Here is a 143614-nt window from a genome sequence, read left to right as displayed (position 1 = left end):
GGCCATTTGTTATTCAGGAGTAATGGCACTTCACCACAAAGAACATTAACCACATTTCCATTGCTGTAAAGCTCTTGCTTCATTTTAATCCTCCTCCTTTCCCTAGACCCAGATCCAGTCACATCCTTTGCATTATCTCTGTGCTCATCAGTACATTCATGCTTTGAGTCAACTCCATATGCTATCACAAATGATTCACCTTTTTTCCAGTTTAATATTCTTCCCAATTCCAGTAATTAGAATTGGCTTGGTGCAATTGGCAGGGTCAGAAAACACAAGCCAGTGCATGTAAGGGGATGTAGGCCAAGGCAAAAGGAGGACAGGGAGAAGGGCACAGAACCTCTTTAAGTGGAAATGAGCTGTCAGAAAATCTCAAGCCCAAACGTGTAACTTTACCTGTGGAGCTTTGCTGCAGACACTTTAATTCTTTGTTATGTGTCCTGCAGGCTTCTCCTAATAGCCATCTGCAGCCTGACAGTAATTATATAGCCTGGCTCAAAGGATTGAGCAATAATGTGATAAGGTGGACAAAAAGAACTCCAAGAGAAAGCTACCTTTTAAGTATGTTTAGAGGCCTAAAATGTCCAGTAGTATCTACTGAGGTGTATCCAAAGCACTTAGCCATCCCTTGAGAGTTGCACATGCCTGTTTAGTTGTAGCATCTTTGTCTCTGAGAATCTATCCCTTATCTCTCAACAACCTCCTGGGTCATTTAGGACTGAATCTTTCAGCAACAAAGGCTGAAAAATAAGTGTGGTAAGACCACCAAAGACCCTGCAGCCCAAGATCTATAGCTACTTCCAATAGTGCTGTTTATGCACCATGTGGAAGCAGCAGGGAGACAGCAGCTGGGAGCTGTTCCTTCACATAACTCAGTTTCTCACTGGGAAAATGCAGACCTATTCAGCTTATATTCCACCCATTTCCCAGTACCTGAAGCTCTATCCAGAAATACAAGCTGCCAAAGAAAGATAAAAATGGAATGTAAAATTATTCAAATACCTGAACTATTACATGGAAGGCCAATGTCATCTTTCTTGATATAGCCAGTCTATTTGCAAATTGGCAGTTCAGCCTCACTAATATTTGCTGAGCTAGCTAACAGCATTTTTCACTCAAGATGCCTGGAACATGTTTAGGCTTATTAATAAATTCAATCTTCTGTTACATGTAGTAATACACAGGTTTCTACTTGGGATTTTGAACAACTCTTTCATGACATAGTTAAAGCCTTTTCCTTGGTGGAGTGCCACAGAATTACACAGCTCTGATGAAAAAGAAGATTAAAGCACACTGGAGTCATGGGAAATTTGAGAAGAATAAAGGCTTCTCAGGGGGTGATCCACTGGACTAAAACCTGCATATGTACATACACTAAAAGGGAGGTTATAACCAGCATTAGACTGAATTATTTTAAGCATGGAATCTTTTGGCTGTATCTGCTGTTCTTCCTTCTTGCTCTGCTGCTGTATGCCCCCAAGAGCCTGCACTGAGGGAACCTTGCAGCCTCCTCTGCCTCTTTGTCCCAAGCATGGATCTGTGCAGGGCACAAACCCAACAATGCTGCCTTGGTGCTGCTACCCAAGAGCCATGGCTTTGGAAAGAACCAGCTGGCAGCAGGAATCCAACAGGCAAAACCTGGGAATTCTGGTGTCAGCACCACGGAGCGTGGGAGAGCTGCAGGTTTGGCAAGCAGATGATTGCTCTTTTACACAACTGTGCAAAGTACAGTTCTTGTGATAAAACATTACAGTTCATGACAGGTTATTTGGGGCAAGGGTTACATTTCCCTGAGTCTTATCTTGCTGCCTGATGCATTCTTTGGCAGAAATGGGAATTTGGACAAAGATTAAAGAAGTTACAGATGTGAACAACTGGGTTACCACATGGAGGCTGTATTGCTGTTACTGGCAGAATTAGGAGAGGTAGAAATGTGAGGCCTATAATCATTTACAGGCATAGAGAGAAACCAGGCAGTTATTTTCTATAACCCTCAAATACTAGAACAATGGAACCTTGGGGAATTTGGTAATGGGAAGCATGGTTTGGGTTCCAACTCTTACCTGGCAGTGCAGCCCACTGGCTCTGCTTTTATTACCCAGCCTGTAAAAAAACTGGAGATTGAAAACTGGTATTAAAAAAGATATAAAAGCTGATACTAATGCATCTTACTTAGGAATTCTACTATTTTTTTCACTAAGGATCAGTACTTTATTCTTAGCTGCTAAACTTTATATAAAAAATATGCTACAGCTTGAGTGTGGCAGGAAAGATGAGACAGTTGCTAAAGAGAAAAATATTATTTATTCTGCTTTTCAACTAACTTTTGAATGCTCCAACCCACATTTAACTAATATTTGTGGGTTTGTGGATTCTTTTCAGATGTTGATGATGGAATTAGGACTTTTAAGCCTGTTGTCCTTCAAGAGGATACATGTGTGCAAAAAAAGTGCACACACCTACACTCCTGCCTGTGGTGGGAATTCAAGTAACCAAGGAGCTCAGTTGCTTTGTTAAGATGCACACTCTCAATTCAGGCTTTTGTAAAGCTTAATTATCAACAGAGTCTTTGGAAGGACTTTGCACTCAGCCCCTGTTTTTCTTATGTCTAAAGGAGATCTTCACAGCTTGTGATACTCACAGTGAATGAAGTGATGCATTAAAGACAACACCTTGACATGCAGAGAGGATGAGAAGGCAGCCTTCAGCTCTGCTATCAAGCACCTGGCCTTCTTTTATTTTATATTACACAGGTATCCACTAAAAAAAAAAACAAACACAGGTCAGCCTATGGAAAAGAATATAAAGATAATCCTATAATAAAGGGTCTCCATCTTAGAAGATGCTGGAAAGAAAATAAACTGGAAAGTAATTTGGAAGTTCTTGCTTTGTATCTTGTGCACGTCATCAAAGAGCCTCTTTAGGACAGATTTGGACACAGTGACAGCTGAATTGGTAGGAGAGTGCACCTCCAAGGGAACTGGTGGTGGCAGGAGAAAAAGGTGAACAGGATGCAATGGGCATCAGTCACCATGCCAGACCACTCTGAGAGGGAGCAGCTCAGCAATGTGCACACAGAGTAATTCACATACTACAACTGCTATTACTGCCAGCAGCATTCATGGCCTGATTAGGTATGCCCAAGTCAGACAAGGTACCATAATCATGTCCTGTCCACAGACACAGCAAAAGAATATGTGGGCTACTCAGAAGTGAGAGTTCCTTGCAAAAGGAACATGCTAATAAAGACCAAAATGGTGAAATAATGTCATTTTATTCACTTTTTACATAAACGCATGAAACTTTATAGAATGAAATGCACAATTCATCCTTACTGAAGTAAAAAACTCCAACCCTCAAAACCAATGGTTATCAATAAAAATTCCCCAAAAAATTCCTAGAAATACACCACTTAAGACTCATGCTACTACAGTCATTTCTACATCAGGCAACAGCAAGAAAAAGAAATTTTAAAGCAATACTGACAAGCCACACCCATGTCTCTCATACACAAATTGAGAAGTTGGCTTGGAGAGGAATAAGCATTATTAGTTAGACCAGAATAAGTCCCCATTAGTCATATTCCTCAATGCATAGCAGCAAGACTTTAACTGGAAGATACATCAGAAGATCCTTCATTTGAATCTTTTCAGTGTCCTGACTTCCTTCTCTCCCCAGACAGATCATTTAATCCAAGTTGCTAGTCAGCAAGACTTTCTGCATCAAGAAATAATTGACTGAGCACAGGTCTCTCCAGTGCCTCAGGAAATCTCTGGAGGCCTCCTCACTCTCCTCACTCAAAAGGAAGCAGATACTGCATCTGCTGCTCACCTGAGTCAATTATACTGGACACAAGTGCCTATCATAAATTATAGACCTGGAAGCATAAAAATATTTGGTAAAAAAAAAATAAATTTCTACCAAATATACCATTCGAAAACTTTGGAAGACGATTGTTTCATTTGAAGCCTTTTCATTTTACTCAGAGAATAACCCAATATACAGCAATGCGAGCTCAAAAATTACCTTGAACAAAGCTGCTTTAAATTTTTTTTGCAGATGATTCATGAAGTAAAACAAATCTTTCTTTTTTCCTTCTAATAACAGCCTCATCACAAGACGTCTCCTCGTTACTTATTACTTTTAATGACAGCCAGTAAAAGAAAGGATTCTGTAGGAGTGGCCTCACCTATGAGTCTACATATCTTTCATCTCTCCCAGCAGGTATATTCTCAAAGAGCCAAGCTACTCTATTTAGATTTAGTGGCAGCTGATTTGTACAGCTTTGCAGCTACACAAAACAAGAAGTGACTTATCCTCTGTGGAGAATGACAGGAATGTGTCAAACAACTCCTTGCTGTGCAAGTTGCAAGTCACATGTTCTCCTCCAATCAACCTACTAAATTACTGGTACACCAGCCCTTCCCCTCAACTATTTCCTTTGAACCTTTCAGAAAAGGTAGTTAAGCCTTGGGGCTGGGGATATGGGTACAGAGTAAACCAGTAACATCATCCAAAGTACTGCCTGTATGTTCAGAGAAGCTTTTTTTCATCTTAAGTGTATTTGAAGTAATTATACAAGATACTCAGTGTACTGGAAATAATTATACAACATTAAGCATGTGGGCAGATATTATACAATGGTGGTTTGTCTTGAAGTCATATTTTAGGTGATGTGCAAATGAACATTTCTGCATGTGATGCTGTCAACTTTAGAATGGCTTAGTCCTCCACTATGGATCACCCCACACTGCCAGAACACATACATTAGAACTGGAGGGAAAAGGCTTCAGCTGAAGGTGGTGAACACTTCATAAACAGAGCTGAACTTGTCACACCATTATGCTAGAGACTGCAGCGTGAGAAGAGTTTACATCTTTATGAGTTTTACTGGTGCAAAAGGAAAATACCTTGATTTTCTGTTACAAACAATGAATTAGCTCAATAGTTGACGAGACTAAGCACGCAGGACTGGAAATAGAGCAGATATTGACACTAAAAGAACACAAAAATAAGCTGAGTTTAAATACTGAGAAAGACAAGACACTGAAAACGTGCTTTTGAATTGCAGGTCAAAGAGTAGTATTAGTGGTCAGCTGAAGAGTACAGACTGCAGAATAGCAGCGTGCAATATAATAAAATTGATCTTAATTTCAAAATTTTTTGTATGTTGCTGGAAACGTTTACAGAGCGTTATACACCAGCACACCCAAAGCAGCTGGGATTATACCAAATACCCAGTTTTCTTCCAGAAAAGTTTCTCAGTAACACAGGGCTCTTGCTGTCAGCCAAGTGAACTGAGAGCATGCACCCTAAACAATATAGACACCTTGGCTCAGATTCATAAGATGACAACATTAACTTTGATTTAATACAACAAGGTTTGCTCCAGACCCAGGTTCACTGCCCCAAGAGCTAGAAAGGGGCTGACACAGCTGTTGGCTATTAGGTGCTCCTTGTCACTGCCAGGACTGCTGAGGTGCTTCAGCTCTAACTCAAATCTGTGGAAAAGCTGAGGCTGGATGGCAGCATGATGGCACAAATATGGTATCTTGATATTTTGGTGAAATTGCCCTCCATGAAACATGCAAGGCTTTGTCCCCTTAGTTCTGAAATAAAGTACAATTTGGCTTTCACATGAGGGATATGCCTCATCAGACTCTACCATTGCCAAGTGTGAGACTTTTGGCCTCTTGATGATTCAAAAATAAAAAAGGCTATGGGATTTTTTAGCTAGAAGAAAAGACTGTTTTCTTGTCCACCAAACTAAGTCAACCAGCCATCTCCAGATCTACTATAGGACAACAGCACTGCTTTCAATCAGGCCAGCCTGTACAATTTCTGTCAAAACCATGAGTTTTTTTTTTTAAATCATGAGCTCCTAAAAACCAGTGCATAATAAATTGTTTGTAATTTTAACTATTACTCCTTGTTCTGTCGGTGCTGCCTTTTGTGTAGAAACTTATGCCATTAAAATACTTTTGAGTCGTTTTACTTTAATATTTAGTATGTTCCACTAATGTGTTTCAGTTTTGTTATTCTATTATCTTGGGAGCTTATTCTATCCTTTAGGCACATCATATCCTGGAATAAGACAAACAGTTCTTGTAAGTATAGTCATTCAGTCAATGAAATATCTAATAATACAGTTCATCCATTAGTGGCTATATTACAATTTAAATACCTTACTAATTCTCAAAGCATTGGTTTATCAGTACCAGCCCTGCGGCCGATGATGAGCTTTGTGAATGTAACAATAAAAGTCCAGGAGTAATGAATTTCTGCTTCTCAGCAGTGAGAAACTTTCCCTTCATGTTAACGTTCAGCCTTTGGTCGCTTAATTTAGTAAAGATTTAACACTAATAGGCCTTCCTTCTACTTTTTATGGACTGTAAAATACACGCTTTGACACGCCCCCGCATTCTCTTTCCTGACACAATGCTGTTGCAATTCCCTCCAGAACAACCCCCGGGTTACAAACTCATTTTCAACATCTTCACGGGCTGGGCTTACTGCTTGACACCACAGCACGAGGGTTCTGCAGCCGGAGAGATGCAGAGGAGAATCCACGGGGGATGAGGGACAACCTCTCTGGACTTCACCCATTCCGAGCATCACGTTTTCCCCTGTGCTCAGATCTGTAAAATACACAGGAGCGTTCGCACACTGTCCACGCATTGAGGCCTTTCAGTCAGGACCTTTATTTTGGCACTCTCAGGCCCACAAGGGTCCCTTTCCCCCCGGAGCACCAGCCCGGCCAGACGTGCCCCGTCCTGCCGGGGGACACCCTCCCGCCGCCATGTCGCCTGGTGCGGGCGAGCGGCGCCTCCTCCCCTGTGTCCGGGGCGAGGGCCGGGCGTTCGGAGCAGCGGCGCTCACGGTTGCCGCCGGTGACCGGGTCTGCCTTCCCGGACTCGCTCCCTCGCCCATTACCCGGCTGCTCCGCGCCGGGAGCGCCCTGGGCCGCCAGGCCGCGCTCAGCCCCGCGCCCGGCACGGCGGGGGCGGCGCCTGCCGGCGGAAAGTGCTGAGTCACGGCCCTGACGCGCGGCTGCCGTCACGTGCGGCGCCGGGCTCGGTCCCGTCGCGGCGCCGAGCGCACCCGCGGTACCGAGCGCACCGCGCACGGGCGCACCCGCTCAGCTCCGCTCGCCTCCTCGGCCTGCCTCCCTCTCTCCCTGCCAGCCGGCATGGGGCTGCTGTCGCAGGGCTCGCCGCTGAGCTGGGAGGAGACGCGGCGGTACGCGGAGCACGTGCGGCGGCACGGCATCCTCCAGTTCCTCCACATCTACCGCGCCCTGCGCGACCGCCACAAGGACGTGCTCAAGTGGGGCGACGAGGTGGGTGAGACCCCTTGGAGCGCGGCCTCCGCCGCGGCCTCCGCCGCCCCTGTGGCGGGCGCAGGTGCCGTTCCGGTGCGGCGCGGGTCGGGCCGTGCTGCCCGGAGCGGGCCCGGCCGCTCGGCCGCGGTGGCCCGGCGGGAGGGGACGTTGCGGCTGCCCGGTGGGGCTTTGTTTACCTCGCGCACACGCACCGCTCGCCGCAGTTCGTTGCGCAGCACGGCTGCCCCGCTGTTACCGCGGGTCTGAAACGCCAGAACAACTTTGAGCGTTTCCGCCTGGCACCGCTCGGTTGCCCGGGCAGCTCCTCGGGAGGTGTATTCCCGGGACGGCGATGCTCGGCAGCACTCGCTCTTGCTGCGGAGTTTGTTTATGCTGACTTGATGAGTCTGAGTAAAGCACGTCTATGCCTCGAGTCCAAGCCAGTGCCTGCTCGGACTCAGACTCAGGTTTTGGGAGTAAAGTGAGGGAAGCAGGAGCGGGGGTGGGCGGGCGGCTCTGCACTAGCAGCCCTGTCACCGCGTTCCTCCTGTATCCCTGAAAGGGACCTGCCGAGCCCTGCTTTATCCCGGAGTTTCTTGGGCGTTTCGTACGAGTCAGCCTGCCTTCTGAACAAGGTTTCGGATGATCGCTTGGGTCATGACTTGAACTTTGTTACAGGTGCTTTGTGCCCGAGGACCGTAACTTTAGTCACAGGTCTTGGGTGTGCTGCCTTGTAAACCTGCACTCATCTGTGCCACAGCCTGACGGCGCTCTACAAGGAGCAAAGGCTGCCTCCTCTATTCATCAGTTCCCCAGGACACAGGGAGCAGCTTCACATGCTATGCTAGAAGCTGTCCTTGTCCGCGGTGTTGGTGAAGTCCAGCCTTGGTCACTTGAAGGTGTTCTAGATGCAGCTGCAGGGAAGTTGGAAGAGCAGAGTAGGATACAAGCAATGTGGGGACTTGGCCATTGCACCTCTGTCTCATGTACAGTTTGCTTTTTGAACAGCAAAGGCATTTGTGAGAAAATTTCATTCAGGTAATAGCAGCTGCTCACAGATGCTCTTTGCCAGAGGAGAATGCTGATCACTCTTCTCAATGTGTGCACTCTGAGGGAACTTCTGTCTTAAAGTCAGTTCTTCTTTAAATGAACCCCTTTTATAATTCACATAACAGCCGGGCAAGCATCAGCACCCAGAAGCTGCTTCCATGAGTGAGTGGGGGCTTGGCTTCTAAAATCTGTTTAATGAGAGTATGTGTAGTCTACGCCACAGAGTTTTGCACCTAGAGTGGTGTGGACTCAAAAAGTTTAAATACACTTTTATCTATCCTTATCTGACGTTTGTGTTCCTGCATGTCTTGTATGACTACAGTTATGCTGACAAAAGAGCCTCACAGTCTTGAGTCTGGGAATATCAACAGTCTTCCTTTTGCTCTGAGACTTAGCTCAAGGGTTTTCTCATTAATCTTTAAGAGACGCTGCTCATTTTTCAATGGGTGTTAGATTTTAGTTGTCCTTGCTTTCTCAGTGTGAGATTTCACAAGATAGTTAAGGCTGATCTACTAGCAAGCTGGTTCAGCTTCCTTCCCCGTATTCCAGGCTCCTATTTCTGCTGCCTGCCTTGTGTTGTTACTGGCCAGCTGAGTTCAAAAAGTTTACCCTGGAGAAAACTCTTCTTCCATTCCATTTTTTAGGGTGGTTGGTTTTCTCAGCAGAGCTTCAGCTCTTTCACAGGTAGGCCCAACAAGCTCTGCTTAATGTGAGGGAAGTACCAGGAGTGTGTGGAGGAAAGGGTCGAGTACAACCAGCCCCTGCAGCACCCACAGCCGATCACTTGGTAATCTCAGATGTATGGTGAGGCTGGACTCTGGGAGCCTCATTTTTCCTTTGGCCCTGGGACCCTACTGAGCAAAGTGTTTATGCTCAATAAATAGTGGAGCATAATGTCAAAGGAGATTCACAGTTCTCTCCTACCATGCCCCAGTGTGGCAAGAGGCAGGATTTTAAGAGCAGTATCATTGCAGACATTAATTTGGTAAGGAGCTCAGAGCTGTATTAGAAATGTCTGTGGACATTTTGGGAAGGTCAGGTAACCTGGTTCACTGTCTACTTCTTTATTTTAGCAAATGCTAATAAACTCAGGTGTGGCAACTTTGTTCTGCTGTGTTATGTGGTTATATATTTTTATGTAACATAGCATTTAGGAGTGTGTTAATGGACCAGGTACTTGTAGCCAGTCTGCTCTTGTGCAAACACAAAACTGTACCTCAGTCTGTAGCTTACTTGAGCTGTGCTGTGGATAGGCTAATGCAGAGGGCAGTGCCTTTGTTTTCCATTTTTCCTCTCAGGTACCTAGTTGTTAGAAAGTGGGGCCACATTTATATGCAGCTTAGATGAATCAACCGATTAATTGGACTGTTCTAATAAAAAGTCTTGTTTGCACTTTGACCTTAATGTATGAAGTCATAGCCTGAGGGTGTTTAATTGTTTTAAAAATTTCTTGAAGATAGAAATCAAGAATGAAGATGACAGTCCTCATGTAGTGGTAGAGATAAAATCAGAATAAACAAAATTACTTTTGTGTGTCTGTGACCGTGTTTAGTGAAAAATGTATCTTGTATATTTTTTTTAAGGAATGTTTATGAGAAGAGACTCAACTTCTGTAGCACATGCTGAGTTTGTCTTTCAGGGTGTACGTGTGAATACCTGAAAGGTTGTTCTCCATCTAAGTGATGCCATTGTGAAAAGGAAATACTGTGTTTGCTCACAAGTGTAGATACCAGCCTTTACTTTGGTTTTGTTTTCGTTAGGACTCCCACTTCTCAGTGTGTGTTGTAAGACTCATTACAGAGCTGTGGGGGTCCCTTGGGGTGCTTGTAACCTCCTAAGGACACCATTCGCTGGGGTGCCAAGGGAATGAAACTGTGGGGAATTACCATGTACTGTTTCTTGGGTGTAAGACAGGAGTGTTAAGGCTAAGTGCTAACAGAGCACGATGGTGGCATCTGTTTTGAAGGGAGTGAGACAGCATCACAGCTTACATTGCAGAGTAGCATTCCCTGGTGCTCCCATCCTCTCCTGAGTAAAGAGCTGTAAAGGTCAAAACACTGGTTCTGCTGCCTTTGGAAAAGTCAGCTCTTTTGTTGCTTGCTGTGTTAATAGAACTAAGAGCTGTTGTCTCTTATAGAGTAAGTTCTTTTTCACTCCATTTTCCACAACCATGAAGCCTTTGCAATGGTGAAAAACAAAAGCCTACCAAATATGTAATGGAGTAAGCCTTGCTCTAACAAAAGCTTTCTAAAAGTCTCCTTAAATTTGCATTTGCAGGTAAAGGTCTTCTGCCTCTTAATCATCCTTCTACCTCATTTAAAACTGACAGTTGACCTCCCTGTTTATACTTGACTTCTCCTGACTGTGGAAATACAAAACAGTGAACTGTCTCATTATCCCTCATCAAACTCCGCCTTACTTTCATTGCCTTAATGCTCACAAAGTTTGGGCAACAATTACATCTGCTGGTGAGACCCTGTCATGCTAACAACAATCTCCTTGTGTTCTCATCTTCCTCTTCCATCCAGTAATGTATGCTTGACCTCCGGGTTGCAGAGTTGTGATCATTATTTATTTTTTTTGTGCAGCAGAATCAAAAACCTTTTCAGTACTGTTTCAGAACTCCAGTACAGTTAGCAGATACTATGTGAAACAATTAGTTTGTGCAGCTTGGCAGATGCTAGCCTATTCATCTGCTTCCTAGCTTTTATCCCAAAAAGTTCCCTTCTGTGCCAGTGTATTATTAGTCTCCTGTGCTGTTTGGCATCTCTTGTCTGCTGATTGCATTCTTCTAACTGACGGGTGTTGCTTAAATTTCCCTTTGGAGCTTAATGCGGACACTTGGATCAGGCAAGTGGAATGGCTGGCCCTTGGCAGGGCTCACTGCTGCTACTTTGTGCTGAGCATGCACACAAGTGTAGAGTCTCACAGCATTTCACACCAAACTACATATACATGTGTATTCACATGTGCATGTGATACTTGTCTGCCACAGTCTGTAAAGACTGGCAAGGAGCTGTTTCAGCATTAGAAAATTCTGAGAAAGGTGTGCCAGAAGGAGATTTCTCAGAAGGAAGAGATTTAGAAAGCAAGCATGGGCAAAACGTGACAGTTTTATTTTAAAGTACATGTGAATGAAGTAGAAATCTGACTTGCTCAGCCTTGTTTAGTGAAATTGGACATAATGACACTTTTGTTGTGTATGAGTCTTGTTCCCATCAGTGTAGGGACCTAGCACACAGTAAGCATCTTCAGCTTTTTAAGTTGTTTTCTTAATGGAAGCTTAAAGTGAAATTTTGACGCCTTTAAATAATGATTTGATAATGCTGTGTATGAGGCAGCATGACAAATGTACCACTGCACTGCTTGCAAGTTGAAGTCTTACTGCGTTAATTCTGGTTTGGTTTTGGTTTGTTTTCTTTCCTTCCTTTTACCTCTTTCTCAGTCCTCTTTAACCTTCTTTTGATCTTTCTTCTGTACACTCAATTAATTCCTCTCCTTATCTTTTAGTTTTTGAATTATACCTTGTAAATAAGTTAAATGAGAACTAAAATGAACATGTGCTAATCAGCACTTCCTCATGCAAGAAGCAAAGCAGCCCTTCTCAGGAGCTAGGAGAGGCCAGAGGTTTCTTACCAGAATGTCCCAAAGGTGTTGCTTCTGATTAGAAGATGCATGACTCTCTTGAAAGCTTTCTCCTTTTTCATAATGAAAGGCTAGGCTGTGAAAAGAGCTGTATTTCCTCTTGAGTGATTCTTTCCAGGGAACTAGCTTTTGCATTAGTGTCTTGTTACAGTTTCTAGCCTGTTACGGTTTTGGGTGTTTCTAGGGCAGTAGCAGCCTGTGAATGGTATGATTGGAGATGGTATATTACAGTCTGCAGAACTTCAGACTGGTAAAATTATTGCTGCATATTAAGGAAATGAATTTGGATTCAGATGGACATGGTTTGAGGTTCCAGTTTGTCTGTCACCCTTTTAAAACCAGGAACAAAATCTAGGGCGTTTTTTAGCAATAGTGAATCTAGCTCACCAGCTGCATAAAATAAGTACAGGTACTATCCCTAATGTACACAGAGGAAGTTTTCATCATCTCTTTGCTAAAAAGAGAACCAGTGAGGCTTGGTGAGAGACAGACATACATGCATAAAAGTGTTCAAAAAGAGATAAGAAAGGACCAGAACTAATGAATGAGAATGTTGAGAGAGCATCATGGTGTACAGAAAGGTAGTGTTAATTTCTCATTTTACAAGAAACTTCGCTAACCTAATGGGCCAGAAGAGCAGATGTACTTTGAAGATAATTACTTATTTTACAAAACCTAGATGCCTTGTGGAATAAGATGCTACATGATAGCTTTGAGGATGAGATAGACATTGACTTACATGAGCAACAAGAATAGACAGTTTGTTACGCTTTCTTTAAACTTTACATGATGCAAGATGTTTGTCCATCTGTCCAAACCACTTAGATAATTGTATAGCAAGTTGTGGGGTTTCTTTAATGTTTATCTGAAACTTTCTAACTAGCTTTTTGTTTTATACGTTATAAATAAAACGGAATCACAAAAAATAGTTGTTGCATTTTCCAGAATGTCAGTAATATATGGTCTTTTAAAAATATTCATCCAAGTCATTATACAGATTCATCATCAGTACTATGATGATCTCACATTCTCACTTTGTACAAACTGCTGCAGTATACCAGTGTGCAGAAATTGCATTTTTAAAAGCTTTTCTTGGTAATCTTGTGCCTATATTACAGCTAATAACAGCCAGAAGTCTTTTTTTTGCATTCTTGTCATTTTAAGACAAATGCTTTTAGTCTCCCCGTGCCCCAGTGAAATTCCCCAAACAGAATGCATTTTTGATTTTTAATGCAGAACTTCCTCGTGATGGCCTCTGCCAAATGTGACATGTGCAGATGCATCTCAGTGGAGCTGTCTTAATCGATGTGCTCCACTCGCTGGCAGGTTGGGAGGAAGCAGCACTCATGAATGTTTTCGTTATTTGTCACGTGTCTGCTTATTTACCCTTTCTCTCAGAGATTTATTTGGCTTAATAAAGGGACAGTGGAATTATTTATTTACAGATAGACTTAGTGCTTCCTTCACATCTCTTGTATGGATACCTGCTGTTTCAGATAGTGACGTTTTCTGGGGCTGGGTGGGAGGGTATGATATGAGTGCATCAGCTTATGCTGCTTGACAACCATGAGTGTGTATGTATGCAGCCTCTAAAAGGAATACACTAATGCACAGAAATGTAACTCTTTAATTCTTGACTTGAGCAAGGTAGGTGCCCTTGAAGAGTTATTCCTTCCCTGGATACTCAACTGACTGCCATGAAATTACTTTTTCTGCCTGGTTTTAATCCTGGCATCAGGGAAAACCTAAACTAAACCCTCTAGCTCTCAAAAAATGCACAGTGTGCTAACCCCATGATGGCTGATAATTTTGCTTCATCTCCCTCTGCTTAGCTTTTCCAGTGGCTGGGTGATAAGATGTGTGTGTGATGTAAGGTTGTAGTGCAGCACCAGTGACATACATACCTGAGAGCTGTACTCCCAGATGCACTGTGTATGTGACAGTGCAAGACTCATTGTAGTTTATACTGACATGGTCTTTGAAAATTTAAATTTGTAATCAATGGAAACCAGTTTGGAAGGTTTGGGGTCTTGGTTGGTTGGGGATTTTTTAGGAGTTTTTTTTTAGTAGTGCTTTTCCCAAAGCAAGCTGCAGTTGGTCATAAATATTGACCTGCCCCCATAGTAAACATTGATTTCCTCCTTCCCAATCTCAGATTTTAATAAGAGAAGTTTAAATTGCCTACTGTTTGTATATTTCTGATAAAAAATATTCTGTTCACAGTGTATTTCCTTCTCTGGATATCAAGTGGATTGCTGTGGTTTTATCATGGGACATTTTTTATTATAATTCCTATTTTCCCTCAGGATCTCTTCTTGCAGATGCCTTATTTTAGTTAACATTATGAGAAAGGGTGAGTCAGAAGGATTAGTACGAGAAGGATTTTATGGTTGATGTTGCATGTTTGGTTGTTCAGGTTTTTTATTTTTCTTTTTTATGCCAAAGGTGAATTATAAACTTGGAACATTTTGTTTCACTGGTGAATAAATAATGTTGTCTTTGCTGCAGAAATCTAAAGTTAACATGATCCTGCTCTTTTTAATAATATTAACATCAGGTGTTACATAGTACAGAAGTCAAAGATGACACTTCTTTCTGAAATGCACCACATCTTATTTCTTTAAAATCATGCGAATGGTTACAACTTCTCAATTTTAATTTTCAGTAACCCAGCTTCCTGGTTTGTTGTGTGTGCAGAAGGTCCTCTAGTCACGTTGTGTCATGCACAAAAAAATCTGCAGCCCTGATGTTGTCGCATGGAGGGAACAGGCAAGAGTGCTTAACTGTGGCTGGGTGTGTTGACTGAGATTGAGAGCCTCTGCATCCTCTTTGTTTTGTCTATGATAATGTATAATGTGGGATAGCAGTTCTTTACTTTTTCATTATTGTCAATGTAATGTAAAACACAAGTTGTGTTTTGTTTCTGGGACATGCTTTCTGTGAATTGGTTTTGTTTAGAGCTGGCAGAAAAAAAAAAAGCTAGTGCTTTTTAAATTGGATTGCCACTTCCACTCTGCTCGATCAAAATTAAGCATTTTGGGAATTACATTTTAATCTTGGTTCTCCTGTTGCAGATTTTTGAAATTATTTCTGTGGCAGAGAACATCCATGGTAATCTCATGAGTGCGGAAATGCTTGCCTCTTGCCTCTGTGCAGTGCGGGGGCTAGAAACAGGGTAACGAGCCTCTGTGGCACTTCCAAACTTGTTTTCCTCTGAAATTTGTTCATGAGGGCATTAGACTTACTGTAAGATAGAAAAGCTTTCATTAAGGGTACATTACCAGCTGTTCATTTCTGTGGCTCCATGCTTTATCACATCAGTGGTGAGAAGATGAGTGCATCAAAAAAACCTACCTTGGGTATTATGTTCTACATCCATCAGAAGTATTTGTACCTACAGAAAATAATCTGCTTCTTCCATCTAACACTGAAAACTTGTGGCAGAGGTTCTTTAATGAACAGTCAGATCATTAAAACTTTGTTCTTCTTTAGACTGTCATTTCATGATAATGGTATTTTAATGATGCATTAACTGATAAATAAAGATATGGAAGAACTACTTCTTTTTCCATAAGTGAGCTTAATAACTAGTGAAAAGGGTATTTTCTACTGCATATATAAGGCAATAGGCATTAGGCATATATGAGGCAAACTGCACAAAAACACTTTAATGTTGTTAGTGGCTTTTGTTAACAGTAAACAATACCCATGAGACCTCATTGGATGTTCAGGAAAAATTTTCAATTTCCCTTAAAGCTCCAGGCCTGAAAGAAGGTTCATATGAGGGGACTGCTAACAATTGTTCCAGTTATGTGTGGCAATAGCTGCCCAGTGGAGGGAGAAAGAAGCTGTCATTAAGATTGTCCTTGAGGAACAGTGGTCCGTGAGTCACCTATGATCAGCTTTATTTAGATCACCTATGATCTAATTTATTTAGACAGAATGGTTTGCGTTGTAAGGGCCCTTACAATGGTGATTGTTGGTTGGAGATAATTTTGTCAGACTCCATGCCCTGAGCAAGGACATCCTCCATTACACCAGGTTGCTCAAAGCTCCATCCAGATTGGCCTTGGTCACTTCAGGGATGGGACATGCACATCTGAGATGGATGGTCAGGAGTGTGGTACAAGGCTAATGCAGGCACTGTTTTTCACACACAGAAAGCATGAAGCAGTGCTTTTTTCATTGCTTTTCTTTAAAAAACAAACTTCTCTTCAAGTCATTCTTCTAAACTATTTTCTTCTATTATATAATCTTGGCCCCTTACTTCTGAGCTCACTAAGGTCCAGACTCTGTGCTTACCAGTGTTTTCATAGGCAGAAGTTCCTCATGGCACATAGTTTGAAAGTTAAAAGGATTTTAACATTTAACACTACAGCAGAGACTTTGCACCCATCTGTTAGATAGGTTTTGTTCCCTGTGTAGTTAGCATGGTGGTGTTAAATTGAGTGTGCAAGAGTGGGTTTTTATATTGGGAAGCAGGCCACTGCCAAGGCAAGCATTTGGACAATGATGTGTTGCTGTCCCTGCCTTAGAAACATAAATTACTTGTCGGTAAAATTGCTGAGTTAAAATTTAGGGCTTAACATGCTTCAGTGGTCTTAGGTCTAGGGAGAGAGGTTAGCAAAGCTTGGGGAGAAGGTTGTACTACTGATAGTGGGCACAAAGGACACAGAATTTACAGGCCACGAGGACATTTGGCAAAACTCCCAAGATAAGTAATAAACTAGCAAATCCAACTCAGCAACTGTGTGGCGATCAGTTCAAACTGGGTAGAAGGTAATTCCAACAGGGAGAGATTCTCACCTCTGTGGTCTGCTGACTTAAGAAACCCACCAACTCAAAAGACATACTGAGCATGCAGACTAATTAGCATGAGAAGCAAGAGAATCATTTAACCAACAGAAGGTAGAATTAATAAGAGAAGTGTGTAACTTGTAGTCAGTGAACTATGATTTCTTTGCTAAAATGTATAAATGATATAAAGCTTTGATAATAGGAGAGCTAGCAAGCTTTTGTGGGTTATCACCTAGCTCCTTGCTTTGCACAAGTTAGAATAAAGAAATATTCAGCCTTAAGTTGAAACATGGGTGTTTCAGATTAGACATTAGAAAAAAAATTTCACCATTAGGGTGATCAGGCATTGGGATAGGTTATTACACAGGGAGGGGATAAAGTCACCATCCCTGGAGGAGATGTTAAAGAGGCATCTAGGTCTTGCTCGGTGGTATGGTTTAGTGATTTAGGGCCTACAGTGGCAGTGTTGGGTTGACAGTTGGACTTGCTGATCCTTAAGGTCTCTTCTGATGTTGAAGATTCTGTGATTAAATAGAGGTACCTCATCTTGGTGTGTACGTTGGCTGTGCACACAGGGCAGCAAGCCCACATTTAGGACAACACTGGTGTAGGTGACAACTTGGGTCCTCCTTGTGCCTTAGAATTACCCCCTAATGTGTTGGTTTTTATACACCTTCACTTTTAAGAAACATTGCTTATGCAGAAATAATATGTGTAATTATGGTCGAACAACTCAGGCATTCAAACAATTTCAGACATGCTTACCCATTTCCAGAGAGCTGTCATCTTTCATTTTGCCTCCAGACAAGTCCAGCACAATGGTTTGACTTAATGAATGGAGAGTGGTTGTGGTTCTCCGCAGTTGAAAGGCCTCAAGGTCTCACTTGTATTTACAGAGGGGATATCAAAGAATTTTCAAAAGCCTGAAATTGTCTTGGTAGCCAGCTGTGAGAAAAGGTCATAGTGAGTGAAGTAGAAGTATTCTGGGTGCTAGCAAGCTAATGGAGCATAGTGTTTCTTGAGAAGATCCAGCAATGGAGGGGAGCAGAGCTGGCATGGAGGTACTCTGTAGATGCAGTTATATTTCAAGTAATTAAGAGGAAGGAAACCTCTAAAGAACAGTTTTTCCTTGTGTTGGCTCATAAGTAGTTCTGATACTCCGAATATTTGCTTTAACTAGGATTGTATTTGCTTTTTTAATGCATTTAACTGTGAACAATAATTTGGGTTAAGCTTGCTCTGTGTCAGAACAGGGTGGGGGGCTGGACTTTGGGCTTTTGCTTTGCAATCTTGCTGGCCATACTGTTGTTCCTTTGCCTGGTAAGGTGCCACAGAACTTCTTGAGCCTGGCAGAGCAGGGGTGGTCAGAGAGATTCATCTGCTGAGGTTGTGCAAAGCATTGTCTGTCTGCCTGCAGGGAGGAGCTGGGATGCGACATCTTGTCCTCAGCAGCCTTGCAGCATGTGCCAACCAGAAAACAGGTGTGTAGGGCTTGTTGCACGATGAGAGCACTGACTGGAAACTTGGGTCCAGAGTGGCCCTGACAGGGTGCCTTGTCCTCGCTGGCTCTAAGCAAGGCTGCTGGTCAGCCATCTGCATCAGTAGTTTGATCTGATGTGTATTTTGTTTCTTGCTAAGGAGCCTAGTTAAAATTATAGAGAAAAGAGAACTCTAAAGAGCTCAGCAAAATAAATGAATTATGGATGTTGGGTGAAGCCCCTCATATTTGGCCTTTGGACTGGAATCTCTGCCAGGCATGCTGGTTGTCTCAGCTTGGCTGCATTTCTCTGAACTTTGTTGTGGATAAAAACCATGTGAGAAGTCTGTGAATGATGACCTGAAGTTGAATGTAAGAATGTGTGAACTCTGAATTTGTTTCTTTCTTTGTAGCTGTAGGCTAAATCTTTTGATGAGCCTAAATTACATTCTTTAAGGATGCCCATTCAGTCAGTCCCTCTGTTGTCAAGATACTCTGCGGGTTACTTGGAACTCTTGGCAGCCGTCTGAAGTTTTTTCTTATTAAAATTAATGGCAGATCATCTGTGTATTAAGACAGCTTTGAAGATTTAGTCAGTGTTTCTGGAGGCAAAAGTAATAGTTGTTTCTAAAGCTAGATGCATAAATGTAATATATGCACTACTGTACTTGAAATATGAAACACTTTGATTTTTTGGGGTTTGCCTTCTTGACTTAGTGTTTCTTTACACATTTGAATTTTTTTTAACTTGCAATTTGGTTTATAGAGAAATACAGTGTTCTCCCCACCAGCTCATTACAGCTACATTTGGAGAGGGATTTCTAGGACAGGCGGCTAATCACAGTAGCATATTCGTGTAAAGGTGGACAAATGTTCAACTTTGGGTCTCTCAACAGCAGCTGCAGTTCCTGTGCTCTCCCTTCTGCTACCCACTCCCACAAGCAATGTGGGGGATGTGGGCAAGCTTGATGCTCATTCTGTGTCCCTCTGAATGACTCAGACCTGTGAACTCATATACCTCCTCTAGATCAGGCCAGCTCCTAGTGAGAATGATACTTTAACAAAGCAGGAGATGATGTTGAATGTAGTAAGAAACTGGAAGTCCCAATTTCTTTCTGATATTCAAGGTCAAGTGACACTGGAGAGCCTGGTGCTGGGCAATAATTAAATCAGTGCTCCACTGTGTTCTGATTGACTATAATCTGTAGTTATCTCAAGTAGATTATTGTGGCATAATACACACAATTGACAAAATATACCATGCAAGAAAGTGCAATCTGCACAGAAACCAGAAATCTTTTTTTTTTTCTCTAGGAGATTAAAATTTGGTCTTAGGAAACATACAAAAAATGTGTATAATTGGTGGGTGAGTCCCTCCAGATTTTGCCTCTGATCAGATTCTGTAGAATTACAAACACTCTTGGATAATACTGCTTGTGATTTAATCACAAATCCCAAACACGGATTATATTTTTTGTCACAGTAGTAAGCAATAACTCTTCTACGGACCCTGAAGCAACCAAAGAATATGAAAACCACAAATCTACTTACAGTGTGCTGTAAAACATGGCACAGTTCCCTGTCTTTTGGCAAGCTGCTCTCCTATTTTCATCAGACTTCTGTACAAAATAGAAATCGCCGTGAGTTGGTATGCTGCAACTTCAACATGAGCAACTTACGTGAGTCTGAACTCCTGGGACTGGAGCAGTCGCCTTTGTTAAATACAGAGGGATATGGCTCTAGGCAGTGCTGGAAAATGAAACTGAGGAGCACAGTGCACCTCTGACAGTTCTAGCTGTGAAATTGCAATCTGAATTTTTAACTCTAAGTTGATGTTTGAATTAGATGATTTCTGTAAGTCTTGGAGGCAGTGGTTCGAGAGCCTCCAGCAAAAGGCGCTGCCTGTCACTGCTGGTCCAGCTGGGGTTTGAAAGCCCTGAAAGCATTACCAGTGCCCTGGTAATGCATTTCCATGTGTTGACTTCTGTTTTTACATGGAAGGCAACACATCACAGCTGGGGGCTGGTTTGTCTTTTACACTTCCCAGAACATTGCCAAGGATCCTCTGACCTAGAGGTGCTAGCAAATAGAGTGTATCCATAAATACTGAAGGGCTACAAGGTCCAAGCAGCTGTTAGGTTGCTGAGCTGGGTAGCATTCTAAAAGTCTTTATGGGAGCTTTGACAGCAAGTGTGCATGGAGATCAGGAAGCTTGAGATGGGGGTGTTCTAGGTTTGGCTGCTTTCAGATAATGTCTATTTGGGGAACATGTTCTCTAGTGCTGGGATGCAGCAGTGCTGTCACAAGTGGTTTATTGTATCTCATGTGGGTTGCAGCTTGGAGCGGGGATGGGGGAGAGCTCTGGGGGGGCAAGGTACACTGCTGGGCAGGAGGAAAAGAAAATGTGGCAGCAAAGCTGAATCAAGCAGGGGTGAAAACCACTGTGCTGTGCCAAGAGCTGACGTGTCATGATGACGGGACTGATGCCGTCACCAACAGCTGTGGGCTTTCTGTGGGGCAAATGGGACACAGTGCTAGTCTTTAATAGCTCCAACAAGTGGTGTGTGTAAATGGATGTCTTGTAGAATAACTTTGGGGTTTTTTTGCTTGTTTGGGTTTTTTTTTGTCAGCAGCAGAGACTGTAACTGATGGGATGACAGTGAAATGTTTGTGGGTTGCATATAGCTTGCATGGAGTTTTAATTCCTTCTAGAAATAACTCTGAATATTCTGAAATAATTCTGAATAATTCTAGAATTTAATTCTGTCTAGAAATAATGTGGTGGCAAGTACAAATTTGGGATGTTTTTGGTGTAGTGTCTCCAGTTAGAAATGGAGGGAAAGAAATTTCAAGGAATTTCAAGTCTTTATTCAAGATGAAATAAGCCTGCAGCCATCTTTGCCAGTACTGCTTACTGCATTTGTAGTTAGTAATGTTTTTGAACCTTTGTGAAGTTCAGTGTGACGTATCTTTTTATTTCACTTGATGCTTAAAATTGCATGCCAATGTGTTTGTGCCTGAAAAAACCCTTACTTTTAATTGTTCGTTTTGTTTTTATTATTTACAAGGTGGAATATATGTTGGTAAAATTTGACCATGAAAATAAGAAAGTGCGTTTGTTACTCTGTGGTGAAGAAGTTCTTCAAACACTGCAAGACAAGGGGGAGAAGGTGAACCCCAAGTAAGTAGCTGTTTCCAGTTTCTTTTTTTTTTAATTTTAATCCTCCTGTTATGATGCTGTGCAAAGTCTTATTAACCTGGCTTCACATTCAAGTCTCCTAGTGGTAAAACTGTAAACCACACATACTGATATTTTCAGATAAATCTGGGGGTCAGGAAGTGAAAGCTTTTGAGCACACTTGCAGGAAGTCCATGCACTTTTTGCTTTGAAATTTCTATGCTTTGAGGTAAAGGAGAATGTAATGGTGAACCCATGGAAGTTGCAGTTTGGGTGCTTGTTTTGTCTTGCTCTGATTTTGTGTCTGTGTGCATGCAGTAATCCATGTCCCATAAAGTACATGTGCATGTGTACTTGCTCCCGTATCTCTTGGCTAGAGGAGCAAGTGAGGGCTGTATAGGGGAAGGCTGTTGTCTGTAGCACCACTCCCCCATTTTTGGAAGAACTAGAAGTGTAGATGTAAGAATGGCAGGGAAGTTTTTCCCTGTCCTCTCCTGTGGAACAGCAGCAGTGATCTGTATTTTCTGGTTCTGGTTAAAACCCCAAGAAACAAAGCTTGAGACAGATGCTAAGGGTGACTGCAATTTGGTGTAGGCAAATCCTGGTTATTGTACTACACAGCAACACTATTACTGCCAAACTGCACCCTGCTTTCTTTTTACCCCTTCGTGAAGGTGAGGTGCATTGGAAGATACGTTGTGTTCCTGTGTCAAATACTAGGAGATTTTTCTTGCAAGTGGTATTAATTTCTGAAATTCTCACAAATAATTCATCAGTGGCTCTTCTTTCATTACAGTCACCCAACACTCTGGAGACCAGAATATGGAAGTTACATGATTGAAGGAACACCTGGACAGCCATATGGGGGAACCATGTCTGAATTCAACACTGTGCAAGACAACATGAGGAAAAGACGGCAAGAGGCTGCTTCTGTACTCAAAGAAAATGAGGCTGTTTGCACAGTGACATCATTTCCAAGGTGAGATGGTTGTTGAAGTGTAATGCTATGTTCCCTGTTCTCCTTATACACTTTTTCTTATTATTGCATATAGCTAAACTGTTCAATGAATACAGAAGAATATTATTTGATTAAAGTACTTTGGCTTTTATGTTCCAATCATGTTTCCTAAAATTTTTATTGCAATGAGACAAGCAAATAAGCATCTTTTAAATTTTTAGGTTGCTTCTAACCTGTGATGATTTTGTATTAGGAGAGAGTACTGAAGATTTGTAACATAAAATGTTAACTGTAAGTAAAGAGTAGTCTACCACCTTGAGTTGATAGAGAAAATTGTATAGAAAAGGTTTCTCTTTACTTATTTTACAAACTGTGTTCTTTGAGTAGCAGTTTTGCAAAACACGACAAACATGATCAATTTTTAATACTATTTTTTCACTAAAGTACATGCAAGCTTCTGGTAGTTTAGGGCACCTGGACTTAGTACTTCTATTATACAATACTCTACTTACTGAATCTAGAAAGGAGAGCATCTCTCCTGGGTTAATAATACCCTTACAAAGGATAGATTTCATCCTTTTTATTGTTGTAAAGGAGTTCTTGAAGAAATTAAATTTAGAATGAACTTCATTATCTAGGAGAAACTGTATTTTGTGACATTCTATTGAAATACAATTCTAGGTAAAGATTTATTACATTCACTCTAAATAGCCTGGTCAGTGAAGTGAATGAAGATAGTCGTGCTTATAATGGTATAAAAGTTGCTCTGCAGTAGGAGAGAAGCAGCTGGCCTTACTGACTAGTTTCTTGTGTAATACAGAATGCAATAGCCCAAAATTCTTGCTGAGAGGAGAAACAATACAAAATATGCCTTTGCAGCAGTGGTGCCAAAATATCTGCATAATGCCCCACAAATGCTGTTTTAAGAACACTCTTTGACAAAATTTACTTTCACTTCATTAGAGTTAAACTAGATGTAATAAAAGTTTATTTAAAGTCCAGTGGCTAAGTAGTTAGCAATAGTTGCAGGTTCCCCTGCAACCTTACAGGTACATTATGTCATTTAAGAAGTTTTTCATACAAATGTTTTGGACCCAGTCATGCGGGGAATACAGGGAGAGGAGTTGTTAATCCCTTTGTAGATACAGATAAATACTTTTTACATCACTGTAGGAGCAGTACTTTGGACTTCAGTGAAAGCCAGTAAGTAATAAAATGTAGTTTGTTTATGACTTACAGGTCATTCCAAACATACTTTCATCCCTCAGAGATTGCTCTCCCTAGGCTAGCCTAATTTAGTTTATTATTTCTGCCTTTTGCTGTCTTCCCATTCAAGTCTTTGTTGGTTTGACTGAAGTCTTGCTAACATGTATTTCTGAGGTTTCATAGGGTTGAAGTTTTTTGCCACATTGTCTCTACAATAACATGTATGTATGCCTGTGTGCATCTGGGCATGTACACATGTATATATTAAAATCTGTGCAGTTGAAAAGACAAAAAAACTTGTTAGAGTGCTGACAGAAGAAAGGTAAAGAAGTAAGCTTATTCAAATCAAAATAATCCAGTTAAAAGTGAACTATTTGAAAATGCTTTAATATTAAAAAATTATAGCTTAGATACTAAATACGTGTCCCTAGTTCCTAAATTTGTGAGCCGCCACTGCTGGGCCAGAAAGTTGTTTTCTTTCTTGGGGACTGGAGGGATGCAGTTTACAGTGTAGCACTTAGGTAGGTGATGAAGCTGGCTTTACAAGTTGTAGGACAACTTACTGAAACAAGGAAGAAGGAACAATATTGAACACAAATAATATTCTCAGAAGTGTGTTTCCTGATATTTTGATTAGTTTGTAATTTTATCAGCTAACTTTTTTAAACTATCCAAGTACTAGAGCCTTTCAACCCAATCTTTGCCCTTTTTACTGTTCAACGTGGAGAAACTAATCTGCTACTTTACCTCAGCCTTGTCAAATGTTCCTTTGTCCCAGCTGTACTGAGAGCTTATTCTTGTTTCAGGTGACTCTGAAACTTAAAATGGAGCTTCCCAAAGGGGAGGGGTGTATTCTGATTAGCTTGCATATCTATCAGCATTTTACACTTAATAGCTGCAATTTTTCTTTGCTTATGACTTTCGTCTCTTAGGGGTTTTCAGCATTCTAGAAGTGTTATAAGACTTAAGACATGTGTACCACTTGAAACTACCTCTAGTTCTTACAGAGTTGGTTAAGCATATCTTTTAAGAGGGGTAGATGGTTAAGAGTAGGGCTGGATAACTTTCTTTGGCAGTCAACCTGTATCCCCAAGATAAGCTTTGAAGCACGGAATGCAGCTGCATGTCAGTATTAATAACAAGCACTAACACACTAACTAGTGGGGTTTCTTTAAAAAAAAAGGCTGTGTTAACTACTGTGGAAGGTGGTTGTTGGCTGGCTGTCTACTAGAATCCTAATCTCTGATCATCTGACCATTCTAAAATCACAGTCTGTTTTCATTACAGCTTGGATCTCATTGTTGTGTTACATAGGTTAGGCTGTCCTGGGTTTACACTGCCGGATTATATGCCAACACCAGTAGAAGGAGGAGCTTCAAAATCGCTCTTTTTTCCAGATGAAGCCATCAATAAACATCCTAGATTTAGGTAAGAATATTTGGAAAATTTGAGAAATCAAATATTTTGTCTCTACCTAAATATCATAGATATATCTGCAAATTCTTTACATTACTGGAATAGAGAACACTTCAGCTGGTTGCTGCAGATATCAGAAGGACTTGGATAGAAGTGGTTGTGATGACATGTAGTTTCTTCTCAAAGTGTCTTAAGAAAATTAGTTGTTAAGTTAGAGGAACTCTATATAATAGTTCACACTGTTGTGGGGCAAAAAGTGTTGATTTTGCTACGGCAAAATTGTTTCCAGTTTGAAGTCTTGTGCCTAAATGCTTCCATCATGGTTAATCCAGCTCTCCCTAAGGTATGTTACACTGACATCTCTGAACCCAGTGGCTTGCCCTAGTTACTCTGAAATGTACTTCTCACTGTAAAGTGAGACTTTGGCCAATGAAAATCGTTTTAAAACTGAGCATACCTTTTAACTTGGCCTTGTATTCTTCAGGTCTGTAGCCTTTTACTGTTTTGTTAGTATACTACTGTGAAGTCCATCAAAATAAGACTGACTTTCCTGAAGAAAAATTCAGTGTTGTATCTTTTACAGTCTATCTTAAAACTAGGAAAAGAAGTATCCTGAAGGAGAGTGCTCAAAATAAAAAGAAATTTGACATTCTGAAACCCTAAAAATTGTTTAGAAAGTAGGTGCCAAAATATTTCCATAAAGAGAAAATTTCATATCATTCAAAAAACTTTTTCTTTTGTTGTAGTACACTGACCAGAAACATTCGACACCGAAGAGGAGAGAAGGTTGTGATAAATGTACCAAGTGGGTGAATTCAGTCTTAACTTTGTTCTTTTTCAAAGTGATTGTTTAGTCTCATGCTCTGAGTTACTGAGTGCCTGTATTTTCCACACAGTATTTAAAGATAAGAACACGCCATCACCTTTCATTGAAACATTTCCTAATGATGATGGAGAAGCAGCAAAGGCAGCTAAGCCAGACTACATATATATGGATGCTATGGGTTTTGGAATGGGAAACTGCTGCCTCCAGGTAAAGTGCATCTGCTTTCAAGATGTTACTACACATTGTCTTCTCTCAACACTTCCCTTTTTAAGATTTGTCTTATGTCTACTTTCACTTTCTTCAACTGATGCATTGTACATCAGTCTGGCAAAAAGGGAGATAAAAGAACAAGTGGTATGTCTAGTATTCTAGTCTTAAAATCCAAATATGTTGGGGTTTTGTAGCCAGGTTTTGCTAGCAGAGGGGCTGCAGGGGTGGCTGCTGTGAGAAGCTGCTTCTCCCATGAGAAGGAAGCTTCTCCCATGTCCAACAGAGCCAACGCCAGCTGGTCCAAGACAGACCCACCATTGGCCAAGGCTGAGCCCACCAGTGACAGTGGTAGCACCTTTGATGTACATACAGCAAGAAGGAGGGGAAAAACTGTGCAATGACACTGCAGGTAAAGATAGGAATGAGAATATGTAAGAGGAACAGCTCTGCAGGCACCAAGGTCAGTGAAGAAGCAGGGAGAGGAAGTGTTCAAGGTGACAGAGCTGAGATTCCCCTGGAGCCTGCAGTGAAGATCATGGTAAGGCAGGAGGTTGGTGTTGGAGCAGAGATCCACCTGCAGCCCCTGGAGGACTCCACACCAAAACAGGTGGATACATGAAGGAGGCACAACCTATCACCCCATGGAGTACCTGTGCTGGAGCACTCAGTTCCTGAAAGACTGAACCCTGTGGAAGGGACTCATGCTGGAGTAGTTAATTAAGTGTAACCCATGAGAAGGGCTGTTGTGCTTTAAACCCAGACAGCAAATAAGTACCATGCCATTGCTCCCTCCATACACACATATACACCCTTGGCCCTGGTGGGATGAGGGGCAAATCAGAAAAAGAGACTTGTGGGTTGAGATAAAACCAGCTTAATAATCGAAATAAAATAAAAAATAATAACAATGGTGATGAAAATAAGAGGGGAGGGAATAAAACTTGAGAAGAAAGTGATGCTCAGCAGAGCAGTTGCTCACAACCTGCTGACAAATGCTCAGCCTGTCCCCAAGCAGCAATTGGCCCCTCCCTGCCAACTCCCCCAGTTTATGTATTGAGCATGATGCCATCTGGTATGGGATGGGATATCCCTTTGGCCAGTTCAGGTCCCAGCTGTGCTTCTTCTTGGCTTCTTGTGCACCTGCTCACTGGCAGAGCATGGGAAACTGAGAAGTCCTTAAGTTAAAATAAGCAGCAAGAACTAAAACATCGGTGTGTTATCAACATTATTCCCATACTGAATCTAAAACACAGAACTGTACCCAGCCACTAGGAACAAAAGTAATTATCCCAGCTGATGCCAGGACAAAGACTGTATGTTGGAGCAGTGAACATGTTCATTGGAGGACTGTCCCAGGGAAAGGACCCCACACTGGAGCAAGTCCATCAAAATAAGACGTGTGAGGAGAAAGGAGCAGGAGAGACAATATGTGGCAAACTGACCACAGCTCTCATTCCTCGTTCTCTGCACTGCTGGGAGGGGAGAAAGTAGAGAATTTGGGAGTGAAGTGAATTTTAAGATTTACTTATATTTCTGATTGTTCTACTCTGATTTGACTTGTTACAAATTCAGTTAATTTCCCCAAGTTAGGCCTGTTTTTCCTGTGACAGTATCTGGTGAGTGATCTCCACCAAACGAAGTTGGGTCAGTATTGATCTGCTCAAGGGTAGGAAGGCTGTGCAGAGGGACCTGGACAGGGTCGATCAATGGGACAAGGCCAGTTGTAGGTGGTTCAGTAAGAGAAAGTGCTGGGTCCTGCACTTTGGCCACCACAAGTCCATGTGGAGCTGCAAGCTGGGGACAGAATGGCTGGAAAGCTGCCTGATGGAAGAGGACCTGGGGGTGCTGGTTGACATCCAGCTGATCATGAGTCAGTGTATGCCCAGGTGGCCAAGAAGGCCAATGGCATCCTGGCCTGTATCAGCAATAGTGTGGCCAGCAGGAGCAGGGCAGGGATTGTCCCCCTGTATTCAGCACTGCTGGGGCCACACCTCCAGTGCTGGGTCCAGTTCTGGGCCCCTCACTGTGACAGTGGTCTCACAGAGGTGAGAGACGAGAACATTGACTCCATGATCAGAAAGCTTGATTTATTATTTTATGAGATATATATATATATATATATATATATATTACATTATAATTATACTACAAGGAAATAGAAGGAAAAGTTTCTAGAAGCTAAGCTACGCAATGAATAAGAATAGAAAGAATGATAACAAAGGAGCTGGCTCTGACAGAGAGCGAGAGCCAGCTCTGCCGTGACTGGTCACTGAACCAAAACATCCACACCAGACCAATCACAGGTCCACCTGTTGCATTCCACAGCAGCAAACAATCATTGTTTACATCTGGTTGCTGAAACGTCTCAACTTCAGCAGGAAAAATCCTAAGCAAGGATTTTTCATAAAAGAAATGTCTGCGACACCTCACTGTTAGAAAGACATTGAGGGGCCGGAGTGAGTCCAGGGAAGGGCAGTGGAGCTGGTGGAGGGTCTGGAGCACAAGTGCTGTGAGGAGCAGCTGAGGGAGCTGGGAGTGTTTAGCCTGGAGAGGAGGAGGCTCAGGGGAGGTCTTGCTGTGCTCTACAAGTGCCGGAAAGGAGGCTGTAGCCAGGTTGGGGTCAGCCTCTTCTCTCAAGCAACCAGCAACAGCACAAGAGGAAATGGCTTCAAACTGTACCTAGGGAGGTTCAAGTTGGACATCAGGAAGAAATTCTTCACAGAAGGGGTGATTAGATACTGGAATGGGCTGCCCAGGGAGGTGGTGGAGTCACTGTACCTGGAGGTGTTTAAGGAAATACTGGATGTGCACTCAGTGCCATGGTCTAGTTGGCCAGGTGGTGTTCAGTCATAGGCTGGACTCAGTGATCTCAGAGGTCTTTGCCAATCTAATTTATGCTGTGTTCTCTCCCTGGCATTACCTTGATCCTTAACCTTCTGTTACACTTTCTCTTCCCTGTCCAGCAAAGAGGGGAATGATTAAATGGCTTTGGTAGATATCTGGCATCCAGCCAGGGTCAGTCCAATACACCAGGTTTATTCACTTGCTTTATGGGTTTTTTTTTTCTGTTAATATTCGAACATAACTGGATGACTTGCTGAGAGAGTTTCTTGAAGTGGTCAAGCCTCATTTGATCAAGCACCTGCTCCTGAAACTCCAGCACTTTTTGAGTGTGAAAGGTCATCCTCCACTCCGCTCATCTTTTAGGCATGATCAGAGGACACTGTGGAGATGGAAACTGAGCTATCTTGTAGGAATGGGAGAGGTTTTTTAGTTACTCACCCTTAGAACAGCAAAAGCAGGGAGTGGCAAGAGGTTGTGGTAAGTAGCTTTCTGCTTTGTATAATTTTATTTCATTTACAAACATCATGAACTCCTATATAAAGTTTCTCATTCTTAAATGTTTTTAGCTATCTGCAAAGGAGTTGTCTTCTCACTGCTTGTACCACAAATCTACCAAATCCATGTTCTCTGACTGTGTGCTGGAAGATGTTTTTGATTCTGTTTTCTCTCATTTGAACATGCCCACTTTCTATGTTTTTTAGTAATTTGCCTGAGATATTCCTGTCTTACAGTATCTTCCCTTTAAATCTAGGTGCTGAATATTAAGAGTGCTTTAATCCTTTTCCTTTTCTGTTTGCTTTAAATGTTTCTCTGATGCTGGGCACTAACACCTTAGGTAATCATGGTGTATTTGACTCTTGATAAAATGTGCCTGTTGCCACCACAGGCTTGGAAGCAGAGCTAGGAAGAGGCTGGTGTTAACTCTGTAGGATTAAAGAAAATTCTCTAGGCTCTTCTTGTTTCATAGCAAGGACAGAAAACCTTATAAAAAGCACTCCTTTTGAGAAACTACAAAAGCTGTACAAATAAAAGTTCTTGACAGGTGCTACGTATGGTTTCTTGTCACTAGGTGCAAATTTCTTGTCACTAGGTGAATCTGATGAGATAGTAAAGCGTACATAATACTGTGTGGTTTTACAAAGTGTTAGTTTGCCATGGTTTGTTTTATACCATCTCTCTTATTTAAGACTAATAAAAGAAATCCAGCCTTATTCAGTCATTGTACGAACTTTAAAAACATTATTAAAGGCGTACTATTTTAGTATAGCATACTGCTACATTTTATTATTACATTCTGATAATAAGTGGCCAGATTCAAATTTGGTAGTCCTGTTATCATCAAAGGGGGAATGAAAAGGCTGGCAGCTGCTTCTGTATCAACTGATAATTCCTGATAACTGACTAGAAGAAAACATGTATTGCCCACCTATTTTTGTAAGGTAGTTTTTAGTAGATATACTTCCTTGTTTGGGGGGTGGTCTTGTTGGTTTGGTTTTTGTTCCTTTTTTTTGTACTGCACACCAAGCTACAACTTGGTTTGATGCATTTCCAGAGGTAAAAATAATGTCCTGATGAGCTTGGTCATGCACTGGCAATGCATGTAGCCCTTCTGGAGAAGACAGCCATGCCCTTTTCCTCCCTAGTGGGACATTGGCCTAGAAACCATGTTGAATCTCAGATTTAATGTGGTTTGGAATAAGCATAAAAGGAAAGGGGAGGCAAATATCATTGTCTGGGGAAAGAGTGTAGGTGTCCTGTCAACCCACCCACTCTTCAAGGCTGGCTCCCTGGTGCTGAATGTCCAAAATTAATGATGACAAATCATGCTTAGCTGCTTTTCTGCAAGATAATACTTAATCTTGTCTTTTAACCACCTGGGTTTTTGTTTGTTTGCTTGGTTTTTTTTCTGAAAAAAAACAAGCCACTTGGAGGATAGACACAGAAGGAATATTTTCTCCACAGCACAGCTGTTTTCTAATTTGGGATATTTCAATGAATATTGGATCAAGATTTAAAAAGACAAACACAAACAAATCCTATATTTCCCCTATACCACCATCATCAACACCCCCCAAAAAATACATCACTGAGGCACCAGTGAATTCAGTAGTTTCGGAGGGATTTGTTGCTTGGGTTATTTTTTAGTCTTACTTGAGGTGCAGTTTGGTTTAGTGGCAAGCTGAGAACAAAATTCATGTTTTGTGTGTCACTCTAATTACTATCCTTGGAAGAGGAAAGCCTGTGTGCAACTGGAATTCTTCAGGACAGCAAGCAGAGATGTTGATTTAGAGCTGAAGCCTCTTGTATAATGTTATGATAGTGGTACAGGTGTACATTCCCATCTGTTTTCTTCTGATCTGTGAATACATAAACTGCTAAGTCAAAGGGAGTTTTGAGACTGATCACTCTGTGCATTTTCTAAATTCATAAAGTGTTGGTTTACAAAGTCTAGCGGGTAAGGTCTGCTACTAGAAACGTGTCTTTTGTTTGATGTGCTCTGAGTAAATTTCACAAAAATATTACAAAGGAGTTACCTATTCCAGTGGCCTATCTGTGGTAGGACTTCCAGAGCATTAATGCCTTCTGCAAATAATATTTCTTTTCTATTTTTTTGCTGGGTTCTAGCCTCTAATACAGAAAAGCTGTACTTTTCTTTTTTTTTAATGAAGGTACTTTTTAAATGAAAGTTACAGTAGACACACAGGTACTCTTTTTTCCCCCCACAGTTTTTCAGGATCAAAGGCATCTTGAAATGTTGTTTAAAACAGGATTAGCGTTACATAAAACAAATGTTAAATCTACAATAGAATCTGACTGTTATTCTAAGTAGGTTCCTGGCTTACTTCCTAAAGGTGCATTATTCACCCATGTGTATTCTAGATGTTAACTCAGTTTTCTTTGATTCTGGCAAGTGTTTGTATATTCAGCCTCACCATAGAAGCATTATGGTCTGAAATCTTTTAATGAACATGGAAATGGCACAGAAAGGAGTTTGTAATATGAACACTACTGATAGGTGGGGCAGAAATGTGTCCAAGACTTAGAGGGAAAACCCACACAAAACCAAACAAAAAACCCTAAAATTTTTAGTGTAAGAATAATTTTATTATATACTTGATTTTAAATCTAGGAAGACTGTGCTTGTTGTATGATGATCCAAATTTGATAGCAACTGTACATCTTCCAACAGGTAACATTTCAGGCTTGCAGCATTTCTGAAGCAAGGTATCTCTATGATCAGCTAGCTACAATTTGTCCCATTGTGGTAAGTGATGGACATCTGTCAGATGAACTCTTCCTTAATAGCAGAAATCACTATATATATATATATCAATATATTGAAAAAATAATATTGATATTGCAAGCTCACAAATTGGATATTCTTGGAGAAGACTAGGTTGCCATGTGAGTCATGTTAACTATTTAATGTGCAAATGACACCACAAAACAGATAATATCTGTTCCTTCTTGGCCCTTGTGTCTATTTCTTCCCCTCTGCTCTCACTCCCACATGTGTGAGACTCTTGTTAAATAGTTTTAGAAGTAGATTTGGGCAGATTTCATGAAAGCAAGGCAAGCTTGGTCTTAAAACAATTTTTAATTTTTCAACTGGTGTTGAAAACCCTCTAGTGCTACAGAGGATTTCAGCTTAAGTTGTTTAAATCTGTCCCTTTTATAAACCTGTTGTCATAAACAACTGTTTATAATAGGAGTTATGAAACTAAAGTATTTGTCTGGTCTGAATGATGAGTAGATCCTGCCCTGAGTGAGGTATGTTCCAGCTGTGTTACTAAGGTGCTTGGCCAAACAAAGATAAACAAAATAAAATGATTGCCAGGTGAACTTCAGAAGTGAGCAAGCAGAATACTTGCTGATTTGTCTCAAAAGTGCTTCTGCCAGTGTCATTTTTGCATTCCTTGAATGCTGATCTGTAGAGGTGAAACCTTTGGAAAGTGTCAGAAGCCACTTCAGGAATGCTAACCCTTGACCTAGGCATTTTTCGGAGGCAGCAGTTGAGGTATTTCTGGTTATTTGGGCTTTGGCTGGATGTCAAACTGAAATATATATACTTCAGCTCCTTCTGGGTCCCTTTCCAGTGGGGTTGTATTTTGCTTCTGGTTCCTTGGCCTGTCCTTTGTTTTGATGTCAGCTGTTCCATTTTAGATGGCGCTGAGTGCTGCGTCTCCATTCTACAGAGGCTACGTGTCTGACATTGACTGTCGCTGGGGAGTGATCTCTGCCTCCGTGGATGACCGAACGCGCGAGGAGCGGGGGCTGGAGGTAAGCCATGGTGCCTCCTAGGTGTCTGGGGTTTTTTGGGCAAAACAGTTAAATCTTCGTTACCAGATTCTGCTTGTGCTCATCAGAAACCCTAGTGAGCAAGTGTGATGGTGTTTGTGGTAAATACAGGAGAGATGGCATAAACACTTGCCTTGGTTGGTCAGTTTGTGTTAAAAAATACATATTTTTAATTAGATATGGAATCCCAGTCTTCCACAGCTAGCTGAAAAGGGCCCCAGTGAGGAAACTTGCTAATTTATGCTTGGGCCCAAAAGGCAAAAATTGCACTAGATTAAATCGTGGGTGCTGCTGAGTAGTATAAACTAGGACTAAATCAAGAGAGCCAGGTATCAGAACTTGTAGAGTTTCTCTAAGCAGGAATTTCCATTCAATGCACTTACAAAATTACATAAAATAAATAATTTTTTAAACTTACTTGAAATATTTCTTGAACTACCTATTTTAAGGGCATCTCTAACAATGTGCACATAGTGAAACTGTTGGTATGTGTTTAATGCTTTCCAGGTGCTTGGGGTAATGGCGTATTACATCAGGAAAACATTTCTACATCTGGAGAATTCTAGTAAATGTGTGATGACTGATTTTTTGCTCAGATATATATGTCTGCAAACAAAATTGTCATAATTCCAGAATCACTTTATATTGAGCCTATTTAAGACTCATGCTTTTAGTAATTTTAATTGAGGTTGTAGGGTTTTTTAAATAGGATAGTAATTCTCAACTTAAGTGTCATTAGTGAGCAAAACTTAGGTAACATTGTTAACAAGCCGTTAAAATATTGTATTCTTAAATTATATAGCCACTGAAGAACAACCATTATAGAATCAGTAAATCCAGATATGATTCCATAGACAGTTATCTATCTGAATGTGGTGAGAAATACAATGACATTGATTTGACAATAGACAAAGATATCTACGAGCACCTAATAAAGGAAGGTAAGTGTTTGCTTCATTATGAGCAGGTTAAGAATTATGTTTGCAGTGTGTGGGGATATTTTATGGTGTTTGTTGTTGTTTGTTACAAACATTGTGCAGCCCTCAGAGTGATTTCCTACTCAGGAAGTATCTGTGCAGAGTGGTCTTGAGAGTTTTTTAAAAAGGATTCATTTGTAACAGAAACTGTCCCTAATGCATCAAACTGAGTTTCTCAAGCTGGAATTGATGGTTTATTTTTATGGAGAGAGCCAAACTGCTTTAAGAAACATGGCACAGAATGCATCAGAAAACAGGAAGAATGGCAGCCACACCAATACTCAGCTGCCATTTCCAAACAAGAACCTGTTTGGTTTTGGGGGTTTTTGCTCTTTTTAATCATTTCCTTCCTTCCTGAAGTCATCACTTTAACAGGATGTGGTGGGCTGAGGTAGCACTGCAGCGTTAGATGTTTTCAGTCTTGTAAAAAAAAATTCCTAGAGCCTGTTTTGATATGTATGAATTGTTTGTTTGAATTTTCATTTTGTAGGTATTGACCACCTTTTGGCACAGCATATTGCACACTTGTTCATTCGAGACCCATTGACTTTGTTTGAGGAGAAAATACATCTAGATGATGCAAATGAATCCGACCATTTTGAGGTTACGTCTAATTTAGAGGAATTTAATAAATATATATCTATATAATTGCTTATCTTCAGAATACTGAATTGGAGGATGGCTGTATTGGCTAAGAATTTTTTCATTAATTTTTCACTTCAGGTAGTTTTTTGGCATATGACTTCGCAGTTATAAGCACATTCATTTATTCATTTTATCTTTTATTTAGAAGGTGATGGCTTATACTTTAAACTAAATAAAATGTGAAGAGCCTGAATAATAGCTATGTATATAAATGTAAAGGGGAACTGTCAATTTGTAAGGCTTCCTGAAACGTGGTTTGTATTTTATTTATGTAGAAATCTCTCTTTTACAGCTTTATGAGGTAATAACTGTGGTAATATTAGGCCTTTTTAGTTCAGGATGTGTCAGCCCCTCATGAAAAAATAATGTCAGCTGCATGCCAGTCCCTTAGTGTCTTGTGCATAATACTCAACCAAAACAGCATGAGAAAGTACAACATATTTGCTCCTAGGTTGGGTAGTTGTACTGTGGGCTTTAGGAAATTACAGCACTTACTTTGGAACCACTTTAATCTGCTACACTGTTCCATGGAAAACACCAGGGCTCTAGTTATCTGCTTATTTTTCTTCAATTATATTATAGAATGATGTGCATCTTGATTGTGACAGATTATTTCATGTGCTCTGCAGAATATTCAGTCTACAAACTGGCAGACAATGAGGTTTAAGCCACCACCTCCAAATTCAGATATTGGATGGAGAGTGGAATTCAGACCTATGGAGGTAAGGAAGACATCAGTATGTACAAGAGCACATTTCCTTTTAAGTGGAAAAGTACCAGGCATTCTGCCATCCAGTATCAAACTCCTATTACTTGTGCTGTGTTTTCTTCCCTTTGATTTACTGGATGCAAGTGAAGTGGACAGCAGTATTTAATCAGACATGGACTGTGGGAATGTAACTGACAGGAGAATCCACTGCAGTACATCAACGCATGCTAATGGATTTGGGGTGATGGGGAAAGGAATTAGGCTTGTATTAAAGCAGCAGCAAACAAAGCCCCATTTAGCTTCTAGAGACTGTATTTCTCTAGTACATTTCCTGGTACTGAACAATTCCACTGTCACAGTTTTGTTTTTTTCACAAAGCGCTTTTATTCTATAGTAGTTTGTTTCTAAGCTCTCTGAATTTAATCCTTTTAGAGTGGAGATTTAAATGCTACTATACTTCTGTAATTAGAGAGTTTGAAGGTGCAGGTTATTAGTCTTCTGAAGCACAAGTGTGCTTTGCATGGAATTGCAGGGTTGAGTTTGTTGCAGCCCGTGCGTGCTTTGTGCGCTGGAAGTCAGTGCTGGTGGTTGTGTGTGTGGGTCAGCCCTCAGCGAGTGCAGCGTGTGGGAGCCCGAGTGCCAGCATGAACATCTGAGTCAAACTGCTCCAGACTGGCCTTGCATGAGTGTGTTCCCTCCAAAGTAATTGAATCTCTGCTCCTTTCCTGTCTAGGTCCAGTTAACAGACTTTGAAAACTCGGCTTATGTTGTGTTTGTGGTATTGCTAACCAGAGTGATTCTGTCATATAAACTGGATTTTCTCATTCCTTTGTCCAAGGTAGGTATGAAAGGTCAGATCTGTTAGAGCTAAATGTAATGCATCAAGTCTGATTTTTATCCCCTGCAAGCTAGGAAATAATATTTGTCCACTTACAGAACAGTCATTTTTATCTTCCAGTCAGTTTTCATCTGTTCCAGTACTTTGAATTAATTTAAACTCTACAATATTAAACAAATATTTTACTGCTGTCTCATGGAATTAAACATAGACAAATGCTGTAGGAATTTCTGTGATGCCTAGCACTGAACTGCTGCAGAAATGTTGAGAAATAGCATTGTCACAAGGCTGTTTGGAGGCTGGGAAAGGGTATGTTTCCCCCATTTTACATGCAGGGGAGAAATTTGTGGAACTAAAAATAAAAACTTTAAACTTATTTAACATCAATGTTGCATGTGTGTCACGCTCTTATTCTGTGTTTTGTTTGTATGTAGCAGGGAGGGAAAGGAGGAGTTCAGCATGCTTAGTGTTACACAGTATTTGAGTGGAGACAAACACTGCTGATTCTGGTCACAGCTGTGGCTTGCCTTTAGACAGACAAGCCATGCAAAATGTACTTTTTCCTTAATCTTGCCTTCACAATTGCTGACCTGTTTTGTGTGAAACTGTCCTTGCATGTCCTTTTTCTGAGGCACTTGACCAAAAAATGTATTTTTAGATGAATATTCCTGTGATGTTATAGGTAGCTTTAAAAAAGATCTTGTAGGGTAGAAGGCTTTTGACACTATACTGGAAAATCCTGCATAACCACAGTATCCTGTGGCCTTTCATAGAGTTTTTTTTAATTAAAATGGAGAAAAATATTGAAGTCATAAATTTACAGTAATCATACCATTCATACATGGTATGATTTGGTATGACTTCTAAAAGGAGATGTCAGGGAGTTCAGACTCCATGAATAATGCAGCAATTTAGCAGCTAGATTACATAATTACATTGTTATTTGAGTGTCTCAAAAGCACAAAAATTTTAACTACCAGTTAAGAGTGAATAAGGGATCAGGTGCTGAAAGAACCTGAACAGAATTGCAGGGCTGGGGGGCTTAAAATTGCTTAAACTTGCCAAGCAATTTGGCAGGTAATGCAACACAGAATTGCACAACCATTGGTAAGCCTGCCTCTTTCAAGTAAAATAATAGGGGGTTATGGGGCTAATCTCACACTAATCTTGGCTGTCTGATTGAATGTGGTTGAACACTCGTCAGCTGGGACTGGAGTTCTTTCAAACTTTCAAAACAACCTGTTGTGTAAATAGGTTTCATAATATAAAGTGAATTTAAAACAAAGTTGTGGAAGGTAAGAAGTAAATGAAGATTTTGCATAGCCTTTAGTTAAATATCAGACAAAGAATTCAGCAAAATGTATCTCTTTTTCTGAAGACAGTATGGTAAAGCTAAAGTCCAAAAGCTGTATGATGTTAATTACCAAAGAACTTGGACAAAATCTTCCATCGAGAAAGACAGAGCAATGGTTATGTCATTTGCAGAGCGAACATTGTAGTTTTGGGGACTTTCGAGAAGCCTGAAATTTAGAACTTTTTTTGCTGGCAATCTAAGTTTAAATATCTAACATGTTTGGGATGGAATAGATACAATTCCTATACAAACTTACTTAAATGCTGTTTCTGAACATTTGTTTAATACAGTGATAATTCTTCTAAAGACAGTGATGATTTTGTTAATAAAAGCAGCAAATTATGGCTAGGGAAATTGAAATTTTCTTCTTCCGTACTTATTTAAATTGCATCTAAATATGCAAAGAAGGGATATAACCTGTTAATTGTAACTGTTCCTATGTTTTCATCCAAACTGAAATTAGCATAGCATGTTCTAACACGATACCATTACCTATTCTACTGGAGACCCAGTTTCATAAAATGTCATCTGTTGGTGGATTTGTCCTGGACACTGAAGAATGAAATAAAACATAGCTTCACAGCTTGACCTTGTGTGATGAAACAGTAAGAAATACAGTAGATATTTCAACTTACGAAACACAAATGTGACGGTTTGGTAGAATCCTACTTTTCTAAAATGTCACAGATCTCTGAAATATTTTTTTGCCAGGTGGATGAAAACATGAAGGTGGCCCAGAAAAGAGATGCTGTACGACAGGGAATGTTTTACTTCAGAAAAGATATATGCAAAGGTATCACATCAAGTAATCTGACTGACATTGTTGTGGATGTTTAGCACACATCTTGCCTTGTAACCATTTTTTCCTTTCCCTTTGTCACACATGAAGGTGGAAATGCTGTTTTGGATGGATGTGGCTCTGCACAGAATGGGACAGGCACCGACGCAGAAGAGTACACCTTAATGAGCATTGACACAATTATCAATGGGAAGGTAATAGCCTCTCCTACCTAGAACACATCCTATTCTACCTTCCCACAAACCAGACTGAGTGTGTTTTATGCTGATTCTGTTCTCTTACACAGGAAGGAGTCTTTCCAGGGTTGATCCCAATTTTGAATTCCTATCTTGAAAACATGGAAGTGGATGTGGATACAAGATGCAGCATCCTAAACTACCTGAAGCTAATAAAAAAGAGAGCCTCTGGTATGTTTGATATTTTTGGACATTGACTTTCTTGGCATTTTTCTACTTTTAGTAGGATAAGACTGATGGGACCTGTGGATGTCTTGTTAGCTGTTAAATCACTAGAGCAAAGGACTCGAGTGTGTTCTCTAGCTTAAATCTTGTCCTGTCTATTTTTGATCTTTAGTGTTTAGTGATCCATTTTAGAACTTAAATTCAGAGTAACTGATAGAGTAACAATGATGGTTTAGAGGGTAGTATGTACCCAGTCCTCGATTTTGCTTTTCAACATCATTTACTGCTGTTTTGCCACTGTATTGTCTGTCCACTTTGTAGTAGTTTAAACATACAATAGCCCACTTTGCCCTGTCACTGGAGTGTTGTAAGAGTATTTGAGGCTGGGTCTGATAGCTTGCCTGACATTACTGGTGTGACTCCAAAGCATTCATAAGTGTAAACTCAGGTCTGCTAGACCATGGGACCTAGACTTTAGCTCACTGATAAGAAGGTACTTCTGTTAGTAGCAGAACTCCTTCAAGGCAGAGCAGAGCAGGCTCTTCCACAGTCTTTCTCACGTTGCAATGTTTTTCAAGACAGGTGTATAATGACTGTTTATGTTTCTTGTTAAAATGCAGCAGTATAATAAGTAAAAGATGCAGGCTAAACTTAATTCAGAACTGTGTGCTTAGCTCAGTCTGCATCAACTTTTTAACTTTTTTGGTGTAAATCCCTTGTATAACTCTATTGATGAAAATTTAACTAAATGGTTAATTTTAGCCTCCTAAGTCAAGAATGTTTTTCTCTTAGCCCTCCCCCCCGCCCCAAGTTTTAAACTAACATGCTGCATTCCTCTTTAATTCCTGAAAATGGCTGTAGAAGCTTCTAGGTAAAGACCTTTCCAAAGCTGAGGTGGAAATCAGGATTTTGTCTTATCTGGTAATTCACTACTTTAGCAGTTCTTCAGAACAGTAACATGTTTTTAAACATTCCCTTGTCTGTTTTTTGGGGTTTTTTTCCTTCAGAGAAATGGTCTTGAGAAAACAAGGAATCCATAACTGTAGCAGGCCTTTTCCCTAAGGCCTGGTGACCAGCTGCAGGTGTTCCCCACCAAAGAAAAACTTTGCTACCTGGTGCAAAGTTGCAGTCATTGCAAAAGTCAGCTCCTGTATTTACACAGACCTAAAAGCTGTGAGGGTGAGGTAGATAAGAGTGTAGGGTGTATAGTTCAGGTCTCACAAACTGAAATTACTTTTAAATGAAGCTTCTTAAGAACTAGAATTCACAGAATAAAAAAGCATTAGGTATTGTATTACTGTGCCACAATGTTTCTCAGCTGTGAGCTTTGGATTATTCCAGTTTACTCTTGATCTTAAATCAAATGTTCCTTATCCATAGCCTGTTTAGTATGAGTCACATCCACAAAGAGTGGCCATTTTTCAGATTTCTCAAATGGTGAACACAGCACTCATGAATTAAGACCACTGACACCTTAGCTGCTGTGGCTGTAACCTTGCCCTGGCATAATTCATTTGAGCTTCAGTCACCTCCTCTCCTGCAGCACAGCAAGTATTACCCTCCTGGCCTCTGTATAGCTGGTGTGTGACTGCCACCACTCAGTGAGACTACAGATTGCTAGACAGGCAGCAGCTGCTGACCACCACCAGTTATTAATGCAAGCAGTACTGAGGTAGCAGCATCAAGTGGTCCTTGTCCTGGTGTGCTCTCCCGTCTGCCTGCAGTGCAGTAATCAGAGCTTGATGAGCCTTCACAGATGAGATTTCCATGATCTTTGCCTTACCTTTCTTGAAGCAGTTACACTTTTGCTCCCCCTAAAGTCATATAATAAGAAATTACACAGTTCTGTGGTATGCTTTTTGAAAAAATTAATTCTCTAGTTTTTCTAGTTTAAATGCTCTTCGCAGTTTTTCCATGATACACCTTCTAGTTCCTGTGTTGTAGGATCATGTTTATTTACTCACTTGTCATCAGCATTCATAATTGTGTGGACCTCTCCAGTATATTGTTGCTCCTGAATGTACAATTCCCTTTGCCCCTCCTTGCCTGGAAGGTGTCTCGCACCTTTTGGCAGTCAGTGGTGCCATACTCCCATAAGTACTTCTGAGGGCTGCAGGCTGTGCTCCCAGTGAAGGTGTGCAGGGTACAGCGGGGCCGGGATGGGGAGCGCTGGGCTGCCTGGCCACTAGGTGTCCGTGTTGCTGTGCTGGACCCTGCCCGCTCCTGCAGCGCTGCGCCTGCACGGCTTGCACTCCAAACCTGTCTGTTCCTGAGCTGCAATCTGGCTTGCACTCCAAACCTCTCTGTTCCTGGGCTGCACTCCTGCTTGCACTCCAAACCTCTCTGTTCCTGGGCTGCACTCCTGCTTGCACTCCAAACCTCTCTGTTCCTGAACTTCACTCTGCTCAGCTCCTGCCTCCACTGACTTTATTGCAGGCCCTCTGCTTCTCATTGGTGTCAGAAAGTTTTCATGTTGAGTTTTAGTGCCTTCAATAAATAAAGCCTCTTGAGTAATTTTTTTCCTGCCCTCTTATGTAGAAGTGTAAACTCTGGCCTCATTCCTTTAAAACCATTACTTCTGGTTTTTGAAGCACATTTTGATTTCTAGTAACCTTTTTCATTCTGCTTTTCTTTCCGGTACTTTCTGCAATTTTTCTGATTTGTCTTCATGTACATCTGTTCAAAACCACTGCTGGGATATTTTTACATAGTGTTGGATTTTTTACTTTTTATTTGTGTGTTCCTTCATGCTTTCTCTAACTTGATTCCTCTTGCTTTATTATAATATTTGTAAACCAAAGACTTCTGTAGTGGAAGCCCTTGATTCTTCCCACTCTCACAGTGAAGCTGATGTTCTGGTAGCTAGCCATGAAGTTTTCCTAGGCTCTTTGAGCATCCCATCAGCCCATCTTAATGTCTTAAAACAGTCAGAATTACCTTAAACTTGTAGTAGTTAAGGTTTGCTTGCATGTGCTGCATTCAGGAACAAGATTCAGCAGCCTGGACCCTGGTGTCCAACCAGCCCCCAGCTGCAGCTTCATGGGGCTGCCAGTCTCCTGCAAGTGGTGTGTGTCATTCAGTGACCTTTTACAGAAATGCTGGGGACCCTTAGGTACCTGCTGACCAACCCAAGAACTGTGGAGTGAGGCAGAGGCACTGTGTACAAACATAGAAGTTGGTATAATTGGGAACCAGCCTATTTTTTACTAGAGTAGCTGCTGGAGGAAGAATAATAAGCCAGGGTTGACGGATTAAAACTAGCAGGTCAGTTGGATGGATCAACTACAGACTTATTCTGTATAAATGTAGTAGTGCAGAGGGGTCTGTTGATTCATCTCAGCCAGATTCTCTGTTAAATGAAGTGTTTAAGACCTTTTGCTGTACAATCTGTTGGAAGCACCTGTTCTAGTTGCTACTTCTCTCTGCATTGTGTCATTGGAATATCTGAAAGTTGGAAAAGTGCACCAGATAAATGTCTTTTAGACCATCAGGGAAAAGTCAAGCTTAATTGTGCCTGCAGTTTAGCCATATTTGAAAACCAAAAAGTATAGGAATGTGTTTCTCATGAAAACATGGGCTACTCATTAATTGTGCATATAGTGCACATTCTACTGCTAAATTAGATGTATAAACCAAAATTTAATTCGCTCTTGCCCACAGGAGAGTTAATGACAGTGGCTCGATGGATGAGGGAATTCATCGCGCAGCATCCGGACTACAAGCAAGACAGTGTGATAACTGATGAGATGAATTACAGCCTTATGTGGAGATGCAACCAGATTGCTCAAGGCCAGGCAGAGTGTCCTGAACTACTGGGGGTAGGATTTAATAAGAAACAGAGTGGAAATAAAACTGACTCTTTGTAATGAATGAATGAATGAATGCTTCTTAAATAATAATAAGATTAAGCCTTTTAGCAAAGCACTAGCAAAGATACTGTGAATCTGGTACAGTTTCATGGTGTGAAGACCAAAACAGGGATACTGCACTATAAAATGGGCCAATCTGCCTAAATATTCATTTAAGGCATCCTAAAATAGGCATATTCTTATTGTTAAGGTTTATACAATATACATGTAAATAGTAAAATATTTTTATGATTAACATCAATGTATTTTAATAACATTGTAACTAAGGTTATTGTGAATGAGCTTGTAACTTTTTTAAGCTTAATATAGAAAGAAAAATTGTCATGAACAGCTTTGTAAATGTAATGGTACTTGTATATTATATGCATTCCAGTTACTGAATGTTTACTGTAATTTTTTTAACCTGGAATGTGCTAAGTAATTTACCTTATTGTGTAAGAAAAAAAAATCCTTCTGGATCTACCTGAATCACAGATACTTCTTCCTTCCATTGGGTTTTGAAAGTATGTAAGAACAGACAAATATATGTGCATCCGAGCTATTAATCTTACAGCAGTTTCTCAGTTGCCACAAGACCTTCATCCTTTTGTAAACTGTAAAACTCAGAGGAGCAGATCTGTCTTTATTCAGATAATGCAAGTCAGCCTGCATGCAGATGCAGTTATTTTCTTCCCCTCTGAAATAAGCTGCATGCTGTCTCAGTTCAGAAAATCTGCCCGATGATTTCACAAAAAAGTAATAACGGGAGATGTGCGGAAAGGGAGGAGGAAATGAGAGCTGGACATACAGCTCTCCTCACAAAGGAACCAGAGACACCTGCTCTGGATTTCAGCCTGCTTGACTGCTCTTCCTCCCCACTGCTGCTGCTCCCATAGTCAACAATGACTGCAGCACAAAACCAAACTTCTGTCCATTCTTCCTGAAGGTTGAGTTTCTCATTTTATCATTTTGTTAATTATAAATATTTTTGTCAGCACATTTTCTCTAAGGTAATTGATGTAGGTGGCTGGGATTACCTACATAGCTGTAGTTATTGACAATTTAATCCCCTCTAGAAAACAGTTAAAAGAGAAATTTTGGAATACTCTAATCCTTTGAATTGGAAGGTGGTGCTGGGAGTGACTGTAATCTATTTAAATTCAGCCATTGCATCTGTAAATAAAGCAAACTTAAGGGGCCTTTTTGATTTAGCTTCTTAACTGATTTCTAAAAGTGAATTGCATTAGGGGTAGAAGATGCAAAGCTTATGGAAGCATATTAAAATCTCTAAGATCGAATGATTTTTTTAAAAGAACTAATGGAGAAACTGCAGTGAGAGGTGCACCGAGAAGCTTTTATGTACTGAATTTCACTTCATTCTGTGTTCACAGGTGTGCTTTAGAGAATAAAATGAATACTCTTTCTCTGCAGTGGTGAATTTGTTTTAATTAAGATGTAGGCATATGCTAATTTAGTTTCTGTAACAAGGAAATAAAAATAAAATTTGCAGTATGCATTGGTCACTTGCATGACTTGAGCCCACACTTTTAGATTCAAAAAAGGAGGAGTTGCATACCTGGCAGGTACAACTCACCCAGACTTACTTTGTTCACAGTGGAGCTGCTCAGGACTCAGACAAATGGTCTGACACTCCTATAGCGAAGAAGTCCTTGCTATTGTTAAAATTGTAGCATCTGTCTGATTGCACAGCATGAGCCACTATGCTTGGAAAACCCTTAAAAATAGTTGGAATGCTTTTCTGATGGTACTGTTTCAATACCTGTCCTTATTCCCTTTCAGTTGACATTGAAGAATCCCTCTGGCCAACTATGTGTGCTGTAAGATAGAAAACATTTTGTCACAATGCCTAAAAACTTGTGGCTGGAAGTTTCCCTCCTGATTTCTTGTGTGCGTGTTTCCGGAAGGGATGGGTGAGATCAAACACAGAGCTGCTTCTGTTTTTTGGGACATGCATGGTTGCAGAGTTACCTTAAACTTGTAGAAGTTAAGGTTTGCTTGCATGTCTAAGCATTGTACAGTCACTAGATGAAGAGTGCAGGTATGTGATCCAGCCTGTTCTTTATAGTGTGCTGAGGCTGTCAACTCAAACCAGAGTTGCTTCAGGGACAGGGGGCAAGCTTTGCCACTGTCTTTGAATACAACTTAGAGGTGGCTCTGTTCCATCTGTGCCCACTCTGAGGTAGAGAAGCAAACCCTAGTCCAAGCCTCAAGCCCTGGCTGGCCTTTTGCAGAGAGCTTGAGAAACTTCTTTGGGCTATGCATACAGGACTTCTGGTTCTGCAGTCATTAAACGCTTGAGTGAAAATAATGATCTTTCCGTCAATCATGTGAGCAAAGGGAGGGGAAGAAGAATCGGGCACCTGAGGTGAATTGTGATTCTTTGCCTAATGACTAACTGCATCAGTTGTGGCACTTTCAGTGATCGTTGTGTTGGCCTCAGTTCAGCCCCAGTAGCACGCTTCATGCCTTCCACTCCGTTTTCAGCTAGGAGATCCCATTGTGATCTCCAGAGGTCTGGATGCTATGAAATCCGATTCCAGTTTTCTCTTGTGTCAGACTGTTTATGTTCAAGTGTCTTTGTTTCTGGATTATTATAGCCATACTTTTATCATGGCCTGCATCCTTAAAATGTCTCCTTTTGTGTGTGCACAGAGCTCTGCAAGCAGCTTGCCTTTCTCACAGTGGTGCAAGTCTGCTCCAGCCTGGGTTCTTCCCTCCTCGGGGCAACAGGTCCTGCCAGGAGTCCATGCCATTGTGGATTTCCCACAGGATCACAGCCTCCTTTGGGTATCCATCTGTTTTGCTGGGAGTTCTTCTAGGAGCTGCAGGTGGATCTCTGCATCACCATGGGCCTTCATGGGCTACAGGGAATCTCAGCTCTGTCACCTGGAGCACCACCTTCCCCTCCTCCTTCTCTGACCTTGGTGTCTGCAGAGTTGTTTCTCACACATATTCTCACTCCCCTTCTCAGGATCTCTCTCTGGTCAGAGTGACCCCAAGAAAAGTTAGAAAGTCTCTTTTCCCAGCCCAGTGCTCAAAGAAGGAGTCAGGGCTCTTCAGCTCTTGGTCTCAAGGTTGTTTATTGTTCCTTATCTATAAAATATTTTCTCCTCTCCAGCTGAGGTCCATTCAGCAAGGCAGTCCAGGCACTCTGCCTGCCCCCGGGTATGTCTTTTTACTAAAAATTATGTATACAATGTTTACAGTTACTTTCCAATACCTATCACCTATGTTAGACAGTGAGTTTCTACTCTAAACCAGTCTAAAAGTGCCAACATCACAGCAGAAGATGGAGGCCAAGAAGAAGGAGAAAGGCTGAACAAACCCAGATTCCTCTATCTTGCCCTTTGAACCCCATTCTAAAAACCCCAAAATCTACTTTTTTACCCTGTGATAAATTCACTATCATTCTACTTAAACTGTTGTGGCTTGCAGATCTTCATCTAAGGTTGGTAACTTGCTCCATGGGTCACAGTCAAATCCACAGGCATCTTGGGCTCTGTGCCAGGGCCTCTGAGCCCCCTGGCAGGGGTCTTGGCTGCTCAGGACAGCCAGAGGAATGTCCTGGGTTCCAACATCCCCTCTTCCAGCTGAGTGCTGATACGCAGTTTTTCCCCCGTTTCTTAAAAAAATACTATTCCAAAAGCACCACCACTGTTGATGATGGGCTCAGCCTGGGTCAGCAGCAGGTCCATCTTGGAGCCATCTGTCATTGACTCTGTTGCACAAGGGGGAAGCTTCCAGCAGCTTCTCACAGAAGCCACCCCTATACCCAATACTGAAACGGGGCCATGCAAACCAAATACAGTGTTCCCTGGAATAAGATTCCCTTAGAAATGGGAATCTCCTGGTAAGGTTCTCCTAGACAGGTAAAGTCAGGAAGGCTTTGTATGCTACAACACTTTCTGCCCATTCCCTCTCAAGTATGAGGATTCACTCTGTACAGCAGTGGGAGCAGTAAATGCAGGTTTCTGCAGCTTGTGTAGCAGCATTGTGTCTCCCTTTGAACAAAGCAATGTCTTTCCTGAAGAAAAGTGTAACTGTAAATGCTGGCATAAGAACTGAACAACTGGGCAAGATACTATGGCTTATGTTAAGCAAGAAATGGCTGTAAACTCTTCTCTCAGTCTTTGAAAACGATGTTAATTTAGCCATTGAATTTAGTTATGTATCACAAATTATCTCCAAAGTTACACCCCTGTGACATGACACAAAGGGAAAACTAAAGTCATGCTGACAGTGAGAAAGTAAAAAGTAAATTTTCCTTCATTTCCCAGTGAAGGAAAGTTAAAATAATACCCAGAGCCACATTGTGCCCAAAAACAAGTGTTGGTACATGATGGCTCCTCATTGTTGACTTCTAAGAGTTTGTGTTCTGGCCAGAAAAATGCTAGTTTATAAAATATTTAAGCAACAACAATTGTACCTACTCTGGAAAAAGTCTAAGCTCCTATTAAATGCAATTAGATCAAAAGTAAGCAGATTTTTATCTGATGGTACAGATTGATGGTACAGATTTTGATGAAAGATCTTAAGGAGTGCCTTACTGTCAGTGCCTTGACTGCAGCCAGTCTGTGTGGCAGTGAGGAGTTGCCTGCTGTGTGTTGCTCTGGCAGGTCATGTTCAGAAGAGGTGACTGGGGACAGGGAAGAGGAAAGAATGAAAGAGAGAAGCCTATTGCCATCCTGAGACGTTCCATTTTTCTCTCTACTCTTTGATTTGTGCTAGGGAAGCATCTGTGCCAAGACGACCTCAAGTTCCCCAGCATTCTTCAGTTAGGTTTCTTCTTTCCCTTCAACCATTTTCTAGCTCGGACTATATTCCTTCCCGTCTGTTCCCATCTGTGCATGCACAGGCAGAGCTGGACATCTAATTCTTGCCAGCTTACTCACCACATGGGCATTCAGAGGCCAAGAACTTGGGAGTGTTTTTCTTGGCACCACAAGGGACTGGGACTCCTTGCCCAGAGACCGTCACACAGCTGCCTAATGAAAAACAGGAAAGACTTCCAGCAAAAAAAATACCTCTGCTGAGGGGAAGCAAGACTTGGCATCACCCACATTTCCTACCTTTCATCCCACTCTGCAGCATTTCTGTGTGTTATTCACCCCACTGGCATCAGCTACAGGCATCTGATTCTAAAGAGCAGTAGGACAGAGGATGGCATGGGATGTTAGTGGAGGCAAGCCAATCTGGCAGCCAGCTCTCCAGACCCCCCAGACTGTGGAGAGTAGGAGATGGGACTGTTGTACTCTGTCTCAGACACAAACTGGACCGCTGAGGACAAACCACTTCTGCCTGTAACTTCTCATCCTGGCAGGGTGAACCAGAGCAATGCAATATAAACTCTGATGGGATCCCTGGGCTTTGGCAGCGTGACCATTGCCAGCAAAATGAAATAACGTGGGCACAGAGAGCAGAAACCAGACAGGGTCCTCGCTGGGGTGTGCTCAAGGCACGGGGATGAGGCTGAACAAAGCTCATTGCTAAGGCCAGAGCCAGCCCTAGGTGTCCTCCTAAGGTAAGAGGCACTGCAGTGAGCTGGGAGGAAAACAGCTGTTCTCGGCCGAATAAAGGGGAAAAGGAGCCAGAGCCACAGCAGAGTTCCAGGTCCAAATCCTCTGTGGATTTATGCCCCAGGTGCTACTCACAGGTTAACCCATGAACTCTTCCCGGTGGGGTCGCACAGCAGAGCAGTGGTTATTCCATCCCTGCTGCCTTCCCTCTGGGAAGGGGCAAACGAAAGATGAAGCCAGTGATGGGGCTGCCTGGGGACACCCCAGCTGGGAGCCCTCCAGGCAGATGTGCTTTCTAGATGCCCTATAAGCAGGGCAGACCTCTGTGTGTGTTTAAAGAGCAATCCAGACCAACGTGTCCCTTTCCAACATTTACTCACACAATTGCTGGGAGCAAAACTGCCATGGTCCAAATTAAAACATGTAACATTCCAGTGCTTCCGGACATGACACATCCTGAACAACTGTGTGAGGTGAAGAGGTGAATGCCCTTTTTAAATGCAGTTTGCTCTTGTTCTTAAAATAATCATTTGTAGACAACAAACTTCACTCAGTCTTTAAAAAAAATTTGCCCAGGACTCTTTAGAGAATGGCATAAAACAACATATTTCAGATTTTTGTCTTTTTCCCTTTTACTTCCAGTGCAGCCCAATTGGCACACATCCCACAGCTTCTTGTGGGGGAGGGATGCGGCCATTTTTAGAGATGCATGTGAAAAGCAGAGCTCCAGAAGGGAGTGCCCACATATCCCTGGAAATTCATTCTGGCTTTCCGCTTCCCACTCATCAGAGCACATGTGGTGACATCAGTATCTGGCCATTCCCACTCAGGCCACAGGGACTCAAAGAGGTGGCACAGTTAGGAAGCGAGAAGGCATCCCACTTCAGTCCCTCCAGCTGTGACTCATGGCATGTTTGGCCTTGCTTCTAATTGATAAAGTGTGATGCTTGCTTACCCTGAGCCCCAGCACAGTGCTAGGACAAAACATTTCTCATCCTGCCTCAGAAAATCAAAATCCACAGAACAGGAAGGAAACTTAGAGGATTACAACTGTACAACAAGAGTATCCAGGGAAAATCCCAGCAGGCTGCTGTGTTTCTCACTGTGTGCCTTCTGTACTCATATGTTTGTACAAAGCTCTGTGTTAGTTTTCAAGATATACCACAGCAAGCTGCTCTCTGGGAAGAGGAACACTTCCTCCAGGACCACATTGGCCAGAGGGGATCACGTGTTAGGCACACCAGTTGTGAGGACATCACCAAATGGTTAACTGTTTTCAGCTCTGCTTTCATCCTGAAAGGGGGGGTTATCTCCTTTTGTCCTGATGCAGCCAACAGAGTTTTGTAGTGTGTGGAAACTTTGGTGCCAAGCACACTTACTGTTTCAATGCCATGCTACAACACCTCACAGCTGACATATGGCAACCAAAGGCACAGTGCGGGTCTAGAAGGGCCCACAGGATGATGTGAGGTGGTGAGTCTGATGCTCTAATTGCAATTAATGTGTAAAGCATTATGATAAATTTTATCATCAAACTGTATTGTCTTTACAACTCTTCCTTGGCTGTGCCTAGAGTTTGAGAGAGATGACATAGTGACAGCCTTGCCCACACATTTTCTATCTTTTATCATTAACAAATGCAGAGCGTGTATAAACTTGGTGTGTCTTAGCTACTTCCTTGTAAACAACTTTTACTGGTGGAGCCCACTGGCTCAAAATCAGCCAGACTGGAGATTCTCCAATACCTGTCATGAAAAAACACCTCTGGGTTGTGTCCTGGGACACTGCAGGTGGCATGTGCCTCCAAGAGGCCGTTATGGACACATCAGAAATCACTGAACACTAGTGCTGTGTCTTCATGGCACACCTCTAGTTGGAGATCAGCAGCTATGACAGGCCCTACAACGGGAACTGGTGATTTAACAGCTACTTTCAAAAACTCTTTCAATGGGGCAGGAAGCACCGACAACACCAAGTTCCCAGTTTTGAAACCTGCCTGATGTTTTCTGTGGGAATAGGAAAGGAAAAAAATCTGAATCACAAGTACCCAGCATATCCCAGCTTCTCTGTCCAAGTGTTCCTAGGAGCTCTGCCTGCTCCAAGAAGCAAACCTAGTCAAGAGAAACTGCAAAAGATGTTTTCCAGGGGAAAAGGCTAGCTTCATCATTACTTCCCTCTCTGCCAGCCTTACCTTCTCCTTCAGGACCACCCCCTTCAGTCCCCTCCTCTCCCCAGATAGCACATTGCCTGGTTGTCTCTCTTGTCTGACTGACTGCTTCTTTTGCTCCTGAGTAAGCTCTGCCTCCTGATTTTAGCATGCCTGCCTGCCTGCCCCTCTGCTGCTCCATGTCAGCAGCCCCACACCCATGGGATGCAAAATGGGAGGCTGTGCCTGTTTCCACTACCCAGGTGGTGGAAGAGACACAAAAAAACCTGGGAAGGCAGACATGGGCATGAGCCACACAGTAGTCCTCTTAAAATGCCTCATTACTTAACATCATGAAGGAAGACTGCAAGGCTTATGCAGCCTAGACTTGAGGACAGAGTGCACAAGTTACAAGCTTGTGTCTGGCTTTTTTTGTCTCTGGTTAACAAAAAAAAAAAAGAAAGAAGGAAAAGAGGGAGGTGCTAAGGAGCTCCAGTTTGTCCAAGTTCAGTTTATCTGGCAGCTCAGATTTCAGTGTGGGCAGAAGAAGACAGGTCTGATGTAGAGAGCGAGTTGTAAATTGTCTGCAAGGAGTCAGGCAAAGGAAATTCTGCATTTATTCAGAGACAGGAGAATAGACAGCTGAAATGGAGGCCAGCAGGACATACAGGGATAGTGTGAAGCTGAGAAGACTCCACCAAAGGGTTAATCCGCCTAATAAAGTGAGGTGGTAGTCAGGAGGCAACCTAAGAGTGGGCATAACAGGAAAAAGTCAGAGAAGATTTAAGATTTATATAGCAGGGGGAGTTTAGTAGTGTCTGTGAAACCTGATGGTCCAGGCAAGATAAATCTGGCATGTAATTTGGGATGGAAGGCCTTTGCGTGTTTTAGAATTTTATCTTTTAAAAAAACTTCTCTAATTTTGAGCCTCTCCTTCCATAAAGTGATTGCCAAGGAATGCTTTAATAGTCTTACCTCATTAGCTCTGGCACACAGGGAGGCAGGCGGGAACTTCTCTGTGTCTGGCTCCCATGGAACCAGTTTTGGACACGCAGCTGGCAGCCCTTTTCTAGGCTAAGAAAGGCAAGCAATTCCTTCTTCCCAAGAAAAGCTGGGGGTCCTGTCCTCCTCCTGCTTCCTTCTGTGTGGCAGATACAAACAAAAAAAGAGTGAAGCATCACTGAGGTAAAACAGGAATGGCCTCAGTCAAAATGTTAGGACTTGGCGCTGAAGAGAGGGGGAGGCTGGAAAGCAGGTGGGTCCAGTATGACAAATGCTCACTGTGCTGATGGCTGTCAGCCATGGGACAGCAGGTGAAGCTTTTGGCAAGTGGCACATTGCTTGTGCCACTGATCCTAACATGAACTTAGGCTTTTGCAGACTAACAGCAATGTTTTGTGTAGATCAGGAGTGATAAAAGTCCATTTATGGTGACATTTTTTTCCAAGATGAGTTAGGCATCAGACCCTTGCTCATTTATTGTCCTCTACAAGGGTCTAACCTCCAGACTCCTCCAACTTTTGACCTCCCAAGTTTCCCAGGCATCTCAGCACACACCTCTCCAAAGAGAGGGGACCACCAAGAGACCTGTGTAGGTCCAGTCACTGACCAAACCAGCAATGCTCAAGTCCCATTCCAGACTGAGGGACTCAGTCTGGAATAAAAGCAACAGGTGCACTTTCTGTTTTTCAAGAAGGGCTTAGCTTCAAAGCTATTATGAGACCCTTGTGGTTAGGGCATTCTCAGAAAGTGGAAGTTATATGGTGGTGCTTCTTGGGCATGAGTCACTTTCTCAGGCAATGCTCCACAATCTCTGGCTTCCGGCCAGTCCTAAGCTCTTCTAGGATTCTTGGGAAATAGGGTTTTCCCATTAGAGCTTGTGTAATCAATGCTGCCCACTTACTCCATGTAGCGCTGGTTGTGTGAGGTGTTGAGGGGATGTTTCCTTTAAACATCCAGTGTAGGATGGGCAGTCACGGTGCCAAGAGGTGACAAGCTTCTGTCCCAACAACTTCTGAGGCAGCTCAAACCCCCTTATAGGCCACTAACATTGCTCTTTCAGCTGGAGTATAGCGGGCCTCTGATCCTCTATAACTCCAGCTCCAAAGCCCTAATGGTTGGCCTCGGGTTTCTCCTGAGGTCCTTTGCCACAGGCTCCAGGTGAAGCCCTTGGTGGAGGGAAGGAATGTTACAGGAACAGTACTGCTCAGCAGTAGCCAAAACACTGCTGTGTTATCAACACCCTTCCAGCTACCGATGCCAAGCACAGCACAGTGAGGGACAAGGGAACTCTGTCTCAGTCAGACCCAACAGAGATATGCTGCTGCCTCTGAGGGTTTGCATACACACAATCTCCACACAGAGTACCTAAAACAATTCCTTAACATAGTTTTAAAAGAGTCTGGTGGAGAGAAAGGAAAGGATGAAAATTCTCTAGCCTTTTTACTGGACTTTGACAGAGAACAAAAGAGTGCATGTTTGTAAACCTCTGTGTAATATACATTGTGTGGTGTGAGTGTTCTCCCTGCCTAATCTCAAAACATATAAAACAGAGCAAGAGTGGCCAAGGCCAAAGGGGAATTTTCAGAAAAACAGAAGGTCTATCATAATGATGCAGACAAAATAATTTAGAAATTGTTCTCCTGAAAATAGGTGTCTGGGGGATAAACATGATAGAATCACTTAAGTAAATTGTGGAACTGATCACTGCAAGTGGTGAAAATATGGAAGGGTTTTCCAAGTAATCAGCAAAATTAATGAAAAGATGTGGCTAGTACTTAGATAATGGCATCATCATCATTGTCATTTCTATTATTGTTATTATCTGGCTTAATATTCAGTGTTATGGTTACCATTGCCAAGGAAATCCAAAATCATGGGATGCTGGAATGGGGTAAATAAGTCAGGGAAAGATTTTGTACCAGCTGCTCCTTGCATTCTTTCCCTAAGCATCCACATCTGCCAGGGAGAGAACATTGGCTTTCTGATCTGATTCAATGATGTCCTTACAAAATTCAATGTTAATTGAGAAGTAGGCATAGTAGAAAGGACAGATTTCAGCCTATCAGGCAGGCATTGGAAGCTGGATGGAATTCAAGCTGTCACGAGAAGAGAAGAGAAGAGAAGAGAAGAGAAGAGAAGAGAAGAGAAGAGAAGAGAAGAGAAGAGAAGAGAAGAGAAAGAAAGAAGAGAAGAGAAGAGAAGAGAAGAGAAGAGAAGAGAAGAGAAGAGAAGAGAAGAAGAGAAGAGAAGAGAAGAGAAGAGAAGAGAAGAGAAGAGAAGAGAAGAGAAGAGAAGAGAAGAGAAGAGAAGAGAAGAGAAGAGAAGAGAAGAGAAGAGAAGAGAAGAGAAGAGAAGAGAAGAGAAGAGAAGAGAAGAGAAGAGAAGAATCGGCAACTGAGAAGAGGTCCCCTAGCAGGTAAACTTCCAGTCACCAGCATGCACATTCCCTACTCCAGTGGGAGCCTTGTCCATGCCTGGGGGCTCCTCCTTGGGGATGGCTGAGCTCAGTTAGTGCCTGAGCATGGAACTGAATTAAATTGTCCAGCTTTCTGGGTGGGCCCTCCAAACACAGGAGCATTCCACAGGAGACAGGCAGACCAGCTGCAGCCCTGTTAGTGTGTTCCTTGACAGCAGGGTGGAGCCTGCCCAGCCCTCTTAGCAGTCACATAGAACAGGCAGGTGCCTCTCCTCAGATGACTGAGGCCTCTCACAAGGCTACCAGTCCTGTCTAGCATGTACCTTGACTATGCAGAATGTAAAGAAAGCCCTGCTGTTCCCCACTGACTTTGCTATGCAGCAGCATTTTCAGCTGTTCTGCTCCATGCTCCTGTTCTAGGTGAACACCAGTGATTCACATCATCTCCCTAACTACTTAAGTAATGTATTAATCTACCTCTAGGTGCTCTTTCTCATGCCCTGACTACTTTCCCAACCATGTCTTACAACCTGAATAATAAGTACAGGCCACATCTTGGGCAACACTGTTCTAACAGCCTGTTAATATTAACTAGACACTTTGATGGCATTACTTGTTACTTGGAATCCTGGAATGGATACCCAGCCCTACCCATTAGGCAGAAAATATCTGGGGCTCAGATACAGTCTAAGGAAAGCATAAACGACCTATCTGGTCCCATATTTGTACAAAAATATATGGTTAGCTTCTTCCCTGCATGGTCCTAGCTCAAGCTCCCTTGCACTCTGCAGGCGCAGCCCACGAGTCACACAGGCAGGATGCAGCCACTCTGTTCACAGGCAGGTAGAATTTAGCTCTATGATGTTGTGGTCTAACCCCAAGCTAGCAGCCAAGCCCCACACAGCTTCTCTCTCACTCCCCCACCAGTGGGATCAGGGAGAGAATCCGATAAGTAGAAGCTAGAAAATCTGTGGGTTGAGATAAAGACAGTGTAATGGAAAAAGCAATAACCATACATGCAAGCAAAACAAAACAAAACAAGAAATTAATTCACTGCTGCCCATGACAGATGCTCAGCCATCTTCAGGACAGCAGGGCCCCATCACATGTGACAGTGACTTGGGAAAACAGATGCCATCACTCCAAATGCCCCCCTATCTTTTTTCTTCCCCCCACTTTATATAGTGAGCATGATGCCATATAGTCTGGAATATCCCTTTGATCAGTTTGGGCCACCTGTGCCTCCTTCCAGCTTCCCATGCACCCCCAGCCTCCTCACCAGTGTGGCAGTGCAAACAGTGGGAAAGGCCTTGGCTCTGTGTAAGCTCTGCTCAGCAACAACAAAAACATCTCGGTATTATCAACCCATGTTCAGCACAAATCCAAAACACAGCCCCATACCAGCCACTGTAAAGAAAATGACCCTAGCCAAAGTCAGCACATGGACACAAGTAAAGCTGGCAAGTGAATCAGCCCCCCTGACTATTTATTTCGTTTACTAATACAGATGTAGCTTATGTGCCCCCCACGAACTCTGACCGGCAAAACCAAGCTATATCTATAAATTAGACATGATGACGTCTTAAATTTCATGTACCCAAATATTTTCTTGGCTTTGTCACCTGACTCTCTACACTAGAACTAGAGGAATGTTATGCCTTTGGGGTTACATCCAGCACTACTTGATGACATACCATGTACTATAGAGGACCAAAGGAGCCCTTCACAGATGAGGAAGCTGGTCAAGCACCACAGCTCCAGGCAATAGCAAAGCCTCAGAAATTTATGATTCAACCTTGTGTAAATCAAGCAGCATTTGAGTCTCATATAGCAAATGTTTTTTCATATACACTGTCTTCACATACAACTTTTTCTAAAATATCTAAAAGCTACATCCTCACTTTTTGTCTGAAATCGGAAAGAGAGGTTCTCATGCATGGAGGGGTCTAATATCACTGCCTGTACCTGTAATGCATAAGGATGCTTTCCTGATAAAGGAAAGTGCAGTTCAAGTGCATAGCAATTTGGAAATTAGGGAACAGAAGCACATAACAGTTGAGGTTGGAAGGGACCTCTAGAGATCATTTAGTCTACTCCCTACCATCCTTCTTAAGGTAGGGTCAGCTAGAACACTCCACCCAACACCATGTCCTCATGGCTTTTGAATATCTCCACAGAGATTCTTCTGGAGAATCCACAGCCTCTCTGGGGAACCTGTGCCAGTGTTTGGCCATCCTCACAATAAAAAAGTGTTTTCTTATTTCAGCTAGAATTTCCTGTGCTTGAGTATGTGCTCATTGCCTCTTATCCTGTTGATATCTGAGAAGAGGCTCTGCTTTCTTCATATTGTCCCATTGAGATTAAGCAGCCAGAACGCTGCTGTGTGTGATGGAGCATCATAGGTCTGCTCTGAATATCTCAGACTAAAAGAGTTAACACTAAAAGCAGAAAGGGATCTTCTCCAAGTAGAAGTTTTTTTGGGCTCTAAATACTGCATCAGGAAGTTTGAGCAGGATGTAAGGAGCATGTCCTGATGTTCTGAAGGCAGACACCACCAGGAAGCATATCCCTCCTTCCTGATACCCTGCTACTCCTCAGTCCCCTCTTTCATTTTGGGGCATACCCAGGATCCATGGAAAAACACAGCACCAGTGGAGTTTTAATAGGTGTTATGCTTCCTCAAATTTGTACCATAAAGCCTGATTGTATCCATGAATGTTTTATGAGGTCATTACCTGTGTCAGGTAACAGATGACACAGGAAGTCACATCAAAATCTTGGTTTTAGCTGACAGAGCACGTGCATCTCCTCATATCTCCAATTTGTGATGAACAATGCCCTCATATCCTTACCTCTGCTGATGTTTGTCTTAATCTTCTGGCTTGGTGCCCTTTTCATACACCATTGGAGAAACTTTCCTGATCTTCTAAGCACAAATTCAAACACCCTCATTCTTCATAGATTTTCAGTGCAAGACCAATATTCCATATTTCCAATGCTACTGGCCTCATATTTCACTCCTCATCTTCATGCCCATATGGCATTTGTTTAAAGGATGTCACACCTCAGAGCAGAGATGTGTTACTTACGAAGACTATGCAAAGCCATGCAAACCCCTGCCTGGCAGAAGGGCATGTCCAGAGCATTTAAAATCAACACAAGGTAGGCTGCTAGATGTGGGTTCCCTCCCCTGTGTTGCTGTGGATGCAGAGTTACAGCACTGAGGTTACCTTGGCACAGCACAGACAGTAAGTGACAGCAGAAAGCCATCCAGCAGGAGGGTTTTGCAACTGGAATGGGTAAACAGATTATCTTTCATTTTTCTTGTCTGCTTATCCACTCACTGGTGATATTGTATAACCCACATCTGCACTCAGGGTTTGTTTAAATGTATGAAGGCAATACCATTAGAGTCTTTTGCAAATATGTTGAACATATTTTGGGTACAGTTTTGTTCAACATTTTTAAAAGAGGAAGACAGATCAAGAGTACAGCATGCCTGCTGTCCTGTCCTGTCCACTACAGCAGTTATTAGTATCCAATGGGTAGAGAGAGAAGGCTGTTTCTGAGGAGCATTTGCCCCTTTTGAATGTTGCATTTGAATTGTGCAATTACAAGAACAAGGAAAGCAACACAAAAATCACAAAAAAGGTGATTTTGATAAAAGGTTCATCCTTTACAAAATCTAGAAGAGACAGTAGGTGACTGCTGCATTTAGGCCTTGTCCTTAATAGTCTGTTTTGCAGGAGGTGTAAAAAATGGCATAAAATTTCAAATTACTGCAAGAGAAGAAAGTGGTCATTGCCCTGCTGACACATGTACTTACATTTTAAAGCCTCTTCCTACTACCAGAGGATACAAAAGTGTTGCAAAGTGCTTTAAGTGGTTTCTCTTAAATTATTCTCATCTTCTGGTAGTTAAGATTACCACACAATTTAAGATTTTATATAAAAACTATTATTTTGTCCTGTTTTCACAGCAAAACCAAAATCTCCTTTTGCTGCAAGCTAAATTTCTTGTGGATCCTGGAAGAAAGAGTAAGAAATCAAGCACAGGATTGTGCAGACATTAGAGCTCATTCTTGTGCTTTCAGTAAGGCCCTCTGTGGATGACAAAAATACATTTGTACCTATCATCATATGTTTGGCTTCTTCAGTTGCTGCCTGGAAATTAATATTGCACTAGCATATCTTTAATAGTATTGTAAAAAAATCACAAGAGCAGCTCAGGAATATTTCAATGTTAATAATACCTTGAGCTTGTCTAACAGGCTTACTCAGTGACCTCGGAGCAAGCACTGAACTCTACAGCTTGGAGGGAAAAGGGGAAAACATGGCTTTCAGGAGGAGCTCAAGTGTGTCCCAGCCATGGCTGGCTGTTTGCCACTGCTGGGGAATAGTTCACTGACAAAGATAGGAAGTGCCAATGCCATTTTTCCCCAGCAAAGCATTAAAACTGTTTCCCCCTGCTACCAATGCCACTGCTTTTGACCATGCATTGAAAACAAAGGGCATCTGTTCTTATGGATTTAAAAACATCGTTTGCTTTATATATAGAAAGAATAAATCTGTGTAGCTTGTCTTAATTGTCAGACATGACTCTCTTTGGGCTTATGGCCATGCATGTTCAAACTCCAATTGTTTTCCCTTGTGTTTCCCAAGTGTTATTTTTATAAAGCAGTTGTTCCTCTCTAGCTGGATAGCAGCAGAAGTAAATCAGCTTCCACATGTTGAGAAACAAAGGAACAATGAAACATTCAGCCAAGCTTGACTCAACAGATTACTCTATTTTTTTTTTAAATACTTACAAGGCAATTTGAAAGGAAAACTGCCCAAGAGCTCAGAGGATTTGGGAGGAGGTATTCTGAGCAGCAACTGTGACTCTCTTGGGAGATTAGGGGCCATATCATCCCCTCACTTAAGCTCCTGGAAATTGTGCAACTGCCCAAACAGAGCTGGGAGAATAATTTGATCTGTTTTCTTCAATGGTATGCTGAGGGTAAATTACTGTGATTAAAGATTTATGTTTGTCAGTTGAAGTTCAGTAATTTGGTATATATATGACAGCAGCTCCAAATTTCTCAGCAGAATAAGCAAAATTCAAGCGTGAGGAGACTCTGCTTATGGTTCTGGGGAGAGGTGAAAGAGCAAAGTGGGATCAGAGCCACCAGGCACCAGGATTTTGGGAGTAAGTGCAGCCAAGGTAGGCAGCCCACAGCTCCTGTCTTGCTGCCACAGGCAGCTGCCCAACCTTGCTTGTAACAGTGATGAGTTCTGCTCTGCCTTTCTCAGCCTGGGGCAGTTGTGAAAGAAGACTTGTTATTTCTATCCGTGCAGCCAACAGGTTTTACATGATCATCCTGTGGGCTGACAGCAAACAGGCAATGGAGGCCAGCTGTCACCTGGGAAGCTGACAGGGCACTTCTGTTCAATTGCCTGGACATACACTTCCTTAAGTAGTAGATGGCACTTAAGTTATAGATGGCACTCAGGGTCTCTCCTGTCTGGAAGCACACAGCTGTTAATAAGGCTAGGGCCATATTTTAGACCTTGAAAGCAGTTTCTAGTTGTGTGATCTGAAACCCAGCAAAATTATTAAGCACCTTGCTCTGAGACGTGAAAAAGTGGCAGAGACAGACAGAGGAGGGCATCACCTCCATGCCTTCAGTCAGGAGCTGCAGTAAGGACATGGTGCAGACACATCTCCCTAGCACTCCTAGGACATGCAGAGAGATTCCAAACCTAGCTCAAACTGTTGAAGGTAATTTCAACAGGCAGAAGGCAGTGGTGTGGGCTGGAAAACAGCCAAGATTATGATTAGCACTGTACAGAAAAAGGCACCAGGGATCAGTAATGATGAGGGCTATCTGGTGAGCTGCTGCTGGCCTGGGAGCACAGGGTGCTGCGTTTCCCACCGTGCTGAGCAGTTCTCCTGCCATTTGCCCTTTGCACAATGACCAGCTGGAGAGCTGAGCAGAAGTGCTGACAGCCCCTGGCATCCTTCCCTTCTGGTATTCTGCCTTTGTTTAGCAGGAGGAAGGTTCAGGTACTTGGCAAAGCCAGGGAGATGGTTTACCTTCAGCTGGCTGGACTGCTGGTGCTAGCAAATATTTCCAAGAAAGTGAAGCTTATAGCTTCTGTTGCTGTTTTAAAATAAGATACGGTTCTGGGTTTTGCCACTATTATTTCAAAAAAGAGAATGAAAAAAGAATGAGATAATGAGAAAAAAATAGATTTTATATGAATGGATGTATTCTTTATAGTTCTACAGTTTATTTAGGCTGTTCAAATTGCCATCTTTTTTCCAGGCAGCATTTCCTCATTACCATCTCTTCAGACTTCACATGATTTCTCTCTGCTCCTCAGCCCTGCCCTTAGGATAACTTCCCTTTGTTTTCTCATGAGTGTTCTACTAGCTTTCAGTTTTACTTATGTATTTCTCTTTTGATTCCTTTTTTAGCTAACTAAACTGAATAACCAACACCATAAATATTTGTGACTTTGGTGATGCTATATCATGTAAAAAGGAGCGAGGTACAGGAAGGAAGTATATATTTTTAGAAGAAAAAGAGGATGTTCTGAAAGTACCTGAAGACAGATACCAGCAATGCTGGTATTTAAAAAAATACCATATGCAATGGGTGAATTCTTTTCCAATCTGAATTTATCTGAGGGATGAAACATCGTGTGATGGAGGAACTTTGGTCCTAACCACAGGATTTAAGATGTGGTTGCACATGGACAATGTGACCATGCAAATATAGTGTGAAGAGATGTCTGTGTTCCTCTGGTGAACAAGGCCCAAACATCCCCATGCTGGGCTGTAAGGATGCACTCAATATTCATGGTTAGAAGAGCACAGACTGACAGACTGGAAGAGACATCAGCCAGTGGAGAGTCAGTGAGGGGAGAAAATGCCAAGCGGAGGTTCATGTTACTAACACAAAACTGACCTGCAAATGAGCAAGACCAACAGATAAAGGTACTGGATGAGGTTGGAAGCAATTTGGGTCCCAAACTTCTGTTCAGCTCACGGCCATTCAGCCCCAGCCCACTACCCTTCCTGACAGGCAAGCACAAGTCTCCATAGCGGTGCAAGCTGAGATGCTGTGCCAGGCGTGGCATCATGACAGCCACATCCCTCACTGTTTGATAGAATTTAAATAATTAAATTCAAATTTTAACAAAAATCTGAGCCATCTCAACATAAAAAGATACTTGTAGGCATCTCACCAGACAAAACTTCTGCCAATGATACCTACTGTACAAATACATGCCCAGAAAGAGGGCTCCAAATAATGCCAACTGATTTTCTCCTTTGCGGTCCAGAAGATCTGCTGAAGAAGTCTCCTAAGACACAAGACACCTCCTCTTCCTTATTTTCCTTTTCAAGGCCATGCTCAGGACTTCACCCCTCCTGTCCGTTCTGGGAGCTCTGTGCTGCTTTCCCATCTCATGCACACCAGAGAGATGCTTTGCTGCGGCCTGGGCCCCTTGCCCCTGGCCAGGGCAGGGCACATTTGCACCTCAGCTAAGTCTAAAGCATTGTGAAGAGGGCATGGCATAAATAATTAGTCCCTACACATCTGCTGGGATGTTATCAGCACTTCAAGCTGCCCCTCGGGCACCTCCCGAGGCACTCCCAGAAGAGGAGCGAGCATGAATCAAGCCCAGCACAACCTGTTCATGCCTTTAGCCAAAGCTCCTTCGCCTCGCCAGCAACAAAAAAAAACCCCACGCCTTGAAGTACCTCAGGGAGTGGCCCGCAGCAGCACATCCTGAGGCAGAACTGACTGTGGAAAATAAAACACGAGCTTCCCGGCAAGGGCCGGGCCACAGCCGGCGCCTGAGTCACCGCGGCTGCCCTGGGGCGCCGCCATGGGAGCGCTGCTCCCCTCAGCACGGGGGGCCACAGAGCCGGAGCTCTCTGCTCCCCGCCATGGGAGCGCTGCTCCCCACAGAGCCGGGGCACCCTGCTCCCCGCCATGGGAACGCTGCTCCCCACAGAGCCGGAGCTCTCTGCTCCCCGCCATGGGAGCGCTGCTCCCCACAGAGCCGGGGCACCCTGCTCCCCGCCATGGCAGCGCTCCTCCCCACAGAGCCGGGGCGCTCTGCTCCCCGCCATGGGAGCGCTGCTCCCCACAGAGCCGGGGCACCCTGCTCCCAGCCATTGGAGCTCTGGTCCCCATAGAGCCGGGGCACCCTGCTTCCAGCCCTCGCCCCTAGAATCTGCAAGTCCACTCCTCCGCTTACAGTTTTTACAGAATGCAGAATATTGTCTGGTAGATAAAACTGAACTGAGTACAGAATTTGGGGGTTTTCCCCTTCACAAGACATGGGGATTTTTTTTTTCAGATAAAACAGCATTTAAAAGGAAATATTATAACTATGGGAGTTTTAAATAGCTTTTACCCAAAGTGATGTAATTAGTCATGATCCAAGAACAGTTTTCCACACAAAATCCAATTTTTAGTTGTTGTCTAAAATCAATATGAGACTCATTCCTTCTACTGTTCGAATCAATGGCAATTTGAGATTAAGAAGAAGCTGGATCCCGGTTCTGTAAAAATGTAAACCAGATCTTTCCCTCTTTGCCATGATCTTTTTACAAAAAGAAACCCATCACACCTTCGCTATGTTAGTTTACTGCACCCTACCCAGGCAGGTTGCTGACACAGTTATACATGTGGGCAATTAGGTGTGCAATGTTGTGCTGCAAGCACCTACGAGGGATGAGTATTTCATAAAGCCAACATTGCACATCATTCATTTGGGATTTGCAAGCTTCCCCTGCTGATTCATGTCAAATCAATTCTACATACTGTAGAGTACAATGGTGCAGTAAGAAACACTGATAACTGTATTAAACAGAGGCACTAATCTGTGGTACCAATACACAGAGTGGAGTTCAAAGCCCCTCAGTGCTTGTGTGGCCCTCCTGCCACCCCTGGGGACAGTCATCCTTTAAAGCTGCAGCACTGGGAACACTAAGCCTCCTTGTCAGAGCAATGTTCCAGAAGAAATCAGATGACTGCAGCTTTTAAAGTCAGTCTGGCAGAGGCTGGGGTTGAAGAAAAGGGCAAGGGAACAGCAAGCACCTTGAAATAAAACACAGGATCCAAGTATAACAAAGGTATGTGTTGGAAGCAGGAGGGGTGGTAAGTAGTCTTGCCCACAGGTCACATCCCATGGAGCTCCTTGTGGATGGGGCAGGACCTCTCTGCAGCAGGCACAATACAAACACAGTTAAGGAAGAGATCTGCTGCCTCAACCCACCCCGGCATCCAGGCACTCATGGAGCAAACATACACTGCTGCTTCAGTGTCAGAAATCTGCCAGCTTTATGAGCTGAAACACACTCATCTGCCTTCCTTTAAAAAAGACAACTCTCCACTATTAAAAGGCAAAACTGGACTCAGTTATTCTACCATTCTGATCTTAATGGGCTTCACGCTGTTGGCATTATTAGACAAGTCTTTACAGTGTGGGTTGAAGCAGAAACTCTGCCAAGAGCTCCAAAACTATGTGAAGAATGGGGGTTTCTGATAAGAGCCTCTGATGATGAATCTCCTGCTACTGCATTTGTGAGAACAGGGCAGAAGTCTGAGCTCTGCACTACCTTTTCTCTGCTGACAGTGCTCTCACTGCAGGGCTGGAACAAAACTGCAATGATTATAAAAAGTGACACGATCAATGATCCATACAAGGGATCTAACAAGGCAACTACCTTGTCAAAATGATATGAGGAGCGGGTATAGCAAAAAAGCAAATAGACTTAGTGACACTTTTTTTCCTCATAAAAGTAGGTTGAAAAAACCAGGATACATCAAAGCTGACAGTTCACTGAATTTGGCAGCAGTTCAAAGGTAGAATGTCTTGTCCATACTGTGCAGGGCTCATACCCACTACCTGCAAGAGGTAAGAAACAAGGAGCATGGATACCTCACACAGAATAAAGGAGTGAACTGATTATTCTTCCAAGTTTCAGAGGATGTTTTATGCAGCCCCCTACACAGAAAATGGACATAGTTAATGAGAAACTACTGTAATAAAATAACAACTCCCTGGCTGGCAGGTGGCATAAAGGAATTATGTAAAAAAATACACTCCACTGAGCCTCTAATGCTTTACTGGTATACAATAAAAAGACAAGAAGAGCTGTTTATAAAGACTATCCATGTGTGTTAAGTCCATGCAAAAAGCTTCGTTCAAGTGAAAGGTGAGGAGGGTGTCAGGATATCACCTATCTGAGTTAAAGCTTCAAAGCAGTTTTTCTCAGTGATAACTGCATCTGGAGTTGAGTGCATTTCAGCTCAGACAATTTTTAACTTGTCTAATTTTAACATGTTGGTAGTGATACTATAATTATGAGAACAGAGGCACTCTCATATACATGCCTAGAAGAGTTGCTGGTGCTGAGCAGAGCTGGTAGCAGCAGTAAGTGTCCTCAGCATATACTGCACTACTTTAGCTCTTGTTAAAATATACCTAAGGGCTCAGGTGCCTGCAGCTGACCAAGTGCCTGTGCAGAAGCAGGAACTAAAAGCTCTCAGTCCCCAGCAAAAGCATAGCATGGTACCTTTGATCTGCAAAGGTTTAGACTCATGCGCTTCTCTTCTCATTTCCAACAGAAAGAGTACAAACAATTCTGTAGCTTGATGTGGTAATTCATTAAAGACCAGTAATTTGGCATTTCTGTGTTCCAGCTGTTTTGTCCTGACACAGAGAAGCCATACTGGAGATGAAAGGGTCCAGGGACATCCCACAACAGCCATTCTCATGCAGAGGCTGGAGGCAGCAGTGAACAAGCCACAGCAATTTTCAATTTTAGAACAATTTAGTGAATAAAATTACTCCAACAATAAAATAAAAGCAGCCTTTAGTCCAACTATACTAAAGCACTTCCTTTTAAATGAGAAAAACACAATTACAAGAACACAGAATGCCTCTAAATTTGATTAGATACAAAATTTGGTAGTTAAAGGTATCAAATCATAAGAGTACAGCAATTAGACAGTGATACAGATGAAGCAGAAAATGAGATCAAGTTCAGAAACAAAATACTTTGTCACAGAAATCATGGAAGAGATAAACCTTAAATGCAAGAGACAAAACTGTGGTAGGACTCAAATGCAGGACTTGCCTCATTTAAAATGGAGTTACATGGGAGAAATAAGGACAGACAGAAAACAAAGACTGGTTCTCATAATTCCAATACTTTCAAAAAGGTGGCTGCTTAGGGGTGTGGATGCATTAACCTTCCACTCAGGGAAGCAGTCAACATGACCTACATCCATCACATCATCAGTGCTATGAAGCTAAGTAGAATGGATATGGATGTGAAAGGTCACTATGTAGATTCTGACAATAGTGTAATCATGCCATCCTCCTTTTAAAACAGACCAACAAACAAAAGAAACCCTAATAATTGTTAGTCAGATATTGCTGCTCAAGTACTGAAATGAAAATTTATGTCAAAGGATTGGAAACAAAAATTACAGCAGACAAATAAACAGGTTTTAGCAGACTGCAGCTTGAAAATGCTAAAAATGCAATAAATTATGAAGGCAGGAAGTTGTAAACAAGACTACACACCAAATTATGTATCAGGGGCACAGAAAAAATGTTAGGTGTCATCAGAATAGGTGTAAGGCCTAATGAAAAAAAGCATAAAACTAAAAGACACGACTGTAAGCTCAAATGTATTTATACGTAAAAGACAAGTCTGGAGAAATGTCACATCAGCATTTAAAAAAATGTTTTGGAAGCAAACCCAAGTATTTTAAGTACTATTTTCATGCTGAAGTAAGTAGACACTTTGTTTAAAAAGAGTTTTGAGGAAGGCAAGACACAAGAAACTAATGAGACTGACCAGAGCATTGTTTTAAATAAATTTATTTTCAAAAGTGTCAATCAGGCTTGCTTCTTTGAAGACCAGTCCCCAGAGACTGCAGCCTCTGCTTAAAGCAAGAACTCTTCTTTCCCAGGACCCCATCATGACCTTCTGTGGTCTCTAACATGGCTTTGGTTGGCAAGCACAGTCCCAACCTACACACTTGGGACCTGAGGATCTGTGGGGCTGGGATGTTCTTTTTGGCTGCTGACCTTGCACAGCAGGAACAGTTCAGTATCTTTGGATATGCAGAGGAAAATCTCAGTCTGCCTAAGGGTGAGGGAATGGATTCCGCCATCTCTAAGACTTTTGCTTACTTACAACCTCATGATGAGCCCATGAGGCTGCTCTGGATAGTGACCAGATAGGACTGATAGGAGTGTACCCAGTCTTCCCCTATAGCTCCTTGGGTCATTATCAAAATTGATTGCTCTAGGGGATGTGACATTTCTGTACCCTTCTCCCATGTAAGTATTTGAAGTGAACTATGCATGCACATAGTGGAAAAGAGTCCCTGCCCTGAGTTTACAGTGGGAGTGGTCAAAACAAGAAAAGAGTGAGGCAGGAAGAGAGGAATATCCACCATTTTTTATCTACCCATATCTTGTATAGTTCACAGCTAGGAAAAAACTGCATTCCTAGGAGAATAAAAACCAAACCACCCATCCTTCCCAGAGAAAGCCAAAATACTTTTCATCTGACAAGAATTAGGGTTATGTTAAAATACCTCCCACACAAAACCTGACCAGGATTGGTTGCTGTATCACTCATCAAAGATTACTCCCAATAGCTGTCAGGCTGCTGCTGATAGCTTACAGCTGAGGAGCCCCCCAGGGCCCCATCACAGTTCTCCTGAGATCAACAGCAGTCACTGCTTTGAGTGGCTCAATCTTCAGCTGCACATCTCCAGAGGGCTCTCTGAAGATGGTCAGTGAGAATGGGAAAAACTCCCAAACACCAGTTATTTTATATGTTTAATTTTTAGCTTGACTTTTTTTTTCCCAACTGCCTGTAAAATACATTCTCAACCTCCCTTCTTCCCAGGCCTTGTGAGTGGAGGTCCCAAGAAGGCTGCAAAGACCACAGAGCAAAGGCAGGTTCTGCCTTCCCAGGTGAGAGCTGGAATAATCCTTAAAGGTGGGAAAGGATATCCGAACACTTTAGCTGAGCAAGCAGCAGAGACAGCACATTGGATTTGCAGGTTCTGCTGGGAAGATGGGCAGGGGTGGGCTCAGAGCTGTGTACTGAGGCTTTGATATCCTGCAGCCAGGAAGGCAGGCTGCAGGCTGGTCTGCACAGATAGTGATACTTCAATAAAACACACTATTGAAACAGTATACAATAGTTTTAACTCAGGACAAAGGTCCAGGTATAATGGTTTTCTCAAAATGCACAATAGATTTTCTATGCACACTTAAAGCTGAAAAAGGAAAGGACTTATATCAGGATCAGAGTGCTCTGTAGGGAAACAGTCTCCTCAAAAACACGATGACAGTGATCACTTAATAACTATCCTGACTATCAGGAGTTGGCACCATGAGGTCCACCAACAAAGCAGTTTGAATAGATTTAATACTTTAAAAATTCCAACACATAATGACAACCATTCAGATTCATTACATGTTTTCAGACAAACCAGAGCATTTACAAAAATACTTTCCCTCATCTCTTTTTCTAAAACATGATTCACTGTTTGCTCTAAGCTGTAAGACAGTGTTTTTTCTCAACAACAGGATTATCTCAAACAGTTTACACTGGTTGTGATTAAAGAGAAAGGGATAGGCAGCATGGAGCACGAAGAGGGATTGCAAATGCTGCCCTTAACTGATTCCCTAAATCAGAACACCTAATACTCTTCATGGAAATACAGTGTTGCTCTCTTACCAGCTCCCTTATATTGAGTAATATGACAGGTCCAAATCCCAGTCCCAGTTCAGAGATTAAGAAGAAAATTGTTGTCAGGCTGCAATGGACAATGATGGATTTATGATTTTTTGGAAAACCACACGTTGTTTTGAAGGATTAGAGGTTGGAATCCGTTCAGCAAGTCAACAAAAATACACCATGGCAGGAACAGGCAAGGAGCAAGGCATCCAATTACTAATGCAAAATAATGCAGTTTATACTTTGTTCACCCTACTGTGATTAGCATTAGCTCATATAAAATCACTCTCCTCCAGCAGGAAGCTGCTTGCTATATGAAGTGAAAATAAACTTTCCCCCTAAAGAGCTTCTACTCTCCCCTGCAGATGTACCCAGATTTTGAGGGCCATACCCAAAGCAGGCAGGGAAGGAGAGAGCTGGGCCGGGCTCACGGGGCTCTGGGGTCGGAGCAGAGCGGTGGGACCGCGGCACACAGGGGTGACTGTCCCTGCTGCCCCTCCCCGGCACACTGCAGCCACCAGCCAGCCCCTGGATGGGCCAAGGTGGGCCATGCGCTGCCACAGCCTGGCTCTGCCCCAGAGACAGAGGTGTGGGTTGAGTGCAGGGTTATAAACAAGCCACTACCGACTTCCACCTCTCCTGCAGCCGCTGAAAGAGGCAGCAGGCTGCGGACAGACGCGTTAGCTGCGTTAATCACTGCGGAACTCTGCCTTAAGTGACCTCTTTCTTCGTGCCCATGTTGGAAGTACTTGTTATTCTTTCTGTGTCTCCTATTAGCAGCCCCAGAATTGCCATAGGAGCAAACTAGCTGTTATATAGTGGCAAGATTCTTGGCACTCATTATTTTCTGAACTTGGGGTAATTAAAACTGTATCAGCATTGACAAGGGTGGACTTCAATCACATTTTCTCCCTCTGAGATTATGAACATGAGAAAGAAGAACATACTAACACCAGTGACAGAGAAAATTCCATAATTATTTGACCTATTTTACAAGACACAAAATATTTTGGTCTTGTGGGACACTCTTTGGGGTAAACCTGGCTCTTAAAATATACTGAAAGTTTGGTGAGTTGGTGCAGGTCTTCAATCCTAGTCAATCCTACAGTACCTCACACTGCAGGGAGACATAAGAGGAAGAAGAAATACAGAATAGTAACTACTGTTAATGTAAAATGCATGAAAATGGATTCAAACACAGGACCAAGAATTTTTTCCACTCTAGCCCGTACGAATTTTGCAAAAAGCTAAGAGCAGTTTGTAACATTATCATGCCTCAGAACAGAAAGTGAACATGTTCACCCCAGTTCTGTGTTAGAATCTCAAAGCAGCAGCTTCATCCATTCACTTGCTTATGAGTCCTGAAAATACAAAATTGTGAAGAAAGACTTGCTTGGAAGCTTTTTCTACAACAGTCAAGTACTTACAAGTTAGACAAAGCTGTACACAGAGCATGAGGCATTTGTCATCTGCACAACAGAAGAAAACACCATATTCAGAAGAAATGGATGTTGCAGTTTCAAGCCTGACTCTTTAGTCCAGTGTTTGATCTAGGAACAGTAATCACATCCCATTTACTGAGCTGATAAAGAACATGGAGCTGCCACAGTCAGTTTGGATGGATGCCAAGGCAAACTCAGGCGGAACTGAAAAATCCCGTTAAGATGACTGAGTGGCAAATGATGGTTATTTATTCTAATCAATTTGTTAATTTACTTCTGAAAAATCTGGATTAATTTGTTTCTAATCACAACAAGGGCCTATTCATTACAGTGTATGATGAACCACTACTACATAGGCATAGCTAGGACTTCTAACAATCTCTTCTTTTAAAAAAGAAGACAGATTGGGTAACTCACCCCCCAGAAGAATACCATTTGGGCTTGTTTCCCTGGAGCACACACTTCTAACCCTTTATCCAGGCTAATTTCAAACACCATGCTGGTGGGCCTTCCATTCTCAGCTCTTTTGTCCCCTCAGTGCTGCGGCTCTCACTGACTTTTCCCTCTACTTCCAAATGTTCCAGCTGTTCTCTTCCTACCCATACTCTCAAACAGTAGTATCTATTTAACCTCTTCCCTTTGTGTACCATTGATTAAGTGAGGATAGCCCTATCTGTTGAGGCCTCTGTCACCTCTGCTGCTGCTGCCTAGGCTGGCTCACCTAGGACTTGCCTTTCCACAGTGCTCAGATTCTGCCTCTTCTCTCTCAAAAGGCAGGAGTACAATACAATGAGATACAGGTTAAAATTATATGCAAGGTATAACTTATTTTACATAAGCCCTAGGAATCCTTCTGTCTAAATCCTGAATAGTGTTTCATTTGTCCTTCTTTGAACCCTGAAGCCCTTCCTGAGCAAACATACCAGCAGCAATTTCATCAGTGCTCAGTGGAGAGGTCAATGGTAATGTCTTCACTCCTGACAAACCTGCAGATGCTGCAAGAAGATGAGGATGATGCTGGGCCTCAGTACATCTGCAGCCCAGAATGACACTGGCCAGCTCCTACCCTTATTAAATGCCAAACATTAGTCCCAAAACATTTGGCATTGTTTGCTTAGTTCTCCCAAATGGGTAATTCTGGAATGACATTTCCCATGCTTGAACATTGCTCTTGTTCTCTGACTGGTAACAGCATGAGCACTTTGGAGAGACCTGGAGGGGGATGAACCAGCAGACCAGGTGGCAGTCTGGGAGTCTCACACTGGAGCTGGTCTGGAAAACCCAAAATCTCATCCCCCAGCCTCATCGTTTCCTCCATTAACTGTTGTGTTGTCCCTCTCCAGTGCCACTTAATTGGCACCCTGGGCATACAGAGTCTCATTAAAACCCCACCACCAAACATGAAAGGTAAGCTCCACAGTGAAAGGAGGCACAGCAGGAATGTGCCAGCCTCTGGTGGGTCTGGGACACTCTTCCCTGCCTGTGGGATGCAGCGTGGAGACTAGGAATCAGCACATCCCCTTCCTGCACAGGGTGCTGCTCACTGCCCAGCTACACTCTCTGTGCCCCACTCCATCCCTTTCTGCATCTCAAGTTCTTATTTTTTTATTTTTAAACAGCCAGATTGAGTCTTAATTATTTAAGCACCTTCCAGATTTAGAAAGCTGTTTTGGCTGTGAAAGTAACACTCACTGCAATCATCTCTCATCAATAAACCATGGAAACAAATGTGTATGCCTGTTGGGAAGGAATTTTATTTAAAGCACACTGAAAAGGGCTTTAAATAAAGTGTGAAAGATGTGAAAAGACCTAATGCTGGTCATGTTTCAGTAAGCTCAGCACATTTTGGCTCCAGTGAGAAAAAATGGGACTTGTGCCTTTTACAATTAAGATGGCTTGACTTCTCACAAATAGGAAAGGATGCCTCAGAAACATCCAGAACACAAACTTGGGCAAAGGGCCTTCAGAAAGGCATACTCACCTGATAGTTGTGCTGGTTTTTGTAGGGTTTGGGGTTTTTTTCCAAAGTGTTAAAACACATAGGCAAGGGTTTGGTCCTTCAGGGAAATAATGATTTGAGCTTTAAAACAAAAAAGAGGAAAAAACACCTGTAACATCAATCAAAGAGCATTCCTAACATCTTACTCTAATAAAAGAAGTATGATTAAAGAACAGTGGTGAAATAAATACGGCAGGGGATCTTTCTCCTTTTTAATGTCTTTGTTAAAAATCAGCTTGGGTGGGAAGAACCAACGGGTCACGCTCACGCCGCCGCTGCTCCCAGGAGTGGCACAGAGGAGGAGGAGAAGTGCAGCTGTGTCCACTGGCCTGCAGGCAGAGCTGGGGCTTCCATCCTCACGAGAACACCAGGACATTCCCACTTTTTCAGTTTGACATTCGAGGTCCTCTTTCTAGCCAACATCCTTTAGGTTAGGGTGAAAGGTAAAAATGATCTTAGCAGACACTGAATTCAGTTCCTCGCCTCTAGACATCACTTAGATCTCTTAATTCCATGGTGGCTTATTGTTTTAGGGATTTTTCCTGCTAGATTTGGTGAGGTGTTTCTACATTTGCATACCAGCCCCGATGTCACCTCCTCCTCATTGTCCCGGGTACCATTTTCCAGGAAGCAGCAGGGTGATACTTGACGAAGAGGGATTTCTTACCATAAACAACAGGCATTTAAAGAAAAACTATTAACAACGGGTGATTACAACATGAAATTATTAACAACAAATAGTTAAAACTCCAACTTAGCAGCATTTGGTTTAACCTGTTAACTCTGCAACCTTTAAAAAAAATGGACAACTCTTCTCATAACAAGTGGCATAGCCTCAGTGCTTACTTTAGTGAGAGATTTTGTCTTATTCCCGAAAGAGCTTAAGGAACATAATTTCTGATCCCACTGGGAAACACTCTGCATTATTGTACTCATAGAATCATAGCATATCCTGGGTCAGAGGGACACCCCAGGATCACGGAGTCCAACTCATGAGCCTGCATAGGGCACCCCAAGAGTCACACAATGTGCCCAAGAGCATTGTCCAAACGCTTTCTGAACTCTGTCAGGCTGGTGCTGTGACCACTGCCCAGGGGAGCTGTTCCAGTGCCCAACCACCCTCTGGGTGAAGAACCTTTTTCTGATATCCAACCTACCCCTCCTCTGACTCGGCTCCATGACATTTCCTCAAGTCCTGCCTCTGGCCACAAGAGTGAAGAGATGAGTGCCTGCTCCTCCACTATCCCTCATGACAATGTTGAAAAGAGCAGTGACGTCTCCCCTCAGTTTCCTCCAGGCTGAACAGACCAAGTGACCTCAGCCACTCCTCATACGGCTTCCCCTCAAGGCCCTTCACATCCTCGTGGCCCTCCTTTTGATACTCTCAAATGGCTTGATGTCCTTTTTATATTGTGGTGACCAAATGTGGTAATTGCTAACTGCTTCCCATAGAGTGGAGATACTTGATCTTGAATAAACCCCATGCAAATTGCTGCTTGACTCCTCTCCTTTGCAAGGCAAAGCTGCTCTTTATTTATGTAGCATTTTCATTTCATTAACAAAGAGATGGAACAAACTCTTACGGAGGGGAAAAATTAAAAGGTCATCTTCCATCACAAGGGAATACATGAGAGAGGGAAAGAAACAAACTGGTTTCGTCCTGTTGGCCTTAGGAGCATCTTCACTGTTGCCCCATTAGGACCTCGGAAAGGCAATGAAGCATCTGGAGAGCATGGACAGAACTTTTCTTCCTCTGTTGAGCATCCCTGCCATTGGACAGGAGCCAAAGTGGGTGCTTTGAGATTCCTTCCTCAAACATCTGACACTGTGGGGACCAGCTCAGCATATGCATGTAAATTACACAGCAAAACCAGCGGGTTTATTATATGATTGAGTTAAAAATACTATCTACTTAATTGCAGCCAGAGCTAACATTCAAAAATGCAGTCACGTTGCGAAGCCCGTAACTTCAAAACACAGGAAACACCAACTACATCTGCCCGGGACCGTTAATGTAGGCCCTCGGCTCACCTCATTATGAGAGTCTTTAATTACATGGTCCGATATTGTTTTTCACAGGGCCTCCCGCTGCCATGGCCGGGCTGAGAGCCCTCAGGGCCCGAGCGGCGCTCCCGCTCCCGGCTCCCCGCTGCCCGTCCCGCCCGGGACCTGTTGAACGCCCCGGCCCGAGCCCCGGGCGGCACGAGCCGCTCCCGAGCCACCCCCGCCGCCCGATTGGCTCTCTGCCGCCGTGACGTCATAGCGCCCCTCCGCCGCCGCCCGTGAGCCCCCCGCACCACTCTGACGTCACCGTCAGCCCACGGCCGGCGGGGGGGCGGGGCCCGCCGCCCCGTGCCCGCCCCCCGGCCCCGCCCCCGCGGCTCGCAGCGGGACAGACCGGCCGGTGCCGCTCGCCGCCCCCAGCGCCGCCGCCGCCGCCGCCAGGTAGGGCCGCGTCCCCGGCCGGGAGAGAGCGCAGCGCCGGGGCTCCCCCGCCCGGAGACGGGATGCGGCGCGGCCGCCCGGGCCCGGAGGGGGATGCGGAGGACGAGGGGGGGGGGGGCACGGCGGGCGGGGGGCGCCGCTCCGCGGGACGCGCAACAAGTGCGGCGGCAGCGCTGGCCGTGCGCGGAGCGGAGGGGGGGGCTTGGTGCCCGGCGGGGCTGCGGCCAGGGACGGGGCTGGCAGTGGCGGGCAGGCCGGCCGGCCGGCCGGGGAAGGGAGGGGACGGGGCGGCGGAAGGGACGGGGCTCTCGCCGGGAGCGTCTTTTCACCGGTTTAGTAAAAAGCATGATGCAATCCCGCATTGCCATGGATACTGCATCCCGGGCGGCGGCGGCAGCAGCGCTTTCCGCCGTGCGGGGCACGGGGTGGGGTGAAATAACAGGGGCAGGAAGGGAGGAGACCCCGTCCTCCGCTGTAGCTGCCTTCCCGGGGAGCTCGCGGAGGGCTCGGCGCTGCCACGGCTCCGGACAGAACCCCTGATCCGTCCTGTTCCGCCGTGCTGGGTGTGCGGGGTGTGCATCCCGCCGGCCTGGCCCTCTGAGGCGGCCGCTGCCGGCCGGGGGAGCAGCCCGGCGGAGAGACACGGTGTCAGCGGAAGGGCTCGTCGGCCTCGGAAGGGAAGGCTGTTACTTCTTCTTCCCTGAGCTCTTGCCCAGCGCCCCTGACCGCCTTACTGGGTTAGAACTGGAGCCGCTGGCACGGTAGTTCGCGGGTCTGAGCGTGGGACAGGGCACACGCCGCGTTAAACCAGCAAAGAGCTCAGCCCTGGAGATGTGCAGTGCTTCTGAAAGGGGCCGGCCTGTTTGAAACCTTGGAGTTTGAAGCGTGCATGCCTTAGGAAATGAGCAGAAAAGGAAGGGCAGACGACAGAAATGTGTCAGTGTGTCAGATGCCTGTGCAGGGACTATCTTAAAAACTTTATGAGTTTGCTTTTATCTCTTCATCTCCTGGAAGCCCTCGGGTACCAGCAGCATTAGAAGCAGTGCCTGGGGTTATGTGAGGTATTCTCTTGGGCAGCGTGTTTTCTCCTTCTCTGTCCGCGTTTGTTGCTTTTCTGCCCTCATTCCTTTCCCCTGATTCCCAGGGATGCAGCATCTGAGGATCCCGCTCCAGAGAGCTTTCCACTATCGATCTGTGCTGTGAGTCTGCAGACAAAAGGTCAGTTTTGCAGACCTGGGCAGCAAGCGGTGGCACCTTGGCTTGCTCAGCAAGGGGGCTCCTGGCACACGAGAGGCGTTTCTCCCTCCCTCCGGCAGCCGGGTGCGCTGCCCGCTCCGTGCCCCAGCCGCCGCTGAACGGCAGTGCCCCGCTCGGCTCATTTGTATTCTCAGTGCTTCGGGTGCTCTCTGATGCCGTGGGATTCTGTGCCATGGCCGAGTTCTCGTGGCTGTGACAGAAAACTCCAGCGAAGAGCTCAGCCGGCTCCTAGCGATGGCGAGGGAAAACAAGGCAGGGGCATGGCTGCACTTGGGATGCTTCCCATCAGGAAGTCTCTCAAACCGCTCTGTGCGAATGGAAACACGCCCCGCAGCTGAAACTAGAGGAGGATGAGCGTGCAGGCGTCTCCCGTGGCGGCACAGCCTTTCGCCGGAGTTTTGGGCCAGGTTGCTTCCAAGTGAGGTTATCTCTGCCAGAGCAGCTCCTGCCAGGACTGGCAGCCGCGGCTGGAGTTATCGCCGCTGGCCGCGGCTGGGTGGAGGGCTGGCGGCTGCCAGGTTTTTGTAGATGGGGGCTAGTGGTGCCGCTGCATCAGTATTAAGCTGCTAGCATAGAGGGAGGGGATTTATTTGATTTAAGTAAGACCTTGTGAGTAACGCTGAGGAGTTTTGCGATGTATTTCACTCTAAGCCCTTCTCGCACCTTTGGTGCAGTCACAGCCCGAGATTTTCCTCTGCTGTTGAAATACTCCAGAGCTAGAGATAAGTCCTGGGGCAGGCTCACCGCTGCTAACAGCAGCTGAAGCTGTGTCGGGGAGAGTCAGCCTGTGGCACACGTGATCGTCTGATGCTCTTTAGCAATAAAAGCTGGAGTTTTTAATATGGTTATTCATGTATTTGTGGTGCACTAGACATAGTCTGCTTTCAGAGCAGCAAGTAGCCAGTGCGTGTACTCTGGCTGGAGGCAGCTGTTCTTGCACACAGAGGGAGGAATTTACCTGAAACTTGTGGTACCGGGAGATAGCTGGGGTCAGCTGGGTGGAGATCCCTTCCCAACTTATGTGAACTTAAGAGCAAATGAAAAGGACCACTGTGCTGAGTTTGCTGAAATTAAGCTTGGATTTGCCCTCAGGGATGCTGTTGCCAGCTGATATTGGTCAAGAGCACTAGAAGAGTTACCAGAACTTTGCTTGACTTTACTGAATTTCGTGCAAAGCACACATTACATATGTAATGCATGCTGGAAGCTCTTTGTGTTTTTTATTCATAAGTAGCTAAATGAATTTGTCATGTGTTCTGACTTAAGTCTCCTGTATTTTAGCATTCAAATGCAACCAGAGAGAGCAGCAGTGAAATGAATATGCAATGTGGCTTTGTCTTGCAAGCTGGCAAAGGTCTGCCTGATGGTCTCTGTGCCTCATGCTGCTTTTTAAAAAAGAGATGCACTTTGTGAGTTAGGTTAGCCTTTACCTAGCAGCAGCTGGTCAGATGGACTATCTTTGATTAAAACTCATGCATATTTGGTACTTAAATATAGCATCATTAATGATACTTAGTTTATGTGCTGTCTGACCAGTCTCTGGGTTTACTTATTACAGTATTTTTAGTAAGTTGATCTTCTTCTTAAATTTATCAGCATGAATTCTTCTTCTTACATTCCTTGTCTTTAGTACAGCCAGAATTGAAATAAAATATTTTGAATTCTCTAGTGTAATCTCTTCTTTCCCTGCTGATTTTCATTTTGTATTTTTTATAAGAGAAATTAACTGAGAGAAGATAACAGGAAAAAAAAAGAAAATTTGAAATAGTACTGTAGATCCATCAGGCCTCTGGACAGTTCCTTTATTTGCACCTTTTTTTGCAACTTGCTAGGAGCAGATTTTTGAAAATATGTTTAAAGATTCAGATTTTTGGGAATAATGGTGGAATTGACAATATTTTGGGATTTCAAGCTGATCTGGTGCTCAAGTCCAGCAGCCACAGATGGAGATCCCGGCGCTAAGTGATCCAGAGCTGCCCCTTTGCAAGTATATTCCTTGTAAGGGACATTCAGTTGCTAATTGGTTAAATGCTCTCAAGTACTGAGCTGACCTCATTCCTTCACCTTCCTCATTTTTGGGGCAGTAAACATTGCAACATCAAAGCTTCTGTTTCTGCTGAGCTCAGTGGAAAAAAAGACACCCAGACAAAGCACAAGGTTAAAATACTTGTCTTCTGCCTTCTTCTGGTGGTCTCAGCAACCCTCCCTCAGCAAATCTCCCAGTTAATGCTGTCTGCATCCCACCTGAGAAAAAATTTTGGGAGAGAAACAGCAGTTGCCTAGAGTGCCCTGTTAAAACAGTGTCGTGCCTCTGAGCTGTTGTCCCCTGTGGCCCTCTCGGACCTGGTGCTGAAAGGATGTCACCAGTGAGCACTCATTCTTGCTGCTGCCTGCCCCGTGGCAGGGCAGGAGCAGTGTGGTGGTTGTGGTGGTGTGCAGCAGTGGCTGGATGGCAGGGTGGGCTCAGAGCCATCTCAGGTGTCACCCTGCTGCCCACATGGTTGGGGACTTAGCTCTCTGAGTCTGGGTTCCACCACAAGGGCAGGAAACCAGAGTGCCTGGGCTGGGTGGAGTTGTTCCCTGTGACAGCTCATGCCAGGAAGGCTCTTTCGGACTGAGAAGGTCCTTTGGAGCGAATGGGCTCTTGGTGGTGTGTTTTTGGCTTTTTGGGTTTGCTTTGTTTTTTTTTTTTTTTGTTCAGGACATGGAGGTTTTGTTCTCTGATTTTGAACTAGGAGAGGCAGGGGTGCTCTTTCATTGCTGAAGAGAAGAGCCACAAATACCTCTACCTATTCTTTCTTGACATGTTGTTTTACTCCTGCTGTCTTAAAGTAGATCACAAGCAAAATGTTGGCTCTTCACAGCTACAAAAGCTCCACTTAGATTTGGCAGCTCTTCCTTTAGTGTGAGAAGGCATGTATAGGTAATTATGCTGTTTACTGTAACTTCCCCTGCATAACAACTCATTCATTTTATCTTCTTTATGTCAATCCTCTTTTGTTACCTTCTGTCATTACCAAGTCCTGAATTGGTTGTGTGGGATGAGATCTATAAAACTGTTTAGACAGGAATACCATGGTGGCTGTTGGCCTCAGCTCTTGCAGTTTTTGTTTTTCTGTTTTTACAATGTACAAAATGACATTCTTCCAGGCTGCAGCATAAGCTTTTCAAAGCTGTTTTGCTATATAATAGACTGAAGAAATTGATGTTTTTGCATGATAGTTAGAGCACACTTCTCCTTGTGCATCCAGACACTTCAAAAAACTGACAATAATCTTTGTAATGTAGTTGCTAATTTGTTTTGTGATTATTAAATGTGCTAAAAATGCAGAGATTCCTGCAGTTTATGCACACTAGCATTGAAAATGCTTTTTCCCTTAAATGGAAGAACACACAAGGACAAATGAAAAGGATAATCAATGAATTACACAGAAGCTAATCTGTTTAAAAACTTTTTTCCAGGTCAGATTGCTTTGCAATGACCTTTCCTAAGGCTGTTTAAATTTGGTATTGCAGCAGTACGGTTAAGAAAGCATTGCTTGGTCTGACATCCCTGCAGTTCCTGAGTGCTGATTGGTAAAAGTGATTTATAGCTGGGTTTCTGAGGGCACCAAAGCCTGTTCCCATCATCCAACAGAACAGCAGTTAGATCTTTGTTTGATGAGGGTAATGCAAACAGTGACATGAATTGATTTTTTGATTGACAAATCAAATAAATGCTGCCTTCAGTCTTGTTATGGAAATAACTTATGAAGTTGCTGTCAACTGTGTGTGCATTGGGTCTCCTTATATCTATTTAATGAAATTAATCTCCTGAAATTTATTGCCTTGGTTTCTCTGTTTGTGTTTTGGCATTTAGAACATATTATCTTACAGGGCAAATAAGAGCACAAGAGCAAACTTGTCTGAAGTGTGTGGTTGGTAAATGCTTTCCTGCTGTATTGGATGCATTGGAGAATTATTTTCTTGGTCAAATAGTCGACTTGTGTGAAACAGGAATAAACCTTCTTACCAGGTGTAGAGATTTTACAAAAAATGTGTGCTGCTAAGTGCAATTGTCACTTCTCCATGAAGAAATGAATCATCCTAGTTATGCTGAGCTCAGTGCTGTGAGTTGAGCTGGCCTTGGCATCCCATTGCAACTGGGTATTTTTCATGCCCTTATTAAAACTTTATTAACTGTAGAGTTTGTGCTTCATTATTGATAGTTTTGTTCATGACCAGTGGCATACTGGGCAGGTAGAAATATACAGACATTTCATGAGCTTGTATTTAAGCTAAATTTGTCTGTGTTTAATTGACCTCTATGTCAAAACTTAGTATCAAACATATGCCTGCCAACTGATATGCTGTGGGCAGTGACTAAATATGCTGACTTGCCCTAGAATTTGCAGGAGATAAAATTTGCTTGTGCAATACAGCAAATGTGGAATAAACCTTTCTTCCTGCATTTTCAAATTGTGCCCTGTACTTTGATCCCTGCATAACCCTCCTCTTTGAGACTCTGGGTCAGTGATTTGAGCAAAGTGACTGCTCTTCTGTTATCACTTGGAAGCGCTCCTCTCCCTCTTGACCTTGAGAAAATGGTTTCTCTTCTTGCCAGCTATCTTTGCAGAGATTGGAGGGTAATTGCTGTCTTCCTGTGCGCATGTTCAGGCTCTCTGCTTTAAAACATCTACTTGATTTCAAAAAGGAGGTAGTCTTGATTTCAGGTAACACCCCAGCTTTTCCGTATGCCAGTGGGAATTTTTGTTTGTGTCACCTTAAGGATGTTATCAGGGTTAGACAATAACTAATAATTATAACTAACAACAGCTATGAATTTGCAGAATAATGTCATTTAGTTTATTAAACCAAATACACCTCATATGTTTAGCTAGTTAATTCATAAGCAAGCAAGTTTACCAGTTTGTTTTTTTTTTTCCTCTCTCACTTTTTGCTGTTAAAAGTTTGCTGGGAAGCATTTTGGGTTAAAGCAGTATTTCTGCTGTGCCTGTGTTGCCTAAAGAGCCCTTAGCAAGTGCTAGTTGTGGGAAAACACCTTCTTCCCTTAGATGCCATACAGTTAAATTTTCGAGCAGACCATTTTGTGGAGGAGCAGCTTCTCTGCTGAGTTAAAACCAGCTCTTAGAAATTAATAAAAGAAATTTACATTTGCCACTACTGTATCATTGTCACCATAGTGATCTGAAAGTAGAGGTCTAGTCCTTGAGCGATCCTGTGTCCTCAGGTTTGGGTTCACTTGAGACATTGAAGATTTAGGAAACTATAAGCTTTTATACCTTAATCTATGTAGGCTTCCCTTTAGATATGCTACTTTCATGCACATAATTGAATCAGAAACCTTCAGTTAACCTTTTCCTGGAGGAATATTTCTTGCTCTTGGGTTACTTTTAAAAATACTAGTGTTTTGAATCAGCATTTTGAGAATCATCTCCTTGCCAAACAGTAGGGAGAACCTTTGACTTAAATAACAATAATTAAACCTTTAACCGGTTAGGAGAATTACATTCTTCAATGTTTAACATCATCCTGCCCTTTAGAAAAAGAAACTTGAGAAACCTTTTTGCATGTTGAAGTTCAAATGTCATATTACTTCAGGGGCACGTCCTGTGTGCTTGCTGGAAGCCATCTGTGGGGCCAGTTCATTCACATGGCTGCTCATATGCTGGTGAGGAAGGGCCACTGTTGGGAAAGACACACCAATCTGGACTTGGCTTTGGAGGACACAGTGAAAGTTGTGCTTGCGTTTTATGTGTGTGCTTCTGTGGATGGCAGGGCAGCAGATGCTTATGGTGAACGTCTGATTGTGGTTTGGTGGTTCATTTTTGTTTTGCAGTATTGATGTGGAGAGTTTGCTCTTAGCTGATCACAGACCCTGTGAACTGGTGCAAACTCATCTGGTTGTCCTAAATTAGGGTCATGCATTTATCCCTTCCATCTTACATTTATCCCTTGATTCACTTAGTGTACAGTGGCATTTTGGCATGTTGTTGAGGTTTGCATTAATCTTGTGAGCATGACTTTGTGCATGCATAAAGCCTCATTAATTGGGAAAATACCTGTGTTTGTACAGCATGGTGCAGAATGTTCTTTTTTTATCAACATATGTGATAGAGTGACAGAAAGTAAGCTGCCAGTCCAGTAGGCCTGGTTACTTATGGATTTTATTCTCTGGGTCTGTAGCATGCCTAAGCAGAAAAGCCTCTTCCAAAATATTTGAGCAGGTTTTTAAAAATTTTTTCGAATTCTGACTTGTTTGCCCCCCAGAAGGTGCAGCTTAGACCATGGTTGCCTCTGCAGCCTCTTGTTTGCTCTGGCTGTAGGAGGGGTGGGTGGGTTTGCCAGGCCTCAGCCACTCGACTCAGCCATGGACTGGGAAGTTTTGTGTGAGTGTCTCCATCACCATCTGCAAGAGCTTAAAACACAGTGTAAGGACTAGAGGAGAACACAAGTACGAGGGAACACCAGCAATACAGGGTGGCAGATCCTTACCCAGAGATTGAGACAGATGGCACTGAGCAGGCCAGCAAGGAGTACTGCATTTGTTTGTTCAGCTAAAAAGGAGGAGTAAAATAATAGTACTACAGGTAATCGCCTGTATTAGAAAGGCCACTGTGTTTCAGTGTAGATCATTGCCCTGCTAATGCATGAATTGTTGCTGCAATTTTCATTCTCTACTTTCTTATAAGTAAAAATTGTGCATGGCTGTAAGTCATTTTTAGAGTTGACAGTGTTAGACCACTTGTCATGTGAGTTTAAATAGTAAGAGCTGTGTGTCCTAGTTTCATCTGGAATAATTTTCTTCTTAGTAGCTGGTACAGTGCTGTGTTTTGGGTTCAGTATGAGAATAATGTTGATGACACACTGATGTTTCAATTGTTGCTGAGCAGAGTGTACTCTAAATCAAGGATTTATCAGTGTTCCATGCTCTGCCAGTGAGCAGGTGCATAAGAAACCAGGAGGAAACACAATTAGGAGCAGCTGACCCAAACTGGCCAAAGGGATATTCCACACTGCAGAATGTCATGATCAGTGTATAAACTGAGGGGAGTTGGCTGGAGGCTCCAATTGCTGTTCAGGGATGGGCTGGGCATCAGTCAATGAGTAGTGAGCAGCTATAATGTGCATCGCTTGTCTTTCTTAGGTTTTATTCCTCCCTCTCTCTCTCTTTAACTCCTTTTTCATTATTATTGTTGTTGTTGTTGCTGTAATTGTTAATTTTAGTTCATTTATTAAACTGTTCTTAATACACAGGCTTTACCTTTTTCTGATTCTCTCCCCTATTCCATCAGGTCTGCAGAGGGGTGAGCAAGCGCTGTGGGGTGTTATTTACCAGGTAGAGTCAAGCTATGACACTCTGTCCTCTGTGTTTTGCAGCCTTCATTAGGTTCCCAGTAATTTTTTCTAGAGGCCATACCCAATTCTGCACTTTTACTTGACAGGTTCCCAGAACCTCTAATGTCTTTATTCTTTTTTTAGCCCTTTCAAAACTGTCATCATCTCCCTTTGAAGCACACAAAAGCAGGCTGCAAGTCTGGTCATGCCTTGCAGAATAAAAATAATATCCTTTGGTACTTCTTTGTATTGATTTCTTGTTCCATCACCACTGCTAAGTGGCTGCATTATGGTGCAGGAAGGGACTGCTAATGTTGTTTTCAAATGCTTCTCTCTTTTTTAAAGTCTGTCTTAATTGGCTCATACTTTCTAAATTCAGTGCTGCACCTGTTTAGATCAGAGACTTAAATCTGAACTCTCACTGAACAATTGCAGAGCTATGATGAATTTCCAGTTGTGCAGACTGAATGCTTCTTGGTTTCGCAAAACACGTCAGGTTCAAACGATGCATCAGCTCAGGTATCGGTTGCATATAGTACAGTGCACTTTTCTAAGCATCTGTGGGATTAACTTTGGGTCTTAAAATATACATTTAGGAGGCTGTTAAAGTACAGTTTTGCATCCTGAAGGATGAGAAACAGAGATGTTTCTCTGTGAGAACATAGTAATGTTTCCAGATTTTAATTACACTTTACTGTGTTTGAAAAACAATCCTCTTGGAGTGTTTTATTTACATCCTTTAGTGTTGTGTTGCCTTCAAAGGAGAGATGCATGGCCTTGGAAGGCCATGGACCATCTTTGAACCTGCAGTGACTAAGTGACCAGCTGCACATGTGAAGAAGCCTAGCAGAGAAGTGATGTGGTTTTCCACCCCTCTCCTTACTTAATTTTTTGTTGCTGCACCTTTTCACACTTTGTATGTCTGTCTGTATCTCTTTTTCAGTCTTTGGTTTTAAACTCGGACTCACTCAACACCCTGAAGGGTTGTTTTGCAGAACAGAGGAGCAAGGCTGGGTTTTGCACTGAACCAGTGAAGAAGCTCTAATCAGCCATTGGTGGTTCTGGCACATCCTCACTTTACAGCATCGCTGCTCTTCTAAGATTCTTACCAAATTCCCACCTAAGCTCTCAGTCATTAACATGAGAGTAGAATATTAACAAAGGTTTTTTGGTAGTTTTTAATTTTTGCTTTTTCCCCTACCTTTATTCCTCCACCACATACCAGTTCCAGTGTGGGGATATGAACTTGAGCATTTAACTCCCTGGTCAAGAATAACAGGTCTGTTTAATTGAAGGGTCCTTTCGCTGCTGTTTGGTTTAGAGATGACACATCTGTGTTACACAGAGATAAGAACATTGTGGAAAAATAACCTGCAACTACAGGAATGGTGTTTTGGCACTTGAAAAATTGCTTAGTGAAAGAGGTTTTTGCACAAAAACATGTTTTGCTTTTAGCACACAGTAAAAATAGAGATGTGGTCATGGTGAGATTCCAGAGGAGAAGACTTTGAGAGAGCTGCTGACATGAGTAAGCAATTTAATTGCCTGAAACATTATTCTGTATCCTACACGTCTGTACAAAACATGTATAAAATAGGTATGCTCAGAATAGTACTCACAATGTACTCAGGGTTTACTTGCTGAGCAACTTCTAATATGTGATATTTTTATAATTAATGTGCAGAGTCTTAATATAGAGGCTAAAAAGCACGTCTTTTGCCCAGAGTTTAGAGAGTTGCTTTACAAATGTTGCTGATGAAACACTACTTGATTCTGTCCTTTCACTCCTGGTAGAACATGAGCACTTATACACTGTAAGTTAGGTTTTCACTTTGCTTTAGTCAGCATTGTTTCCTATGTGTAAATCACCAATTGCACAGCAATGTGTTTTTGTCATCTAACAAATTTAATAATAAGCTTTGGGCATCAAGTGAAAAGCACTTGGTATTATCAAAAGTCAAACTTCCAACTGAAATTTACTCTTGCGTTACTGTGTTCAAGATGTGTCTCAAATCACTGGTAGGGTTGTTGTTTGTTGTTTCTTACAGCACAACATGTTTCTTACGGTATAACATATAAAGCTGCGAAATAAAGGAGATTCTTCCCCTCTGTCCTCAAGCCCCTCAGGCCAGGGTGTAGCAAGAGGTTTTTGTCATATTCACTGTCTGCTTAGCTTTTTATTTCAGTCTTTTTCTGTGTATTTATTTTCACTACCACCATTTCTGTTGGAGTACTTTAGCTGTGTTTAGATTGAATAAAACATTCAAGTTGTCTTTCCTTGACAGAAACGTTTTGTTGGTTCTTCATGTGTTTGATCTCTTAATGGTGGCCTTTTTCCCCCTTCCCCTGCCTAACCTGCCTTGGGACCATCCTTAGCCCTGCAGTTATCAAGACAGAAACAGGCTAACACATCCTAAAATCTGTCACTTTCATAGTTTGAACATATCAAGGTTGGGGTTTTTATGTTGTTTGCTTTTTACAGTGCGATAATCTGTCAGTTCATGCTGCTACAATTATAATTAAGAAATCTTCTAAGCTAGCTCTGCCTGACATATCCTGTATGACCTTTTGTTACTTTGTGCTTTCTTTTTTCTGCAAATTTTGTACTTTTCACTAGAATAGTTTTTATATGTAAAATGTTGATTGTGCAATGCATTTTATTTTGGCCTCCTCTTAATAGCATTTTAGAGTTCTGCATTAGACATTCTACATCTTCCATTGTCTGTCTGTTTCATTTGCCTTTCTTTTTGCTGTGGTTCCTTGCTGGGTGCAGTGTGATGGCTGTGCTCATCTTCAGCCATGTAAGACCTCTTCATCACCCACATGTTCTCATCATGCTGCTGCTTCTCCTGCAGTAAATCAGCAGTGGGATGGACCCAGCTGAAAGCTGATCTTCTTGCTTGGTTGGTTTCTTTGTGGCTTCAGTTTTTCAGGTTACTTCCACCAAAGTGTGGTGGAGAGTGGGGAAGGAATGAAAGCAGCCTTGCAGCTGTGTCACATCTGTTCTTGTCTGTTCCTTGTTCCTGCACACGCCCTGGATATGGCAGTATAGATGGTTATATGGTCATGGTTATAGATGGACCAGGCTGAATGGAGAAGCTAGAGCAAGGATCAGGTGATGTGATGAGTCTGAGCCTGAGGGCTGCTGATGGGCATGAGCTGGCATCACAAGTGGATGGATGGAGATGATTATCTTTAGGCGAGTGAGTTGCTGAAGATGTTGTTTGAGGGGCTTTGCACACATTGTGAGGCAGAGGAGGCATGTCTGATGCCCCCTTTTCCAGGAGACTGCTGCCCTGCAGAGAATGGGATAGCTGCAGGTTTGGAAAGGAAACCTGTCACCTGCTGTTTGGCTGAATATTGCTCTGTCCCTGTATTTAAAGCAGATATATTACATCAAATTACAGTGCTGACCCTGCTTTTGTTCCAGCATTTGTGAAAGTAGGAAGCAAATGAAGCAAAACGTTCTGCATCTTGTGCTGGAGCTGGAGGCTCAGTTTAGCTGTGTTCTTCCTTGGAACAGACTTTAATGGCAGCAGGGTTCTCACTGCACCAAGAATTTGATACCACTTATTGAAAGAGTGGCTAAATTTGGAGGAAAGGTTCCTTTTCCTAGAATTCACTGCCTGACTTCTGCAAGTAACTGAAGCCTTTATATTGTGAGCTTGTAGAAAACATCTTGGAAATTGCCAGATATGTGGAGTTTTTTTCCTCCAGTGCAATTAGTTATTAGTCTATTTAAAGTTCATAGAAAGAGCAAGTGATAAGATCACACACAGCTGTACCATTACAGAATTTCCTTTTAATTGGTTGGCTGGTCTTTCTACCCTTAAAACAAATAATAGAATTTCTACCCTTAAAACAAATAATAGAATTTATAAACCACAGTACTTGCCTCTTGGAGCAGGGTCTTTTGATGAAGTAACATTTCAGAAAGTGCTGCCAAAATCAAACAAAGGAAATGTGCAGGTACCAATGCTTGATTTTCTAACTACTCCAGGAGTCAGTTCTCTTTCATGGGCCTTTGTTACAGTAATGATTTGGTACCCCAGAAATTCTCAGCAGAAGTTTGTTTGACATGGGTCTGGTGCAGGCAAGGATGTTCAGCTCCTCAGGACTCACCAGGCTTTGCAGTCCTGAGCTTCTATAACAGAAATGCTATCAGCTGGCTGCATGGCTTTGGCAACAATAGCAATTTACAGATGTGCTAAGTGTTGTACCAAAAGGGAAAGGTGTGGGGGAATGATGTGACAAATGCAGCACCTGTAAGAAATCTCCTGTCTCTTTGTTTTCCCTCTCCATTCCGGGACATGTTGTCTTCACTTTCAGTACTCCTTTTGCGTCCTGGGCAGGAACAAGGTCAAAACACGTGCTTTCTATAGTGTTAGCACCTTTTTCCTTTAGGAAGGTAGTTGATCTTCTGAATAATGAGCCTTTTTTTTTTTTACTGTTTTGAAGGCAGGGGGTTTAACAGGGCATATAATGGTGAGGATTCTGTCCTGAGCAGTACAATACCATCGCACAACACTTGTACCTAAAATAATTTTTTTTCTTTTTTGTACCTTCTTCTGTTTAAAGCCAGTTGTCATTCATACCCGCCTGACCTCTGTTAGTACTGTTTACTTATGTATGATGGTACAGTCTGGTGTGATGTTTAGCATCTTAAACTGAAGGCACCAAGTATTGGTACAGCTGCAGCCACACAGAGTCTCACAGGTGTACAGCCAGAACATAGAAAAGTTTTAAGATTGACTTCTCATAGCATGGCTGACTGTATAGAGAAATGGGGTGCATTTATAGTGCTAGTATGCATCCTTTCTTATTTTAGGTAAAATTACAGAGATTAATTTGTAGTGAGGAGTGTAACTGCTTCAGTGTATTGCATGTAATTTTGTGTGCTGGGGCTCTCCAGAGAATTTCACTTCTCCCACAGCACTCCAGGTACGACCCTGCAAGCATTGGAAATAGAGTAAGCACACAAATAAATACTTAACGTACTGTAGCTTGCCTAAGGGTGACTTGTTTGTGTGCTTTTTCAGTGTGATCTGGTTTCCAAAACACAAGTGGTCCTCTGAAAGGTGTCAGTTACCCACCTGAACACAGGGGTTGTAGTTTCACATCTTAGCAGGGCATCTTAATTCAGGTTTTATGTGCACTCTTATCCCTGTACAAGTCAGATTTGCATGGTGTAGCATTACCTTTGTGACTGTCATGCTCAGCTTTCATGGTCTTCTAATTCCTCCACTTTTCATTGGATTGCTGTATCTAGTCAGCATGTGAACCTGAGATAACCTTTTTATAGCTAAGCTTTGTTTACAGGATAACTGCACACAACCACTTTTTGCTTTGTACAGTGTTTCACATGTGCAGGAGAATTTTAAGTACTTTTATAAATTAGATGGCAAACTTTCATGTGTCAAGCTACTAAACGCAAAGGAGGTAACCAAGAGTTATATGTCTCCATGCTTTGAGTTTTATTCTTGAGATGTCCCCTGGGTTCAGACCTCAGTGCAGGATTTTGGCAGGAGGAAGTGGGCAGGTGGATGACATGTTCTTTGTGTTCAGATTTGGTGGTGCAGCTGCAGGTGTTGGAGGAAATGAGGGACATGTGGATGGAAAGTCCCACTTGTCACTCTTTTTTCCTACTTATTTTTAAATTTTATTATGCAATTATGAGGCATGGGCATTTAAAGAAAAGGTAAGTTGAAGCTTACTGTCTGGAGTACACAGTGCTCTTGAATGCAGTGGTCCTGCAAGGCTGGGCTTCTCCATTTTTGGTCCTACTGACTGTAGTCTCACTGGTTCTGTTGTTAGAAAATGCAATGTTTTGACCAAGAAGGCTCATTAAAATAGGCTTTGGGGACTGTGACTTTATTTTTCTCCCGTGGAAGTATAAAGTTGGTTTGAGTGAAGTGCACAGAGATTACAGGAATGCCAGTATTATAAGAGAGAAAAAATTTTCAGACTTTCTTGCAGGTGGCTTTTGAATAAAAGATATGAGACCAGAAATGAAAGGTAAAATCCTTATGGCAGTCTGGACTTAGCTTTTTTCCCTTCATCCTCTCAACTCTCTTTAGCTTCCCAGGCCTCGTGAGGCTGATTTTCAGTTGTGAGCTGCAGCTAACACTGTTATCACAGAATAAGCTGAGGTGAAACAGACCCACAAGAATCATCAAGTCCAGCTCCTGGACCCTGCAGAGGACCATCCCCAAGAGTCACACCATGTGCCCAAGAGCAGTGTCCAAACTCTGTCAGGCTGGTGCTGTGACTACTGTCCTGGGGAGCTGTCCCAGTGCCCAGCAACCCTCTGGGTGAGGAGGCTTTTTCTAATATCCAACCTACAACTCCCCTGGCACAACTTCAGGCCATTCCCTCAGGTTCTGTCACTGATCACCACAAAGCAAAGATCAGCGTTCGCCCCTCCTCTTCCGCTCACAAGGAGCTGTAACTGCAGTGAGGTCTCCCCTCAGTCTCCTTCAGTCTGAACAGAACAAGTGACCTCAGCTGCTTATCATACAGCTTCTCCTCAAGGCCCTTCACCATCTTTGTTGCCCTCCTTTGGATGCTCTCTAATAGTTAAAATATCTTTTATGAAGTGTGGCACTCAAAACTGCCCCCAGCACTCGAGGTGAGGCCACCCCAGTGCAAAGCAGAGCAGGACAATCTCCTCCCCTTGCCCAGCTGTCCATGCTGTCTCTGATGCCCCCCAGGACAGGGTTGCGTCTCCTGCCTGCCAGGGCACTGCTGGCTCAGACTCAACTTGTCATTGGCCAGGACCCCCAAGTTCCCTTGTTTTCCCAATTACAATACCAGCACAGCTGTTTTAAAAGGTGGAGCTTCAGATTCAAAAAGTAGCTGTTGATAAACAGTGCCTGTAGTGCTTTGGGAGGGGGGCTTTGAGCAAAGCTATCTAGCAAATGCTGTACTTTGGCTTTCCTTACAAAAAGTCAACTTGTTGCTCTTGTGCCATGTACATATTTCCCCTGTTTCATCTAACCTAGTTTGTTACAGACACTCTCTTCTGTTTCACTCTTCTGTTTTCACTTTCTTTTTTTTTTTTTAAGAAGAAAAGGAAGCAGTTCATAAACCCTAGGCAGAAGTTCTCTGCAGTGTCATTGCTGTATATTACAATTACGGCAGTTGAAATAAACCTGCATGCTTTGCCTTTTCTTCCTCCACATTTTATTTCTGTAGATACTCCTTCAATCTCACCTGCACTGCTCTCACAGCAGCAGTGAGGAGGTTTCCAGGATTGCAGTGCTGGCGTATGGGCACAGTGTGCAGGCACAGGATATACCCCCTGGACGCTTGATTGCAGGAAAATGCATGCTCTTGTGAAAACCATAGTGCTGAGTGATGCCAGATCTGCTGCTGCTCAGAGGGCTCTGCAGCATGAAATGTCCTTGTTTGTAGATGGATGCTGGATGCATCCTTCTGGCATGTAGAGGCAGTCATGAACCATTTTCCTCTGATTCTTAATACTTCCATGAGTGTGTTTGTGTGCTTGTTTCTAACTTGCTCTTCCTGCTTGGCTATCACCTTTGGTGTTTTCCCTCTGTCTGAAGTCATCCCATGCTGTATCAAGAGCTGTTGAGAGCAAGGGGATGAATTTTGTGTGAGTGTTCTAATCCTAGGACAGTCAAATCCTAATTTGAGCTATTTTTGATCTGCTGAAGGTGTAAATAAAATTGCAGAAACCTATCATTTCTCTTAACTTGCCTATCTGAAGATCATTAGATTCTGATTTCATGAGGTATTGTGTACTGAGTGCAAGTAGTTATTCTGTTTTGCAGTATTCTTTCTTGTATTTATTTCTGTTCTGTAAAATACTTTCTTACCACATCTCTGTTTATGTGATAAGGTAACCATTACTGAAGGATTTGAGGGAGTGGAATGACAGGAGAAGTAATGTCATGAAATTATGTATATATATATATATATATATATATATATATATACACATATCTATACACACACACATATATATATACACACATATATATATATACATATATATATGTATGTATATATATGCATGCTACCCCCTATATATACACCTGCCCAAAGTCTTTCTTTAAACCATGCATTTTCATGGCTTGAAATCCCACTGAGGTTAAACTGTTTGAAACTAACTTCTCTCCTTTGTCCCACATTTGTTACACTTCTCTGAATTTTATACAAATTATTTATTTCTAAACTTCCTTGTGCTGGTGCTGCTGGTGAGTGTGAAAGCTCAGCACTGTTGGTCCTGGAGGGTTTGCTGCTGATGCCAGGGGGCCAAAAATCTGAATCACATTGCTAAAGATAGAGATTCAAAATAGAGTTTAAAAATATCTTCTTGTATTTTAACAAAGCTGAAGTGCAAAATCTGCAGCACTCATGCTTCACCTGGTTTCCCATAAAATAAATATACCCACACTTTCAGATCAATATGGACTATAGTTTATTCTGAAGTCCTTTCTATTGCTAACTTTAAGCGTGGTTGGGCCCTACAAGGGTGTTCAGAAAGGAAAGAAAAGGGTAATCTGGAGTTGGCAGGAAGCTGAAAGGCAAAGGGAATGCATTCAAGGGGCGTTTAGGGCTTGGGGAATTGAAAGGAGAAACTGGGCAGCTTTGGCAAATGGACAGAAAACAGTGACAGCCTTGATTATCAGTGCTGTCTTCCAGTTCTCAAGCAGCCGAACGTTTTCAATTCCAGTACATCTACAAAAGCAAACAGCAGTCTGATCATTGGGTTTTTGGAGGAGGGATAGTTTGTACTTTTGGGGGAAAAAGAGGAGTCACCTCTGCAGTGGCAGGGACTGGGAAACATTACTTTAAAGAGAAAACACAAATCAAGATTTCCAAAACCAAAAGCAAGTGCCTAAATTTAGTCTTCGAAGTCCTAATTTAAGAACAGAGAAAGTGGCTGTTTTCCAAAAAGGCTGAGCAGCCAGGCCTGACAGCACATTTCTCTCAGAAGCCAGAACAATTATTTAGATGCCTATTTTGGGGATTTTATTAGAACTCAAGTTCAGGCACTTAGCTGTGAAAACTGGGATCTGTTTCAGGGAGTTCTTGAGCAGCTGGGTGAGAGCTGGAGGATGCTTCTGAAAGGGAGCAGGCTCTCAGTGCTTTGAGCTTTCAGCTTAAAATGGCTTTTTTTACTGCTGTTTGATTTGCTTAAAAAGGGTGCCATGGGATAGAAAGCAAATCTTTATACTTTTCTGCATCATCTTTACACCTGGAAAGTTACTCCAAGAAGAAACTCAAGAAACACCACCAAAATGTGATGAAGAATTCTTAAATTACTTCATAGCATAAACCCTCTAGAATGCATTTTTGTCGAAAGCATAGGGGAGAATTTCCTTTGAAGGGCAGAAGCTGGTTGAAAAAATCCTCCAGTATGTAGTAGCCATTTCCTCAGAGAGTAGTTTACATGCATCAGAAGAGCACGCTGTCAGTGCTGGTAAACTGTATGAAACACTTTCTATAAATAAATTTTTGAAACATATTCTACATGAAAAGCATGTTTCTGTGTAGGCTTTAAACTGTGTTTTTTGGTTGTCACTCCAAGAAGCACTGGGGCTATCAATGCCTGGATTGAGCAGTAGGGCAGAGCTTCACATCTTCTCTCCAAATATTTGCGTGCCTGATGGAGCATGGTGGCTGTCTCAGCTCATAGTGCCAGAAATGAACCCAGGATGCCAAAAGATCCAAAAAAACCTGTCTGTCAAAATCCAGAGGATTATTGAAAATGTAGTATTATAATGATGTTGCTCAATCTTATTGGGGCAAGGTGCAAGTTTACCCTTTCTTATGTTTGTGTGGCAGAATTAAAGTCCAGTAATTTTTTTTGTTTAAAGCATCAGGGTTTTTTTCTGGATTAGATATTTGGACTTGAAGGAGTGAAATATCTTCCAGTTTGTAAGCCTGACTGCTTCCAGACTCTGATCCAGTTTGCCCTGGTAAAGTAAAACTTGGTGGCAGAGAGGATGATTTATTTTTCCATTGTAGAAAGGCAGGTTAGGAAAAAATAACTGGTGCATATAGAGGTACATGTTTTAAAAAGCATTGTGTGGCCCAATTGGGTCTTTTTTCCCCTGACTGTATGTACTGGATAAGGCTATGGATGTAATCAGTCATTTTCTACAAGACCTTTGACACAGTTCCCCACAATATCCTTCTCTCTAAATTGGAGACATATGGATTTGATGGGTGGATTGTTCACTGGAAAAGGAATTGGTTGTATGACCACCTCCAGAGAGGAGAGGTCAGTGACTCAGAATCCTGATGGCCAAAGTGGTGTCCCTCAGGGGTCCGTGGAGGGACCAGTACTGTTCAGTGTCCCCATCACTGCACCCTCAGCAAATTTGGCAACAACCAAGCTGAGGGGTATGGTTGACATGCCTGGGGTGCCATCCAAAGGGACCTGAACAGGCTCAAGAAGTGAGTCTTGGGAGCCACATGAGGTTCAGCAAGGCCAAGTGTGAGGTCCTGTTCCTGGGCTGGGGAAGTCCACAACCATCAGCATGGTTTGGAGGTGAAGGGGTTGAGAGCAGCCCTGCTGAGAAGGTCTTGAGGGAACTGGTAGAGGAGAGCTGGCAGCATGTGCTTGCAATCCAGAAAGCCAGTTGTGTTCTGGGCTGCATCCAAAGCAGCGCGGCCAGTAGGATGAGGGAGGAGATTTTGCCCTTCTTCTCTGGTGAGACCCCACCTGGAGTGCTGCATCCAGCTCTGGGGTCCTCAGCACAGGAAAGACATGGACATATTAAAGTAGATCCAGAGGAGGTTAGAGAGCTGGAGCACCTCTCCCTATGGAGACAAACTGAGCAAGTTAGAGCTGCTCAGCCTGGAAAAGAGAAGGCTCCAGGGACATTGTATTGTGGCCTTCCAGTACCTAAAGGACCTACAAGGAAAATGGTTCAAACTTTTTAATAGGGACTGTAGGGTTAGGACAAGGGGCAATGGTTTTGAACTAGAAGGCAGATTTAGACTAGATGTAAGGAAGAAGTTTTTTCAGTGAGGGCATTGGAGCACTGGAACAGGTTGCTTATAGAGGTGGTAGATGCCCCATGCACAAAAACTTTCAAGATTGGATGGGGCTCTGAGCACCTTGAGTGGAAGATGGTGAGGTAGTTGGACTAGATAAGCTTCAAAGGTCTCTTCCAAACCAAGCCATTCCATGATTCTGTGAATAGTGTACCTTGTTGTGGGATGACTTGTAGGTAAAGGAGCTGCTGATCTGCTCGTGTGTGTGGTCAGCTGCAGAATTTGCTTACCTTACTTTCAGTGTTGGGGAATAGGCTAATCACAGTGTTTCAAATGGCCACTGGTTTAATTTTTCTGGGAGTCGATGTTTCTCTGAATTGGGAAACTATTCTAATTTTAAAAGAACCCTTGTAGTTGCTGCTGTTGAAGCAGTGTTTAATGTTGTGTGGCTGTTGGCAGGAGACTTGATGCATTTTCACATGACCCCCTCTGGAACAAAAGCAGATTGTTTCCTTCTGTTTTTCTGTTACACAAATGAGTTCCTTTTGAAACAATTTCTTTTTCTGCAAATTCTGGAAATCGACACCAGGAGTAGTTTTTCCTTTGCTGCGTCTTTTACAATCTGCCGTCGGATAATGCTGGCACAAAAAGCTGCTTTGGGGTACCAGCCCAAAAAAGCTGAGACCTCTGCAGAGAGCCTCCTCCTCTTGGGGAATGAGTTTTTCTTTCAGTTTTATGGAGGACTTCAATGTGGACTTTCATTTCTTGCTGTCTTTACTATAGCTAGGCAGAGTTTGTTTCTGGTTTCTAACTTGTTTGATTTACATATATGCATTTCTAGTGTACAGTAAATGTAGCAATGTATGTAGCAAGTCACTTCTGGCTTGAGCTTTTTTGTATATTTCAGTATAACAAACCTTTGGTTTTTTACCAGCCTCTGCCATCTGAAGCCTTTGCCTGTGAGAAGCAAGGTTAAAGTCAGATGCAGATTATTGGCTGATGCAGTGCTGCATAACTAGGCCAATTAGTACTGGATCAAAAGAGCAACAAATTGTTTAAGTGGGGATCTCAAACAACAAAATGAATCATCCAGCAGGGAGTGGGTTTCGTGGCAATATTTAATAGCTGACAAATGAAAAAAATTGATGGTATGATAAAAAGGTGCTTTCTCTAAATATCTTTTTTTCTCCTTGTAACTATATGCTCATTTCTCACTGCCTTCCTGATGTTTGTGCTTCTGGTGATACAAGTTATGTGTCCTTATTCCTAGGACACCAATGTGCCAGTGCTGTGGCCAGTCACACAAGTGCTCATAGTACCATAGCTGGTGAGGTGACATAATCCTAAAAATGCACTTTATTCAGAAGTGTTTGTTTTCTTGGGCTGGGCTTGTTAAGTCAGAAAATAAAACCAGTATGAATTAGGGCTGCAAAACACTTCTAACACTTCTGAGTATTTCAGTCAAGCCCTTTTGTTTGTGCCTGGTGACCAGATTCCAGTGATGCTCCTGTGGCTTCCTGTAGTCCCAAGCACTATGACATGGAAGGGAAAGTCTCTCCTGCATGTCCCTGAGAGCCCTGCAGGCACGGTGGGTGCTGGTGCAGGCAGAAGTGCTCAGGGAGCTGCTGGCCTCCTGCCTGGGGCCCTGCAGTGGAGGGGAAGAAGACCACAGAGTGGAAATGCGTGACCTAAGCCCCTTGTATTTGCCTGGTCCCATGGGAAGTCAAAGCCCCTGCAGGCCTTCAGCACTGGCTCCCAGTCCCACGTGGGACTGGGGAGAAAGCATAATTTGGATCCTGCTTGGCTTTTCTTGTTGGGCCGGGATGAAATTGAGGTTTCAGTTCCAGCTGACTAAAACCAGAGGATATATGATTCATTTAACTTGCATAAATCAGAAATCCTCTAGAGACAGGATTTGCACAGGTGGAAGGGAGATATTTCTTTAGGTAGAACTAAAAAAAGAAAAGAAAATACTAACTTTTTTTTCTTAACAAGTACATATAAGCTTGTGTAGTTGTTTTGGTTGGTGCTGTGAGTATACTGACAGCTTGTGTTGCTTATGTTATTTTCTCATAGCTAAAAATTGTTCTTAATATTAGTAGTTTAGGAAAGGAGAAACACCACAAAGTGAAAACCATTCTATTAGAAGTGGATAAAATTTTATTAGTGAGAGTACAGTACAATTCTGGATAGAAAAGAGGAAATTGGGAGAGTTGGGGGTTTTTGTTTTGGTTTGGTTTTTTGGTGGTTAATTTTGTTTGTTTTTTCTTAATCAAGAAGAAAATTACTTCCTCTTCTCTTGAGAACAGCTTTGTGCACAGTTGTCCCTGCTTGTGGCCAGTGTTGCTGCTTCTTTCCTGCTTTAAGCGTAGTGAGGTACCACAACGTGGGTGCACCTCTGTGTACAGACCAGGTGCTACCCATAAACAGTGGCTGTGTGAGGACCTGACAGATGACACTGAATCACTCTGCTGATGTTGGATGAATTTTATCTGGTAATGTCTTAGCAGTAAGCAGTTTCTGGAACTGGAGATGCTCATGCCACGAGATGCTGTATTTTCTCCCTGGACTCCGGAGCCCTCTCTCCCTGGGTGACTGTTGATCTCTTGGTTTTACGGGCTGTTAATCAGAGCTGTAATCAGTCACCTATCTGCAGGTGATAGCAGAGCCACTGTTTACTTTTTTCCTCCTTCCCTCCTCTTCCCTAGCTAGCCTTGCTAGTTATTTGAGACTCTTTGTTAAAATAGCTTCATAGTCTTTATTGAAAATTTCAGTGTTGCTGGCTTTCTCAAAGTCCAGTCCTCCTCCTCACTGAGGGATCTTACAAGATACCAGCTTTTATTTGCGTGTACAAAATACAGAACTAGAAAGAACTTCAGGTTAATCTGAGCTCATTATTTTAACTTCTGTGTATCTATAACTGTGATTAATTACTTCAGTGGGAAATGTAGCTCATACACCAGTGACTCTCTGAGACTAGAATAAGCTTTATGTACCTAATATATGCTGAGAAAGTCCATTGTGTTTGCTAGAATTTTTGTATACTGGTATTTTCTTTGTTAACCCTGACAGAATGTGTTCAGATGCTGAACAGTAAACTATTTTCCTGAGCAGAAAAACTAACTTTCTCCTTTTCTTTCCATTTCAGTAGGTTGTATAATGGAACTTGTGGATAAAACAATCAATAGTTACTTTGATGTTTGGCTTGGACCCAGAGGTAAGATTTCTCAAAAGCTAATAAATAAATGCATAAATAAAAATAATATCATGTAACAAATACATAAATCAACCTGATCTTATTAGAACATAAGAAACATTTTTCCTCTAACTTGACATTGACAGGTGACTACTTTCTTTAGGATCTGCAAAGCATCAAAATGTCTGACAGTGTAATAAATAAGAGTCTATTCAATGCTCCTGATCTTTTGACCTGAAGAGGTTGTTCTTCTTACTATCAGTTAAGCTCATGTTGTTTGTCTTAGTGGGTAACTTACCTCACTCAGATCTTTGCTGCTTTTTTTTTTAATTTAGTAATGGCTTTTATTCTAAAAAAGCCACTTTAATTTGCATTTAATGAAATAAAAAATACTCTTGCCTTCATAACTAGATCTTCTCTGGAATTTTTCACTAAAATTATCTATAGTTTTTGGGAAATACTGCTTCTTTGAAACCATTCTTTTTTGAAGAAGCAATAGTTTTGGTAGGTTTTGCCCAGGGAAAAACTCTGCAGGTGGAGAACTGCAGTCCTGGTCAGTGTGAGGAAGCCAGAGACTGTGGAACCAGGACAAGCAGTGGCCTCACGCTGCGGGCTTGGGTAGGATAGTCCAGTTCCACCTGGTTCTGACCAGGGAAATTAAATTACTGCATCCTGCACAGAGTGTGCAGAGCAGTGCTGCTCAGTGGCATATGCTTTCTTCTTCTGACTGCTGCACTAATGCCTTTTCTCTGTCCCACTCAAGATCCGGTGATGGTGCCCCTTCTTCTCAGGAGAAAGTGTGCAGGAGATGGAACAAGCCTCTGATTCTTCTAAGTGTGTTTTCTGTTTGCTTTTATTAGTATCTCAGTGCCCTTGTTGCCTCTCTCTCTCCATACTAAGCCTGTTTATATCAGAACATCCAGGCAATTTAACATATTGCATGTGCTGGCATATGGTCTCTGTTTGCTGTATGAGAAAAATCATGAACCATAAAGGTAGCAAATCCAAACAATTCCCTGCCTTGCCTACCTACTTTCCAACCTACAGTTTTAAGGCCTCCTTTCATACATTCAGGATCCATGTATGACTGCTTTAAAATTAGGTCAAGACTGTGAATGACAGCAATACTTGAATTGTTCATTCATAGTTTGGTTAACTTGGTTTCAGTACTTTGGGCTGACTGTAGTGAGAGGAGTGAGGTACTGTGCTGTTGCTGGGTGTGGACAACACAGATGTGGTTCAAAAGGATCACACTCATGTTCCAAGTAGTTCCCTAAAATTCTCTGAGGGTTGTTAATATGCTTTTCCTGAGAAGCTGATGCATTGCCAGCCAGACTGGTTACTCAGGCAGGACTGACTGCTCTGTGCTCCATTGCTCATACAAGGACTCCAAAATTTAATTCTTTCTAATAGCACATACATAAGTCTAATTGTGTTAGGACTGACTGGAAAATAATTATCAGGATCATCCACCTATGTCTGCTTCACTCCTAGGTTTGCTGACTCTAGGAAATAAGATGTGTACCATCAGGAAGGGTTGGTGTGAGAAAATAAAGGGGAGAGATTTGTTGAAGCTTTTTTTTATAATTACCTGTGGTATTCAAGTGGTGACAGTTCTGAATGCTAATGAGTATTTAAAAATAATAGTGATAATAACTTAAGAATATTTTTGCCTTAGGAAAAGAATTATCTCTGCTTTCTTAAATGTGTAAATAAAATGTTGTTTGTAATTAGCAACATGGCCATTAGTAAAAGGGCTTGCTGCACTTCCTTTGTCTTCCTTTGGTGTTCCAGCACTGGAATAATTTTGGATACAACTATTTTTAGTTGTATTGAATTCTCTCCTTACAAAATCTAAGTGTTTGTATGTTTTTGTTTGTTTGTTTCAGACCCCAGAGTAAAAGGATGGCTTCTTCTGGAGAACTATACACCTACCTTTATCTTCTCAGCCTTGTACTTACTAATTGTATGGCTAGGACCAAAGTACATGCGGAATAAGCAGCCGTTCTCATGCAGGGGTATTCTAGTGATCTACAACCTTGGACTTACACTGCTTTCTCTGTATATGTTTTATGAGGTAAGAGAAAGAGGGTTGCTCAGGCTTATTTTGTAGTGTCTGCTTTAATTACATTGGCTCGTGTTGAAAGTAGAGCAGTGCCTCCGAATTAGGGATGCATCTGCAGAAATGGTGCAACCATTTTCAAGTCACTTGTTTGGGGAGAAAACCGTAATTGTAATGTTACCTCTAAGGATGGTGTGAAACAAACCTTGCCTTAGACATCTCTGCTGACCTTGGCTAGCAATGTTTCAAATGCACTTTGCTCAGTCAGTGGAAGTGAAGTCTTGATCTTTCAGCATGAACTTGGCTACTCCTTCAGTAATGTCTCCTTGTTCAATGTGATTGTGCTGGTGGACTGTACAAAATACTTTGTAGCAAAACTGTGGCTTTATCTGGAGGGCAAAATGTTTTATTTACTTGTGTTTAATCATGCACACACTCCTTGCATCTTTGTCTGTAAGCTTGCAATAGGTTCTTTTGCGTCCTCTTAGTTTTGCTGGGAAAAAATGTTGCTGAAACAATACCATTGTGATTCATCTGGTTTTTTGAGCTTAAAATCTAAACATACAAAAATATTTCAGACTGAATTGAACTTTCTGTGGACTTATTTCCTTTCATAAAAACACAAATATTTAGGCAGTGTAAAGTCTCTACTTCCCAAAGAGCTCTTTAGCTACTTTTACTCAGAACTGTCTGTTTTTGTTCAAGTGAAAATGAAGAATTATGGTAGTGTAAATAATGATGTGCTCAGAAAATTACTCTTTTGCTTTAATGTACAGAATATTCTGGCACACTTTTAACCAAAGTATTTCTTCTTTCTGTAAGGAGATATTCCATTTTCAACATGCTCTTTTCAATTCTTTCACTACAGTCTTTTCAAATGCAGCCTAGGACTGAAACTACTAATCTCCTTTTTTTTTGCATGAGCTTAGAAGTGTATATAAGCTGCGATTCTCCTTTAAGTTTGTAGTTAATTCTATAGTGTTTTATAAGGTGAGTGTTTAGAGGTGAAGTGATTTAAATTCAATGTTATTTCTCTTGTGTAGTGAATTGTCTACTCAAAATTTATTGGGTTGGTTTATTAAGAAATTTGATACTTAATTGTTCAGTTGGGAGCAGTTTTGGGTTCAGTAGGTACTTGGAACTACTTGTGTTGTTGATGTCCTTACATTTCTAAACTCCTTGTCAGGGTGTTATAGTCCAGAAAATATGTGTGTTGATCAGTTTCATTTGTCTAAATGTAGTGTTGATGTTGACTTCAATGTCCATCTGCATTATTTGATGCAGGTATTATTTACAGTTATATAATGATCTGTTGTTTTAACCTCCAGTAATGTTATTGAGAGTTTAGAAGTGCAGACTTTTCTTCAGTTGTACCAAGTGCGAATACTTGGAATAATACTCATAGTTTCTAAATTACTGTAACATTCTGCTGTGTTACAAAACCTGCTGGTGAATTTAAACAAGAGAAAATACCCGAACTGTTGATCCTATAAATGTCTTTTTCTTGCTAACAATAAGCTGGTTACCAAGGGAGGACTGTTCATTATATGCTGAAGAAGTCCTCATACTTGTAACCAGATAAGTAGCTTTTATATTGTGGAGCAATGACACAACTAAATTGCAGTGAATATTAAGACCCCTCCTTCCTGTATAATGAAATACTTCATGTGAAAATGAGTGTTGCTCTTAATCTAGTATTATCCATATGGAACTGTCCGTTAGTATTGTAAATATACCTTCTTCTTGTAAATGGGCGTACACAAAGCTAGAGCATTATGAAGATGATCAAACACATTATAGTGGCAGTAAAATGTGGTTGGCAGCACTTAGAAGCTGGATGTGAGGGCAAGTGATGCTCTGCAACAGGGGACTGATCCCATAAAAATGCTGCAAAGCAGAGAGCCATGCTGACATAACACCACACTGCTTGATGTTTGCAGGGAGAGAACCAAAGGGCATAGGGAAAAATGGGTTCTTGAACCTCTAGGTATGTTCTCTATCTGAAGTACCTGCACAGCATGTGATACCCTTGCTCATATCTCATCAGTCTTGGAAATTTTCCTTTGAAGGATTAGCCATATATCAGTACTTTATAGTGCCCTTCCTTGCTTTTAAGACAGAATGATGAGGAACAGCATTCAGAAAACTTGAGTAACTCCCTGTTCTCCTCCTTGTTTTAAGGAACTCTCAAAACTCCATTTTGAGTTTCAGTTGGATTAAAATTTTTCAATCCTACTGTGAGGAAAAATCATAAAATGTCACCATTTATGAACTTGTTTAGTAGCGTGTCTGAAAAGAAGTTGCTTTAATAGCTTGTGTACAGTGCACTGAAACCCTACTTTGAAGTTTTTCCTGAGTTACAGCTTGGTGATTTAGGTCATGATTCATAGCATCACAGCTCAGTTTGCATATTATGTGACCAAAACAAGATGTTAAAGTGAGGTATCCTCCCAACTGGGATGAAAAGGATGGCCTACTTGGTTTTCTGACCTTTATGTCTGAATGATTGTAAGCAGTAACATGGGGAAGTTTGGCATCATAGGATTTGTGTAACTCTAGGTGTTGTGTACTTTGGTCTAAAATCACTAGAAATTTTAGACCTGTTATGTGGAATTCCTAATAGTTTCTGTCTGTACTTGCTGTACCTTTTTTATTAGGATATTTAATGACTTGGCTGGGTTTTGGTACTCACAAGAAGTGGACTGCTCTTGTCCCAGACAATATAACAGACAAGGCAGATCTAGGGGAGCTGGAGAGGTTTTTTGTCTAATTTGTCACATACTTCAGGAGGACAGGATGTTCTTCAGGGCCAAACAATGCTTTATTCTGTAAAAATCTAGAGTGCTTGGACTTTAAGGAGAAATAACACTTTTATGTCTCAGGCAGGGGCATCAAGCAATGGCTTCCTCTGTGGTGGAGAAGGTGCCTAGCAGGGGCTGGCAGTGGCGTTACTGGATATGGGCTGGCATGGCTGTGTCTGGGGGAGCTGCAGGAGCAGCTGGAACAGCAGAGGCAGCACTGCTTCCCCCGTGCTGCTGCTCTGTGCTGGGGTCACAAGGCTGTGACCCCTGCCTGTGCAAGGGCCCGTGCCTCTCTGCTTGAGTCTCAGCTGGGTAACTTAGCTAAGGGGGGAGAGTGCCAGGTACCCAGTTACACTGCACACAGACCTGTGTTATTTTGAGGGAGTTTGTTAGCAAAACTGGCCAAGTGATCTGGAGCACCTGGGTTTACATTAGAGAAAACTGGTCAATGATGAAGGCTCACTTTCTTAAGTGATCTCTTTACTGTCTCTTTTCTTCATCTGAAAAATTCCCTACTAAATCTGCCTGAGAAAAGTCTTAGATTTTCCTGATGAATGAGGCGTTGCATATACTGTAGGAAGAGCGTAGGAAGCAGGGGACTCTTGCAGAGGTGCTGTGTCACACGAGCCATGGGTGGCAGCCAGGCTGCTCTTTCCTCTCCCCTTTCTTTCTCCACCCTTCTGAAGCCCTTATCTCTGCCCTGGGGTAACTGCATTCACGTAAAGATAAAGTTCTGTATCTGTGCAGGCATTTGCTTGCTTTGATCAACCTCAACTTCTGTTTCTCTTCATTCTAATCTAGCTGTGTTTTGAGCCTTGTAAACCCATCAGCCTTGACAGTGTGATGCAGTGCTAGGTCCCTTATCTGCCACTCACCAGTGAGTCTCAGACTTTAGTTTTATCATGAGAAAAAACCAAAATACTCCACAGTAACACCTCTCCTCCACCCGTCAGACTGGCATAAGTGTCCTGGCCTGTTTTGGTAGCAGAGGTGATAAAAAAGCATGAACGCCACAGCATTTCAAAGAATTCAGCAACAGAATTACAAAATGAAAGCAATAGGAAAAAAGGGGAGGAAAGGGGAGGAAAGTGTGGGTTGTTTCAGCGCTAGTGGAATCTTGAGCTGCAGGTTTCCCTTGATCTGAGGGGCTTAACACTGAGTTTGAGTACCATTTTCATTGGCTTATGAACTGTCTTTTTGTGCTGCTTAGAAACCATATGAAGTGGTTTGCTCAAGTGCAGATGGCTATAATTGGCCTTTTCTGGACATGTTAATTTGTCAAGAGAAGATTTTCCTGTGGTTGTCCATCAGCAGTGCCATCAGCAGGCCTGAACTCCTGCCAGCCTGAAGATGAAGGACGTCTGGAGAGTGCGGGCAAGGAAGGAAAGGCAGTCCAAGGCTGTGTGGGCAGAGGAGCCACTGCTCTGTTTCTGGGCAGGTTTCACACCTCCTGTACAGTGGTGTAAGGAGATCTTGGAGATGCTGGGATCCGGGGAGCAGCCCACAAGTGTGAACAAGGACTTAAATGCGCTGCTGGAAATTTCCCACCCCTCCTTATTGCTTTTGGGGTGGCAGGGAAGCAGCTTCCTGGGACTGTACCCCTGTGCATAATGGAGCCATTTGTGGTCATGTTTCAGAGTGATCTCTTGGTTTTGTTTTCTGAAGCCTTCCAGCATGGGATTAAAGCATTGTGGGTGCAAGAAATAATGATGCCAGGCAAAGGAGCAGCTGACTAAATGGGGAAGATTATTTACATGTTGTGTGTTGCACTGAGTAAGGTTTGTGGGCAGCAACAGCAGTTTGTGGGCAGCTGTAGCAGCTTTTAACCAATTAGTTCCTTCTTGAGAGTGGGGAAGGAAATTCTTTTTGTAACTGTACTAGCTATTTATATGATAAAACATGCTGACATTTCCTACAAATGTTGGTTTTCTTATGTCATTTGTGGCTGTGAGAGTATTACAGTTCCTAGCATACAATAATACATTCTTTTGTAAAGAAGGGAGTACTCAGGTTGAGGTGAAGCCACTGCTCATAGCCACACTGATGCCATTGTCCTTTAGAGAGGTGGGATCCATGGAGACACTTTTGGTTGCATTACACTTTAGATGGTGAACCTGTACTGCTTGCAGTAAAAGAGCTGTGGATTCACTATGCCAGCCTTCACTGGGAAGAGGTTTATGGAGTGCAGCATTAATGATGGATGTTGTTTGGATTAATTACAATGTAAACAATGTGATTATCCTTCTATTCCTAACACTTCCTTGAACTATGAGAAGTGTATGAAAACATCTGTAAGCTCTTAACATGATCACAGCACAATGTGGTGTTCTGTCTAGGGACTGGCGGGCGCTTGCAAGGCACGCAGTCTTTCCCTCAGTGGCCTGGTGGTGGCTTGTGCAGAGCTTGCTCTGGGGCACAGCTGGTCCTTGAGCAAGGTACCACTTCTAAACTGGTGTCCTCTGCAGAGCCCTGCAGCCAGGAGAGGAGTCCTTGCATGGCTGCCTTCCCTTTGTTGCTTGGGTAGGGAAAGTGCCTGGCTCTGCTGCTGATGTGCACGGCTGCCCTGCCCTTGCTGTGGCAGGCTGCTATTGATTTATCTCTAATACAAGAGATACTTTCAGATATGTATGTTATGATATAACTAGATGTACGTTTTTTTCCCCTAAATCACAGCAATAATACTATCTCAGAAGGTCAAAAATAATGACCTAGGCTGACTGAGTATTTTAAAAGCTAATTTAGGAGGAAAATGAGGCATGAAGGAAATAACATTGGGGAAAGGTAGATCATTTGAGTGATAATCTTTATTGAACCTTTTAAAATTAGCTTCCTGTTCAGAGTTCTGAGCAGCATTTAGTTATACCTGTGATTGTAGTCTTTTAATCAAGTGATCTTTTAAAATTACTTTTAGTATAAAGAATTTCTACTGTGGCTTTGCAAAGCTATTTTTTATCCTGCAGATAGATAAGGCGAAAAACGTACAACTTGCTGCTGCCTTTCAGATGTTTTATGAGATACTGAACAATTTTTTTTCCACTTGGGAGTTGCCTCAAGTTGGTACTCCTCTCCTAATGCTATTCCCAAGAGGAAGAACATCTTTATAAACAATGTTCAGTGATCCCTTCTGTAGAGATACTAAAGGGGATCTTGTTCATGTCTTTGCACATGCTCCGTTCTCCCATTCATCTCTCAACCTGTCCTACCATCTCCTGCCATCTGTGAAAGGGTGAGAACATCCAGCATGGATCTTGTTTCTCTAGAGATTAGAGCCAGCCCCTTCACAGCAGACACCTGTCATGTCATGACTAATAGTTGGTCATTACTCTTTATTGTGACTCCATTATGTTTGAGGTGTTACTTGTTATGCCAGGAAGTCAGGAAGGCAGTGGCATATCCTGCAGAGGAAGTCACTTATATTGGGAAGGATGTAATGTGCTTGGCATGAGTGAATTGCTTAAAAAGATCCTGAAGAATGGCAATGCAGTGAAGCATGTGTTATTAGCTGTTAAGGAGAGCAAAGCTGAAAATATGCTCTGTCAAGTGGTTGAAAAAATTGTAATCCCATCTCTTGAGTATAAAATTTTTTAAAGATGTAGCTCTTTCCAAAAGTAATCAGAAGAAAAATGTATTTACTGAACTTTGGTTATGTACTTTCTCTAACAATCAGCAAAGAAGAAGACTTCACTCTGAAAATGCTCACACTGTGGGATAAGTGGGGATAAAATGTTTCCTCCTATTTTTATTCTGGTATACCCCAGTTGAGAGAATTTATGAATTCACCCTTCACTATGATTCAGTCACTGCTTGAAACTTGAATTCAACCTAATGCCACCCTCGAGTGCCCAGGATTTTCTTTACACCAGATGTCTGGGCAGAGCCACTGTGGAGGTTTGCAGGTACCATGGAGCTCAGCCTTCTCCCCTGATAACACTTTATTTTTTTTATTTGCTCAGCTGGTGACGGGAGTATGGGAAGGAGGATACAATTTCTTCTGTCAGGATACACACAGTGGAGGAGAGGCCGATATGAAGGTACGGTAATGGAGATTTAGAGGTGGAAATGTTTCAAATTGTCCACTTGAGTGTAAGTGGAGAGCAGAACAGTATTGATTATGCACATTTTGGTTAAACTATAAGCTATTTTCCTTCTTTTGCAGTACAATAGACAATGCACTGTCAGACATAATAGTTCATATATTATATATTCGTGGTTGGTATTTTTGTGAGTAATTATGTGCAAATTTTCAAGAGTCCCAGATCAAAAAATGAGGACCTGGTGTTCAGATTGTATCTAACCGCTCTGTGTTGAGACTACCCTTCTCTTTCTGAGATGTGGTGATGATTTCTTCCGGTCACATTTCTGACCTCTCCTTTACAGAGAGCACTGCAGCACCAGCTCTGGTTAAATATTTTCTTATTTCTCCCAGGACAGCCCAGGTGCACAGCAGTAGCCTCATGAAGCAGTCTTTGTCATCCTGTTTGCAGCTGAAGCTGTAGATTTGTACCTCGATCTCCTATGGAGAAACCTGAGGCAGAAGTATTTCAGATCTCAGCAGGGTCTCCAATCCTGGTAGTGCAGGACAGAATCTGGATTTTAATCACTTAGATAACATAAGAGTTGAAAATCCCCACAATGTGCAATGCTTCTAAAACTTGTTTCCTCCTTCCAGATCATACGTGTCCTCTGGTGGTACTATTTCTCCAAACTCATTGAGTTCATGGATACCTTCTTTTTCATTTTGAGGAAAAATAATCATCAGATCACTGTTCTGCATGTCTACCACCATGCAACAATGCTGAACATCTGGTGGTTTGTTATGAACTGGGTGCCTTGTGGTCACTGTAAGTACTGGGTTATGGTGGGGGAACATCTGCATCAGGCGCTTTTTTTTCGTGGTCTTTTGATCAAACCAAACATCTCTGGTACCTTCAGCTGCAGGATTTGTGTTCTGCACCATATTAAGCTGCTTTGCTGAATTGCAACTATTGTGGATGGTTGCAGGAATTAAGCTGCCAGCACAGCCTCTAGGAAAGGAATGTCTGTGTAAATTGAAGAATTTGTGTGGCAGTGTGACATTTATCAGGTGCATTAGCCCATGTCAGATACCCATCAACCTTGCTTTCTCTATTTTTGCTGTAGTTACAGACCCTCTGATGAAACAATACTCTTTTTCCAGGTCAAGCCAGAAGCTTGTTTCAGCTGTAAAACAGCTAAAAGTGACTCTAGTCCTTGTATCTGTAAAATTCACTTCAGATATGACTTTCTTAATTTAATCTCATTATACCACTGGGCATAACAAATGATTTCAATTAAAATCTTGTCCCCTGAGCACTAATGAACATGAGCAAATGAATCTTAAGTGGAAAATTTCCATGTCTCTCTTGTCTAAATCCTGCTAACCTTTGGCAATCTGACTTCAATTCTTCTACTGCATTTAGCTGGCATGTAGTTTCTTAACTGCATTATCATGGCTTAGCTGTGGTTGGGATGTGCAGCTTATAGGTACTGGCTTTGTTGAACACTCCATTCAAGAGAAACCTTTTCAAACCCCATGGATTTGAGCTACTGGAAATGCAGACTAAGAGGCTGCATTCCTCAGGAGTCTGGTCTCTGAGCCAAACAGCATAGAAACTTGTATTTGTTTTGTGTTGTCAGCACAACAGTGAGTAATACTGAACTTATAAAAAGTCTGCCTCTGGAAACACGTTCTCCTCCAAGGAAGTCAGTCCTTGTTCATACAGCAATCAAAACTATGTGTACGTAGAATCTATCTTGTGCTCATGTGGTTTGAAAACACTTTTGTGCTATTTCTAGTCATGTGTTTTTCTTCTTCCAAGCTTTGTGTTCTGTTATGTAATCACAGCTCGATGCCGTTTGGTGTTAAGCTAGAAGTTTCTTTAATGACTAAAAGTGCTGTAAACAAGGACAAACAAAATAGCTAACTTGCAGTTTCTGAAGGTATCTGAAGCTTTTTGGTTATAAATGACAAAATTGGCTCCTGCCTGGAAGGAAATGAAATCAGCCTAAAAGTAGATGGGTGAAGCTGTTGATTGTTTGATATGTGAGCATTCCACCTTTCTATCAGTTTCCTCAGTTTCCTTGAGAAACCATAATGTAGATGTAAAAAAGAGTAACTTGAGGAAACAAAACCAGAAGGCTGGTGTAAAGCACAAAGCTGCAAAGCAGCGCAGCTGTTCCATTGGGTAGGCAAAAAAAAAAAACAGGGTAAAAAAAGAACGCTCTTGCTTTTCTTCTAAGAGAAATAATATTTTAAATAGTAACATTTTGAACTTGTTATTTTTGTAGGTTCCATGAAACAGCATGTTCCTTCCTGGTAATGCAGTGTACTTTCTTTTTCCCTTGCCCTTTTTTTAGCTTACTTTGGTGCCACACTGAACAGCTTTATCCATGTCCTCATGTACTCCTACTACGGACTGTCTGCTGTTCCAGCAATGCGTCCTTATCTGTGGTGGAAGAAGTACATCACTCAGGGGCAGCTGGTGAGTGACTTGCTCTTCAGTGCTTCAGCAGGCTCTTTATTTGTGATGAGGTCCTCTTGTCTTTACCCAGTCAGGAAATTTTGGCACGGGACAGCAGGAGAGAGAATGAGAACTAGTACCTTCTACATCTGGTAGTGCCTACATCACCTTAGAAATCCAGCTTCTGCACGTGTGTTTGCTCTGTTTTCAGGACCATGGGGGACTGGGGATGTACATGAATCAGTGCTGAGGTCTGTGGGATCTTTCTCCCCCACACCATGTTGTGTGGCTAGATGCGTTTGGGAATTGCAGTGCTGGGATTTCTGGGACTCAGTAGCCAGGGAGGAGGCTTTTCTTACAAGCCCTCTTCAGCTAGCCTGCTCTTCCCTGTGCTTGGTTGGTCAGGCTGGGACAGACCAGAAACCGAGTGCAGTGCCATCCACAGCTAACAAGGGCCATTCTAGTTCTGAGGGACAATGCCTTTTCTGTCCTACTTTTGCATGCAGTTGCAAATGGTTTATTAAAAACTATTCAATATTTCTGCTCTCTTTCTGCACTTTAAATGGGCAGATTTTTCTCTTGTAATTCTGTGTTGGACTCCTTGTATCAGTTTGCATTGTTTCTAGTGTGTGTGGTGATGAAGCCTGACCACTGTGTGCTGGAGGTGGTAAGAGCAGTGAAATTAAGTAATACAGCACATGCTGTAGTGATACTGCATAAGAACCAGGTTTCAGTCTGTACAACATGTCAGAACACCAGAAGGAAATGTGCATGAGTGTTCTCTCTTCCCCATATTGTAGGGGGGGAAACTGAAACCTAGAGATAAATTATTTTTTTATATTCTTCCCCCCCACCCCACCCCTTCTGAGAGCAGTGAATAGTTTTAATAACCTTTGCTGGTGCTGATTAATAACATTTACTGCCAGCAATTCACAGTGTTGATTTTCAACATGTTTTTTTTAGCAGTTCTTCCTGAAGGATGGCTAAGTATTGTAGTTAAGGGCTCATTATTTTCATAGGAGGCATGGGGTTGCTTTGGTTTGAGGTTTGTTTCTGTTTTTCTTTCCAGATTTAGGCTCTGTGCTTCATCCTGGTTGTTCAAGTGCTACAGAGTGCAGTGTCTTGGTGCTTCAGTTGCTCCCCTGGCTATTGTCATAGCTGCTTTCACTTCCTCAGCTGCTCTGCGTGCATAGCTGTTAGGGCAGCAAAATAGCAGAGCAGAACAAACAGTCTTTCCCTTTTAAAATAAACATTCCCTAATCTGGTAGCCTTTATGTGAGGATGAATTTTGCCTAAGGCCCTCTGCATCGCATAAGCCCAAACTCTGTTTTTCCAAAAGAGATAATTAAAGATAATTGAACCCTTATCCTCCTCCCTGGCTCCCCAGCTTCCCTGCAGCCTTTACCCCAAACATTCTTCCACTGGAGCCATATGTCAGACAGTTCCTGTCTGTGGGAAGGGATTGCAGGGGTCTGTGTGTAGACCAAGTGACCCCAGGTCTTTTGCAGCTGAAGCAGTGAGATGCAGATCTACTCCATTAGGATGGTAAAGTCAAATCCCACTGAACTCTCACTAGGAAGAAGGTGGTCTTTCTTCCTTGGGACACTTGTGTATCAGTTATGCCTAAGTTATTCTGATGTTCTAAAATGGAAAAATAGAAATAAACACACTTAACAGGATACCACAATCTGAATGTCTGCTAACTCAGGTTTACAGAGCAAACACTTGCCAAACACACAATATTACATACTATTTACTTGTTTTGGAAATAACTGTTGAGGTTTTGGTCACTCATGTTTTTTTTCCTCCTTCCATTAATGTTCTCCATTTCTCTTATTTTTGTTTTCTCTCCCCAGATTCAGTTTGTCTTGACAATCTTCCAGACCAGCTGTGGTGTTGTTTGGCCATGTGCATTTCCTCAGGGCTGGCTGTATTTTCAGATTTCTTACATGATTTCTTTGATTATCCTCTTCACAAATTTCTATATTCAGGTAAAAGTAACATTCATCAACTCTTTCTAGCATTCTGCTGGCTGTATCTCACTGGAAAGCTGTGACAGAAAGATATGCTGGAAATGTCCTTTTGCTATCCGTCACTAATGTGCATATGTTCTTGAAGTACTACACTTGTTGATCCACCCCCTACTTTCAAGTATTCTCATGCTTTGTACCCATCATTCAGAACGCTTAGGAATTTCAGTAAGCCAGTTACACAAAAAAATGGCTTATTGCAATTTTAACTGCAGGTAAGGGAGAGGAGGAGCTTTTTATGTAAGACAAAGCTTTCCAGTCTGAAATAAACCAGCAGCCTGTGAACCAGTGAAGTACCCAAAGGAATTGTTCATTTCTGCTTTTACAAGGGGAGATGCTTGGTTTTTATCCAGGGAAACTTCCTAAACTCACAACATGCAGAAATATGGATTTTGTTCACTTCTACAGGCACTTTTTTTGTATTTTCATACAGAAAATAAGCGGGTTTAGTTGTGCTTCTACAAATCTGATTTCATGTTTGAACAGATCCAGACTTGGTATATGTTGCTCTGAGCAGTTCATAACTGGGCTCTGTACAAAGATGTACAACTACTGTCTACAAAAAATCATGTACTACTGTCTGCAGAAAATCAAACCAACAGCCTGCTGCCCCCAAACAAGCAAACTCTGTTATATGTTTCAAATGTCATTTGAGAGACTTGGGCATTTTGGTTCCTGTGAGAATGATTCATGGGGGGAAACACAGCAGGCTTCCCTGTCTGTTCTTCTGGTACTTCTTAAAATCAGTCCCATGATTTCTATCACTTGCTACATATGAACATGCTAATTAAACATTATAGTATATTCCAGATATTACTTGATTTTCTTTGTCAATTTTGCTCATATTTTAACTTTTAATTGTTTAAATTCCTTTCACACAGAAATTTTGTCAGGCAGCTGGGCCCCTTTGAAAAAAAATTATGTATATTTTACTGTCTATAATTTTTTAAACAGTCTCCCCAATCCTGTTAGTTTTTGATTCTTGTCTTAGCCAATGGAAATTCCCATCACATTTCTATCTCTGAACTTCCCTTGCTTTTATTGTTTACCTACCTCTTGTTCTGGCTTTGTTCAAGGTACTGTCACCTGCAGTGCCTCAAACGTCCTTCCTCACATGTCATTTTGAGTATATTCTTATTCCATAGTCTGCTCATAAAATTGCTTCCCTTGTTTCTGATTTACTATTAGTATAACACTGCCATCATACTGCCTAGCCTTTTTCTTTTCAAGTGAACTGCTCCTCTCACTGTGATGAATGAAAGGCATAGTGTAGTCTCATACACAAAAAGTGGTTGAGCTTGTTAGACTCTTACCACCTGCACAAGGTCTTTAGAAATGATGAATGCAAGTTTACTTTTGTGTTTCTAGAATTGCTGTGAAGAAGTGGTTATTTATATCTAATTAAACAAAACCATGTGTCTTTCCATGTATTTTAGACTTACAACAAGAAGGCATCCTCGAGGAGGAAAGAGTATCAGAATGGCTCCACGGCCATTGCAAACGGGTACACAAACAGCTTTTCTTCCCTTGAGAACAATGTGAAACAAAGGAAACAAAGGAAGGATTGAAGACCAAACTGAAAAACCATTTTGATAACCCCAACAACAAAATCATCTGATTGTAAGCACAATGAGAGTTGTGCACTAATACTCTAATGGCTACTGTAACTATTCCTGCCTAGAATAGTGTGATTTATGTAGGACTTAACCAGTGCAAACACCCTAGAAACTGTATACAGAACATTAAAGTAGGTTAAAGTTTAAAAATAATTCTGGGCTGTCATTGACCCTGCTATAGACTATGGAAGGGAGTATTATCATATTATCCAACACTGCTGTTGCCTTACTAGTCAATATGATAGGTGCTGAATTATGGTTCACAATTTGAAAACACTGTAATCTAAACCTCCATTTTTTTAACTATAGATCATGCATGTGATTGTAGAGGTAATTTGTATGATGCTGGTTTCAGTAGATAAACACACATGCCTTAAATTAAAAAGCAGGGCCCAAAGCTTATTACTGGTTTAAAAATTAGGGTATGTTTCAACTTTTCAGTTGATTGACTTTTTATCAAAAAGTCACTTAGAAGAATCCATTGATCATTTTACTGTTCTGTGTGTGATACACGATGCTACGTATCTCTTACTCGATGCAGTGAAATTGGAAATGGTGCATTTAGTTTTGTATATTTGACTTTAATTGACTCAACAGTCACAAAACAGATGGAAAAGTTATTTTACCTTTTTAATAGATCTTATTTTTTTATTTGAAGTACATCACTAACATAAAAGTAATTGGCAGTTACACAGTCGAGTAAGATTTAAATATTGTCTCTAAAGTTTAGAGCATATACAGGGTGGACCCATCTATTCTTTTCACTTTTTTTTTTTTTTTTTCTTATTTCTGAGAATTCTTAAATGCTAAATGAAGAGTGGTTTTTAATATGAAGCTGGCAGTTTCAAGTGTTATTACCATAGCCATATCCGTATTTTAGGAGCTACTGTTTAAGTCTGTGACATATCCAAAAGTATATTTAAAAGTGGAGCCAGAAGGATGCTTTTCTGATGGAATTGTCTGTGTGTAAGTTGGTATCTGAACTGTTCTTCATGTAGCATACATTCACTTTCAAAATGTGCCTAACACAAAGATTTTTTTTTCCCAAGTAAGCAAGTTTAAACAGTTAAAGTCATAGCTAATGTTTTTAAAATGTTACTGAAATGTGCTGCAAATGTCTGTTTCTGTAATGTGAGTTGTGTATATCACTGGTAATGTTTTGGCTTGTTATCTAAGGGTTTGGTTTGAGTGCTGGTTAAAGTTACTCCTTCTTGTAAAATCCTGTCTTGCACATATGAGGAGTCAGTTGCAGGGCCAATATCTGTTGCTGGTATTCTGATACCTTCCATGATGGAGTCCATTAAGCTCTGAAAAATTGAATTGTGCAAGACATTCTGCTGGTCATTGCTCAAGTTTAACTATTTGGTTTTTTGATATTTATATAAATGCCAGTTTTAACACATTTAATTGTTTTTAAATCTTTTTTAAAATTTTTGCACATCTCTTAAGGAATTAATAAGTTCTCTTACTAGCCTTGTGGGTTTTCATTCCTCGTTTTGAAGGAGACAGTGTCTGTTATGTTTACATTATCAAAGCTTGTGCGTGTGTCTTCATTTCTAGGTACTGGTTTGCAGAGTCTTTACATAGCTCAGTACAGCAGCTACAATGTTCAAAATAGGCTGTCTAAATGTGCTAGAAATAAACTCTTGGCTCATCTGAATATACTTCATTGTTACTGTTTGACATGGTTTAATCATTAAAACACTTTTGATGATCTCTACCTGAATTCTGTGGGTCTGTACAGATTCTATGCATTGCCCCATCCTGTGTCAGGCCAAGGAGGAGCCACCATGATGGAAGAACAGCTGCAGATATTCAGGGACATTTAATGTACCAGAGATTTGGCAACACAATCTTTACAGAAAGCCTTGGCAGTTACTAGACACTATTCCCTTGCCTGGCTGTAGAAATACTGGTCTGTGTGATGGATTTAACTCCCGCTGGGATTACTGACTCACTGAATGCAGAGCAGCCCCAATAGCCTGAGATGACGAGTGCCAGGAGCAATGCATAATGTGACTGAGAGGGGCTTCCTGCCTCAGCTGTCCTGTCTGTAGAATGGGGATAATACCTCTCTCCAGAATGGGAGCATTTTTGCAATTTCCTTTTAGCTTCCCTTGCCCCTAGGTGATTGTTTTAGAACCCTCTCTGATTTCAGTGTTTAACATGGCAACAACCCCAGATAGGCTGGTGATGGACTTGGTAAAAGAGAGCTTCTTACATGGCTGGCTGTTTTCCCTTGCAGGCTCTTCAAACAAAAAACATAGACAAGGGAAGTGGGTTTACACTTTGTGTGAAAGGCTTAGAGGTTTCATGCTCTGTTGGTCTCCTCTGGGAGGGTTCTCTGAGTGCCTGAGGTAGTTGCTAAGACAGTTTCCTTCACATGCCAATTCAACTCTGAAATTGTTGTGTTTCTAAGCAAGGCTCAGTAACATGCAGTTCTTTGGCTGTTAGGCCAAATCTCCAGAAAGTACCTGGAAGGCAGAAGCACCAACCTGGCCTCCCTGTGTGAGCCAGCAGCAATGAGGCTCTGCTGTAAACCTCACCTTCAAGGTTAATGGCACGTGGTGACAAAACCCAGTGACTTTGTCCAGAACTGGCAGGAGATGTGACCTTGGGAACATCGGCAGTGTCTACACCTCTGTGGCAAAAACTGTGGCTCCTGGATACTCTTCTACAGTCTCAGCAGCAATTGAAAAGTGTCTGAGAGCTGGATGGGTTAGATCACACATCATCTTGCCATATTTGATGGACCCAAGCACGAGCCTTGGGTTGGCCCAGCTGGCTCAGCTTCCAGTGCATAATCTGACCTGGGGCAAGTAACAGCCTTTGGGTTGCCTCAATTCCTGATCACTCATAGTTTTCCTAATAGCTGGGATTGGTGCCTGGGACTATGAGAGAGTTCTCAAAAAGGACTTCTTGGCAGGAGAGCTGAAAAAAGATGAACTGCTGCCAACAGGCTGAAGAGGTTTCATGTAACAGTGGCTGAGGAGAATGACACAGTTCAGTTATTTGCAGAGAGAATGACCAAGCTACAAACCATTAGGTTGAGATCTTGTGCAGTTCATGAGCTGACCAAATCCCTCCCTGCACTCAGGCTCTACAGCCTCAGTGATGAAATGTTAAGCTTTTGTTCAGCTTTGAATGGGATAGGTAAGCTCAAATGCCACAAAGCAGCTTTTTTAGGGTGATCGTGCTGTTGACATTGAGTGCTGGGTCCTGGATGTGCAAGCCACCCATGAGACTGGGATTTTTAGGTTGGCAGGAAGAGGAAAAGCAGAGAACAATTATGGAAATCTTTGCGGTTGACCATGTATTATTTTACTTGAGGCAAGAGAGATACTAAGTGTTGGAGCTTATAATAGGACTTATAGCCCCAAAATGGGGTAACAAAAGCCTCAGATCTCATAGAGAGCTGTTCTGGGGGTTGCCTCTGCCTTTGATACTTGGTAGCTGTCTCGTGTGTTTAAGTTAATAAAGTGTGTTCCTTGTATGAAAATGGAATATGTTGTTAAAACATACGCATTATTCAAAAAAGGAGATGTAAAAGATGGATGCCAAAGAGAAGTATAAATAAAATCAGAGGCCAAAGTACTTGAGCTGTGTGGGTTCTGCAGGGAATCCCTTTGAGACAATGCAGGGAACAATGAAATGCAGGTACAGATCTGTTAGAGAAATGCTGCTCCAAGTTGTATTGGTACAGGGGATTAACTTACATTGTCACTGTCACACTCTTGTCAAGAATTCCTGCACCAGCAAAAGTGATTAGTTGTGATCATCAGGATGTTTCACAAACTGATTTGTAGAGCAAACTTTGATTCCATTTTTGATTTTTAATTCATTTACTTTAAATAGATGGATATACAAAACAAGGTCCATATGTTTCTCAGTTTCAGTAGAACGCATTTGTATGAGCAGGGGAACCTGGAGTTCCCAGGGCCTCCCATGACATACAGTAGCAGAGGCATTAGTTTTTAAGTCAAAGTATTAAAATAATCTCCAACAGAAAGGAGGGAAAAGAGCAACAAAAGTCCAGTAAAAAAAAAAAGTGTATTATGTTTAAATGATTACAGGTTTCAGAATAAATGTGAAGAATGAGTAAAAGGAAGTAAAAAGAAAATGGGAAAAAATGTAACAGTGCTTTTCTGGAAGTAATCGCATCTGATTGACCCATATTGGTTTTTAATTAAAAAAATACTGTGTAGACAAAGAAAATATATCTTCCATCCCTCTGGAATAGGTAGTATTTTCAATCTTGGAAATTATTATGTAAACTAGAGGGTGTGGTGACCAGCAACAGGATCCGTGGATAAGCAAGGTCAAACTGATGAGCAGATGCTTTGTCTCAATGCTTTCAGCCAGAACGGAGCCCATTAATAATGTTTTAGAAGAAACCCTGGTGTAAAAACCAGGACTATTTCCATATTTCCAACAGTGTTTGGAGATGACAACATCAGAAAGTACTGTCAGTGCCAGGAAAGATTACATCTCGTACAGCAACTACCTTGCTGGCTGGCGTAAGGAATGGAATTACTGTAAATCCCCCTTAGGCACCAGTAACAGCTGTTTCCATGGGAGTTCCAGTTGGACATGACTGAAGAGAAGGAAGATACATTTCAAATCATCTCTTCAACAACTTAAAGTTGCAACTGTGGGGGGAAAAAAAAAGGAGGAAAAATCTCTTATTTGCTAATTGGTCCATTTTCAGTAGGAGTAATGTGCTAGCATGGGAGGATGAGGCTCTAGCAGGACTTCCTTTTGATGAATACATCAGCTCTCAAGAAAACTGATTTTAAAAGATCTGCAGTACAGAAGAGTTACTGGGATGGGCAAAGAAATGGAGAAGTTCTGCAAAACAGATGTTTTAACAAGAACAGTGTTGAGAAGGCATGTAACCTCAGCCAACACAGGTATCACATCCGCAGATTCATATTTTCATGAAGGAAAATTAGCTATTTTATGTGTATGACACAAATCAATTGGGTATAAGCTACCCAAGAGTCTTCCTAGGCTAGAAATATGGAGAGTGCTTTTTTTTGTGGAATATGGCTCTGGAGCATTTTTCCCATAAGGGTCGTGTGGAGGTCTGGGGGATTGCTTGAAGATGGGTCACTGACCACTTCTAAAGCTGGTAAAACCAGAGATGGGACCCCCTGGTGTGCTGCTCTGCATTCTGGCAAAAAAGGTTAGTACCGCTGTGAAAGTATATCTTAAGAAAGGGCAAAACAGAGAGAGGAGTGATGACAAAAGGGTGAGAAACAGCCCTGCAGACAGCAAGGTGGGAGAAGAAGGAGGGGGAGAAGGTGTTGCTGGAGCAGATTCCCCTGCAGCCTGTGGAGAAGCCTATGGCAAAGCAGGTACCCACAGTGCAGCCCATGGGAGGCCATGTGGTGTAGCAGGTGCACGTGCCCTGAAGGACCTGCAGCCCGTGGAGAGCCCGTGCTGCAAGTTTTGCCTCAGGGACTTAAGCACATGGGAAAGGCCCACACTGGAACATGAGTAAGGAAGGAGGAGAGAGGAGCTGCTATGGTCTGATCAGAACCACCCCCACAGCACTTGGAGCATGGAGGAGGTAGAGGAGGTGGGAATGAAGGAGTGAAACAGCCTTGGAAGCAGGGGGTAAGAAGTAAGTGTTTTAGTTTTTGTCTTTGTGTCTCACATTCAGCTCTATTTTAATTGGAAATAAATTAAATTATTTTTCCCAGAATCCATTTGGGCCATGACAATTATTGCTGAGTAACCTTCCTGTCTTTATCTCAAACCTCAACCTTTTCATCTTATTTCCGCCCCCAATCCTGTTGAGGAGGGGGAGAGAGCAGCTGGGTGGGTGTCTGGCAGGTGGCCACGGTCACCCCACACCACATGGACACTTTGTTCTCATACAAATCAGCAGTCAGGCAGAAAGCAGCTTCCTTGATCAGAAGAAAGATCTGCCAAAGGCCACAAGATACCAGGCACCAGAAAATCTGAAGGCCATCATGGTACAGCTGGCTGTCTTGTAGTCTGGGAAGATATGCTCTCTGGAGTAAACCAACTGCTTTGGTTTTGGTTCTTTTTTGTGTGTGTGTGTGTGTTTTTTTTTTTTTTTTGGTAGTTTATTTGGGTTTTTTGTCTTATGGGGTTTTTTTTGGTTTGTTTTGGGTTTTTAAAATTTTTTCTTGTTTTTTTTTCCAGATCTAACCACATGTTAAAGCAACACATTTTCCAGGAATCTGTCCCATAATTCTTGGAAAGTTTTTAAAGGCAGTGTAGGAACCTCCTATGTGCTAATGGAAGGTTCTGCAGTGGCACACTGTGTGAAGGAAGCCTGTGTTCTGAAGATCCTGAATTCCCTCATGAGAGGAGTTGCCTCACACCCTTCAGGGGCAGCTGGAGCTCCAGCTCAAACAGGGATGGTCCAGCCATGTGACAAAAAGAAATGCAAAACCATACTCATTGTCACATTTCATTTGGGAGCAGGTGAGACTTCAAGTGAACCGAATGTGTTACCATAAAAATGCAATCCCACAGAGTTGTTTACACCTGTGCATTTGCTGCTCCTGCCCTGGTGTAGTGGGGAATGCACAACCCCTGGGACACAATTGCACTTTTACTGCCTGAGACTTGTCTAAGTGGATATTCACAGCATTTCCACCAGGATTAGCCAGCACCAGAGGTAATTTTATGTGGTGATAAACTACTTGGTAAAAATACTTACAGGGAAATGAAGTGAATTTTTTTTCCACACATACTGAAGCAAGGTATTGTGCTATTTGTGTAATTGATTAGACATATGGTGTCTCATCCTATTTAGCAAGCAGGAAGCATGTCCTTATCAGCTGTTCTGTCTGCTGCTGGAGGCCAAATGTTTACTAAATGCTAATTCAATTTTACCAGCTGTTGTAGGAAATCAGAATCTCACCTACCAGAAGTAAGAGCTTCATGAAAATAAAATCTAAAAAAAAATCTGTAGCCTTGTAGTTATTTAAATGCCTTTCTTCCTTTGAAATCAATGTCATCTCAATGCTTCAGTGCCTTTCTAAGTCTAACACCTTTCTGTATATTTAGAAAGGATTGCCTCTCTGAAAGACCTTCTGTTAATTTATCAAGTTGCTTTGTTTCCCATGGCACTTTGGGTTGGAAGGGAGTGTGAGACCAGCTCTTGGTGTGCTGGGCTGTTAGGGACTTGAGACATCTTTGATGCAAATGCACTTTTGCTCAGTAGAATAGCGATGAGTTTGTGAGAAAGACCAGGAAATGCATCCCATGCATATAGATGGCATAACTATTATAATCTAACTATTATCAGCTGTGCTTCCTTTTAAAATTGTTTGCACAGATTTTTTCAGATCAGCATGAAAAAGACTCTTGTGTTCTCAGGAGTTTTAATAATAAGGTAAGAAGTAGTCTTTACATCTGACTCTGGTTGCCATGCTAAGTAGATGTGAAGAATTGCTGCCCAGTCCTACTGTATAAAGCTGTACAAGTAGATTTTCAAATGAGTGGGAACTCCTGAAACCAGACCAGGCAATTTGGTGGTGGATGCTCTGCTTAGTTTCCTGGTACTTTTGCAATATGCAGTATTTGCCAGAAGTTTCCTTGCAACATAGGAAAATAGAAATAATTAACAACTAACTCTCTCTTGGTCAGAAAGGAGCAACATACAAGGTTTCAGAAACCTCCAAAACTATGGGGCCAGCTACCTGGCTCCATCCATTGACTAGAATTTTAGAAAAAAAATTCTAGTCAATGTGAGATTTTACTTTTTGAAGTAAAAGTTAAAAAGTCCCAAAACCAAGTAGACAAATACCCACCCCTAGCTGCTCACAACCAAACCCCATTCATCTCACCTTGCAAGGATAATACTAAAACTAAACAAACAAACAAAAAACCCAAACACAACTATGTTCAGTTTTGCCTTCTGACCTCAAATTTGGAGAGAGTAAATCTAAACAGCATCTGCAGAGGTGTTTTGTCTCTTAGGCAGATGATTTTAAGGAGGTTCAAGAATGGTGTAAGCAAGCACCGGGGTTTTAAACCTAATCCTCCAATAGTCAGGACTGGTAAAACCCAGGGCTGATGTCAGCCTGGCTGGCTGAGAGGGGAAGTGGAGGAGGCGGCAGCGGGACCGGGTAAGTACGGGAGCATCCAGGGCCAGAAGGGTGTGGGGGATGCCCGGGGCTGCGCACCCGGGGGATGCGCTGTGAGCCGATGCCCTCTCCTGGCGGCACCTGAGAGGGGACAGCTGGGGACACGCTGCTGCTCGTGCACCCGGAACCAGGAGAATTTCATAGCTGACACCAGTGACAAATATGCCAGCATTTAGTACAGGCAAGGATGGCAGATCAGTATCTATATAGAGAGATAGAAATTTCACAGCCAGAGACTTTTTCCTTGCGATTGCACTGTAGTGTGTTCTTTGAAGATCATGTTTAGCCCCTTCTTAAAAGAGGAGGGCAGGGCAGAGAGGTAAGTATTAGACAAACAGAGCTCCTGACCTGTACTGGAAACACCTGCACAGTAGTTCCTGGTAGTAGTACAGATGATCAGATTGCTTTTCAATACCACGTACAAGAATAAACCACTGGGTTGTTTTTTATTTCACTGTTGCAAAGACTTTGTAATCAAGAACATTTCCTAGTGTGGAAACAGGGATCATAAAGGGAGAGGAGATTAAAAGCAAGCATATCCTACATAATGCCTTTTATAATGCACCTGACCTTAATTGCACAAACAGCCTTGGGAACTTTGGCTTTCATGGAAAAGCAGGAACTGTTTTGTTTTGAATTATCAACATACTGATCTGTGCATCATGATATCCAGGAATATTTCAGAGCATTTTATAGGTAGAGGTGAATTTATGCATTTAAGCAGGAAAGAAAAAAATAACAAATTCATTAAACTCAGGCCAAATCTCAAATCAAATGTATTTTCTCATTAAAGCTTACCCTGTAATGGTTATTAACATAATACATCACCAGCTGTCCTGCACATACAAGTGACTGGTAATTATTTAAGAGCACTCAGTATTCATCATGCTTTAGAGAGAGAAATTTAGGAGAGCAAGCCCCAAAATGTCTGGCCTTGTAAGAAGACCATGAATGCTGGAGCTAGGACAGCAGCTCCTCTGCGTTACAGAAGACAGCATTCTCCCTGCTCTGACACCTCAGTAATAGAAGGCTAGTTTGGAAAAAATGAGGAAACAGTCCAAAGGAAAACATATACAGGAAGCAGAAAACACACAAAATGCTGGGAAAGAAAGCTAATGGGGAGAGAGGCTCTAGCAGGCAAGAAAGAAGAATGCCCTCATGGCAGTTTGAGAAGAGGGACAGGAAGAGAAACTGGAGAATATGAACTGAATTGCTCTCATTTTCAGCAAGGCAAGGGAGATTGTGCAGAGATGAGAATGTGACACCAGATCAGTTTTCTGACTGCTGCAGTTACTGTTTCTCTCAGCAGTAGGTGTTTGAGGAACACCCAAAACCATCCCTACTCTCTGCAGAGCAGCCACAGCTCAGCTTGATACAGAGGTAAGTTTCCCTCAAGCAGCATTAAGAAATGTGTTCCCTGTCTTTACTCCTTTCTTCCTTTGGCCTTACCTCAGAAGACCAGGTCCCCATCTAGGCATGGATTTGCTTCTCGTGACCTCAGCCTGGGTCTGGTGATTGCTGGGTCTGCTGCCACCCCACTGAGCCTCCTCCTTTCCTCTGCGCAGAAACCTGGGGCTGCCCTTCCACCACACATGGGGATGTTGCTGTTTGCTGCAAGCATCTTCTGCACTAGGCTGCCTGGTCGTGTTTTGTTGAGTGGGAGCTCCTCTGCATTTCATAAGCCTTGTCTTCAGACTTGATGGCTCTTGCTAAGCAGAATCATTGAAAGTATCTGTAGAGGGAGAAATAGGTTGACATTGGAGAAGCATGAATAGCATCCCAATACTGGTGTTGAAACAAGTGCCACAGATCTTTGTGGCCATGTTAACCCTTGATGCCTTTAGCAGTGCAGCTTTGTGGGTTGTGTGGGAACGCCTCTGTCCTGGGCAATGGGAGCTCAGCAAAAGCTGAGACCAATCCGTCAGGAAAATCAAAATACAGTGCAGTATGGGAGCAGTGGAAGAGGTAGGAAAATGGCTACTGGGCTTCCTCCTCCCCTCATTCCCTCTGATCTCATCTTCCTGGGCCCATCCTCAGCACTATTAATCAGCTGTGCTGGATTACCCCCTGAGGAAGTGACGATGGCCAGCGCATGGGAGTGAGTTTTCAGTCTGTCTCCTCACTGAAGCTCCTGCAGTAACATACTGTCCCTCCAGATGCTCCTACTGCATTGGTCTGACAACTTCCCTGGGAACCCTCCCCCAGGGAATATAACATCCATTGCCTGAACACCAGGTGTCACTGAGGCCCTAAGGTAACATTTCCTTGCTTTTTATTTCAGATGGTATTTTTTAGTTATTTTGTTGAAAATATAATATTTTTTTCCTTATGGAAAAAATACATTACTCCATTTCTGTCAAAGTGATTTATAGAAAAACACAACACAAAAAAATGCTCTCCACAAGCAGCACTGAAACATAACTTGAAAGAGAACACACAGCCTTCAGTGTCCAGAAGTCTGCTCGATATTTGTCATACTAAAGCAGCCGCCTATAAAAGCAAGCCTTGTCCAGCAGCTGCTGAAAGAGCAATTCACTTCTGTGGAGCAACTTTTTCTCTGAATAATGACCAGAAACATATTTGTGATTGAACCAGAAGTGCACTTTTGTTGCAGAATTGTAATACCTTTTCTGACTATTGAGATGCAGGATCCTCTCAAGGGAAAGGTTACACATTATTCATTTAAGGTATAACATGAAGAAACGAGGTCATAAGGAGACTGAACAAGTTCTAAAAATAATGTGGTGGAGAAATGAAGAAGTCTGCAAGATGCAAAATTAGAGGACACTCTGACTTCACTCTTTTGTCCTTTGAAACTTGAAGATCCCAGATCAAATCCTGACTGGGTCTTTAGGAGTATAAGAACTGAATATGCAAAGGTAGCATCCCAGGTTTAACTTTTAATTGAGTGAGGCTGTGTACCCTGCCCACCAATGTTCAGTAAGGATGACCTTTCTTACTAACTCCACTGGACTTTTATGCAAAATGACATATTTGGAAGTGGCTTGTCTATACCTAGGATGTCTGAAGTCTTTCAATTGTCCTCACTTTTTGAGGCTGCCTATTGGAAAAGCACCTGTGTTTCTGGGTCCTTTGTCTGTCAGAGAGCACTGAGATTCAGGGAGCTGCAGAGTAGAGGGAGACACCTCACTGCTGTTCTCAGCTGCCTGAGGGTGATAAGGAGGAGGATGGGCAGAGTCTTCTTGGCAGGGCACAGAAGAAGACCAAGCAGTGCAATGGAAGGACAAATGCATAAGTTGCAGCAAAGGAAATTATGATTAAATGTATGGAAAAAAAAATCCTTCACAATGAGAGCAGTCAAAGACTGGCACAGGCTTTCCAGGGAGGCTGATCTCCATCCTTGGAGATGTTCAATGGGTCAGGCCCTGAGCATCCCACTATAATTTTGAAATTAGCTTTGCTGTGAGGTGGGTGCTCTCCAGAGGGACCCTTTATCCCAAATTATTCTGTGATTGTGTCTGTGCAGAGAGACAGCTACAGACATCTGAGATGTACTTTACAGGGCGGAAGCAACTGCGATAAAATCACTACTCTGAAAAAGTGGAAACACAGTGCCTTGGACTCAGCCCAAACCAAGCATGCCTGAACAGGAGTGGAAGGCTGGTGACAGCTTTGTAGCATATGAATTTTGCATAGATGAACTCTGAGAGTGATTGAGAGAGAGCCTGGTTTGTAACCAGCACTACTGAACTACCCATTAGTAACCCAGTGGTGCCTGTTTGTTCCTCTCTCCTACAAGGATTCAGTCAAATAGAAGAACAAGACTTAAAGAAAGGCAAGTTATAAAGATAAAAGAGCAAAGCTGGAAGAGAAATGTGTTGCACACTTGGGGATAAGGAGAGAAAATATCGCCAACGTGATTTTTTTTGGAATTTGTTTCACCAAGGGAATAGCCTGCTGTCCCCTACTGACAGAAATAAAGGCATTTATCAAAGATATGTTGGCCTTCTTCATCAGTGTTCTCTTGGATTGCACCTGGGAGATGGTGCTGCTCTCTGTGACAGAATGGTGGCTGATGGCACCTACAATTCCCTCTGTTACTGATTACACGGTGTGCTAAAGCAGGCATGTCAGCTACCCTTACACTGGCATGCCTCTCAATGTCAATGCTCGCTGGCTCCAGGCTTTCAGTGGTGCAGAAGACAGCTTTGTTCCTGCCCGGGGACACTGTTCGCCTGCTCTGCCAGAGCCCCACAGGAACATCGCTGACTCCTTCCTGTAATTGCCTACACGTGGCAAAGGCAAAGACTCCCAAGATTAGGGAGCCCAAATCATGTTTGGTGCGGTTTTCCTCCCCCCACCCCCCCCCCCCTCCACCTTTTTGGTCTGTGTTCTCATTCTGTCCACAGACAGTAAAAGACACAGATCTCTATCAGCTCGACACTGTTAGGAAAGTAAAAGAAGGAGAAGGAGAAGAGAAGGCCGGGGGAGGGGCGGGCTGGGCGCGGCGCGGGCTCGCCCGTGAGCAGGGCGGGCGGTGAGTCACTGATACGGCAGCGCCGAGCACGGGCGGCCTCGCCAACGTTTCCAGCTAGCCTGAGCGTTTATTGTACTGAAATGATTCAGTGACCTTAAGAAGCAGCCAGGGGCTTTCTCTGGAGACTGCTGGAGAGGCAAAGTAATCTAATAGAGGGGAAACTGCACTGAATACATTTTTTCTTGGTCTTGTTAATGATCTCAGCATGCACAGCTCATTTCAGCACTCTGAAAATAGCTGGCAAGTTGTTCCTGAGATTTTCCAATCTTTTTAGGGCTGGTATTCAGTTACCGCTGAAGATGATAAGAGATCTTTTGGCTATGTAGTGTTAGCTTCCCAAAGAGATTTTTGAGACCTTTCGTTGCATAGGTGTCCATCTCTTACTTATTAAGGTCACTACAGAGCACTTTCTTTTAACAAAATAAAAATTAAAAAAAAAACGCCCTAAGGCAAAACTAAGGCACAATTTGGGTGCAAACTGCACACAGCTTGGAGCAGAAAGGAGCAATTCAGACAAGCAGTGGGTTTAGATGACTTTTGAAGTTTGTTACTCCCAACATTACAATTCTGGAACACTTTTTAAATTACATGCAACTGTGCTAAATATGAAGGCACAGCACATGAAATAGGAGCTAGTAACATCCAGGATAAGCAGACAGTGTCTGTCCAGAGAACAATTTTAGCACCTTATACATGTCCCTTTCAAACCTGTGCTTAGGAATGGTTGCTCAAGTTCCCACATGATTCAAATGGGAACTTGCCCTTTGAGCAGCTCAGGTGACAGTGATTCCTGGAGTTATGCTGGAGCACCCACAGCATAGTGGTGATGGTTCTCTGTTCCATCTCTGTAGAAACTGCTGATTTCTCAACATCCTGAAAGTCAGGCCAAGTCTTCTGGCAAAGCTCTGGTTTCTTACCAATGAAGAGCCAGTAGCAGGAAACGAATGCTGGAAAACTGACACAGCTGACTGTCCCACAGCATTTCACCTGGGGGTACTTTGGGGCTGTTCAACCAAAGAAGGGTTTGAAGGTGGCTGGAAGTCTCTTCACTTTGTGAATTATTTCCATGGTTTGTCAAAGACAGGGACAGAAAATGCATGAGAGCAATGTGTAAGGGCATTGTGCATCCTAGACCTGCACAAAGCCCTTTCCCATCTTGTCCTCTGTTTTCTCTCTGTGTTTCATTACATGGTGGGTATGATACTAATGGTAGATGTTTATCACAAATCCAGGCAATTTTTAAATTATTTTCCCTAAGAAGTTGTTTGTTCCAAATAAGATGACTAATTCAAGTTTTTTTTTCTTTTGAACAGTTTGTTGAATAAGAGTGAAAGAAGCAGCTTAAACTTTGCATTCCAAGTAGTTTCATGTTTCTACTTTTTTTTCTGCTGTTACATGACTAATAGATGTTGTAATTGTTGCTATAGTCATGGCTGAAAAGTCCCTTTGCACAAATTCTTTGTATATAGATAAGTGAATTTTGTGGCTTAAAAAAAAAGCCTTGGTGAGGTCAGCTATTGCTGTCAGCAGCAGTCTCCACCTCTGGGATGGTCACTCATTAAAGTGATACTCAATCCTCACTTTTCCACATGTGCCTCAGAGAAGCTGCATGAAAAGTCTTAATGCCAGAGCAGCCAGTATTGCCCCTTTTGTTGATGTTGCTTTTCTCTAGTTTCCTGTACAAAATCTTCTAGGGATTCATTTCTGTGATTTTACTTAAGGGATCCCTTAAGGAATCAAGAGGTGTTAGTAATTTTGTGTGCCCAAATACGTACAATATGCAGAAAAGGTAGAAGATACCATTTTTATGTCCAAGGTCATTTATAAGAGCATCTCTTGCTTGTACTTACTTAAAACTTACATAGTTCAAATATTTTACATTTTAAATGAGAAGGAGGAAATTAAACAGCAAAATTAAACAGCAGCTATGAATGGAAATCATCATTTGCAAAGCCAGAGGACTAAACTGTAGTCAATACATGTGGAAAGGAGAGAAAGCTCACCAGATGAAGAGGGGATAGTAGGAATTGTTTCTGAGCAGGGTGCAGGCAGTGAGCTTTTGAAGAAGGTATGAAAACTGATGCCAGTTAGAGCACTAGGACACTATTTGAGCAGCTCTCTTCAAGTTGTAGTTCTTCATATGGACCTTTCCAGATCAATTTGCTGCCTTTGTCAAGGTGGAGTCATGCACATACTGTGGAAGGAATGGACAACAACATTCCAGCTTTCTTTGTATTTCTCACTTTGCAAGAACTTCTGCTTAGCAGCTTTGAAGCTAATTGGAAAGGGTGTAAAAGCAATTTTCACTTGTTTATTAACAACAATTAAAAACATGCATTTTTCCCCAAAATTAGATGATCCCCAGAGAAGCAAGGAGCTAAAAGGCAGCAAGAAAAAAGGTAATTCAGAAAACAGCAGTAAAATTATTCCAGTCTCAGTGCTTTGAAGTCAGTTGTACAGCACCACAGGCCCATTGTTTCCATAAGGTTAAGATCTATAAATAACACCATAAAATAAGTAGGAGTTCCTGCCATAGGTTGTGGGTGTCCCTGCAGGATTCTGCCCAAACACACAGGTTCCCTGTCTGCTGCTGCCTCTCATTTGTTGCCTTCCTGTTTCTGGTGGCCCCACAAAAGCAAGGTCTGGGTTTTCAGGACAGTCAATGACACCTTGCTTCTGGTTAATGGACACCGTGCTGTGACTTCTGTCCTTGGTCTCTGCTTTCCTGTGCTGATGCCAGTAGCAAGGTCCCTGGTCTGTGGCGCCTCGACCACCTTGCACAGCCCTCCCTCACTGCTGTGACAGATCCAAGTCCAGAGACTTCAGTGCAGTGCAAAAAAGCTGCTGGGCTTCTTCTTCATGAAGGACAAATGGACAAGCAAAATGAAGAGAAAAGGAAAGACAGGCTTGTCCTTCTGTGCTGAACAGGAGGTGTAAGGAAACCCAGTGGTGCTTACAGACTCCTGCTGCAGGACAGCAGATACGTAGGCAGTCACTGGAGTGTGTAATTAGATTACCTGAACATTGCTGCTCCGTGTTATTAGATCTGCTGAAAACTGTACTGTATCTAGTTCCAAATGCACAGTCCATCTCCTGAGAGGGCAGTGGTTTCTTTGGAGCAGTCTCAGAACAACCTGCAATACCATGCCACTCATGTGGTTAGGCTTTTATAGCAAGGCTGTACAAACTAGAGCCAGCAGAGCTGAGTAACCTGGGCAGAGCAGCCTGGTAATGCAGGTGCACAGCTTCCAGTGCCTGACCAGCTACCTTGCTTTATGGAGGCATACCCACTTTTGGTGGAGTGGGGGATCAGGTTGCAGGAGTACCTGACAAGTCAGTCATTCTGCAAACATGATTCAATCCAGGCAACAGCGGAGGTCAGCCTCAGAGCTAAAGAACAAACCAGGCATCCTGGGCTACTAGTTTTGCTGCCTACTATTCTATACTAAAAAACCTACTTGGAAAATGTGTAGGTATTGTAGATTGTAGATCACTGTAGTGCACTTTACTGTGCACTCTCCAGATAGCTGGGGAATAAGTGAGTGTGAATGGAGAAAGAAAGTGAGGAAAGGAACAGGACATGGGGAACAATGCTGCTGCCATCACTTCTAGGAAGTGAATCTTTTAGCATGTGAGGACCTTAGCTGCAGTAGAGAGTCTATTGTATTTTCAGAGAACAAGGTGTTGTCTTGTGCCATTGGATTGCATTACTGGAGTTACAGGTGTCCTAATATGAATCCATGCTGCCAGTGAAACAAGGTCTGCAATGTGGCTACCACAGATAGAACCAGGAGAAAATACCAGGGAAGGTGCACAGGCAAATGTGGGGGTGAAGTCTCACCCGCAGGCGTATTGTAGGTGTCAGACCAGCTCACGAGCCTGAGAAACTCAGTTGTGTTCCTTCTCCTGGAGGAGATACAATAGCAGAGACAGGCAAAACTTACAAGAGAGTTTTTTTCCTCAAGCCAATCTCGAGAAAGAAATAGCTTAGATGTGCACTAGTGTGATAGATAAGCACCAAATGAGAAAAGGGCATGCTGGCCATAATATTGACAAAGAAAGATGCAATAATTATCACCTGATCAGTGCAAGCATGGACTGCCCATGTGGGTGGACAGATTTGGCGTGTTACCAGTTTCCATAAGGCAGAAGTGCAGCTGGCCTTTACAAGTTTTGTGAAGGATCTACAGAAATAGTTGCTGGGGACTGCCATGAATGCCAAGGAGAAAATTTTTGAATAGAGGGTATTGGAGGAGCTTTTGTTGGGTTGCAGAAGATGAGACCAATGGCATGGAGGGAGCTGAGAAATTCCAGGATGTGACAATGTCAGGAAGCTACACCAGACTGGCAAACCTAGGCCTATAGCTGGGATTCTTCTCTCCTAAAACCAACAGAGACAGGACCTGGAACCAAATAGATAATCAAGTGTAATCTGGCACTCCTCAAATTGTAAAATATCTGATCTTGTGTCTCTGTTAACGTTTCCACCAGCCTGCTGCATACTGAGCCCAGCCCAATAGGAAGAGTAGCTGTGATTTCTCAGAAGTAAAGAAAGCTGTGCTCTGTTGCAAAGCAGGTGACCAGAGCAAAGCTCAGTTTTCTCACACAGTGCTCCTTCCAGTGCTTCCAGTGTGGAAAAGTTCCTCTCATTCTTGAAAGTATGGCAGACCAAATTAGTTAAACTTTTACAGTTCTGCCTGAACAGCTGAATCTGTGAGATAACATGGTCAGTAGAAAGAGGAGCACACACGGGATCTCCACAGCAGCTGATTATCCCAGAATGTGGCTGTTTGAAGCTAGGGCATGGTTAACTGGCAGGCATTTATTTTGGAATTACCTGCAGCTGAGGATGGATTTGGTAGCTATGATACTCCACCGCTTGACCATGGAGAAGAGCAGAGCATGCTGTCAGAGATATCAGAAATTAGTCAGCTCCAACAACTCAAAATTAGAATGCATATTGCAGCAACAGAGTGGGAACAAGGAAAACAGCAATCACAGTGACATATCAAATTCCTGTTCTGAAGCAGAAGGATGTGAAAGACAACTCATTTAGCAATTACACATTCTTTAAATCACAAAAGAGAAAATCACAGAATTGTAAGGAAAAGCACTGCATTCAGTGAGTGTCAATCCATGACATGAGAATTTTGCATGCACGTGATGTTCATGCCAGGCAGAACTGCAAAATTAAATGTATTTATACCAGATGCAAAGGCAAGATAAGAAATTGAATATCAGATCAAGAGACAAAAGGACTGAATACCTTATTCTTTGAAACTAGCAAAATAAGAAAGCAGAATGTCCACAAACTAAGGTAATTTTTAAATTGCATCATAATAATGTCACTAAGAGATTGTAATTTTTAAACATGACCTACAAAAAGCATTCCAACTAAAATTTTAGATCCATAGAAACCAGCTATTCCAGCTAAAGCATGTGAATTTATGATTTTAGTGAAAAAACCTCACAAAAACAAACAAACAAACTCCACAAAAGAGGACAGATAGTTTATATGGTCAGAAAGGTGAACAAGTTAACCCAAAATTTTAGCCAGACCTACATCTTTTGCAGCATCAAAACATTTATTCTGATATATTGCCCTGGTGATATTGCATCTGTGGAATAGCTATCATTAATTTTACCCCAGTAAGTTAATATGATGTCTAGAGCATCACACATTTTGCAGAGTGTCTGATATGTTAATACAGAAAAATTAAAGAGATGAATAAAGTAAATAAAAACCTAGACTTCACTGCCAAAGAATTATAGACCACAGCTTTAATAACGAGATATCAAGAAATAAAGTGAAATATGTATTTTTATATACTCAAGCATTACAAACAATGATTGAAATGAGCTCAGGCCTCAAACCTTTCACTTGGAGCATGTTCTTCACATGGCAGAAAAAGACACATTCCTAGAATTTGATAGTAAAACACTGTCCTGGAGAAAAAGGAAAAAATATTGACAGAGTATTGATACTATTCTGTTCAATAGTAAGTCATTAAACTACCAGGCTCCAGCTGAGAACACAGCTTGGAAGCTAATTCAGATGTGGATGGATATCAGTTTCCTCAAGAAGAGGGACTGAGAGGCCTGGCAAAAATATTTACCCTATGCAATACAAGTGTGTGGACATGAAACTCATGTGGCAGAGCCTCTGAAAACTCATGCCCCCAGCTGCATCTCTTTTCTGGAAATAGCCAGAAAAGTAAAACAGAAAATGAAAAATGAGAATATTGCAGCCAAATGACTGTTCAATTGACACAGAGGAAAAACTAAGATGGTTGCAGGCAGTTGAGTAAGAGCTGTTCAAGAAATTACCATCCCAAGAGCGGGATTTGAGTATCCCCATAGTAGATGGTTCATGTGTCCATCCTTGGTCTGTGCAGCACAGGCCGGAACACACAGCACCTCCCAAGTGCTATGGCAGAGACACCCTGAGTGTCTGAGAAGTGGCCTGAGCCCATGAGGGCAGGAGTGATGTAAGAAAAAAGATGCCAAGACATGGATCAGTGTTTGAGCTTTGAGATGAACTCTGTGCTAATCTGTCTGGTTTACAATCTGTGGTGTAGATATGTCTGTGTTGCGTGATGTGACAACCAGAGAAGCCTGCAGACTATGTCACCTGAGACAGTGCTCTAGAAAGAGGATGTTTGGAAAAGGTGGGAAACCAAAACTTGCTTTAAAAAGCATTTTTTTAAAAATTGTTCACTGAATGGGACTGAAGAAGCAAAGCCAGGAGAACTATACCACCTACAACTGACTTTTTATCCAGAGCAGTCCAGAATTCAGAAGTATGGTAACTGAACAAAAATATGAGCTCATCAGCTGTTGCAGATCTCAAAGGCCATTAAAATAACAGTTTTGAGAAAAGAATTAAAGAGAAACAAAGTCTAAACAAAATCAACCAAGGATTTAAAAGTATTTCTGTCTCAAAATATGTCCATCTTCCTTCTAAGACCCAGATCACAGGGGAGAAGCTTCCACTTTTGGATGCTGAATGGTGAAGATAGCATAAGCATTTCAAATTATGTTGAATATAGAGGCAGCCAACTTGAGGATAGGTCAGGACAATCTGAAAACAAAAGTTTGTCTCCTTGCTTATTGAAAATACGCAGCATTCCCAGTGAGTGCATTTTTCCACAGGCAGAAACTTTCTCATAAATGACACATCTATTTGCAGTAAGTTTATACTCCACATCTGGGGATAATTGTATTGCTTCATCCTGCTGCCACAGTTATCAAACAGAAAGGCTGAACTGGAAGATAAAATTTGTTGTTTCTTTCAAGTTTACAGAATGTATTTGTTAAAAAGTCAGACCAGTCTAGAGCAATATTCCTCAAGGAGTATCAGTAGCATCTTGATATAAATATGCATGTTCCTTGGTTCCTGTGGAGCAGCACCATGAAACTCTGCAGTAAATAGAAGTGGGACGAGGAGCTTGCAAAGGCAAACAGCAGCAGTGAAGCAGGAGAGCTCCCACAGCAGGGTGAAACTTTCAGTGTCAGAGAAAATCATGAACCTGAGGCAAGGCACAAAGGCAGCCGTGGAAGATAGTGCGACATAGGCTGTTGGTGGGACAGGTAACTCAGCCCAGGTAAAGCTCCACTGACTGCACCTGACGTCACTGAAACGTCATCATTGAAAGATGACACCAAAGAGCAAAAGGAAGACTGATGGAAGCGCTGACTGAAGAACCCTCTTTGTGTGCTGGTGAAATGATGCAAGAAAGGAGCTTGACCTGGAGAGTGCCCTGTGACAGGTGACATCCACGTGCTCCTGCTGCCAGCCAGCAGGACTGCAGAGCTGGCAGCTGGACAGCAGCGGGCAGCCCCTGCAGGGACAGCTGCTTTCCCTGGGGGCTGCCCTGCGGGGTTTGCACAGCCCTCTCCCGAGCAGGAGCCTGAGTGCAAGAAGCCTTTTACAGCTCCAAGGCTTTTCCAGTCCTCAGTCTCTTGCTGTTGATGGTTCCTGAAGAACTGCTGAAATCTATATGTGCTTGTGGTCTGCCAGACTGTCCTTCCAAATAAGATTTTGTAGGTGATATTGAATTAAGTGAACCTCTAGGCTCATGTAAATTGGAAATATACATAATTTATTTTAAAAATTCATAATCCTTTTCCTAAGTGGTCAACACCAAGTACTTGTAAAGAAAATAGAGGAAATTTTCCAAATCCTTGCTAGTTAAGTCATCAAATATATGGCTTAAATCTCTTTCTAAATGTATTGTAACCTATCTCAGATGTTATATAGAACTAAGAATTAAATAGCAGATCTTCAAATATTATTTCTTTCCTATGTTTTTGATTTTGTCTTGCCTAGTGTTCAACTTCCATGACATATCACAACAACACTAGTAGAAATGCTGTAGCACAAGAGTCTAGAGAAATAAGTAGTGGAAGGCTTTGCCTGCAAGTTGTTAAATATGTATGATTCTCTCAAACTTCATTTTTTGTGTGCATTAAGATGAAATTATCTGTGTCTTTTGTTAATCTTTAAGGTAATATTTCATTATTGTTTTAGCCCTATTAATATAGTATAAAGAAGAAATATTCCATTTTCTCTAAAGAAGAAAATTAAAAATCAATTTCCAAGCCATCTCATTTAGAAAAATAATTTTAAAAGCAATGTGACTAAAATTTTGAATTGTGTAACAAATCAATTCATGTTTTAGAGCACACAGTAGTCAAGGGTGATTTGTTTAGCAAATTCAACTCAGTTTTCTAATGCAGCTTGTATTTTGTTTGTCCTGACCTTACTATCTCCATTTTCATTGTAGCACAGTAGGAAAATACATGGAGACCTAATGTTTCTTACAGAGGTTTTTATTTCTGATTTACTGTGTTCCCTTCTCCTCTGTAGTAACATCTCATTTGAACCTGTTGGTTGCCCTCCCAGTGCAGTGCCCTCAATTGAGATCCCTGAGTCTGGTGGGGACTCAGGCCCTCTCTGTGGGAGTCTGTTCCCGTGGAGGATATTTTGCTTCTTTTTCCCCCACAATCTGAGTCACAAAATGGGGCAATGGTGCTCTGACTATGCTGCCAAGAGAACCAAACAGCCAAATGTCTCAAGTGCTCTGCAAAAATCCACAGAGTCTTCCTTTAGAGGTGATAATTAACATGAGAAAGATCACAGGTATTTATAAATAAGTAAACTAAGGCATGGAGGCTAAATCACTTTCTGAGGGCCATACATATATGCAGAGCCAGAAATAACAATGCATTATGCTTTTGAAAGTCTATGTACTAGACCATCAGGTAGATTTTACTTCTCTCACTTCTCAGTATTCTAATAAATCCTTAATTGACATAGCTACAGTGACCTTCCTGAAAACACAGAAACTTCCCAGTTTCCAGAAAAAGAAAACTGACTCACCTTTTCTCTCATTAGCAAAGGAAACAAAGTTTTTCATGCATGGGATCCCTGAGGATTAAACACAAAACCATCTCTACATTATCAACCCTGTGTTCAGAGCAAATCCAAAACCACCCTACACCTGCCACTGTGAAGAAAATGAACTCTACCCCAGACAAAACAAACACAATATTTTATTAAGCTTGGCTGGCACTGAAATTCAGAGTAGGGCAGCCACATACTTTAAAAAATTTCAGGGAAAACCTGTTGGTTTTAACAAACATACGTTGGTGGGATTTTTTTTCAGTATGCCATTGAAATAGGAAAATGCAGACAGCCCAACCTCCTTTTCTATACTTCCCTGGTGCAACTGGTAAGCTCTCAGAGATACCAGCAATATTTTAAATGGGGGTGCACCATTTCTTCTGAAGTGGTGGGGCAGACCCCTCTTTTGCCACCTTTGTCACATGCAGAGAAATATGTAACAGGTAAGGAGTGACTCAAAGACCCCTCAACAGCTGCTGAGCTGTTCAGTCAGTTTGGCTCTGGGAGTACAGAGCCAGGGTTGGATCAGATGTATGAAGAGCCTGTGAGCAGAGTTACATGGCTATAAACCTGGCATGAGAGGAGATTGAGCAAGCAAATCAGATGCCACAAGCACAATTTGCTTGCTGGTAATGATGTCTCTGTAACATCACAGGCTATCTCTAAGCTATATTTTCCACTGCCTTGTTGGCTTGCAAAACTTTTAATGGAACAAGTTTTTCTGGCAGAAGAACACTGATTTTTATCTTTAATGAGCAGCCTCTCTATCATTTAGCTTCAGGAAACAGCTTCCTGGTTGTAAACTGCTTGAGACTGCAGACAGCCAGGCAACTTCAAAAGCAGCCAGGAGCAACTTTCTTGCTAACTTTGGGAAGGAATTCAAAAATGCTGAAAGGTGCAGATGATTCTGTTATGGAGCAGGAGGACTCTGCTTCCCGACATGGAGAAATGACGAGTTGGGATATCAATGACATCAAACTTCCCCAGGTATGTGCCTGTGTCATAGAAATTTATTTAGTTCTGACCAGTCACCTCCACCACTGATCTTAAATGCTTTCTCAGTCATCTACGACTCATGGCCCTTATTCCCTTTGTCACCTCAAGGTATGGGGGAGTTTTGCTAGAGAATATTGAGAAATTATTGACATTTCCATGCATTTCTCCTTAAATGTATTATTGAAAGAGCTGTTGATGCATGAAATATAGCAAATCTGCAAAGGCATTGTTTTCACTGGTGGATTAGGTGCACAGAAAGCAGAGGGAAAAAAGGTGCCTTCTGCTGTAGGCACTTAATTAGAGCTGTCCAGGATTTGCTTTTTGCCCTGGGTAGTGCTTTTTGAGAAGGGAGCACAGCACCCACCACTGCCTTGCTACTGTGGGTATTCAGTCTCGTTGCAGATTGGGCTCCAGCTCCAGAGCTGTCTTCCCACATGGAGGCAAGTCTTTTCATGAGCACCTAGGGAAACCTTGCTTCATGTTTGCAGAGATTTGCTGAGAGAAGAGTGATTTTCCTATCCCTCTGTCCTTTTCTAGTTCTCTTAGCTAAAAGTTTCAACCATGCTCTCCAGTGAAAGCCCACACACCCTGCACACCAATGTCACCTCCCTGTCCCTCAGCTCTGCATATTTCTGCCAAATTCCTCCTGCTGCAGTCCTTCAGCATCCAGCTCTGCCTTTCAGCTCCCAGCCCTGCCTTCTTACTGGATCCCAGCCTCCTCCCTGCTATAATAGTGCTGTTTGCTCAAAGCCTCCATGTACCATGATGTCCCCTTCCCTGCCTTTCAGCCCAAGGTGACTTTCACCTGCACTTCAGTCTGGAGGCATCATGGACACCCTTCCCTACGCTATCCAGTGGCTACCAGGGCAGCATGGGAATTTTTCTCTTCTTGGTTGATGTTCTTAGTGCTGCCATGGCTCTCAGTTCTGGGATTAGCAATTTAAAGGAAATTTCTACTAAGCTTTTGTATCCCTTACAAGAACTTTTCCCTCAAAATCATCATCAGGTATGGTAGGTGCTTTACAGCTTACTGCATTTTACTATATTGACTGTACCCACTGATGTACACTGATGTGATGTGTACATCACATCACATTTGTGATGATGTTTGATCACATTACATCACATTTGATTTGGGTCTTTGGAGTTTTTTTCCCAGTTTTATTTTTATTGCTCCTTTCTCTGTTGTCCTTGAGGCATAGTGTTTGCTCTGGGGTGGTTTTTTTGTGTTTTTTATTCTTTTTGGTTGGTTGGGTGAATGAGAACAAGCTCCTGGCCAGGCCTTCCCAATGCTCTGGGGCCTGCAGGGAGCCACAAAGATCTGTGGTTTTCCTGTCTTATCTCCACTGCTCCCTCCTGACAATCAGCATCTTCTGCTGGGGTGCTAGAGTCACCTAGGCTACAGGAACCAAGCAGACGTCCAACTCTGCTCAGCTCCTGGACAAGCTTTTTGCTTCCCCAGCCTAAAATGTGGTTTGTTTTTCTTTTTTCACAGCATGTGAGCCAGACAGACTGGTTTCAAGAATGGCCAGATTCCTATGTAAAACATATCTATAGCTCAGAGGATAAAAATGCTCAGAGGCACCACAGCAGCTGGGCAATGAGAAACACCAACAACCACAACTCTCGCATCTTAAAAAAGTCCTGCCTTGGGGTGGTGGTTTGTGGCAACAACTGCTCTACCTTGGATGGGAGGAAGATCTACCTAAGACCAGCCATATGTGATAAAGCCAGGCAAAAACAACAGCGTGAGTACAACCATGGCAGTTCATTGTATGGCAGCTCATAAGTGAACACATCATAGAAATCAAAGTATAGGATACCCTTTGGATTACCCTGCCTTCCTTCTGCAATTCCTTTTATTCCAATGCAACTCTTGATTTCAAACAATGCATTTTACACTTCTAATTGTTGGAGCATAGTCATCTGCTTGTTTATTTTCTTTTTTTCCCTAAACATTTTTAAATCTCTGTTTTTGCTGGTTAGGGATTGGTTCCCAGCCTTCTCAGGCCCATTAGTGAGGGTACTGAGAAAGCTGCACAGTGCAGGCAGTTCCTGCACTGCCCTGCTGTTCCTGCCCACCTGAAGTGTTGGCTTCATTATTGCACTGGCCCAGGAGGCAAGTCTTGCAGGAAAGAAGCTGCTCATAAACTGTGATGACTGGAAAATAGGCCCCACAGTCACGTCACTGGAGCCAGACAATGCAAACAGAGAACATGAGCTGCACACACATTTTTAACAAGACCATTCCAAACAATTGTGATTGCTCAGTAGAGCTAGCACATACTGATTTCTGGATCTGATGTACATTTTAGCTAAAGAAAGGTATTACTCAGGTGCTCACTAGGGCCAGAACAAGGTTCTCTAGAAACACATATGACATTCCAAACACTGACAAGAGAAAAACTAAAACTGACCATGAAAATAAATGATAAGATTGTAATAACATTGTAATAGAAATAATTTTTGAAGGTTATATTTAATAACGGACAGAATAAAGAATAAATCCCTTCCAATGATTAGTTTGTTTATATTGATTTTTGCTTATGTTTGGAAGTTTTTCACATAGTTTCTGTCAGTGTAATTTCTAAGCACCAAACCAGAAGTAGCAATCTGCCACCAATGAACCATTGTATCACATGGGATTCATCTAGCTGGTGCTGTATAGAAAATGCTTCCCCTTACCCTTGCTCCAGGGAAATGCTGTCCAAACTGCAATGGACCACTGCAGCTCCTTTCCTGCCGAGGCCATGGTGGTTACCCAGTTACCAACTTCTGGAGGCATGAAGGCCAATTCATATTTTTCCAGGTTGGTATAAAATTACTTAACATTATGCAAGTTAATTTTAAAGACTGGTATTTTAAGTTTTATTTTGCAAATTTTTTTGTTCCAACAGATAGGGGTTATTGAATATGACAAGGTCAAATGACCATAAGGAGAAAAAGTTTTCACAAGGTCCTAAGCAACCTGATCTAACTCTGAAGTTAGTCCTGCCTGAGCAGGAGGTTGAGCTAGAGGGCCCTTCCAGCCTAAATTAGCCTATGCTACTATGATTTTACAGCATGGTGTATTTTTTATTTAGGCTTCTGTGAAAACGTGTCGATTTTGAAGTGTTTTGCCTCAGGTACACAGGAACCAAGAAATCCTCAGAAATACCATATTATGTCTTCTCCTTATCCAAGGCACTGCACATAATCATGAGGGCATCTTGGAAGAGGAGATGGTTGTACGCAAGGGACTGTCTACGGAAAATGCCATCTATGTATTATATGTAACTTATACCTGGAACACAGTGTATGCAAGTGTTTAAATAATGGGCACTATTTCTGGAAGCTGTAGTCCTGGTTTAGTAACATTACCACTTGCCTGCTTTCCACTCTTTCACTTATGTGCAGGCTAGATAAAATTAATTCTCTGTGGAAGCCAATGAAAATTAATGTTCAGATAAATATGTCTAAACTGTAAGAAGAATTAAAGTGACTGCAGGGGGTTCAGCTGGGGCTCTGTTGGGGGAACTGTCTTCTACAAATAAATGTGGTGCACTGATTTTATGATTTCAAAGGGTTTCTACCCTACCCATCCCACTTCATCTGGGATATGCTTATTATTTGAGCTCACAGGAACCTAATTCTATTAAATACAGAGCATTACATTAGGCCATAATATGTGATTTTGGCCTGTGGTATAAATTCTGTTCTCTTAAGATTATTAACAAGATTGCTTCTACCTTTAATGTACCATAATTACTTTCTAAAGTGCAAAGGAGCTCACGACCACCCACGTCCAGAAACAAAACTAGAAGCAGAAGCAAGAAGATCAATCCAAAAAGCAAAGACAGCTTTTTCTTCATCTTCTCTAAGACTAAAAAGAATCCAGAAGATTGAGGTAACTCTTGCTATTGGTCAATGAAATTTTGGTCAAGCAATCTGTGGTTCAAGGCATGGTGTAGGCTATCTGGGCTTTGGGTCTGGGTGGGAGCAGGCTTTACATCTCCACATTCTGCATGCCCATGATCAGGCCAAGAAGGACCAGGGCTGTCCCAAGCATCCTGCTCTCCTTAGTGCTGTCATCCACTGCCAGCTCCTCCTCTCCAGAGGAAATTTGCACCTGGTGGCAGCAGGAGATTGCATCTACACTGGTAAACAAAGCAGGGCTGCAGGGCAGGCTAAGTTTCATCACCATTCACGTGGAGCTTCCTGTGCATAAGTTTCTGCCCATTGCCTCTTGTCCTATTTCTTGGCACTACTGAGAAAGGTGAAGGCATGCTCCACCTCTGTTTGTTCCCCTTGAGTTTCACCAAGAAAGGGGGAAGGTGCATAACCTGTACCTGGTTTGCCTGGTTTGAAGGCAGAAGAGTGCTTTGAAGGACTTTGTGAAGCATTGATGTTAAAACATCTGCTCTGATGGGTGTGGAAACACTTGTGAAAGTATCTCCAGAGATCTTTGGGACTGCCTCATGACTAATGAAGGGAATCCCAGTGACTTTCGTTGCAAAGGCTGTGTTAAACTCAGTTGTCATCACCAGTATTCACATGCAGTTTGTCTTTTGATGTGTTAGGGGTGGTGCATTCCCCCAACCTGGTATTAGAGATATTAATCCATGCCCTTTCAGCCACAGACAGAAGGGATAATTGCTCTGGGTGGGGACAGATTTCTTGAGTGGACACATGAAGAAGCAAGGGGATCTGGGAACCCAAGAAGCAGATAAAATGTGCGTACAGGAAGTTAAACCCATTTGAATAGAATGTGAATGTAGAAGCTGCAGCTATTTCTACTGGAAATACTCAGGAGGACACTAAAAACCAGAACTTTTGACACAAGTGCCTGGGAACAAAAGCATAAGAAAAACCAGCTGATCTGTCTAACTGTCTAACAAATACAAAAACAATGCTTTTCCTATCACTGGTTTAGTTCTGTCTCCATGAACACTGAAATAGTTTCCACCTAGGAAATATGACTGAGCCACGTGGTTTTCTTTTATAGCTGAGCCTACTGGTCAGCCTACTTGCTTAGGTCAAGTTTCCTGTAGACATGCCTTCATCTTTCCCTTCCTCAAACATCTTCCTGAGGCTTTCACTTTCAATTGTGTGTGATTAGAAACAGACTAAAGATGTCACAAATGTATAATAGTAGAGCCTGCTTTTCAGCCGTTTGACTCTGTACAGTCAGACCTAAACCATTTATCCTCATTGGTTTTCCAGTTCATGGCTCTCCAGCAGGTTTTCCTTGGGAATAACCCATCATATTCATGTTTTGCCAAACTAGCTGTGATACAACTAACTCAGGAGTCTGATTTGTCACACAGAACCTGTGTTGCTCAATCTGCAAAAATACAATCCGAAAAGATTCAGTTTTAATGTGTTCAATCTGGAAAACATATTCTGAAAAGAGTCAGTTTTAATGTGCTCACAAGAAATCAGGGAGGAGAACTTCAGAAAAAGCTATGAGCCCAAAATAGAGCAAGTGGTTTATAGGATGGTCTCTCTATGGCATCTATGGCAGGTCTGTAGCTGAAGGTGGGCTGGGTCCTACACCAGATTGTTGGAATTTTTTCTCATGGTGAGTGGAGAACAGCTGAAAGGCGCTTTGCTGTTCCAGCAGTCTGCAAAACCACTATAATTAAATGGATGAAAAAGCAGAATTATAAAGAAGACCTGCAAGCACTCATTAGAAATGAATGTTCTGAAAGGAATTAAAGTTTGCATAATTATAATCCAATAATTGGAGCAATTAAAGAAGTTGTGAAATATCCAGAACAGAAGACCCAGAAGAATAATTCTTGTGTGCTGATCCCTACCTGAATGAAATTTCTGTTTGTGGGGTAAAAAAAATGTAAAGATAGGAAAATTTATTAGTTAGAAATAGACTCTAGTAAAGCTGAAGAATATTTTTGTAGTGAAAAGATCACTTCAAAACAATCAGCGTTAAAAAACTCAGCTTTTCCAATCTCCATAGAAAAAAATCTGTGGTGTCAAATGTATTAGCATAATTTCATTTTTAGTTCCTTCCAGCACATACTGAATACGCTGGCAGTGGACCCAAAGGGCTGTGAATGCAATGTCTAAACAGTGCTTTCAGTGTAAAACAGGCTTTGGGCAAAATCTGGTGAAACCAAAGCAGAGCCAAGAGCTGGGAGCTGTTCAGTTTGCCCCCACAGCCCATGGGCACCCCCACTATGGTGGGGGAGGCTCTGCTATGCCGTCTGCTTTGTTACCTGTGCTCACAGAACCACAGGATGGTCAAGGTTGGAAGAGACATCTAAGGCCATCAAACCCAGCCATCGTGTTAGTTGAGTGCCTTTGTAAGCAGCTCACAGAGGAGAGGTGCTACACCACACCTTGTTTTACTAACCATGCCTTGCTTTCCCAAGTCTCTGACAGGTGCAATGCCGACACAGGAGCCTTTGCCTTTACTTCTTTCCTACCCGGATGCTCACATGCCACCTGCTAATTTCAGGGGACATTTAAGCAAAAGCTCCCAGGAGCCAACGCTGAGCAGCTGCTCTGGGCAGCTTCCATTCCTGAGGAGAGCTGGGGAGGATGGGGCCTCCAGAGAGGCACCCACCTGGAGTCGAGGCCTGTCCCTCAGGGGCACCCCCAGAGCCGGGAGGCTGAGCAGCGTCCCTGCCGTGCCCAGCACAGCCCCTTCTCCCCAGCAGTGCACCCACCTCAGCACCCAGCACGTCCTGCCCATGGCAGAGGGTGGCCATGGCCCCTTCAGCTCTGATGTGGGCCCTTTGGGAGATGGATCCTGTGGGACGGAATCCCCGCTGGCCTTCGGCCCCTGTGTGCCGCCCCCTGCCGCGCCTCAGGGAGGGCCCTGCCCCATGGTGAGGGGGGCACAGCCGCAGCCACAGCTCCCGCTGCCTCCACGGGGAAGGGAAGGACACAGGGGTGGGGGAGGGCACCACGTCCGTCTCAACTACTGCAACAATGACGTGTTTTTTAACCTGTACCCATTACGATGACTTTGTTCAAATGTCCCTGCTCACCCTCCCCTGGCAATGGTCCAATTCTCCACTCCTGTGGCAACACAGATGTCGAAGTGCTACCACAACAGGTCTCACTTTAACTCCTCTTGCAGGCCCCAGAAGGGCTTTCATTACCTGATGGCTTGTCTTTGTTCCTTTTTATTTAACAGTCTTATTTCCCACCATCCACTGTTTCATGGATCTAATAAAAGCTATCAGCTCCTCTTACAGATTGTCTCACTGCCATTCTCGTTTGGTAGCATTTCAACCCTCCTTGATACACAGCTTGTTCAAGCCTGTGGGACTGTGGAAGGTGTGGATGGATGCTCTCAAGGATCACAACTATCATGTGCAACTTCTGCACTCTTCCAGCTTCTTCAGGCAGTCCCTCTTCAGACCTAAGTGCCTGCACTGCAGAGCCTTGGACACACGTTTTATAAAGCTGGATGCAGGACTTCATGTGGGATCTCATGAGAGTGGAGTAGATGGGGAGACTCCTCCTCCTCCACCTGTGGCCACATTTCTTTTGATGCAGCCCAGGATATGTTTGGGCTTCTGAGCTGCATATGCACATTGCCAGATTGTGTCCAATACACCAACTGCCCTAAATTCTTGTCTGCAGGGCTGGACCCACTTTCATGCATGTATATATTCAAGGTGACTTGCTGCTTTTTCCAGGCACTTTTCATTTCTTTCACTGCAGACTGTAAAGAATCCTTCAGCATCCATTCCATACATCATCCGCTTTGCTGACCACTACCATAAGCTGTATTTCAGCAGGACCCATCCATTCTCTACATTTGTTTAAAAAACTAGGGTGCCAAATAGGAATTTTCTTGCCTGAACTTAGTAGCTCAGACACCTTTGGCAAAGATTCCCTTATGTTTTCCCATAACTGACATCTGCATGGCTTTGCTGCATGACTGACCTCTGCTGCTCTCTGGACTGGGGTCCAGGGACCACCAACCTCCCCTGCAGAGGCAGGCACTGACACAAAGCCCTGCTGCCACCTCTGCAAGAAAGAGCTGAGGGATGTCATGTACAACATATGGAGCCACATTGTCTGGGAAAACAGTATTACAAAACAAGTGGCAAAAAAACTTAGAATAGTAACTCAGAATGGGATGTATAATGTGTACATCAGATAGCTTCAGTCTTAGCTTTTTTTTCCCCCCCTAGTTTTTATATTAGTTGCTAGGGAAACCACTCTCCTGTTGATGGGTGTAGTTCAGAGACATTTACGAGACAAGAATGAATTTATAGAGTGTTTCAAAATGTTTATTGGAATTTGTGAAACGGGATGCACAGTGATTTAAGTGGAAAAAAATCTAAATGTAGTTCACAATATAACAGTGTACTATTATATATGAAGGTCAACTCACCAAACTTTTTTTTTAGTCATTGAGTTACTCCCACACCAATTCCAAACTTGGCATGTTTTATGATTTTTCAGATCATTAACTCAAAGAAGGAAACTCTGATCAACATTTATAACAACCTCTAAGACACAAAAAGAGAAATTAATAGGATCCATGAGCACTTGTGCTTCAGGAGGTGAGCAGCAGGATTAGGGACAGGCAAGGCTGCTGGGGCTGGCGTCCCATAGCTGGGATTCCTCAGTCCAGTCACAGAGGTGAGGGACCACACAGGGCATGGCCCCTGCCATGGCCATCTGGCTCTGTCTGACCTTGTCTCTCCTCTGAATTCCTTGCCTCTCCACTGTAGTGCTGCCAGCATCACCTCTCAGCAGTAGTGCCTTTCAGATGTGTGGCTGGGAGGCTCCTTGGTAATTGTTTCCACACCAGAGTTCTATCAGTTACCCTTACACTCACCAACCACTTCCTCTATTTTTAGAAACTTCCAGCAAAGGGGATTTGATAACCAATCCTGTTCTGTGTTTCTCTGTTCCAATCCCAGCTGTTAGCATTTTTTCACTTACCTGATTTTCTTTCCTGCAAATCAGCCCTTTCTTCAAGTCTTTTAAGATGGGTAGAATCCAGTTACTAAGTGTCACAGGCTTCCTAAAGATCCATTACAACCAAATCCCCCTAAAAGATAATTACTACCAACCTTTCTCCCTGCCTGAGAGGGAAGAGACTTTTTGTTGGTTTGCCTTTGAGTCTGAATCAAAATATTCCAGTGATCTCAGCCCCCATGAGTAGCTCCCTGCCATAGAAGAGCCATGCCTTCTTGGAGCTTGTAATCCTACACAAGCAGGACTGTCCCGCAGTGTGGGGGGACCCAAAATTCATGCAGTGTTCATGCAGCGTTCATCACACCCAGCCTGTTTCCAACAGAAACAC

The 143614-nt window shown here is 42.5% G+C and overlaps 3 protein-coding genes across 6 annotated transcripts; all 3 read left to right on the top strand.

Annotated features, from left to right (window-relative positions):
* The first annotated feature begins 7046 nt into the window (after positions 1-7046).
* GCLC (glutamate-cysteine ligase catalytic subunit) lies at positions 7047-44222 on the top strand. Its single transcript, XM_030945803.1, has 16 exons — positions 7047-7339; positions 21359-21471; positions 22265-22447; positions 24947-25060; positions 25795-25853; positions 25945-26081; positions 32119-32193; positions 33093-33209; positions 34030-34168; positions 34695-34807; positions 35479-35571; positions 36292-36396; positions 38462-38543; positions 38640-38743; positions 38836-38956; positions 42611-44222. The coding sequence occupies exons 1-16, from the start codon at positions 7190-7192 to the stop codon at positions 42814-42816; spliced, it is 1911 nt and encodes a 636-aa protein (XP_030801663.1). The 5' UTR covers positions 7047-7189; the 3' UTR covers positions 42817-44222.
* A 29280-nt stretch (positions 44223-73502) lies between these two features.
* ELOVL5 (ELOVL fatty acid elongase 5) lies at positions 73503-113037 on the top strand. 4 transcript variants are annotated; one of them, XM_030945365.1, is made up of 9 exons: positions 73532-73561; positions 74706-74779; positions 96276-96344; positions 98213-98400; positions 105140-105217; positions 105856-106027; positions 107562-107686; positions 109522-109656; positions 111132-113037. In XM_030945365.1, the coding sequence occupies exons 3-9, from the start codon at positions 96287-96289 to the stop codon at positions 111261-111263; spliced, it is 888 nt and encodes a 295-aa protein (XP_030801225.1). In that variant the 5' UTR covers positions 73532-73561; positions 74706-74779; positions 96276-96286; the 3' UTR covers positions 111264-113037. The 4 variants fall into 4 exon arrangements, with proteins under 4 accessions (XP_030801224.1, XP_030801225.1, XP_030801226.1 ...); XM_030945364.1 differs by lacking the exon at positions 74706-74779 and having other exon boundaries at positions 73503-73555; positions 96273-96344; XM_030945366.1 differs by lacking the exons at positions 73532-73561; positions 74706-74779 and adding an exon at positions 74310-74322.
* Positions 113038-134136: 21099 nt separating this feature from the next.
* GCM1 (glial cells missing transcription factor 1) lies at positions 134137-141308 on the top strand. Its single transcript, XM_030944765.1, has 5 exons — positions 134137-134331; positions 135836-136088; positions 137037-137149; positions 138098-138226; positions 140712-141308. The coding sequence occupies exons 1-5, from the start codon at positions 134230-134232 to the stop codon at positions 141306-141308; spliced, it is 1194 nt and encodes a 397-aa protein (XP_030800625.1). The 5' UTR covers positions 134137-134229.
* The last annotated feature ends 2306 nt before the right edge of the window (positions 141309-143614 follow it).

Source organism: Camarhynchus parvulus, chromosome 3 (assembly GCF_901933205.1).
Source record: "Camarhynchus parvulus chromosome 3, STF_HiC, whole genome shotgun sequence".
NCBI lineage: Eukaryota > Metazoa > Chordata > Aves > Passeriformes > Thraupidae > Camarhynchus > Camarhynchus parvulus.
The sequence above is the reverse complement of the archived record's forward strand: the minus strand, read 5'-3'. Positions and strand labels throughout refer to the sequence as shown.

Bases quoted from the DNA above. Each gene is read 5' to 3' on its own strand.
- GCLC (XM_030945803.1), top strand. From the start codon at position 7,190: ATGGGGCTGCTGTCGCAGGGCTCGCCGCTGAGCTGGGAGGAGACGCGG. The intron at 32,194-33,092 runs GTAAGTGATGGA...GTTCCATTTTAG, and splicing joins CTACAATTTGTCCCATTGTG to ATGGCGCTGAGTGCTGCGTC. The intron at 38,957-42,610 runs GTATGTTTGATA...TCTTGCCCACAG, and splicing joins AATAAAAAAGAGAGCCTCTG to GAGAGTTAATGACAGTGGCT.
- ELOVL5 (XM_030945363.1), top strand. From the start codon at position 97,034: ATGCTTTCTTCTTCTGACTGCTGCACTAATGCCTTTTCTCTGTCCCAC. The intron at 98,401-105,139 runs GTAAGAGAAAGA...TTATTTGCTCAG, and splicing joins CTCTGTATATGTTTTATGAG to CTGGTGACGGGAGTATGGGA. The intron at 107,687-109,521 runs GTGAGTGACTTG...TTCTCTCCCCAG, and splicing joins ACATCACTCAGGGGCAGCTG to ATTCAGTTTGTCTTGACAAT.
- GCM1 (XM_030944765.1), top strand. From the start codon at position 134,230: ATGCTGAAAGGTGCAGATGATTCTGTTATGGAGCAGGAGGACTCTGCT. The intron at 134,332-135,835 runs GTATGTGCCTGT...CTTTTTTCACAG, and splicing joins ATGACATCAAACTTCCCCAG to CATGTGAGCCAGACAGACTG. The intron at 137,150-138,097 runs GTTGGTATAAAA...TACTTTCTAAAG, and splicing joins GCCAATTCATATTTTTCCAG to TGCAAAGGAGCTCACGACCA.